The sequence below is a fragment of the Anarhichas minor genome, unplaced genomic scaffold (assembly GCF_050575085.1).
Source record: "Anarhichas minor isolate MPS153535 unplaced genomic scaffold, ASM5057508v1 ptg000022l, whole genome shotgun sequence".
Taxonomy (NCBI): Eukaryota; Metazoa; Chordata; class Actinopteri; order Perciformes; family Anarhichadidae; genus Anarhichas; species Anarhichas minor.
Window position 1 is genome coordinate 3,376,198 of NW_027466468.1, and position 106,584 is coordinate 3,482,781.

Sequence of the window (106,584 nt, forward strand, 5' to 3'; positions counted from 1 at the left end):
CTCCCATGGCGGTCGTCAGATGGGAAGCATAGTGCTCGTGCATTGAACCACGCGCCGCTGACTGGTAAGTGACCTGCTGGGAATTCCTTCCCTCCGTCCTTCTCTCCCCTCCCCCTCGCTGTAGACACATACTTTTCTGAGGTGGGCTGAGGTGAACAGGAAGCTCTCTCGCTCTCTCTTTTTTTCCGAACAGCGTTGTTTTCCTTTTTTAAAATGTGAGTTTTCAGCGAACAGAAGGAGGCGGGACCGCCCGCACGTATTTAGAGCGATAAAGTGGTGCAGATGTAAGTTGTGCACATGTCCCGATGGTTCACGGAGAGAGGGGATCTTATTAAAACGCTACTGGACGAAGTTGATTCTGCTTCGGACTGAAGAGCGAACAGAGCAGGTACGCAACGCGTTGGTTACTTTACACTTTTGTTTCATGCACCTGTCAATTAAGATTTTGAGCGTGAACACGTCATCTTTTCAGACGTGTGGAAAGATGACATCCAAAATAGTCACTTAGGTCTCTTTGCCTCTGTAGCTTTCTAATAAATACCGAAAGTCAGCTTTAGATAATGCCTCGTTTGCATATTCAAACATAACATTTCAGAAAACTTGTAATACAAAAATGAATAAATAATTATTATTATCTTAAAGTAATCAACTGGGGAAGTTTCATGGTGATGTATTAGTTTTTTCCCCACCACCTGTAAAAAAACATCTAAGGCCGTTTTCTCAAAATTCCTTTTTTCTCAGACTCAATCTCCACTCCAGCAGCACTTCTGCACCACACTGTCCTGTTTCATTCTTTTCTATATTCTGAAGGTTTTTACGGAGGGATTTCCTCCTCTTCTCTCGCCTGATTTCTACAACTTTGTATTACAAAAAACATTTTTTATTGTGTTGTTTTAAAAAAATATGGCTATTGGGTCCGTGCACTAAGTATAATTTATTTTCCATTGTTCACGTTGTATAATGAACAATGTCAGTTTAGGGGTATTACCTAATCTCATGGGTCTACTTGTGTTAATGTAAATGTCTTCTGCTACGTGTGAGTTCGTGGTTCGATAGCTGAGGCTCCCTGAACGCGGTTAACGCTGTCTGTGTTATTGTTGCATTGAATGAACACGTGCAATGCAATTCAGCGCACCATAACACTCGCTTGTTCCATTATCCAACTTTAATAATGAAAACTGAGTAACGGAAGTCGAGTCTGAAACGGAGACAGCTCGCCTTCAAAGTAAAAGTTTACCCTCAATTTTGACTTTATTGCTGGCTCTGTTGTGTTTGCACTTTTAACTATTCTACATAAAATAAAATAAATAAAAATCATTTTGCAGGATTATCCTCTGGGCTGTGTATAGAGTGCTTCATGACTTTCCACAGCATAAAAATCACTTATAGAAGGCAGTCAGCAACAGGGTGCACATATTTCTGCTCACAACACGGGTCTGTATTACAATACTTATTACCAATAGTATTAACATATAAAACATACGTTCACTCTTCAAATTGCTTAACTTTTAACAAATTACAGACGTTTTCTACCTGTGTCTGCTGCCTGTTGGCATCATGGTAACATGGATTTCAGGCCAGCCAATCAGCTCCTTCCAATCTTAAACTTTATTTCAGACTCTTTTGTCATCTATTATCAAGTAGTACTAATCATTATTATTGCAGCTTCCTTGTGAAATGACATTTGATTGATTCAGTGTAGGCAACGCAGAGACACTGTACACATGAAAAGCTAAATTAAGTTGTTCAATAACTTTATGAGAGAAAAATGATAACTGCTGGTTCTATGGCCTCAGTATTTGTCCTCGCGTGTATGTGCCAAAGCTTGTCAAAGCACAACAAGTTTCATGCTACATAGTCGTTTAAAATGGTCAATACACTGTAGTTAATAAACAGGTTCTGGGTTTCATTAAACAACTTTTAATTAATGAACAATGAATTGATCCTGATCAAACTCGCCTTTTCATATTCAGATCCTGTCAGAAAAAGCACTAATATCACACTTAAGAGTTTCCTGAAAACTTTCCTGATTATACTTGTTTTACTTAAGTAACATATCCAATGCAGGACTTTTACTTGTAACAGTTATTTTCAAAGTAATTCAAGTAAAAGTACATACAATAGAGTCAAACCTTTCATATGTCTTCTGTACATATATTTCCCTCTGAAAAGTAGTGGGGTAGAAGTGGCATGACAAGAAAAGACTCAAGTATCTCAAAATTGTACTTAATTACAGTACTTGAGTAAATGTACTTTGTTACATTGAAGATCTGTCAGTGTTGTTTGACAACACGGTCAATAACAATCCTAGGCAGTTGTGGTAATAATGGGAGATATTATTCATATTTTCTTATAACAAAAGGGAAGTTTTACACTTCTTGTTTAAGGTGGCATTTTGTGATGAGTTAGAGATGATAACTGGAAATAAGACTTTTACTGTGCACCCACGGTGTGTACATGCCCCTAGTTTTTGGGTCCAAGTTAGTTTAAATGTTGTGAAATAACTTAAACACAGTATTGCCTACACAAATCTATGCAGCTGTGGCGCTTTTGGCAATAATTCTATTGGCAAATGAATTACACTTAGTGCACGGACCCTATTGACAGTATCGACAGTATTTTCTGGTTAATGAATCATACAAAGAGATATCTAAAATCCTCTAATATGTCAACAAAATGAAACAAGAATCCAACGTTCCAATATTTCTGTTCTGGAAATGTATGCAAATTTGCATATATTCCTCATTTGCATATTCAAACATACATTTTCAGAAAATTTGTAATACAAACAAATTCACCTGGGGTGTCTCCCCTTAAATGAAGATCAACTACAGCCAACGGTCCACATTGTATCTGCAACTATACTCTGTAGCACACAGACATCTTTCGTTGTGTACATATATAAACAGAAACACAGTTTAAACATCACTGCTCCATGAGCTGGAACATTTTACAGCTGTCGTACACCAAATATGTACCAAGCATTATTGAAGTGTGGAGTTCTTATAGTTATAGGCTGCCATGGAATGTTTGCCCGAACCTATTAAAGGCATGATGAGTGGATCCAGTTTATTTACATTTACAAGACTGGGTCGTTTTTCACCATTCGACTATTTAAACCTCCATTCCCACCAGTAGTATTGGTGTGGTTCCATTTCTTCTTAATATTAGTGCTATGTATGTTATGCTGCTATTATTTGTATTAATACATATTACCAGCAAGGCAATGCCTGTAACTGTATTGCATAAAGAAGTCAAGAATGTTGTAGGCTGTGGTTTATAGGATTGATAAAATAATGCCATTTAAAGATTAAGATATTTAGCAATTTAGGACATGAGTCTGATATCGTCCTTTCCTAAATGGCATGATTTGAAATTTGTCCCTGGGTAAAATTAATAAATTAGAAATTGATGTGAAGGAGACCCGTACGGTGTCATTTATCATTATGATGGAAGAGGTGATGATTAGAGGCAATGTTGTGACTGCAAGAAGAGACAGGTCCATTTATTAAATGAAATATGTTGAGGCTAAATAAAGACCTGGTCACATACTGCTGTAAAGCTAACAAAAGTATTTGGAGAAGTAGTTGGAGAATGGTTGGAGTGAGATGGCAAAAACAAATATATATACACCTGGGGTGTTGTTGGCGAAAATAAATTTGAGCATAGTGTCAGCATACTCCCAATTTCAGATGATAACAGACTTAAAGATAAGTCGTAACCTGCCCCTGAATGAAGACTGGCCAATCATAGCGTAGCCTCGACAACTATCCGGCTCTGCTCCATAGACTCTCGTGCCATTGTTTTAAGATTTTCTTCATTTTCAGGCTGTTTTTTTGGATTTGGAGCTGCTCGCGGTTAAACATCGCGCGACAGCGATACTCGTTACCCGGAGAGGCTGGAAGGAGATATGCATTTCTAAAATGTTGCGTTTCTACATAAAAACCTGTGGAGCTAACATTAGTACGTTAGCGCATCATTTTTTAGCATTTGCACTTCTATTGATTTGATTGTAATAGTGATTTAAGACTTACCCGGCTTTACAGGAACAGTGTTTCTTAATTTCATTTTCTTCGGTCTCAATCGCCAGGTGATGTGATGTGGTGGTTTACTTTCACACTGATCTTTAGCTTTAGCTTCTATCTTTTTAACCTTTTTTCACTGCTGAATCTGTTTGACATCCTGTACATATCCTTCAAACGCATATTATAGACGATTCTGTCTGCTTCTCTCTGAAATCACTTTTTCAAATAATGTCTTTAGGGAGTGCAGTTAGTGACAGTGTGGGCTCCATGGTAGCTCTGACGGCGTAGCAGCAGGAGGCGGGGCTCAGCGAAGGGTCAATATAGCATATTGTATTTCAGGAAAATGAAGTGTGTGGTTAGATTCAATGGCATTTTTGAGGTTCCATTTCAAATGGGGCAAACACTTGCCATCATGGTCATTACTTTTAATAACCTATAAGAACAACTTTAAAAATCAAAAAAGAATCAAGCAGAGAAATGTTTTGGAAAATGGAAATGAACCGTTGTAAGATTGAACCGGGATTACATCGCACCTACATCGTTGTAACATTTAGGTTGTCATCACTTTTATAATAATAATACATTCAGACGCACAATGGATGACACTTTAAAATGGCAATAGATGTCGCAATCTTGTGCAAACATTGCGGCGACATACATGTGCTTACTGGACACTGTTGTTTTTCCAATTGCTTTACAACCAACAGAACACACGGATAAGAGTGGGTTAAGGAGACCACGTGTCCTTTTATTTTGCTTTAGCTATCATGGACGTAAATGAGGTCAAGATTCATGACCATGATCTGGTGCCACACAAAGGCTTCAAGTTGATCAACGGGATTCATGATCCAGATGACGTGGACCAGATTTACAACTTGGAGACCAGAGACTCTGATGTGTTTGTCGTCACATACCCGAAATCAGGTGAGAGGAAAACCAAGATGGAAGAGCCCTTTTGTATACACAAAACCTATTTATACTTCATTTTAAAATGCGTCTTGGGCGATTAGATCACCAGAAATTATTCAATATTTTATTTCTTACTTTAAATTGTTCGATTTTTTTCAGTAATCATGTCATGTTGCAGCAAGTGCCTTTTAAAAATTCAAGGGTGCACGACCAAGCGCCGCAACAACTTGCGGCCCCTTCACGCGTTACTCTAAATGTGTGATTCATCCAAGACGCCAATTTTTTTTTTTTTTTTCCCAGGATGGTGAAGTCATGACCAGCCCTACTCTGCCTGTGATTGGCTAGTACTTGTTGCCTTCGCTGGTTGGGTTGGTTAGGTTTAGGCATGAGGACTGAGATCGGTTATAGTTAGGGTAAGAATTTTAGGGTAAGCCAATCAGAAGCAGAGTAGGGTGGATCATGCCTTCGCCACAAGAGGGGAAAAAATTAGGCAAGAACGCAACAAGAAAAGAGGTCTCATTTTTTTCTCCTCTTACTCATCTCGAGTTGGTTCTTACATCAAAGCTGGCTTTGTCCACATTGGTGAAAATTTCGCAAAGCCCATAGAGATATTTTATGTCAATGTTGTGTGTTTTGCCTGGATCACACCAAGAAATAGCTAGACCCGTCTGTATTGTTTTGATTTCTTCTTTTTTTAAATTCGGCAGACTAGGCAGGGGAAGTGCGTTGCTGCCTCCTACCAACGCATTTGATCTTTGCAAAATGAAAAGGACGTGCATTCTAATGCCAGGTGTGAACTTACGTACTTAGAGCCGTCCTCGTGATTGGATCACCCAGGACCAGGTGTAAACAGGGCGACAGAGGAGGAGGCTCCTCCATTAGATACACAGTGGTTCCCAGTGTCCTGCAGTGGAAGAGCACTTAAGGTCAGAGGGATTCTTGGAGCTCTCAGCACAGAGGAAGGAACAAGGCTGATTAGTATGTACACACGAATGTCCTGCTCTTTTGTGTGTTGCAAATTGATTTCAACCGAGTGCAGGGTATCAAATGATCATGTGTTTTGTGGAAAAGAGATACCAGGACAAAGCTCCACACGGAGAACAGGAGAGGTGTGCTCACACACATGGTTGACCTAATTGCTGCCATTGGACACGCAGGGTGTGGGAGATGGAAATGAGGCCTGTCTGCTCTGTTTGACAGGGACCATCTGGATGCAGCAGATCCTGCTGCTCCTCGAGGCAAAGGGAGATCTGACAGCCATCAGCAAGCTCAGCAAATACTCCAATGCTGAGCTCGTCCCCTGGATCGAGGTGTATGGCCACAGACGGACGTTTATCACGGCCCCGTCGCCAAGGATGAGAGTCAGCCATCTGCCATTCCAGTTCATGCCTTCTACTCTGGGCCAGAAGAAGGGCAAGGTCAGCTCTCTAGCCAGGTGTCTTTTTTTTTTTTTTACATACTCACTGAGAAGGTTTCTCTTTGATATGCACGCCAGGTTTCTCTTATCAGGTGTGTACAAATCTGGTGTTGGTTAACGTTAATCTTTTTAAAATAACATTGTGACGGAACATGTTCAGAGAAACTCGTATTTTCTTCAGCCACTATAAAAACAAACAAAAAAACAAGCCAACAAAATTTGCTAGCCAGTATTAGCCAACATGAGGCATCATCCGAGAATGATCTGCCTCCACCTACAGAAAGTACTACAGAAAATAAGCGGGAACGTCCAATGAGAGCTGGTGGAAGGGGTCGAACAAACAGGACTTTCACAGAGGAGACCACTGTTCATGTCGTGTGTGAAACCAAACATAACATCACCTAAGAAAGTCCAGTAAGGGTGGTTGCTTTTTATCAACGCTGGTTACGGTTGTTATGTTATAACTTTAACACTAGTTAAAGCTAGTTCAGCAGAATTCATAGAAATCTCTCCAGCTGTTGTTGCATGTTCTGGACCAAAGTGTTGGATCATTCTTAAGCCTTGCGGCCAAGGTGACAACAAACAGAAACCCCAATCATTTAGTTCCAGCAGTTTTGTTGCCCTGTCTTCATCCTGCTTTGCACTGTTGATTGTAGCAGTTGGTCATGTGACTTCCTGTTCTGTAGCTGTAGGACATGGCACACACCCAAATCGTCCCATAAATACTGATAGGCCAATTTCAGGTCTCAGAAGAGTAGCTTTGGCCAGCGAGAGGTAGGGGTGGGCGGGAATCGACCTGTAGCTTGTGCTGGACCGCGCTTGGCTTGTCGCCATGACACGACTCGGGAAGGACTCAAAACAGACATTTCTCCGTTCTCAGCTGAGATGGATGCAGAAATGTCTGTTTGAGTAACAGGAAGTGATGTTCAGGAAGTTCCTTGTGCCCAATGAACTCAGAGTGAGCATCTCAGTATATAATCCTTATAATCCTGTGCCTCAAAGTCCACAAAATTGGCTTCATTCGTAAATCGGCTACAATTTACAGTTATATTAACATGTTTACATTAATATTTATTTGGTTTGACTACAGTATTGTTAGTTTACTCTCATCTACATACGTATCAGTGGTTAAAGCATTGGTGCTTGTGTACATGTTATTTACTGTTTTATCTCATCCTTCATTACTTGCATTGAAATACTTTTAAGCACCTGTCCACTTTGGTTTATGATCGTAGTCTTTTATCTACTCATGTACTAGAGATAATATTTAGTACTTACAAACAAAGGCACTTACTTTTTGTATTGTTGTGCTCTTTTTCAGTTTTACAAAATTCCATATTTTCCTCCATTAAATCCTGCCAAATGCAACAACCTGTCTGTTCCTTGGAGAATACAGTGCTGGAAAATATATTGTCAAGCTGGCTGTATAGCTGAAAATACATTTCCTAAAACAACTTTTAGTGAGGACAGCATAGTCTGTCTGTCCCCAATAAACAGGATAGAGTTGTAAACTGTTGACACCCAGACTGTTCCTCTTTTAGGTGATCTACGTGGCAAGAAATCCCAAAGATGTCCTTGTGTCTTACTTCTACTTCCATAAGGTTGCAAACATGTTGGAAACTCCAACGGATTTCGACAACTTCTTTGAAAAATTCATGAGAGGAGATGGCAAGTTCTTCTTCTGTCACTCGCAAAATAGTGGTGCTTGTGACATTTTCTCAGCAGTGCAGCTCATGATGATTGTCTGCAGTGTGGTGGTGGTGGTAACAGTTATGCCTTATTCATTGCAGTGTTTGGTTCCAGCTGGTTTGAGCACATTAAGACGTGGTACTCGCACAAGGATGATATTAACATGCTGTTCATCACTTACGAAGAGATGATTCAAGTAGGAGCTGAAATCATTTCAATCTGAAACACACAAGGATCTTAAAAAAAAAAAAAGAAGAATTTATGCTACTGCGCTTTATGTTCAGGACCTGCATTCAGCAGTGGAGAGGATCGCCTTGTTCCTGGGTAAAGAGCTGACCGATGAGCAGCTGGCCGATGTGGTGAAACACAGCACCTTCAACAACATGAAGAATATCCCACAGGCCAACTATGAGCGGGTACCAGGTGAACTGCTCAGCCACCACCAGGGAAGATTCATGAGGAAAGGTAAGAGTTTACCGCTTCAGATGCGCACAGGAACTCTGTTGTGGCTCACTTTGCTCAACCGCTAATTGATAATGATTAAAACCAAGACAAATTCACCTGTCGACTCAAGTTGCAGATTTTTTTAACGAAGAATAATTCATAACATAATAAAAAATAACAACTTTGAAAAATTTGAAGAAGATTGGACAAAGAATGACCATTCTACAGTGTTTCTTCCATGAAGAGATCCAGGCGGAGCTCTAAAAGGATATTTGGACGTGGTGTGTGAGTAGCGGACTTGCTGTGCGTAATGGCTGCGACCGAGCGCACGGGTAGCTCAGTTACGCAAGGTCATACGTTGGTTGACGGTTTATAGAAGAAGAAGATAAGGTTTGTACTATAAGTACTAGCGTTTTCTGAAGCCACTAGCTCCATGGTAACATCCGCTAGCACATTGTCGGGTCTGTAATGTGTCTTTTTCCGTCGAAATGCTGCAAGATCCGACTTGCAGCGGTTATGGCGACTTTGGACAGTGTGTGTTTGGGCTCCTTTTGTGGAAAATCCATAAAAAATGAAAGAATATTGATGATTTCTTTGCAAAGATGAGGATTTTGGGCATGCTGGGATACCAAATACGGACATGTTTTGTGACGTAGTTTGCGCAAACAAGCCGTAGGAACGGAGAGGGAGGGGATCGAGGACGCCCTCGCGGAGTTGAACAGGCAAAACCCTTGTCAAATAAATGAGATGATACAATGTGATGATCACAAAGACATTTATTTATCATGTGTATGTAAACCTGCAAAGACAACAAGAAGCCCAACAGGCTTTCCCACGAGCGTTGGATGTTTCGTCGCTAGGTGTCGCTTTATTTTCGAAGGCTTCAGTGCTTCGTTTGATAGCATTAGCTCACATTCCACACACTGAGCCCTCGGCTCTGCCTCGTTGCCTCCGTTCACAAAGCCGTACTTAAGAAAGTCAGGATTGTACTTGCGCACACATTTAGACTTTGGGGGGGGGGTATGGCACCACTGTCGTCTTCATTTTTTCTTTATAAAAACTTATCCATAACTTTCGCTACAGGCTAGCGGCTAGCTGAGTGTCTTCTTCTGCTTTATTGGAGCTTGTTAAACAACTGACTGACGCATTACCGCCACCAGGTGGTGGGAAGCTATATTGTAACTGAGCGTCTCATGGAGAACAGTAATATCTCTGGTGTCTTCAATTGATAACCTATGCGGTCCCGCGGCCCTCGCGGCCCACAGGTGCAAAACTGAAAGTTTTTTGCGGCCCTCTAGGTGGCGCTCGCGGCCCCATCATGGTTAAGAATCACTGCCTTACACCACTATATCTTTACATATTTAACAGTTGTTTGCTACTATATTAATGGTCTGCATCTCGAATTTAGCACATGTAAGTCCAACATTTATCTGTTTTGTTCTCCACCAACTCCCGAGTTCAGAGTTGCACCTTTCACATAAAAGCAGTATTTTGATCCATTGTTGTTAATATGTAAATATTGAGCTGCTGTATTAGTGATGTTTGAGGAAAACGCATGCGCACACGGTGTCACCAGCCTGCCAGTGATGAGCTTTACTGGGACGGCATAATATGCAATGCACTGAATAGCCAGACTAATGATACATGGCAGAGTGAGGATGGATGACTATAACCTTTGTTCTTCTCCTTTCATGTACTGTGAACACCAGGCACCATCGGTGACTGGAAGAGTCACTTCACTGTGGCCCAGAACGAGATGTTTGACAAGGTCTTCCACGGAGAGATGGCAGATATTCCTCTGTTTTTTGTCTGGGACATCAAGGACATTGCGTGATCAGTTGTTGGTCGCATGACAACACTAAGAAGAAGATAGTCACAGTTGCAGCTTCATGAACACAAAAAGCATTATTCACGTCAGCATCTCTTTACCCTTGTCAGACCAGAGGCTCTGCTTTCCTGCAGTTTTCCAAAGCACACTATAGCATTTCCTTCATTCCAGCCACCCATTGGTTTCCATTTATTTTAGTTTACTTTGAAAATCTATGTAAAGTTGCATTGAGTACAGAATATGTAGTCATTTTTACATAGTAGACTTAATAGTAGCTCTGACCTAGCAAACATTTAACTTGCATGACTGATCAGCTGTTTCCGCTGTTGGAAGTGGAAATAGCTGGCATTAATTTGTCTCATGGCCGATATTAGCTGATGACTTGAAAGAACAATTCAATCAAATTGCCCAATTGAAACAAATTCCATATGACCTCTCTCGATTTTTCTCTCGTCTGCGTTCACAACCTCTTCTACTCTGTTTACTGGCGAGCTACAGCAATGCGCAGAGTCGAGCCTATGCCGCCAACTTCTCGACGAAACTACGGTTGGCGTAGCCAAATTTATTCGTCCCAAACCAATTGACAGAAACATGCTTAATGCTCATTTCTCTTTTGCGACATTTCAAAATACTGCCAAAAATTCGCTTCACAACTGAAACGCGCTACTGTTACCGTCAATCTTCAGGTTCTGGAGTCGGGTAATCCCTCACAGGGAGCATTCCGTTTGTCGCGGTTAAACTATCGTCTCTTGCCAATTCAGTGCACACCCTGTAAATCAATCTTCGCTCACAACTCTTTCACCATGGACCAATACCTTTGGCAATGCTAAACGCAAGCTTTCTTTTCACTGTATACATCCAGCAGTTTGAATGTATATGCATGTTTAGTTTTATACTGTTGTAAAAAGGAAGGCGAATTTGATTTGAAGTAAAACTTGTAAAAACACTAGTATGTTGTATGGACTTCTATTGCTGCTAAATATATAGCATGACTATGATGGTCACATAAAAATAATGGTGAAAGAGTGTTGTGGACCACACTTACTGTTTGTGTCAAATGCCATAGAAATGTGAGCTAAACTGCAGAGGAGTGGCCCGAATCACATTACGTGGACTTGTGTCAGACTAAAGTCAGAGATCTGATGAATGACTAAATCAAAAAAGACCTGCGACTTCAATGACAGGTGGCTTCACTTTATCTTTTTTGACTTGGAACGACTTGATTCAAAATTATATTATAACTACAGAGGTGCGCTGGCTCTGTGCAGCTAAACTGCATTTCAGTGTAACACTTCCTCTGAACAGTCCCGCTGTGTGTTTAGTTCTATTAGCTGTTAGCTCTGTTAGCTGTATTAGCCCCGATAGCTGTTAGCTCTGTTAGCTAACACAATGCAGGACTCTGCTGCTCACTTGCGGCTAACGGCTAACTAACGCTCCTCCTACTGACATGAGAAGATGCTGCGTTGTAGTCAGCTCTCTGTTGAGTTTGTTGTTTGTGAAGCGATAGTTATGTATACAAAACCTACATGCCTGCAAATGTCAGTCGCGTGCAAATCAAAAGAGGTGTAATTTTAGCGGGAGCAAGAAATCCAAATTGAAGCAGTTGTTGATCGCTTGCGGCCCCTACCGGCCGGTTAAGAGCAGTCGGAGTCTGCAGTCAATGACATTATAAAACATTCAATAAAATATGTTTTCAAAGAGTGTAAATCACTGCAACCACGAGGGGTCCTTGAGCATAATCAGAAATGAGATGAGATATGTACGAGATGCTCACACAACCACGCACAGCCGACCGAATACATGATCTCCTTGCGGAGATAACTATTCTTCATTTTCCTTCCAACAGATACACAATCATTTGTCGTTTCTCACGTCGCAGTGCGTTTTTGTCTTCACATCTGATGGCGATAATCTGAGGTGCTTGTCTGTGTGTCTGCTGCTCTGTGCTGACAAAACACTGCTCTGTTATTAGCCAATCGATTTATAGTATCTGTGTTATACCAACAATTTTGAATGTTATAAAAGTTTATATGAAAGAAATGTTGTTAATACAGATTGCAAAATGCTTTCATTATTTTTGTAATTTTTTCTAAATTTTTGTAAATACTGTTTCCATGATTGTGTGTATTGACCATTCAGATTATCAGCAGTAAATTGCAATTTTCAGACAATCTTCATCATTTTACTCTGCGGCTGACTGGTGTGGTGACGTATAACTATGTATTCTTTTTACAGTTTATCAAAAGTGAAACATTGCATTGTGGGATTTTTCACTAAACACGGTGTACATGCTATGGACAGCACCTTTCTTTTCTTCCATTGTTAGCATATATATATATATAAGATATTACACTAGGTAGCAGAAAAGGAGTTATTTGGACACAGAGTCTGGGCTGCCGTGGGACTGTAAAGCCTGTCGATACATTGTGTGTTACATTGTATCTTTGTATAGAAAAATAGCGTTTGTCTTGTGGGGAGACACTACAGGGAAAAACAATATTTTTTCATGCACTTGTCAATTTTTAGATTTTGGCATTTTGTCTTCTTTCAGGCTAGTGGAAAGAAATCCTCCAAAATACACATTTAGGTGTTTATTTTACTATTTTGTCTATTTGCTTCTGTGGATTTCTCCTAAATTCCCCAAAAGTTACCATTTGATAATGCTTAATTTGCATATTCAAACAGAACTTCAAGATTTGTTTTTCTAGTAAGTAATCAACTGGGGACGTTTCATGGTGATATATATTACTATAATTTATTACTCTATTCACCTGTAGTGTCTTCAAAATGTAAGTTTACAAAACAGATCTTTAAAGGCCCTTTTCTCCAAATTAGTTTTTTTCTCAGACTCTGATCCAGAAATCTCCACTTCAGTAGCTCTTACGTACACCAAACTTCAGTTCCATTCCTCTATTCTGAAGGTTTATAATGAGGTTTGTTCATGTCATTCATAGCCTGATTTATATATTTTTTTATGTCTGCTGACTGTATTTTCTGACATATGGAGATATACAAAATTCCCTTTGTTAAAACCTTTGACTGTCAATAAAATGAAACAAGAAACGGGCTTTATCCTCTGTTCTGAAAACGTATGCAGATTAGCACACATTTGATAAGATATCCAATAATATAATGGGTCATTCGCATGTGTAAAACATTTTATGAAATCTTTTAGTTTATTGACCTATTGACCTGGGGATCGCCTAATTATTTAGAAAATAGGACCATCTGTATTTGTAGTCACATGTATTCATCAATTAAGTAGATATAATTACCAAAGTATTGTACTTACAATTGCACTAATTAACGTTTTCAGTTACAATGGATCAGTTATTTGTTTGTATTACTGTTTTGAAGTACTTGCAATTCAATATTTTGATGTTTTGCTACGTCTACTCCCCCACATTTCAGAAGCAAATACTGCATTTGTTTGACTCCTTCTTCATATGAAAGCTTTAGTTACTAATTACTTTGCAGAGCCACATGGTCAATATATAAAATATATATACTACATTTCCAACATGTGATGTACATTTGAAATAATTTATATAATTCAACTGCAGTAGAAGCTTTCGACTCCCCCTGAACCAGCTACAACATAGTGATGCGGTTCACATCCATGATAAAACTCTCCATAAAGAGTGCTTTTCATTTTCATAGTTGATTTTATATATTTTGCTGCCAATACTGTTATTTAGTGGTGGATTCTGCCAATCTGGAAACAAAATCTTGATAATTGAACTCAATACAACAATTGCACCTTTAAATAAGAGAGTGAATGCAGTAATCTTACTTGTAATGGAGTATTATTCTACTTTCATGCCAGGAAAACATCTGAATACTTCTTCTACTCCCTGGCCATACGTGATATTATACTGCCCCCTTCTGGCCAAGTAGCAGGCCTGTCACCGGGACGTCCTGCATGTCAAACAGCACCAGAGCCAAGTCACACGTTTAGTCGGTCAATTTAATTGTTCAGGCATAGAAATTAACACTCGATGGTGTGTGTGTGTGTGTGTGTGTGTGTGTGTGTGTGTGTGTGTGTGTGTGTGTGTGTGTGTGTGTGTGTGTTGCATTCACGAGGATACCCTCTCCAACTGTTGTTAAGAGTCTTTCAAAACTAAATTTGTCTGGTCAGATGATGGTATCCCAGAGAGGAGCAGGTGTGGTTCCCGTCAGTCCTCTGTCCTACTCCAGCTTTAGTCCTCATCACTCCCCATCGCTAAAGGGTTAAAGTCCGGGTCGTCCTCATCCAAGTCCAAGTCCTCAATGTCCTGGAAGAGTGACTCATCCACTTCCACGTTGTTCCCAGCTGCGGAGGAGAGAAACATAGACTGTGTATAAGAAGTGGACGCAGTCGCTGTGACGTCAGCCATTGGTTTGTGGACTGCCATTTTGAAGCCTCGAGTTCGTCATTTTGGCTGTCGCCATCTTGGTTTTTGGCCGTCACCATCGCGGGTGCACGTGAGCATAAAACTAGTGCTAAAAACAAACCAATCTCCAATAGACCAACTCTGAACTAAAGACTACAGCTTTTTTAGACATGTTTTACAATGTTCAATGGCTTATGTTTCACACTGACTCTGTTCTGGACAGGTATATTTATTGCCTCTTTATATATGCATTACAAGATTATTGATCCTAACCCCCTTGACTGCATTGTCATCAGAAAGTTATGCCACCTATCTCACAGGGTGGAGGAGGTGATGTCCCGTCTTAAACTTGAACGGCTTAAATGCACCGCCTGAGGAACCAAGAAATATTTGAACCCTTTTCACTTTTTTTCATATTTGTGTTTTTGTTTTGTTTTTATATATTTACATACCTCTCAATAATCAGTTTTTGGAGTATTAAATACTATTGTGATTGAATAATGTATGTGAAAATCAATAAAAAAAATTATATATATATATATATTTGGACAATAACAAATATGTTTGTACTAGAAAAAGATCACACCTGAATCCACTCTAAAACATGTCTTTAAAATCAGTGCATTATGACGAAAGATATCATCCGACGAACAAACAACCCAGACACAACGATGACATTTCACTTATGGAATTAAAGTTAATGTTGCTGTGCAATAAAATAAAATAGTTTTTTGTAAATTGGAGTAAACCACTTGTTTTCAGCCCCAGTAACAACATGATGTGATACCTTAAAAAGAGCATCAGTTCAAACACTCACCTTCTTCAAGGAACTGAATGTCAGACGTGTCCAGGTTGTGGTCCGTCTCAAACAGCTGTTTACCTGGTGAGGAAAAGATTAAGTTCTCTTCAGTTCATATGTTTGGAATCATCTTTGCAAGCTGAGAGCCTTGAAGTTAAAGCGTCAAGAGTTTACCGGTGAGTTTGAGCTTCCCTCCCTGCTCCTCCTCTTTCTGTATTTTACTCCTCAGCTCAACCATCTCCAGCTCAAACTTGGCTTTCCACGTCAGGAAGTTTTCAATGGTTACCACGGTGCCCTGGAACAACACCTGACAAAACACACACGCATCATTACACACGACGCCATCATTGACGGTAACTTGGGTATTTTTTTCAACCTGGATCCTATTTTTTTCTCTCTCTAAGTGACTAAAGGGGACAACTTCTTTTAATCGGTCCAGTATTGAGGGAGAACGCTGCAAACGGCAGCTACTGAACAGGCTGCAATGGAATCGCTCGGAGCGTCAATGTACGTCCACTAAAAGTGCCACTGACCAACGAGCCAGTGGCTCAGATTGATATTAGACGTGTCTGGCATAGAAAACTCTCTTTTTTTACTTTTCACTTTATTCAAGAGTGCCGGTGTTGTCAAAGTTTGTTGTGTTGGAGTAAAGAAAACGTAGCTCAGTGTTATCTGAAAGATTTTCAAAGTCGTGGCTGAATATTTAGATGATTTCGACAACGTGGACGAGAACGAGGCTTCTGAGACACGCAAAACCAAACAGACCGATCATGCGAAAGATAAAGAAAAATGTTTTAATTCTCTGTCGGGTTCTTTCCATAATGTTGTCTGACACTTATAATAACACTCTGAGCCTGTCAGTGGCAACAACAGGCACTTTTAGTGGACGTACATTGACGGAGAGCAGACTGGACAATTTCTGTACTGTTGCACCCTTTTGTCCCCAAACAACTAGAGACTAGAAGTGAGAAATAAGACTGAAATCGATGATTTGGTATTGAGTCATCGCAATGTGGAAGAAATAGGTTAAATGAATGCCACGTGTACATTTCTCCTGTTCCCACCTTCTCTGCTTCCTCTAACTCAGCCTCTCTCCGCTGTTTCTCCTCTTCTCGTCTGTTTTTCATCATATCCACTATTTCGTTGAGTTTCTCCTGAACGGCTGTCACCAGGGTGAAGATCATCACCATGCCCATGTTTTCCTCTGCCTGCAGAGGAACCCCATAAAACACATTGTTGGTACGGGTTACACTGGTAACAGACAGATACTCTATAGTGCATGGAGCCGATCAGACAGCAGGCCGCTCGTTACGTGTTCTCAGCTTCTGATTGGATAAACATACTGGTTGTCTATGGGAAGAGTAACAAGTGAATTAGCTCGAGAGGTATATGTAGATTAGTTCCAAAGAAAGCACTACACAAACAAAAGTAGAACTATTAAAGCAGTTATATATATATATATTCTAATATATACACACTGTATATATATTCTAATATGTAGAGGAAGCCAGTGCTATGATGCTAGGACAGCTGTGATCATGCCTGTTAAAAGACTGGCAGCAGAATACTGAACCAGTTGTAGCTGTGAAAGTTGCCACTGACAACACTGCCAGAATAAAAAGAGTTGCAAGTTGCAATAGTCAAGTCTAGACAACAACAACAACAACAAAAAACGTTGCAAAGCCATCTCGTGTGAACAACTCCAGATAGACAGATGGCAGGTTGACAGACCAGCAGTGGATACAGGATTTGGACCAGGAACCCATATCTGTTGAAGAGATAATATTAAGTTGAGACAGACAGACCTGCTGCTGCAGTAAGGTGAGGATGTCCTCCGCGTCGTTGTCCTCCAGGTTCTCCTGGGAGTGGATCTCCCACAGCGGAGGCTCATCCGGGTATTTCTCTACGTACGTGAACTTAAGCGTTGCTTCCACGACTGCAAGAAAGCAGACAGCTTGTGTGATTACAGTCAGCTTTATTTTCACTTTACAAGCTTTCCAGTTCTGTGGCATGTTTATTACACAGCTTACACAAGTCAAATCGACTCTGGCATGCTATTTCCCTCACACTCACCATATTGTGATTATGTCCTTTACAATTTTCACCTTTCAACAAAGCCAAAGGTGAGATTTCTATAACAATTGGCGTGCGTGCATTGGATGACATTTTTTGACTCAGCATACTCACTTTCACCATTTTCGTCTGCATCTGATGTCACAGTGATGGTGAAGCTGGTGGGGTCGTCTGAAAGCACTACAAACACACGTGGATTCATGTCATCATCTTGATACTTCATATCAATGAACAATCTTCCGAGGTTACTACATGAGGCATCATCACTGAATACATTTAATGTCGGAAGGATTGTCATGATACAACAATAACATGGATTAAAAGCTATATATTACAGTGATATATGCAGAATATAAATGCACACGACCATTGTATATGGTGCTCAGTGTGGGGAGAAGAGTTACACGGAATTTGAATGGAGTTTGGCGTAACTTAGTTATCCTACCATACGATATATACAGTAAAGGCCCACTGTCACAGCGTGTCAAGTCAGTGCTGCATGTCTGACATTTACCTGGAGTACAGTTACAACGACACTGAATATATACCACTGGGTGACAAAGGAAATAGTTAGCTATTGTTGGATTTATCTTTGAGTAAGTAACGTTGCCAGTCAGCTAGCTGGCGCGCTAGCTTGCTAGCTAACTCCTGTCTTTCGCTTCTCCGTCTTGGATGACTTTGGTGGAATCCACACCTGTGTAAGAGTCTGGGTAGATGGACTCTATAGCTTCGAGTTCATTCCTTTGCTCTTCGGCGTAGTCTGTCATTTTGGCGTGGCTGCAGGTTATCTGGAAGTTGGACAAATCATCACCGCTACGTTCAAGCTAACACACACACTGGCTGTGCTGCGTGCTCCACAGTGGTGATGGAGGATATCGGTGTTCGACTTTTTTGGTCTGATACCGGTGTAGTTACCGACCCGTGTAAAATGTAATTTAGGGGAGAGACAGCTGTTTGGACATTCTCATTGAACACATGTGGGCGTTATAACCAGCCACTTCTGTTTTGTTCAGGGATTCTTCACCTGCTTCTAGTGTGACAACGACAGCGCCACTTGTTTTAGATCCATTGGTTGGGTCTGCTTGGGTAATTCACAAAGAATTCGACAGTGCCACCAACTGGCAAAGGTGGGAACTGAAGGAGCAAACCGTCGCAATATACTTTTAACTATGAAGGTCTTAATGTTTTGACAACTTTTCTGTTTATTTTCTGTTTATTTGTCTTTCTTGTCTTGTGAAAACTCTGAGCCATATAACATGAGTGCCTGTATTATGAACGAGTGTTAGTTATGGAAGTTATAATGTGCTGTGTAACCCAGGACTCATATTCTTCTTTAAAATCAGAATCAGAATCAGAATCAGAAAACTGTTTGTGCATCACTTATAGTACTTTATAAACCTTGAAAATCATTTTATGAAGCCATATAAATACATTATGTATTGTATTTGTAATGCATTATTTATAGACATGACCCCATCTACAGCATTTACACTATTCATTATTAAGGATTTATTAACATTTATAATTACAGTGGATTGACTGATTGAATATTGAGAAACTCAATTCCGTTTATTAATGACTACCAGTTCCTATGAACAGATTGATCAGAAAATAACGAGTAAGTCAAGATATCTGCTGGCAAATTGAAATAAATTAGTGGACACAAACGACTGATGACTGAAGAGAATGATGGACATTTATTGAGCAACAGTGAAAGGTTTTACACGTACACAGTAACAGAACGAGCTACTGGCCGTCTATTTTTAGCGAGCAGGGCTGGAAACATGAGGCTCTAAAGTCTCAGGTGGAGCGTCTCTGCATCCTTCAGACTTCCACTAATATAGGAGAGGAGCAGCAAGAGTCGGAGGCGAATGTGCAGGATGTGGAGGAGGAAGGAGCATCTCTGGTACACAGCTCTGGTAGAAGGGATCCTCCTCGTCGGCTCTCGATCAGCTCCCTGGTAGATCTGGATGTGAAGTCCAATAGGGTCTGGAGGAAACCACAAAGAACATGTGTTGTATTGAAATAACATGCATCACCAACCCTCCATTAAAAGCACGGCTACCAAATATCTAACACTGCTGAACATCCGGCTGATCAACTCTACCTTGGGTTGAGACTAGTGGGAGGAAGATGAGCTCTCTCTGGTCCATGAAGTTCAGCATCACAGTCAGTCAGCGTGTGGAGATAGCTGTGAGGAGAAAGAGAATGTAAACAGAATGTAAACAGAAAGGCAGCTTTCCTTCATCAGCCCAGACATGTTATTATGACACAGCTATGTTTCTGTTTATCTGAGAGGTGATATTTACGAGTGTGTCTCTGGTGCCTGCTGTTCCTCTCTTCACATGGTGATAGGAGAGGAGGCAGCGGTGCAGGTGGATGGAGGAGGCTTCAGGTGGAGCTAAAGTCTTCAGGTGGAGGCCGAGGTTGATGGCTGCAGGTGAAGGTTCAGGCGGCAGGTGTCTGCGAGGGTCTGCAGGTGAAGGCAGCGGTGATGGTTGTTGGTAGAGCATGTAGGTGGAGATTAAGATGGCAGCTGTCTGCCAGTACCTGCAGGTGGAGGCGGCACCTGCAGAATGAAACAATGAAAGTAAATGGGAAATGGACTATACTTGTAGAACGCTTTTTTAGTCTTCCAACCATTTAGAGCGATTTCATCATTTACCCACTCACACACTGATAACAGGGGCCACTACTACTTTCTTACTGGTAGTCTGACCAAATCAATTCTATGTTTATGCGGTATATGCAATTTCTGATAATATAATTGTAGTATTATGCCTGGTGCCGCATTTTTTATATGTTATTTTGTCATTTGTATTCTAAAGTCATATTACAGTTTGCCAAAGCCTTCTTTGTACATCAAACATGAATGGAATCAAGCAATATATGCACCTCATAGGAATCCTCATAGAAAACGTTGAATATACTGTTGTGATACAAGATGCCCCACTGGAGTTGTCTTTAAAACTATGATGGATGATAAATAAATAGATCTGGAGATGGGTGTGTCTGGACGTGTCATGTGACGTGAGAAAAGGCTTGAAACCTTTCCGATGACGCCATTGGCTCGCTTCCTCACGTCATGACGTCGTGTTGCTGGTGAAGGGGCGGAACCCGTGCGTGTCATCGAGGAGGAGCTACCGAGCAGCAACATCCGAGAAAGCCCCCGAAGGATGCTCGTCTTTCAGGTGAGATTTAGCGGGATATAATGATGACTAATCCGAAGTTGAGGCGAACTGAAGTACTGGAGCACCTACCGCTGGTGGACAGTGACAGAAATAGGCAAACGAGTTCACTAAATGCTCACTCTGAAACATTAGCTAACCAGCTAGCGTCTCACGTTAGCTAATGTGTGTCAGCTGCTTTCAAATGGTTTCAGTAGCACACAGGCCTATACACTGTCTAACATGAAGCCTTAAGCGGGTTTCACTGAAGTTGACTTTACTAGCAGCTGCATTACTTCCTTCTCTGGCCAAACCTAACGCTGCTTGTTAGCGAGGAAGAAACTGGGATCCAGTGACCCGCATTTTTGCAACAAAAAAGTCAATCAATCCCCACTTCTCTAATCTGACATACACCATAATGTATTCGAATGATATTGTATACATAGCTGATCATACACGATATTAACCTGTATGATGACATGGCCTTGTAGGACTTGAACTGTAATAATGTGGAGGTGTCTATGGGCCAGGTGAGGATGAGTAACGCACAGACACCGGGATCAGGGTCTGTCAGGTCTCCTGCACAGCTCCAGGTGGTGCTGCACTGTGCTGCTCACTGCTGTGATACTGTGACATCCCAACACGACTGACCTGTCATGAGATGTGTGTGTGTTAGTATGCCCAGGTTGCATAGGACTCTGGGTTGTTGTTCTAACGTTACCCCCCTAATGTCTGGCAGTTTGCTTTAAAACCACAAATGGTCCATTGTTGTTTTTTTAAACATTTTTAAAGAATAGTATCATATTGTCAGCTGCATGTTGTCTAAATAGCATGGGGCACTAATTTTGAGAGTTGCAGTTGTACGAAAGTTTTTTTAAAATATATATATATTTAATGAAGTTTTGTTTGTCTACGGACACGGACATGTTTTACTGTAGAACAGGAAAGTTCAGTTTTCAGTCGGTATTTCCTGTAGCAAAGGGTTCCGTGTTGACACACAAGTCTGCTGTGTCATGCGCTTCATTTCGGGTGCAGCGTTCTACCACAAAGCTCACGATTAGTTGTAAGTTCATTGCTCCAAGCTCTGCTGTGCTACTCACTACTGTCTGACCTTTAGAGTTACAGGCCTCAGCAATTAGTTGATTGACTAAAGAACAATTGGCAACAATTTTGTTTTGTTCTTTCTTTCTCATTTTTTTTTTTTAAAGAAAAAAAAATATCGGAATTCTTTAGTTGCATAATTTTCTTCTGTATAAGAGGGGGAGAATTCCCAGAGCTCTTTCTCATCAAGTGTTTTTTTTTTGGTGTTATATTCTGACACGTTATAGACAAATCTATAAATTATAATTACCAGATGAATCAATAAAAATAGTATAATAATAACGGTTATAGCCACACTCATGAAATATGTTTCCTGTGTGAAATGGCTTCCCTGCGCTCACTCCTTCAAGGTAGAAGCCTTGTTTCATAAACAATTTTATGGTTATTGAGGTTTGTTTTGATTTCAGGTTGGGGCTGCACAAATAATCGCGATGCTTTGTCAAAATTGGATTATGACCTACTACAGCTTTCAAATTGCTGGAGTCAAAATATTTGTTAAAGGCAAAATGTGTCAAAATACCATTTAAAAAAAAAAATAAAAAATGGTGTTGCTGCAGAGATATCGTGGCCTAAACATCATATTTTACAGACTAAAGTAAACATCTTTGTTTGGTACAGATTCACACAAAAACTCACACCATAATAATTTGAAAGTTTTTCAATGAAAATGGGAATAATTATGTAAAAATGATAAATCCCTCTAATATTGAAAATCATATCGGATTGCAGTATGAGTCAAGATATTGACTGATATTTTTTCCAAAATCGTTCAGCCCTGTTTCAGGTGCATTCTTTGGCTGGTGTAACTGTTGATAAAACCCGTTTCCTTCTTCCAGAGGACCAAGCCTTGCCTCTAAACTGCGACCCTCCTGCTCCTCTCCTCCAGTATGCGGTGACTGAGACTGAGGCCTGAAGGCGCAGTGGATCCGGTGGCAGCAGAGGGTGTCTAGCTTAGATGAAGGATGAAGAGCCCGGTGCACAGATGCAGGGATGTGGAGCACGGGCGCGGGCAGGGCAGGACCGGGGCCGGGACCAGCTGCCTACAGGCCGAGCAGCGCATCCCTATCTCCAAAGACGTCATCACTTCCTCCGCGGCCTCCGCCATGTGGTTCATCAGGGACCTCTGTGGCATCGTGTGCGCCATCATCACCTGGCTGCTGGTGTTGTATGCAGACTTTGTGGTGCTGTTCGTGATGCTGCTGCCCTCCAAGAATCTGACCTACAGCATTGTGAACGGGACCCTGTTCAACATCCTGGCCTTCCTCGCCCTTGCCTCACACCTCAGGGCCATGTGCACTGACCCGGTAAGTAACTTACACAACATGTCTTCTTTCAGACTACTGAAAAGAAAACATCCAAAATACACATTTAGATGTTTATTTTACCGTAAATAACTCTGATGACATCTACTGTGGGCCCATGTTTTTTTTTGCCAGGGGGCGGTGCCAAAAGGGAACGCCACCAAGGAATACATAGAAAGCCTTCAGCTGAAACCAGGGCAGGTGGTCTACAAATGTCCCAAGTGCTGCAGCATCAAGCCTGACCGAGCACACCACTGCAGGTGAGGCAAGAAAACGGAGATGGAATCCTCACTTCCGCATTCACAACCCCAACCCCCTGGTTACAGCTGCAGTGTTCTGGTGCAGGGAAGATGCTCTCAGAATATAGTGCACGTCGCTTTCTACTAACGTTTAACTTGTGCACAGTTGTTTTATTTGTCGTCTTGGAAAGTTAAGTCGGTACAGATTTTATTTGAATCTCAACTTGCCGTCTCTCTCACAGTGTTTGCAAACGCTGCATACGCAAGATGGACCACCACTGCCCCTGGGTCAATAACTGTGTTGGGGAGAACAACCAAAAGTACTTTGTGCTTTTCACAGTAAGTTTCATTATGTCATAAACTGAAGAAGGTTGCCAATTTTCTGCTTTTCACAATAAGATGTTGCCATCAGATTGTAGTTAACTTAGAGGTCCTAACTTTTAGCCAGGTCCAGATTGCCGGTACGTGGACAGCCTAGACGTGCACCCTCTGACTTCACACGGACCCTCGCGTACTTGTGGGCGCGCAAAGTACGCGAGGGTCCGTGTGATGTGTGCTAACTTTGTCTTGAGGAGATTCAGTGTTAGTGGCTGCTGTAATGCCTTACAGATGCAGATGGGAGGGATTACTCAGAATATATGAGAATAATATATTGTATGTGATGAGTCTTCTTCTTTATTGTGTCTTTTTTTTATTAAACCTAGATGTACATTGCATTCGTCTCTCTCCACTCTCTGCTCATGGTGGTCTTCCATTTCCTCTACTGCTTTGAAGATGATTGGACAAGTGAGTGTTTTTTATTTATATATATATTTTTACTATTTAGCTGTCAATTGTTTTCATTCATCAAAAGAAAAGTCTTTCCTCAAGTACTTTCTACGCTGACAATGTTCTTTGAAATGTTTGTGTCAGAAAGCACATTATTTATCAGTAAAATAGAACAATATGTTACTCTTAACTTTATACAGAAACGTACACATTCTTACATAATCAGTTTGTATTATTGTTATTAAAAAGGACAGTTCTTATTATTAATGTTATCTCTACCTATATGTAGTGTGATAAAGGCATGTAGTTGATCCTGATGTTCTCTGTGTCTCTGGGGCGCAGCTGCAAAATGTGTAGTTCTTCCTCACACCATGTGAGACGAGGAAGAACTACAGAGTGCTCCTCTCAGCTGTGGTAACTCTGGAGCACGATGCCGCTCCAAAAGTTCCCTTTTCTCGTCACTTTCATGTTTCCACCGGCGAAAAATGGCATCACAAAATATGAGTGCAGAGACGGCATGTTTTCTTACTCTGTGAATTAAGGATTTATTTCGACCAAATCACAGTTGGTGATCATTGGAACAGTGGAAAGACTAAACCACGACGTGTTTGCAGAGTTTCATTGTGTTTCTGTCCAACTAGAACAAAGTGTGTTTATGATGCGTTAACGAGGCCATTACGGTCTTAGTTTAGCGTCGGAGATAAACTTTAATTGAGAAGGTGTACGGTTACATTTGATGGTTTAGATGCAAGACGTTTTGCGAGCTTTTTTGTGTTTGTTTATTTATCAACCGTAGCAAAAAACCGCAGCTCCCGCGCAATGCATCCTGGTACATGTAGGCACAGCCTATACAGCGCCGCAGCAGGAGAGACCAGCTGTCTCGGTCAATGCAGCGCGCACTGGGGATTTATCTCTTCACTACACTAACTGCCTTCCCCCACTTTCACGCAAGCACCATCAGCAGGTGACAAGAAACGCTTCGCATCCTCACTACACCGCTGCAGACGAGTCAACAGTAGAGCGCAGTAGTTCCTTTATTGTAGTTCCTCATATGTCGCCCTCTTCTTTTTGCCCTCTTCACTTCTCTCCCTCCACTCCCCTCCATTCCCCTCCCCCAGAGTGCAGTTCCTTCTCTCCTCCAGCAACAGTCATCCTCCTCATACTCCTGTGCTTTGAGGGTCTCCTCTTCCTCATCTTCACCTCTGTGATGTTCGGCACCCAAGTCCACTCCATCTGTACCGACGAGACCGTAAGTGATCCATTGGGCGACCCGCGGTCCTCCTCCCTCTTATCTCACTACTTCCTTCTGCTCTCCTCCCTGCCGCTGCGGCCCCCCTTTCGCTTTTAGCGTTCGGCATCGTCGACCTCCTACTTCTAATTCAAACTGTCATCTTTCATCCTGCAGCCTGATGTAGAGTAAAGTGCAGCGGATTACTTGCAAGTCTTGAAAAAGAGTAACTGCCAAAAAGAAAGAAACGTTGATAGTGAGTGCTTTAAAGGGAAATGTGTGGTGTCTACGATCCGTTGTACAAATCAGCCACTGAGTTTTAACTTTATACTTTCTGCATTCAAATTCAAAGCTTGACAGGCATCTTACTTTGGTGATTTAAGTGGCGTGTAGCCGTCGGCGTCATTACATTATATCTGTACCGGTTAGACCCCAACCTCGGTCTGAAGGAGGGTCGCCTGAACGTTTCAGATAGAGCGCAGATGTTTTAAGGACATTCAGTCTTTGCCCACATATTCGGTTTTGGTTCTCGGCGGTTTCCCTCATTTTGGCAGTTACCTCAAAAGCACAGTCTAAATGTAGAAGAAAAAGTTTCCCCAAAACCCACGTTTTTCACTCTTTTGAACCTGCTGTCAGTTGGCAAATTGATTTTCTGGAAATAGAATTTTTCAAATATTTTCAGAGAACAACTACATTAAAATATTTATGTTATCTTATGCTATTCATGTTTTTTGTTTTTTTAATACCAGTTATGTTTGAAATGTGACAAAATGCTTATTTAGTTTTTTAGTCAAGCTTTTTAAATTATATATGTATGAATATCATTTCTTTACAAGGTGCAAACAATGGCTGAGCCATTATTATAAATCATAATCCAGATGTGTCTGAAAGGTGGAAGTTTTGCAGGTCATACATTTAACCCGTACGCCTCACTTTATCTTGACAAGCGTGAACAATCAGTTCATGACTTTTCTCTGCAGCCACAGAGGTAGTGGTTCGTGTGTAAAACTACTTAAAAGATGCAAATGTGATTTTTAAAGAAAGGTGAATTTGTCCATGTATCAGTGGAAGAAGGAATCAGTAACCATCCTAAAACCATTCAGTCTATTGTGTGTATTGGAGCTCACCAAACCAAACTCCCTTTCCTGCTTTGAACTTCTTTTTGTCTGCAACTCTAGGTGAGATATATATAAGAGACATTTGATGTCTTAATCAAGGAGAAAGGGCTTTGCCACGTAGGGAACCGTACGACTCCCCGAGGGAAACGCTGCAGGACACAAGCAGCTACATTATGCTTGTAGAGAGAACCACTGAAATACTGGGTTTTGTCGCCCCGGATGGTTTTCAGAAAGAGTTCAAGTTTTCTTTTCTCTTTTTTTAACATTCGGTGGGCTGAAAAAGAAAAAGTCGGTATTTGGAATTTGGTTTGTGTTGCTGACTGGGTCACAAACAGCACACCAGCTGAAGTTTGGTTGTCTCTCATTTTCAGGGCATAGAGCAGTTGAAAAAGGAAGAGAGAAGATGGGCTAAAAAAACTAAGTGGATGAACATGAGGGCGGTATTTGGACACCCTTTCTCCTTTTTGTGGTTTAGTCCGTTCTCCACCCCTGACCATGGGAAGGCTGAGACCTACCAGTATGTGGTGTGAGAGGTCAGCGCGTTGAACGAGGCGGCCGGGTCAGAACCAAAGTGGGAAACCTCAGCCCACGTAGAGCTCAGCTCCCCATGCTGAACACCATTTACATTGTATGTCCCACACATTGGCCATGGACAGCTTCCCATCTGCTTTTTGTTTTGCCATCCAAGTGCGCTCTCTGTTTATTCTTGTGTTGCCTTGTGCGTTGAGTTGCAGAGAAAAAGAAAGCACTTTCATTTTGTGAATCCTGTTTGAAAGCACTGTGATAATTCTGTTTCTGTTGTTGTATCAGAAGCCCTTTTCTTTCCTTGAACTATGTTTACTCCTGCTTTCCCTCATCGAGTTAGTTCAGTTAAATTCCCCAAAAAAGACTCATCGTCTCACTTATGCCCAGTGTTGTCTGGCCATGCTGGTAGTTTTAGCTCTCGCTGTTGAAACCGCCACCCCAATACAATGGAAGAGAATGGAATTTAATATATTGCTGCCTCTAAAGAATGTCAGAGAAGAGTAAAAAGGTGCCTTCCACATGTTCCCAGAGCCCAAGTTAATGTGTTCAATTTGCTTGTTTTGTTTAATCAACAAGAAAATGCTAACCCCGGACAAATAAAATACAAACTATCTTCGTGGCTACACACCACTAAGTGGGGAAACATGTCTTTTTGTAATTTGGGTGAGTTGGCCCTTTTTAAAGCATCCTCTTGTCAGATAGTAATCAGTAGTGTTCCAGATATGGCCACTAAAATGGATTGGATGGTTTGGTTACAGTAGGTTCTATAATCACAATCCTTGTGGGAGCCATTCTGAAAATAGATCCATTCTTAAGTCCTTTACACACCGAGAGCCTGACAGATAAACAACCCGATAATGCAAAATATCCACACCCCAACCACTCAACCGACCCAGAGCAGCGTCAGGCAGTCTGGCCATGGTGAAATTTTTTGATTTTCTTTTAAGTAGTAATTATGTTTGCTGTCCTGGTTCAGACTACGGAGCCTCACATGTTCGTTCCACACAGCTTGATTGGTTGATGCCTTAATTCGTGGTGTGAAAGCTCAGAAAAAGTGTCCCAATAATGATCATTTTCTGCTGTGTAATATTCAAGTTCTCGGTGGGTAAAGGCCTTTAGGCTGACTCTTTGTAAATGATGCCAAATACAACACTTAAGAGAACAGTTTGCCAGAATTATTGTGGATGTTTGGTATAATATCTTAGCTATAACAAGTTGTGCTAAGAGTCAAGACGGTGGCTTGTTCCACCCATTCATACAACACGTCGATCCAATGTTTCTCCCGATACCTCAACTCAGAGCATCTACCAAACCCATTCCCTATGTAATACCAGTGCTCTGTTTTTCCTTTTCCTTGGGATCATTTCAATGCTGCATCCCTATGTACAATATGTATAAATACAGAGCTCTGAAAAACCCAGAGGATCTAGACTTTGAAATTATTTTGATAACGTTATTGATGGTAAATGGATGGGTGGTGTTTAGTGTTGTCCCTGGATCAAAGAATATCTTAGTGGACTAACCAATTAGATGATTTAATCGTCAGATCTGTAAAACTGACCTCCTCCACAAAGCCTCGTGCAAAAGCACCTCTTTTAGTCTCGTGTTTACCAGAGACAAGCTCATAAGTCTCTTGGAAATACGTCATTCAGCATGAAAAAAAGCGTAGAAAATGACTAATTGACTAAATAAATCTCAGTCAACTGAGACCAAACTAAACAAAAACTGAGTTGACAGATCGACTAAGAGGGGACAATCCTACTGGTGTTCAAAGTGTCCACAACTCACCTGTGAGACACTGACGCCTCACATGACGGAGTGATGTGTCCCTTTTGAGAAAACTACATACAAGGCCATACAAGTCCCACTGTAGTTTAATTATGTGTTGAAAATGACTTTAATACCTACCTGTTGCCCAGGTGTGGAACATTCTCCCTGATTCCTCTCTGATACATGGTTGACCCCCCCCCCCCCCCCCCCCCCCCCACACACACACACACACACACACACACGCACACGCACACAACACAAGCCAGGAAGTTTTCGTACGTTCCACCAAAGAGAAAACTAAATGTCTGCTTGCTTTGGTCGTGGCAGTCTTTGCGGAATCATTCTTGTAATGCTTTATGGGGACATGAAATGGTTTCAGTTGGTACAGGTGTCGTCCTCATCTTGTCTTTCAGCAACAAAACACTGTTGTGAGAATCTTGTGGGTAGAGTTAACACGCTGTCAACAACCATGTTGTAACATATGCTCTTTCTCCCTTTTTTGAGGAAAGGTTTGGGCCCCCACCGTAACACTAACGGTGTGTGTGTGTGTGTGTGCGTGTGTGTGTGTGCGTGTGTGTGTGTGCGTGCGTGTGTGTGTGTGCGTGTACTTGCACATCTGTCTGTGTGAGGACCAACTTGAGTTTTAGACTTTCAGAGTGACAGCGATTACGTTTTTGGCCGGTCGTCACTGGTTCAAAGCTTGTTGGATTGTACAGACTGTGTTAGAAAGAAATAGTGACGCCTGTGTCTCGGACAAAATGTTGCACTCGAACACACCACAAGAATACAAACCGGCGGCCAAATAGCCTGTACGTTCTGGGCCTGCGTGAGAGGAATTAACTTTCCACACCAGCAGGTGGCGGTAGTATGTATTCGTCACTCAAAAAGAGAAACCGGAAGACCTACTGTAGGACTAGATAAACAAGCCGTTGTTATAATACATACTCATTGCGTTTTATTTCTTCTTGTGTGCTGATTCGCTTAAGCTGAGCAGACAACTGAAGGGATCTCACTCACCGATTCAACATGCTCCATCACCCGAAAAAAGCCGTCCGCTAGTGCCAACGATAAGGGACACACCGCAAGAACTAGGGACACAGACGCTCACCGATGGCCTGACATTGGCCGACCTGATGTGGTTTGCGATAGTTAAGGTGAGGGTAAGGGGCTAGGGAATGCTTTTTAACAGTGAGAGTCCTCACAAAGATAGAAGTACAGGGATGTGTGTGTGAGTGAGAGAGCGTATGAACACTTGCCGGTGAAACACCCCTGTGCTCTGTGATGTGTTGACGTTGTGAGCGCTTGCCAGATTAATTTAACCCCACAGTCACATGATTATTTGGGAAAGCTTTGACATGTAATTCCTCAAAAAAAGGTAAAAGTATTAAAATGTAAATTGTATGAGGACTATGTGGAGTCAAAGGGAAGCGCCGTATAAAAATGTATAGCTCTGAATACATCCGATTGTGCAGCAGCTGGACGTAAGCTTGACTGTATTTCTGCACTATAGAGCGCTGCAGGAATGAGTCCTAACACTTGGACATGAGTCAGCATCTTTGCACTTCTGGTTTCCTCGTCTGGAAGATTTTTTTATTTATTTTTATGAATTGGTCAGATGCCTGATGTCGTCTGTGGCAACACAAGTTTAAGAGATTTTAACGTTGTGTTCTACGACATTAAATACCGTAAGTCAGTAAATACCCCTCTCGCGAATTTAGAAGCATTTACGTGTCTTAAAAAAAAGTGTCTGAACGAGACGACAAACGTCATCACTGGAACACTAGTCTGCTGTTAGCTTAGTGGTGGTGACGTGAAGTCATGTGACTGTGGTGTAGTTCTTTTGTAGCCTGACATTTTTTTACTAGCGATAGCATTCGAGCTTCAAAAAATCCTAGAAGTAGTGTCCATTTGTGAAGAAAACAAAACATTGAAGTATCATAAACGTTTGCCACAGAGTTTACTTTCTGCAATAATCTATAATCCAATGGAACCAGTGTGACACTAACGTGTAACAAATGTACGTCATCCCTGCACCGCTCTATTCCAGCCTCCTTCAAAACATTATCTTTCAATTATTCACATTTACACAAGTACTAAAAATGCAAGTTGTATTTTATCATTTAAGATTTTCTCCTGTGTGAACTGCTCTGTTCCTGAAGTGTGCATTTTATTCTCCTATTCTTTGTTTACATGATATGTTGTGTATCCTTTTGTTATCCGAATGCATGGTGCAGGTGAAGGTTAGTTTAGTCATGTATGTGAAACACTGCCGGTGAGTCATCGCTGGTGAGAGTGACGGCGGTGGAGATGATTTGTTTTTTACGGAAAATTTTAATTCTTTCTAAATATTCTGGAAATATTTCAGCACATGCGCGGAGAATAAATACTTCTCAGTTGCAATGCAAAAACTGTGTTTGCTTGCTTTTTCGAATGTATTTATCTCTCTCTGATTGTGGAGGGCCCTTCTACACCCAGATGTGTTTCCACCTCTGTTTGCTGTGTTCCAGTAAGGTTACAGAAGAGGTTTCTGCTTTCCCTGCATACAGACCTCCCACACCCGCCTTGTCTTTCATTCTCTTCCATATGTACTCTCTGTAAACTGCCTCTTCCCCGTGCAATGTTCTCTCTCCGCTCATGCGTTTGCTTTGGTTGATAACTCATTCTGCCAAAAGCTCTCTGAAGCAGACAACTCTTTGTAATCTTGAGGAGAGGTAAGCTTGAAACAGAGGTCGCGTTAGCCGTCCCATCGAGCCTTACACAATCACAAGCATGCTGATTTCAATTTGAAGGCCAAATTACGCTTCATTTCCTTTTTTTGCTGTTTCAGATTCAACTAAACATTATGAATGAATGAGTCAGCTGTGTGTGTAACAGGATGCATGCACCATTTTCACCATTTGACTTGTTTGCTTCTTCCGCAGGGATTTTTAAAGTGCACGTGAATAATTTTGTACAGTGTTTTATTCATTTTGAGCATGTTTCTTAGAAAACAAATGAATCGGAACTGATACAAAAGCTCTTAAAGGATAGACTTTTCCTATTGTGTTTTATGTGCATTGAAAGAGTAACCACTCCTGTCTATACTGGCCACGAAGAGATCCTTTCACACGACTACACTGTAAAAGATGGAGGACAACATCCACACAGTCCTTGCACTGTACAAAGTTTAGCTGAGGCTAATATTAGTCTGTAGACAGCTGCGTTAGACAAATCAACTAACAAAATACGGTTACTTTAAAGAAAAATCAAGATTGAACAAATGAGGACATTTGTTGTTCATTCACACTACCTGCATCATTGAATGACAAGCTATGCTAAGCTATCGATCCCCTCACTGACTCCTAATCAATTGTCTGTGAGGAAGATGGCGTACACAGGTTATAGGCACCTGCTCAGCTGTTAAATGATCTGAGTCCGAACACAATGTGGAATGTCTGCCGTACAACATTTGAACAAGTTAAAATACGCAACCGAGGGGTGAACCGCTAACGAAGTGCCTGTAGCTACCTGGAGCTGTTATATTTGAGAATGTCAAAGGATTAATTTAGCACCGTCTGTCTACCAGGGGTGCCGTTGATAACTAAGATGAATATGGGATGGGACTGTGATGGGTTAGCTGTTAGCTAGCTAATGTTAGCTATGTGTTAGCAGGGTAATGTAGTTAGCTAAGGCGCTTTTAGCTTTCTGATGCGTCCACATTCCACTGTAACACAAGTTGCATATTGTCATATGGTTATCCTAAAACTGACATTTTAGGCTCTGACATGCCGGCATTGATCAAAACAATTGAAAAACCCCGGACACATACAATTCTGATGGATTGTACAATTTGGAACCGGTTCTCAACTGGATCCAGTTCTCGATTCCCGACCTTAGTAACTACGCATTTATAGGAACACCCTGGATTTTTGCATTTGAACAGAAGATCGGTCTGTTATGTCATTTCTCCCCAAGTTTTAAAAGTTGTTCAAATTGCAAATACAAACTGACATAACAAACCATAACCAATAAGTCAAAGTTTCAACATATCGTGACGTCTCGTCAACATTTTACACACACATTAATGTTCCTTAATAACTTTGGTGATCGCTAGACTTTTCCTTTAGCGCCACCATGAATGAATTGCCATGAAGTTTGTTTCTCACGTTCATGTTTCCTTTACGATGAGTCACAACAACTTCACCTTCCAGCTCGGTCCATCATACTCATCAGCCTCAGCTGTAGTTTGTGTCACACTAGGAAGGGATTTATTTATGGCCAATAAGGACAGGAGGACTGATTACAGTGACCGATAACTCCTTCAACATACATACAACAAATGAGTATTGTATTAAGATAGACTAGGAAAAAACTTTCCTTTTAATTTAAATCTAAAGGCTTTTTTTTCTAAGCCTACAAATCATCTTGAGCCTGATTTGTGTCTGAGAAACAGGACCAGTCAGCTAAAATCATAGTGTGGTGTTGATGTTTCAGTCATCAACCTCGTGTCATCGTTGTGTTTGATAGTGCATGTAGAAAAAGACAACCAGTCCTCTTTTTTTTGGGGGGGGGCTTTCCTCCGTTCACCCTCAGACCCTCACTGTTGTGTCTTCACCAGGGAATCGAGCGCCTGAAGGGAGAGACGGGGAGGTGGGTGAAGGTGCCGTGTTGGGAGGCCATGGAGACGGCGTTCGGCGGCCCCTTCTCTCTGTCGTGGTGCAGCCCTTTCGCGGGGCTGAGCTGCTACAGGAGCCCGCCGGAGCACGACCCCGTCCCGCAGGGGAAGATCATCGAGGAGGACGTCATAGAGATACCACTCAACTAGTGCTGGCCGCACTCAGGAAGACATCTTCTCTGTCTGGCAGCACCTGTTCAGCAAGACATTCTGGAATGTGTGGACTTGAGACTTCATCAGGGCTTTCTAAATAGCCAGAATCCACCTGGAATTTTAATGTGTATATATATTTTTTTATCTCAAAGAATTAATGTACGTGAAAATATCACATATACAACGTCTTCTTCCTCTTCCAGTGTTCATGCAGCCACATGCGGGCAGCTAATGCAGATTTTGTGAAAACTTTTACCAAACCAGCATCGTGGTCCTTTTATAAATGTTCTGCCATTGCACACAGAAGAAGGAATTCCTTCATTCCTTCCAGCTCCTTCACTTCTGCAAAGTGTTTGTGACTTGAGGTGAGGAGACGATGGATGTCAAAGGGCCTCGTTGAGTCGTCTCTGGTGAACAGCACTAAAGCTAGCACTAATGTGTCACTGGAGCAGTTTGCTTTAACCACTTTGTCGTCTGACGCCTTTCTAAGTTCACGTTTCTGCCTTCTCTGTCCTGACAAGGAAACATAGCAGCGTGGGGAGATAACACTTTGTGTGACGTATTGTTAACTTTGTGGACTAATCCGTCCAGTTGTGTCTGGAGATGCCGTTTTCATCTCTATCCCTCTGTTGTACATCTGGAATAAAGGTTGTTGTATAATTGAGTAAACTTCTACATAAGGGCTTTAAAAAGGGTGCTGATGTTTTTTTTAATCACGTTTTCCATATTTTAATAAATTGTGGGTTTCATTTTTTTATTCAAAATTCTATATAAATATTTCATACATCTGTACATTATGAACAGTTAAAAAAATTGATGCTGTTAATAATAAAAGGAACGGCATTGAAATGAGTGACTATTTTTTTTTTTACAAACTTACATGAAAAAATATTTACAATAAAATGTATCAAATTAAAACTTGACTGTTTGTTTTATTCAATAGTCTGACAGAAGAAGAGGAATGGTTTCAGTACTGCTGCAGTCACACTTCACCTCTAGATGGCGCCAATGTGAACATTTCATCATTCGTGTCTTGACTTTGGATCAAATTGGCGCCCTCTAGTAATGCATGTTATTTAACAATTCCTGCTCACACCTTAACAGAAGCAGATATGATTATGGTGTAATAACTCTATATTTCACACTGTACACTATGTGGAGTTTCAATGCTCTAGTATTGTTTGGGGGGAACTTTACACATTTAACCAGCTCTTAATCCTAAATATTCGCACTGTGGAGTTTGGAATATTGTCCCATTGTTACGAGGACTTGTATCTCTAGACATTTTGAGTTGCAGCAATTTCCTGTTTTTGTATTATTGCCACCATTTTAATAACCATGTCACTGCTTGAAGGGGAAATGTGTAACATAAAACCACATGCTCCAAACTAATAGGGGGCAGCATGTGGCCTCTACTACTGCTGCCTTACCATCGAAATCTACGGCTGGTTATATTTTAAAAAAGCCAACTATAAACTTTAGATTGGTAGCTGATGGTACTGAATCAGAATCAGCTTTAATGGTAGTATGTGTGAACACGTACAAGGATTTTGACTCAAAACTGTATTGAATTGAATTCTCAAATGAGCTTCAGTATTTTTAAGGCATAACCCTAACTGAGGTTGAACAAAATATGTCTCAACATGTTTTTTCATAATTCTGATAAAAATATTTAGGAAAATACCGCCAAAAGCGATGAAACTGATCAATATATTGACTCAACCCATAGGTGTACAAGAGCATAACACAAGCTCTCTGGAGATGCTCTCTGGTTCAATACGAAGTAGTTTTAGGTGGAAGGTTCACAGACACCTTTTTTAGGTCTGTCGGCACTGTTCAGGCCATCTAAATGATAAAAGAAACATTGTAAAAGTTGTTTTATTTATTTCATTTTTTATATAACCGTGTGCCACTCCATGAAAGAATATGTGAAATGAATCTGTACTTCACTGGTAAAGAAGGCCGATACATGGGGGGAGACGGTCCGGCTTCCTGGTACCTGCGGGGGAGACGAGGGGGACCGATTCCTACAGAGGGAGACTCGCAATAGTCGAGGTGAGAGGAAAGTCTCTAAATCCACAACATGCAGGAATGAAGAATGTTGAAAAAGCCAGAGCAAGTGGGTTAGAGGGACATCCAACATGAATGTTAAAATCACCTCTAATGAACAGGTTATCAGATGTAGTGACCATGAAAGGACAAACATTGGACAGACTGTTCAATCTTACACAGCGAATCCACTTTCAGACATTTAGCAGCACAAACACAGCAGCGATAACGGCTTTTCCACGACATGCTCGACGGCGTCTTCCGACTTCAGAGTTCCGTGTGAGAGACTGCGATCCGAGTCCCAAAGCTGCACACGGATACAGAGCGACAGGCGTCCTTTAATGTGGTGCAACAATGGTCCTGTGTGTGTGTTATTTATCCTTGATGGGGACCCCCCCCCCCAAGATTAATAAGCAGGGAGTCTCGTTCGTTATGTGGTCAGCCAGGTGCTGCAGTGCAGGTCTGAGGTGGGATGTAAGAGAGGAAAAGTCTAGAATCAGCTAGAATTGTGTGTTTTCTGCAGCAGAATGCACCATCGGCTCTGTGCGACGTGGTCTACCGTCTGCCTCTGAGTGAGCTGTGCTACTTGTCTTTTTTGCCCTCCTCCGGCGAAAGTGTCCGGGGCGCAGATCCGTGAAGCACCAGCAGTCCGCACAGCGTGAGAGAGATTCCCGCCCACCACAGAGCTGCGTGGCTCTCTCCAAAAATCAGCCTCCCCAGGACGGCCTGGACACACGAACAGAAGATAGACCTTTAATGCCTCATGCTGCCGTGTACATTTCCTTTCAGTACTGTTAGAAAGTGAATTGATAAAGTGAGCGGCCTACAAGAGCCTCCACAGGAGGTGGAGATGCTTACTGAGGAGACGAAGTTGGATGCGGTGGTGGTGACCGTAACCCTGGCCGAGGAGGAGCAGTGTCGGAGGGCCTTGGAGAAGAAGGTCCACATGACGGCGTTGCAGGTGAACAGCAGGCCTCCGCACAGCAGCCGCAGGGGGATGTGGAGCTGCAACAGTTCAGAAAGCAGCAGTCAGCCACGCAACCGCGGCTGACAAATGTCTGCATGTTCTGTTTGTATATCATGTTTTGGCATTAGCTTATGTCACAACCCGAGTATAAAGGCGGTATGTTCCGTCTCCTCGGTGGAGGAATAACACAAAATAATACTGCAGCTGCCTCTACAAAGTGCGTATACTGTTGCATGCAGCATGCATGTATTTCGGACGTACAACTCCGTCATACCGTGGGATCCTGAACTTTGACCCTCTTGCTCTTATATCTGCTGCGCAAAGGATTGTGGATCAGAATAGCCAGAAAAGCATGCTTAGTGTGACGGAATGTAGTAGAAAATCCTTTCGGTATACTGCATTTGACATACTATGTAATGGGACATACTAACTGTGCATTCCAATACCCATACTATCATACTGTTTAGTATGCCACAAAAGGATTTAGTATGTCCCAATACATAGTATGTCATAGTAGTGGCAGGGACCTGTCAATCATAGTAAGCCCGCCCTAAAGCATACTCTGCTTTATGGTCCATTTACTCTAAATGGACCATAATTCACTAAATGAACATCATGCTGTATTGAAGAAGACTTGAAACTAGAGATTGAGACCATAAACTCATGTTTACAATGTTTACTGAGGTAATAAATCGAGAGAGAAGTAGTCATTTTCTCATAGACTTGCTATGAGGAAGTATAATGTGAAAAATGATATATACACCATGCAACAGTATGTACTAAAAGTAAAAGTGAGCCCAAATGAGTTTGTTCTGTGTTCCAGGAGTAACAAAACGGGTGTTTGGTTAGACTGTTGTGTACGTCCACTGAACTGCCAGTACGTAAAGTTCGTCTCACCCAGTCACAGGCTGAAGTTCCACCGTGTGTTTGAGTCCAGCCGCTGAGCCCCGACTCACACATGTCTCTCAAGTAGTCTGCACCGAGTGACAGCTTGGCAGATAACGAGGCAGCGGCACCCAAAAAGCCCGCTAATAACGCATAAACAGACCCCGAACTCATGTTTGAATGACACACATCACCGGAAAAGGAGTCTATAGTAGTTTCACCGCTGATAGCAGTGTCAAGACGTAAACACACGTATGACAGACCGTGGTAGAGATTTTCAAAACAAAATCCGACTTGAAACCGATGGCTACACAGCCTAGACCTCACACATGTAAAGGATAAGAGAACCACATATTACAGGCATTTAATTATTATTTTTTGTCTTTTTGTGCGGTGTCTTCCGAAAGTGTCGCCTTCGGTGCAGCTGTATTCATAATGACAGTAACGTTTCCTGAAGGTGCCTGAAGATGCCACACAGTAATAATAGTAAGCAAATATGTACTCCCAAAAATACTTAAGACCTTGTCAAAATACATTTAACCTTAATAAGTCATCTAACTTAATCACAACAACAATGTCCTTCTGGTGTTCCCGATAATTGTCACACGACGAAATGTACGATTTTATCTTGAAGACAACTTCCGATCACATTGCCGCCGATTTACTTTACTTCCACAACATGAACCAATCGCAGTAGCTTCTGAAGTCACGTGACTCGCAGCGGCACATCTTAATGACGTATCCTGTGTTTTGGTGCGACCCTGTGCTTATCGAACAATATATTTAGGGCCTGTATTTGGTTTGGGTGTCTGTGCTGTATTTCTCCTTTTGCGATGAACAAAAACAAGGCCAGCGGCGTGTCGTGGGTGAAGCCAGCGGAACCGTCCTTTCTGAAGAAGTTTAAAAATGACGTCGGCTACAAAGAAGGACCGAATGTTGACACTAAGGTATGTGGCGGGTTGGCTAGCTCTGTCAACGTTAAGCTAGCAGCACATATTTCGTTAACGTTAAAGTTAGCTCATTTGAGTGGAGTCGTAGCGGTTGCTGTCTCTTCTACCAGCTTTGTGTTATATTGTAGTGGGTTTTAGTGGCAGTCTGCTGATTAAATAATTCACTAGCATTGAGACAAGACACAACCACGCGCATTGGACCCACGAGCCGTTCATTCAAACCGCTTCATCTTCTCTCATCTACTCTTAACGTGGATAACCGAGCGCGGTGAGTGAACCTCTATTAAACGGGGCTAGTGCGCTCATAGGCTGGGTGTCCCACTAAAGGAAACCCTTTGTCTCTCTTTTACACCCCCCCCCCCCTTCAGCGCCAGGTGATGCCGACACTAGATGACGACAGCGGGAGTGATCGAGAGGACGAGTTGCCTCAAGTTGTGGTTCTAAAAGGAGGAGACTTGAGCGCAGAGGACCTGAAGAAGATCAAGGGCGACACGCGTCCTGCAGAGAAAGGTGAGACAGACCGACCATCAACCATTTATCCTAATGTAAAGTGGGCCCCGTTTGTTGTACTAGACATGCGGAGGGTCAGTTGAATGCTTTAATCACTGCCGATGGGCTCGGTGTTATACTGCAAGCTCCTAAAATGAAAAACCACTGTCTTTGCACACACATTGGAATAAAAAAACAAAACAATGAATCGCACACATCCATCCTGTCCCGCAGATGACGAACCTCCTGCCGACGGTAAAATCCTGTTCAAGAAACCCGCCAAGCGCTCCTCCTCCGACAAGTTCCAGGGCATCACTGCCAGCTCCAGCAAAAAGAAGAAGAAGAGCGATGGGGGAGAGAAGAAGAAGAAGGTAGAGCAGCAGGAGGAGGAGGAGGAGCAGGAGGAGGATGTGGTAGAGGAGAAGAAGGAGAAGAAGGAGGATAAGGAGGAGAAGGAGAAGAAGGAGGTGAAGTCTGGAAAGACAGTGAAAAATAACAGCCTTCTGTCATTTGGAGACGACGAGGATGACGAGGACGACTAGATGTTGTTCCACTGTCACTCAGCCCTGTGACAAGAGGAGTCAAAGTGACGTTTGAATATTAATGCTCAAAATGTTTCATAATATTGGCCAATAGGAACGGGGGGGACATTAACAGACATTGTATTCTAAACAGATACTGTCTTGAGTTCATCAATGCAGCCTGTCCATTCTGTAGTTGTTTTAAAGGACAGTGCCAGTATTTGTGCACGTCTAAGCCCACTGACTACAAATAGTCCATTGCTGACAACAGCTCTATTCATTTTAGTACCAAAAAAAAATCCACTTGCAGAGATTCAATTGGCTTCATCCATCAGATTGAACATCTTGATTACCAGATTTAGATTTGATTTAACTCCACTTGGTACATTGAGAGGCTCAGACAGCGTCGAACAGGAACAGCTCGGGACAACGCCAACTCACCTTTGCCAAAAATAAAAGGTTATGTAATGTTCACTCTGACGTTGACTGTTTACCTACCTCAAACAAGTTTCAAGTCTCTATACATTGTGAGTTTGTGAAAGCCCTTTGAGACATTTTTATTTTAGAAATATTGAGCTATAATGGTAAAGTTCACTTTAAGTTGATTTTCAACACTGAAACCTGTTTGAAATTTAGGCAATTTGTAGTCAATGGGCTTAAAGAAGGGGAAAAAGCACCAGTGTGGTCCTGTGTGTGGTACGTCCTTTTTCATCAAACATCTGGCGAGAGAACATCTGCAGCAGTCAGTGAAATGGAGTTAAAACAATAAAATGAGAGCAAGGCTGCTTTTGCCGTTTGAAGGTGCTCAAAACATTCGGTTGGCAGTTCTACGCAAACTATGCAATTTATTCTGATAAATGGAAATCAAGCAACTCCAGGTGCAAACACTGGGAGATCGTTTGGTTCGAGTTTTCTGCCAAATTTGACCAGTCGTCGATCATCTGGGCGACTGTAGTTATTTGCAATAATCTCCTTTGTTGGAAAGGAAAAAATAAAATAAAAAATTTGACACTTTCTTATCTTTTATGACAAAAAGAAAGTAATATTCTTGAGGTTGAATCCAAACATTGACGCACTTTTGATGACTGTTTTTCCTGTGCTCTTGGTGCCTTCCACTTTAGCGAACAAAGCAATGGCAGACTCTCCACCTCAGAACATTTTACTGATGCTCCTCACACATGCGTTAAGGTCCTCAGCCCCCGTCTGTCCGTATCTCTGTGGTGTCGTCTCAACCGTACGTGTGTTTTTTGCGAGTAGCGTGGACGTGCTCATTGTAGAATTCAGTCTGTCTTGAATGTATATTCTAGCTTCGACAACGGAGCAGTAAGTTTGTAGAAACCATGTATTCTTTTTAATGTGAATTTGTTTTTATTGTGTGCATTTTTTAGAGAATGGTCGCGGCTGTAACATTTGAAGCTGTAAGAACATTAAATAAACTGAACATCCTGAATCATTGTGTGTGTGTGTGTGTGTGTGTAACAGTTAAACTCTACTGAGGTGCGTTCACTGACTGTAGGTGTGTACAGTATGTCCTGTGTCGGGAAAGGTGCATTTTAAATATATACGGTAAGTAGATACATAATAACACATTGTGCATATGAGCTAAAAGAACAAAAAACAACGGGTGTTATTTCAACCTCTTTATTCAAAAAAAGGCATGTTTCATTCTCACACCTGCATCCAGATCATTACAATTGATGGAAGAAACCTCGACTTAGAAAATCAAAACCCGGACCGGATCCTTGCATTTTCCTGATAGGACGCAGCCTCCATCGTCCATGTAATAAATACACTCACTGCCTCTGAGCTCTGGAAATCATACGTTTCTTTTTTTCTGTTAAGGCCAATGCTATCCTCTCCACCTGCGCTCCTCAGACAAAACCTAACAGAATCAGTCGTTTCTTGATATATCTTCAAGAAACGAGAATAAAGAGGATTTAGAGGATAATAGGAAGCGTTTGTTTCACAGAGGGGGCAAATTACTAATCATAACAGATCACTTATGTTGTATGAAAAACAGAATAAGCAGTGAGGGCAGAAACAGTCTGGTATCTGCTTAGCGCAGTGGAAGAGAATAAAAAGAAACCGGGCCTCACTTTGGACTCAAAGACACCAGACTGACGGAGGAACTGGCGCCGCTGCTTTCCATTCACGTTGTTAAACTAGAAGAGTGTGGGTTAAATACTGCCGGCCACAAAAACGTGTTTTAAATTGGAGCAAAATGAGTGTTGCACTTCAAATGTTTTCTAATGATTACACAGGCAGATGTGGCAGAAACCCCCAGTTAGGTTATGTTACGATCAACAAAAAGAAAGCACCCTCAAGTAGTAGTGACTCCCGGGTGATGTGCAGCTACACTCCCGTCACAGTGGCGCTCGATCTTACTCCAGTGCAGCTCAGTAAACCTGCAGCCAGAGTGATCATTCAAACCGCTTCATGTCTCAACCTGAAGCTCAGAAATGCACTCCCTGGTGGACGGTATTCTTCCCTAAAAGCATCATTATTAATAAAGATATGTTATTGGGTCGTACCAACTGAACTGTGACTCTCTCGTAGGTCTGACTCGGTCCTGAGCTTCAGTGCGGTTCCACATTGTACGAATAATACGGATAAGAATAACACGCACTAATTAAACGATTATTCTGGTTTGGTACAACTCGACTCTTTCTAGTTCAGATCATATTCAACTCGTCTCAGTCATCGCTGAGATGTGGGAGCACGGCGACGTCACGACAACTAAGTGTGAGAGGAACACGAGCGCTCCATCAAACAGCTGCATGGCGTCTTTACTCTGCCATGTTACACACCGATAGTGAGGAGGTGTTACAGAAGTGAGCGATTATGAGGCATGAAGGATCTCAGGAAGTAAGCCATCCTGTGCATTATGGGAATTGTAGGATCCAGTGTTTCTGGAGCTAAAACTACAAGTCGCTCAATTTATGGACAAGTTTGTTTTTAAATCGGTCTCTTGTGAGTCCCCCGACTATGAGCTGCTGCAGTAACCCTTTAATTATAAAGACAGTGTAGAGGGAAAACTGAGCGCGCACAACTACGGCAAGTAGAGTGAATTAAAGTCGAACCAGGAAGCAAGTCTCTGGGATGAATACCCGTGTTTCTTGGGTTTCTGACATTCGGAGGGTCTCAGCAGTTAACTCGCAAAATAAAATGATTCTTTCTGAAAGAAAAAAAAAAAAAATAATGGACCAAGTTGCAGTAAAGGGGACTTGTCCTCTTAAGAGTGGTGTGCAGTCTTGTTCTAAACTAATGTGAACCTTCAGCGCAGCAGAGGAAGGTTGTATGACGAGTGATGGCTCCTCCTTGTTGGCACGTGTGTGTACATGCATGCTCCGGTTAATGAAGGAGAGGTTAAAGTAAATGGAACACATGAGAACAAATAAAAGAAGAAGCAGGTTGGTACACTGAATATCTATGAAGAATCAAATAAAGTCCATTCCAGTCATCCTAAAGTCTCTTGGCTTCAGTCTGAGGAGGTGGGGGGGAGGGGGGGTTCAGCGCTGACTCGGGGACTCGTGTAGGACCGTGGTCTGGGTCTCTGTAGGCTCCCCTACAGGGTGCATAGAGCAGTCCCTGCATTAAGGACAGCTGATGTCTCTCTCCGTCTCAGAGCACATTCAAGTACAAAAAAGAAAAGCGGGTCAAAGGTCACAGTTCCAGAGTGGGGGTGGATCTGGGACGAGCCAACGCCTCACCTTGATCCCGCTTATCAGGTCAAAGGTCAGCTGGGGGGTTGGACACATTCTCTTAGGCGGTGGTAACATTTCCAGCCTGGACCTCTGGGTGAGTGTTGATTCGGTGGCTTTACTGTTGCTGCTTGGTTTGGTTTGTTGAAAGTTGTTTTTTTTTGTTTTAAGATTTTCTCTCTCCTCTCCCGTCCCACAGTGTGTGCCCCTCGGTCGGTGGCGGACGTTCTATAAAGACTTCTTGGTCAGTTTGCGGCCCTTCCTCAGGGAGAGCTTGTTCTTGATGTAGCCCCGCTTCCTCTTGGCGGTCTGCAGAGGAGACAAGGAGACAAGGAGCAAAGGAAAGGAGAGATCAAGGCTCGCTCTCACCCTCTTCACTCTCAGAGGGAAAATACATTTCCTGCTCAACTAGATTCACCTTTCAGGTTTTTCAAGTAAAACTTATTTTTCGTATCAAAATTTATTGTTTAAAAATAAACTCCTGAACTTTCATTTGTAATTTAAGTTCTCAGAAAAAGGTTGGATTTACTGCATTTTTCTGCTTGCGTCAAAAGCCTTTCGAGAGTTGTTTGACCACTCAGAGCCACCGTACATGCAAGCTGATTCACATCGTTTGCCTGCACAAAGCGCTTTACGACAAACAATGGAACCGTTTTCTACCGACAGCCATACATACCTTAGATGTGCTGGCAAGACAATATATACACAATGAAATATTTAACCATGAACCTACATTAATCGTATTAATAAAACATCATTCATATGTGAAACTTTTAAATGTTTCTGCCCAAAGGAATTGTGGGGTGGAATTATGTCCTTCCCTTTGGTAAAGGACGCTCCTGTGTTTCCCTTGCTAAAGGAGCTAAGAAAGGAAGCATCGAAGCACCTTTCCTTAGCATTTAAGGAATGCTGTGGTCGCAGTGACCGTGGCTCACTGGGTTAAGAGGGTTGTCTGGTAACCACAAGGTCAACGGTTCGATCCTTGACTGGGATGTGTCACATGTCAAAGTGTCCCTGACAAGACACTGAACCCCTAACAGCTCCCTGGGCTGCCTGTCTGCTCCCATAGACTATAGGGAGCAGCCCCCTATAGTCTATGGGAGCAGCCCACTGCTCCCTATATGTGGGGATGGGATCTCTATGCAGAGACAAATTTCCCCTGATGGAGCACTCGGGATCAATATAGTATAATAAAATTAAAGAAACCCAGCATCATCATTACTTTATGGGCGACTGTGGCTAAGTGGGTAGCAGGGCCGTCTTTCAATCAGAGGGTCAGCGGTTCGATCCCTGGCTCTGGTCGATGTGTCCTTGAGCAAGACACTTAGAACGGTGTAGAAATGTGATAGAACCTGAATTGTAAGTCGCTTTGGATAAAAGCCATCATGGCAGCCACTCCGGTCATTCCACTTCTATGCAGAAGTGGAAGCTTCTATGCAGAAAGGACTTTTCCACCGCAGCACAAGTCCATGAAGACAAACAACCCAGAAACAATACAGAAAATAAAAGCCGTTTAGAAAAACATGTCTGAAGATGCATCCGAGCTTCACCTCGGTAGTTTCTCGTCTACAATCAAGTTACACAAAAGGTGCGAGGCTTCCATACCCAGATCACGAGGTAAACAAATAAACCCTTTGGTGCGCGGTGAAAATGAAAATGGATTTTGCCTCAGTTCAGAGCTCAGCATCTAATCCTATCTGAATAACTGAGTGCACACGGTTGTTCTGGCCTCAGGTTAAATGTGATTCAGTGTGTTCTATGTTAGTCTGGACTGGGTCCGGCGGTTACCTTTTTGGAGGTGTACTTCTGCTTGGTGGTGTCGGCGCCCCGCAGCTTGTGCTCCACGCGGTCCCTGTTCTCCTGCTTTTTCACCTTATAGATCCTGACCAGCCAGTGCTCCGAGGTGAAGGCTTCCTCCAGGTGCTTCAGCTTTATGTCCTTGTTGCCGATCTCGGCGTTGCGCGTCCGGTCGAAGCCCGGCGGAGTCCGGAAGTCCAGCTGAACAGAGACGAAGACCAGATGAAGTTGATTTTGTCTTTTGAGATCTATTATTGCGTCACTTCTAGAAGTATACGCTGCAGTGCAGATAGATACGCGTTAGCGACGGCGACATACCTGCATTTCTCCAAAGCGGTAGTAAGACATTTTGTACATAAGGCAGTTGAGTAGCGTCGGGGAGCCAGCTTTGTCCACTCTGAACTCTCCCTGTGGTGTAAAGTAGTCGCTCTCCTGGAGTTGAGAGGCAACAGAGAGAGAGAAAAATAAGTGACCTCACACACACACACTTTGATCTGTGATCTTTATTCGATTTCGCACCCAAACAACTCGGCCCACAGATCCTTGATTTCCCTCAGCACTTCCCTCCCTCAGAGGGGAGAGAGAGGATCAAACATTCATATGAATTCCACTTAGCAGGCATCCACCGTCTCTGCGATAAATATTTAACGGCTGCAGAGCGCTCTCCTTCTCTTACGTTACCCACTAAAAACACAGTTACAGTCTGTGTGTGTGTGTGTGAGACGCCTCTCTCACCCTGATGTCCCTGGGATGCTCCCCCTCAGCGATGCGCACCATCCACAGGAACTTGTTGATGTCGTCGCCCGAGTAGCCGATCACCCCGCCGAAGATGATGAGGACGTAGTCGACATCCAGCGACCTCATGATCTCGTAGGCGGCGGTCTCGTTGGATGACATGGCTTTGCCCACCTGAGAGGGACACCAAGTACCACAAGGGTTTTACGAGGTCACGTATAAAACTAGGTGAATATTGAAAGGGCCACTCCGTTGATTTTACACGAGATCAGTGTAGTGAAGGTCTCAGAGCTTCACCCACATCAGTGACTAAGAGTCAGGATATCTCAGTACGTCTGCTTCTCTGAGAGCAGTAAGCAGCATTAAATCACTGGACATCCCACTGCAGTGATGCAGCGTTATGTCCACTTGGTGGTCACTTGGTGGTGCAATGCACTAAAGGCATACAATCAATCAACACTCTTGAGTTCCACCAAGTGCTTGTAAAAATAGAAACAACACTCAACCAGGAGCTGTCAAACTATGTAATCATGGAGCGAGACAAAGTCAACAGCGGTAAGAAAGCCTGTCATGGATTTGCATGTGGATCTTTGCCAAGTTATATCTTGATCAATCACACACTTGTTTCATTTGTTTACCGTTTTCAACAGCGTGATAAAAGTAGATCAAACAAGTTTGAGGAAGTTTGCATGAACCGTTGTTGATTCATGACCAAATTTGCCCCGGGCACAAGCACATGGTTGGAAATAGAATCGACCCCCTTATTGAGCAGTTAAAAACTGTTTAACACACGTGGCTCAACATCGTCATCAAATGTGTCCTGCGAGTTTCGCATTCATTCAATAATACTGGTCCGACTGAATGACATGTTTCAGGTCAACAATGTGAAATAACGATGTGACCATGTGGAAGGCGTCGGTCTTAGCGACGCGCCTACTCAGCTGATTCTGCACTTCCTCTCGGCTTAACACAGCTTTGAGTTTCAGCTCAATGTTTAGCTGTCTGGCACACACACTTACCGTTTTGTTTTGTTCACCGTCTCATTTTGACATGAAAACAAATCATGTTCTCACAGGTTGAAACTGATCCTCCTGTGTGCCCCTTTAATCAAAGGTCATCATGAAAGAGATCAAATGTAAGCTTGTAGCATTAAAAAAGGCACAGCGGCTCTCACCAGCGCTATGTGACTGTTGTTCCACGTGTTGTTGTCCACCAGCGTGGTTCTGTTCGCCATGCCCGCTATCTGGTAGCCGTAGTCCCACCAGGACATCACTCTGACATGCTCGTCCGTGTTCTGCCTCAGCCAGTAGTAGGCCTCCCTGAAGTCGTCCAGGATGTTACGGGAGCTGGTGGAGTTATGGACGGGTAGGTAGAGGAGGGTAGATAGATCAGAATGAAGTGTGTTGGTACATTGGCGATATGATTTTACTGAAGTGAAACCGGTATCACTGTGCCTTAGAGGGTCAGTTCACCAAAATAACAAAAAATGCATTCACCTGACCTCTAATAGTACCTATCCAAGTAGGGAGTTTGTTTTGTGTGAAATTGTCTGATGATATCCATCTCTGAGATTTCTGCCACCACCCCAGCAATATGCAGACAGATCATTATATTCACTACATGATGCTACAGTGTTTCCTGTGATGTCTGTTGAGAGTAGTGTCTGTGTGGATCAGCTGTGACGGGAAGGTTTGCAAAAGATCAAGACAGACGGCTACAGCGTGAACAAAATAGTTTAAAGCAACAGGGAGAAAGATGCAGAACCATCTGTGCGGTACTGCAAGAGACGGTGTCTTCAGTAGATAGTATGAATAGTGATGAGAACACGGCGCGAGGGTTACTGGGAACACAGCTTCTGGAAAGATGAGACTGTTGAATTTTACAATGTCACTTCTTCATTGCTGTGAGAGTAAACAAAGACACCACGGAAATAGAGTGAAGGCAGAAATGATTTAATATCTCCAAACCTAAATATCTACAGTATTATTCTCACCCGTCGTTGTTGTATGACGCCAGGACCACACTGGGGCTGGAGTAGGCGTTGCTGGTGACCCAGGTGCAGTGGACGGCAAACATCATGAGCAGCATCAGCATCAGCATGGTGACTATGGACTTGATGTTGGGGCCCAGGCCCTCCTCGGCCTTCTCCTGCTCCGACACGTGTTTGCGCACCTTACCGGCCTGCGGAGCAAAGCACACGCCCACGGGACACCATGTGTAAAGGTTACTTAAACACTTAAGACGGGGGGCTCTGTGGAAATGAGCCGAGGACACAGCAGATGGTAATAATTGTCAGACTGCTGTAGCTGTTATATGGCGTCCAGGTAAAACCAATGACTGTATATAAGAAGTGGGCGTAGTCATCTTGACGTCACCCATTGGCTTGTGAACTGCCGTTTAGAAGCTTCGAGTTTGACAGTGTGGCCGTCGCCATCTTGTTTTTTTTTTTGCAACTAGTGAGCGGAAGTGACCACATTAGGACTGAGGAGGAGCGACATAGACACCGTATACGGTTCTGCTAGTGACCGGTCAATAGATATCCTGAGATACCAAAAAGCATCAGGTAGTCGAACAACCAAAGCAAAACATAGGAAAACAACAACAACATCTTTCAGCAGCATGTCTTCCTCTGTAACACGAACATCAATCTACAGTACGGCAACGCATTCAAACAACAGGACATGGCACGCGTTCCGGTGGAGGCCGACCTTGTCGTAGAGGTTGCCGGCGTTCTTCCTGTCGTCCTCGTCGCTGCTGTCCTCGACGGGCGGGCTCTGCCTCTTCATGTCGTCTCCCAGGTAGTGCTCGAAGACGCTGGAGAAGGCCACCGCCGACAGCATGCACACCACCGGGGTCAGAGTCAGCATCAGGCGCACCATCACGCCGGCAAAGTAAACGGCGCTGATGGCATACAGGGCCACTGGTGCGAGGAAAAAGCAGAGAGAGAGAGAGACCAGGATGTTACGAACCAAGCTCTTGGAGAGTTTGACCTCATTTTAAATACAACTTGACTTATTCAATTTACTTTCATTTAATGCTGTCGAGTCGTATTACGGGTACACTGCCTCCCTGCTCGGCTGTCTGGCAGCAACCTAAAATTCATGCATGCCTTTTCCCCGTGTATGCCGCCGCTTCGGGTCGATCTCAGTAGCATGTGGAAGCAGGCTCAAAGCAGAAAATGTACCGGCAGAGAGAAGAGTACACATAATCAGAACTCTGACCCAGATGGGTTGGAGTTGCTGCTCAAATAGCTGCTGCTCGTTATTCCATGCTCATACGCTCCATTTAAACTGTTTCAGGAAATCATTGTGATTTTCCAACAACTTCTACTTTTTGTCACAACTCAACTGAACGACTCTTTGAGGGCAATATAGATACTAAAAGTGGAACATTTTCATAAAATAAAAATAAACTTGATAAGAGACAACAGCTCAAACAATATACACAAATGCGGCCTTTTAACTTTTTTTTTTAAAATATGCTAAAATAAATGATATAAGAAGTGCTGTTATAAAGCACATATCCGTTATAAGGGACAGCCTTAACCAGGGGACTAGTGTGACGAAGCCTGAGAACTGGACTCTCTCCGCTGCCTGATGTTTAACACACACTTATTTCATAACCACAGCAATCAATGTATGTTGTCACGTTGTTATTTTACCAGCTGTTCATATTAACTTTGATATTATGTTGGGATCAAGATTATTGAACACGTGCTAATATCCAGAGTGAGGGATGGAGCGTCTAGCAAGTCAGCAGGTTAGTCCAGTCCTTTGTTAGCCGTCATTAAAACGACAGCCTGGCATGTTGCTAAAGCCGTAGACTGTACTTAAGAAGTGGACGTAGTCATTGTGACGTCACCCATTGGGTTGTGGACTGCCGGCGATTTCGCTGTCGCAATATTTTTTTTGCAACCAGTGAACGGAAGTTACCATATTTGGAATAAGTTCCATCTGCTGTACGGTTTGCAAGGCCAAGAATGAACTTCCATGATCAAATATAAAATATACAGCAATGTTATTAAAGTAAGATTTACAACGTTACAATGTCACTGTTATTGATAGTGATGGTACTCTAAAGTTCATTGTCTCCATCTCCACCACAATAACTCCATCAAACACTCAACTAATGCCGCCTTATACATCACTCCTCCAATGCTGCGTCACAGTCTGATTGTGACTCGGCTCTTACCGAATACGCGCTCGTCGTTGATGTTCTTAATGCAGAACCAGAGGCCTGCTGGGAAGGTGCAGACGAGGATGTGAAGGTCGAAGAAGAAGGACACCCAGGTGGTGGGCTGGTGCTCAGAGACGGATGCTATGATGGGTATGTGGATCTTAGCATAGCTGTGGATGACGCGGAAGACAGACAAAAGTCAGACGCCATAGAAAGAGTACGGTAAAGGTCTTTATAACGACAGTATTGCTGTGTGAATGTATCGTTAGTGTAAAACAACCCTTCTCTTTAAGATAAATAATATAATGTTGGTTGTATTCCACTCTCTCTAAAATGAACCCCTCTCATTGAAAGTGGGAGAGGAATGTAGTATGGCCGATGTCCGTTATCTTGGGTCCGATTATCACCTCATTACTTTTACTGCACTGCAGCAACTCCCTTTAAAAACAAATACTCGGGCGTGTGCACCCAACACACAGATATACGCTCACATGCACTCAGTGAGAGTTTTAGGGTTTTACAGCTGATGCTGCAGTCGGACTTTTCGGTAAGCTCCGGGATGGGAGAACGGAGCATTTTACAAGAATCTAGTTCATCATGTTATGACGGGGCTGACGGACTCCGTGACCATGAGAATATTTAGTGCAGTCCTCTTGGTGTACTTGGTATGCATTTAATTCGTCTTTAAAACAATTAAAGGTAGAAATAGGTCACAGCTTTCTAAATCATTATCCCGAGCATGTTTATTAAACGGGTGGACTAAGTCAAAAGTTGGACTTAAGTTGGAATAAATCAACCAGTAGACAAGCTGGAAAAAATCTTTGAAGAAACTCACTCCCACCTCGCCACTTCCTGTCTCGTATAGTTCAACAGATTTATAAGCAAACGTGCTACCGTGCACGATTCAAATCTAGTTATCATCAGTTCTGCTCTAAGGCTCTGTGTCCAGTGCAGAGCTACAAGACATCAGCTGGGAGGACTTACCCAGTGTCCCAGAGGGAGTAGAAGCGCCCACTCCATGGAGCGATGTACCCTGAGGGTGAAACACACACACAGAAACCATACGGTTAGAATACACTCACAGTCCATCTAAACAAGCAGGCGTCTAACCGGCCCACACACACACACAGCGGTCTGTGTACATTCCTCCTGCATGTATCGATCACATGGAGACTCTCTAACGCACGTGATGAGCCGTAATGAACTGTCTCCGGCGGCCGATCTGCTGTCAGCGTGGCTCGGTGTGTGCAATGATGAATCACCACCAGCAGTCGTATAACACACACGGATAATACATGTATGATGTTGGCTTCTTAAAAGGATAAGCCTGCTGATGTTCTTACTGTCAGCACACTGTGTGTGTGTGTGTGTGTGTGTGTGTGTGTGTGTGTATCAAAGAATGATACATCTTCTTCCTCTGTGACATGGGGCTCCTTTGTTGTCCGCATACTATTAAAAACACATCAGTGAGCCACACTGTTGCACTGGCCGACATGCTCCTTCATTACCATGAACACACACTGTAGTCTATCTCGACTCAATCTCGCATACATCATCCTGCTGCCTGAAATATTCATTAATCCACCGCTGAAAATAGTCCCCAGAAATACACTTATTCAACAACCGCAGGATAACTTATGATAAAAAAAAAAACTACAGTGCCCAGGTGTTTAGGTATTGATTGTAGCTCATCAGTATAATGCAGGCCTATTATCTCTATAAAAAGAGCTTTTTTATGAATGGTTCAACGTCTGTTTAAAACATTAACTCTCAACCAACTGCACAATCAGAACAACTGTTACTGTTAATATGCAACCCCTCAGTCTTAGTCTGACACGCCATTCTTTTAACCCTTCACTCGGTTTTAAAAGAACTCCGTCTGTGTGCATGTGCGTGTACTTCACATATCTCGAGAGCACTGACAGTGCACTGTCCGAATTTGGTGCACGCAACGCGTTCAATAATAATAGACTTTGAATAAACGAGCGAACAGCCTCCGTGCAGCAGCAGCGGACTGCTCTGGTTTTGTCAAAGTCGGCGACAAATATGCCCGTCTGGAAATGATTTGTGTGTTTAGTGTATTTCACTGGTGTTTTCTGACCACGAGTAGCCAAACTTGGGTTTGTGACGCAACAATGTCACGGCAGGTGTGCTGCTCAGGAACCAATGGGCCAAGCATCCGAACAGGCACGTTTTGGACGAGGACTGCACCTGTATGTAAAACACTATGTAAACAGGCGACTCGAGCAGTTGTTTTTGAAGTAGGACCAGTCAATGCAAAAGAATCAAACCAACAATATGAGGTACAACACAGAGTAAAGCTGTTGTGTACACAGCTTTGTTTCTTTCTTCCCTTTGCAACAAACTGAAAATGTAAATCCATATTAGTCATTACGTTTGCGCGGCACATTCTCAGACTCCATTGAACGTGGAACCGGGGGACCAGTCAGCTTTACTGTGAGCACAGCAACGGTGTGGTGTGCAGATCCAGCTCTGTATCGAGAACCGCTGGACGGAGCGAAATAGGAAAAAGCAAAAACTGGGGTTGCTTCACTTTCTGGGAGACGACGTGAACCGACCTGTGTACGTCAGATAGATGACGGAGAGGAACACCACTCCAGCAGCCAGAGACACTCCCAGGAAGAACAGGGTCTGGAACTCCTGCTTGGTCAGTCTGTCCTTCAGGTACTGCAGGAAGGCGTAGACCTGAAGCAGCACAAACACCCCTGCAGAGACACGGCACAAAGACGACTTGAAATATAATCATGGTACAAGCAGTCAATACAGTTATCAGTTATCTATCGGAGCCCTTTTCAGCATGCTTCTCATTTGAACCCATTAGGTTTCATAAAGAAATGAGTATTAACAACAATAGATGTCTCGGTATTGTGCATGTCTGCATGATTTAAGGCTTCTCTGCTGGCAATATCTGAGTCTGCACTTTGACTTTATGTCTACTTCACCATCATTGTCCTCCACGGCAACACTGGCACTGTCAAGCTGCCGTGGGCACTGATGTAATGAGAATGAACGGTCCAGGATTAACTCATCATCATCACAAACTCATTGCATTTATGGATTGATATGGATATCTATACGAGCTCCACTGGACAATTTAAAAAAAAGCATTGCTACTAGAAGGGACAGGTTCACGTCTTAAAACAACACCGACATGCCCGTGTGTGCATTGAAAGGGTTTTTGGATGCTGGAAATGTTCCTCCTGTCCACTCTGGTCATACTATACTTTCATGTGTGAGAGTGGTACAGGTTATATGTAGCTTTTGCACTCGGCTCCATAAATTAAGATTTAGTCCATAGGCCTGCAGTAAAACACAAATCATTGGCACTTTCCACCCAGACCACAGGTTACTGACCTGCTGCGGCCATGTGTTCACTGGTCCTGATTGGCTGAAAGCCTACGAAGGGGATCTGCATGGACAAGACCAGGCCGATGATGTAGAAGGTGCTGTAGGCTGGAGGGAGAAAGAAGCAGTTAAAGAGAAGCCACCACTTACTTATGGGACCGTCCCGAGCCGAGCCTAAAGATCGGCCATCCGAGGCATCGAGCCTATGTTTTTATGTCAGGTGGGGTTTTTTCCGTGAAGCTTTCGTGTACAGCAACGCAACGTCAAAAGTTGCTTTCTAAAATTCTCTGTGAGAAATTAATTCTTCTAAATACTCCCAAAAGGCACTGCACAACAGTAATATGTTTCTGCAGAGCATGTATTGCCTCAAATTCACTCAGGCATATCAATGAGCAAAACAAAATGTAAAAATTAAACTTAACACTGGAATTTGAATGTCTCGCCACACACACACACACACACACACACACACACACAGCTTTTCTTCGTTTAATAACATGTCAGCAATTTGATAAATTCTATAAAAGATGAAATAAGGAAGAGAACAATGCACACATGCAGTGTCAGTGATTCTAGGACCCCCTCCCCCCCATACACACAACCTCACAAAGTCCTTGATGCAGTACACACGGAGCAAAATGCATTCTGAGCCTAAATCGTGACCGACTGTCTAAGAGCCAACTTCAGACTTCAAACGTCAGAGTTCAAACGATTTGCACAACCAGACAACGGGCTCGCTGTGACACCTGAAAACTGTTTCAAAGGAGGAAGACAAAGTGCTCCAGTAACAAAGGCCTCCAGACAAGCACAGCCACTGACATAACAAGGTTAGTTGTCTCGGACGAGCTGCAGAGTCGTATTACATGCAAGAGACGTACATAAATAGAACATTGCTATATTTTTATTGACTCTGACCACCTGTGTGTCTACACGCTGCACTTACGGTGTTCATAACAACTTGAAGCAGTCTGTAGGTCTGCACTGCTTCGTTAAAGGGGTCTTATCAAGCTCATTTAGGGGTTCCTACTAGAACATGTTCACATGCTTTAATGACTATTTACCCTACGGTCTGTCTGAATATACCTCTACTCACTCTGGTCTGAAATGCTCCGTTTTAGCACCTTTCTCTTTAAGACCCCCTCCCGGGAAAGCCCGGTGTGCTCCGATTGGCTTACGAGAAAAATATGTCACATCCACTAAATGGAAGAGGTATCACTCTTTTGGAGTTGTTCATAAGATATGGTCCTCTGGGGATTATTCCTTACCCATCTATTCCTTTAGCGCTCTCTAAACTGCTGCAGCTGCAAAGATAAAGAAAATAAGGCTTTGGTCGCTGGGTCCTCATCGACGCTCCACAATCAGAGCAGAGGCGTCAAAAGCAGTTTTACACGCGCTGAATATTCAACCATGTAAAACAACAGGTCTACTTCAAATTTGCGCTCTAGACGCTTTCAGTGCTTTTGGGCCTCAAGCTGATTTTTTTCTTAAATTTGACGGTGAATTGCTGTTACAGGTTACCTTTAAATAACTAATGTGTTAAAGCAGAACATTAAAGGCAATTATCAATCCACGTTGAGCCACGGGATGGAGGACGTGGTCGTCACTCTGAAATAAGAGCAAGACTCCGCTCTTTGCTGTTCATCCGTAGCTGGGCTTTAGATAAACTCACTGAAGGGAATCGTGTGTGGAGGAAAATAAATAAATAAAAAAATCCTCCCCAATTTGTGTCTGGGCATAGAACCAAACCTCAATTCTCTTCACAAGTAGACATGATTATTATTGGCGCTACACCAGAAGGTGGATGTCTTTGTTGTCTTTGTGCTTGTTGAAAACAGCCTGCTGTTCTGTTGGAACGACACAGACTTTCAAGCGATGTTGATCTCATTGCCTTGACACGTGTGGAGGGAACAGAGGGTGGGAAATATTTATCTCAAATATTCTGCTCACCAACCAGACCCCGCAGTCCTTCAGGAAGAATTCAGCCCCACAGAGCAGACCGGTTTTTACATTTAAAAGCAGCAGATCCAAGGTTCCTCTGTTTCTGACTCAATCACTTATTTCCTTCCATGGCTGTCTTCTGATGATGACATCATTATTAGGGCTGTTGGAGCAGGTTAGGGTTGGAAAAGGATGACACTGCATCAGATAGATTTGCAGTGGCAGCGAGTATTGTAGTTGGTCGAGGTGGAGCCGATTCAAACTATCATCATGTTTTAGAAACCTTTCATTGGTTTTATGGGTAAATCTTTTTCTGCAAAATAAGCAACCTATAGTTGTCCAATCTTGTCCCTCTGAATTGTAGTGAATTAAATATGAATTATTTTTAAGCACAGTACTTGAGTGGATGTACTTGGTTACATTTCACCGGTACTTTAGACATTTCTTCTGCTCTGAATGAACACTTCAGCTCCGTGACTCCGTGAGAACATAACGGGCGTTTTCTTTGGGAAGGCCACTTAGATATTGCTGCAGCTGATCAAGGAGTTGCAGCTGAAATCTCTGTAAAGCGTTTTACAATGTTTTACAAATGTGTAGTTTCATAGTTGAGGACTACCTTCAGCCACACATTGGGTTGTAAAAATCACAGTACTTTTTTTTCTTTCTATAAAACTGTTACCCTAGCTCCCCAAAGCAGCTGACGGTCATTCACCTTCTGGCTACTCCACTTTGATTTGTAGGTAAAAAGTTAAAGATGCCTAAAACCTGGCATAATCCAGAACTGGTCATGTGTGTAATTTAAGCAGTTACTTCAAGTTACTGTGAGGAATCCGGCCTATGCCGTATGGCTAGTAGCTTTGAGGATGTCTACATGTTCGGTTACATCCAAACTACACTTAAAAAAAAATAAAATAATAACCACTCATCAGATCTAATCTAATTCTTTTTCTCCTGCTACTGCCAGCCCGAGTCACCCTGTTAAAGTGTCCCAGCAGGCGGCACATGGCACCTGTGATCTTGACGCTGAACGATGCGACGACCCGAGCTGGTGCCGGGAACCAGCAGCCGAGCTGAGGCCCATTAGAGAGCAGAAGTATCCATCAGAGGAGTTTCTATTCCATGTTTTCTATGCTGCTGGTGAGATAATGAAATTCCAGTTGGATTTCATTACGGTATTTGTGCTTTATTAGACGGGGGAAGATGGAGCGAGAGAGGGCCGGTGTGTGACAGCGGGTCACGGACCGGACTCCGGATCACAGGCCGAGGTATGCATCACGGAGAGCGGTGAGCCATTACAACTTTGAACTAACTCAATTACTGTGTCGCTATAGGCAGAGTGCGCTGTGCTGGTCTTCAGAAAGGAGGCAGGGGGAGAGATGGGAAAAGTCGTCTCGATGCTAAATTATTCATTTCGCCAATAATCCTATTTGAGGACGAAGAATCCACGGGGTCGCCCGTCTCACCCCCCTCGCTCGACTTCCTCCTCTGTACCGAAGTTCTAGCAGTCCTTTGCTTCCACATCTCACAGCTTTCTTGCCAACCTCACCTCGCCCGGTTGTGGACTTTTTACTGCCTCGATGCGTCGTTATTTCCACGTTATTATGATCTGGTACAGCACGTGTGCGGTTATCCTTTTGGATCTGAAACAATAGTTTGGTGTTGCAGCATCAGTGGGGAGCGGTGAGCCCTGGGCCAGGACTACATTTGTGATCGGTGAAGGCGAGTTCAGAGTGTGCGACGAGGCGAGCTCTTTGAAGGAAATACAGCTTTAATCTTTTTTTTGCTTCCCGCATTTCCGTCTCTCCATCGCTCTTACTTGTATCCCTTCACCTCTCTTTTCCTCCCCTGGGCGGTTTGTGTAAACCTGACTCATTGCAAACACATTGGCGGCTGGTATATTGACATTCATTATCAGTAAGTGTATGTACAGTGCATACATGACAAAGAATAACAAGCTACTCTGTTGTCAGTGCCCCCTGCATGACGGTGTGTATTTTTCTCTGCACGCACAGTGTGTGTGTGTAGCTGCAGCCCTTTAAGTTGGGTGTTTATCCTGGATGTGCTACACTGAATGTCAAATGAGCAGAATTGTTGTCCCCCTCAAGTCTTCTGTTTATGTCCTTGAATTCATGTCCATATAAAAGGTGTGTGTGTGTGTGTGCGCTGCATCTCACCTATGTAGACCCTCCAACTGAAGCGCTGCATAAGAAGCAGGACAAATACATGAAGGGGAATAAGGTTGATGATGAACACATAACCGCCCCAAGCCGACACCTGTGGGACAAAGAAAACGAGAGCATTTTCAAGTTAGCTTGATCTTCAGCAACAGTTGTCTTTAATGAACGGGTGTAACAATTTGTAATATATGGTATGCACCAGGAGGCTCTGGTTCTGAGGAGGGAAGCCAGTGCGATAGTGTCTCAAAATTAGCATCGTCTCTAGTAGCCACCAGGGGGCGACTCCTCTGGTTGTATAGAAGTCTATGAGAAAATGACTACTTCTCACTTGATTTATTACCTCAGTAAACATTGTAAACATGAGTTTATGGTCTCAATCTCTAGTTTCAAGTCTTCTTCAATACACCATGATGTTCATTTAGTAAACTATCGTCCATTTAGACTCAAACAGACCATAAAGACGAGTATGCTTTTGGGCGCGGCTACCTTGCATTAATCCAACGTTCAAATATTATCACTTCTGTTCACGCCACAAACCAATGTTTGACGTCGCGAAGACTATGTCCCCTTCTTCTATACACAGTCTAGGGCAGGGGTCGGGAACCTATGGCTCGCGAGCCAGGTGTGGCTCTTTTGATGATTGCATCTGGCTCGCAGATTTCGGCTTTTCAGATAAAACATAAAATATTATCACTTGTTTTAATCCATCCATCGATTTTCCACTGCTCATGTCCTGTTCAGGGCTGCAGTTGGCTGCAGGAGCAATTGTCCATTATTTTTATTGGATGATAATAGCTGACGTTGGCCGTTGCTGGGTAAACAGGTAAACGCCCCCTTTTGACTCAGTGTTCTCGGTCGTTAGCTCAAAGCTAACCCTTCGACGAAGAAGATGGCGAAAAGAAAAAAGGATGAGGAGTATCGTACATTTCAGGACGAATGGACTGAAGAATTTGCCTTTGTGGAGAGAGCAGGTTCTGCGGTGTGCTTAATTTGCAATGACAAAATTGCATCGATGAAACGGTCGAATGTAAAGCGGCAGAAGTCGCATTAATTGTGAGTATTACAACAACATTATTTAAAACAATAAATTCAGAGGCTTATTATACTCACATTTAGTTGAATTCAGTCTTAAAATATATTATATGGCTCTCACTGAAATAAATTTCCAAATATTTTGCTTTCATGGCTCTCTGAGTCAAAAAGGTTCCCGACCCCTGGTCTAGGGCATGCACACACACGCAAACGCTCACCTGACAAAAGTCACGCACACAGTTAGTTTACTGCGTCTTGTCATAATGGGATTATGATCTCTGCTGAATCCGTGCGGCGCTTTCAGCCACAGTACATAGTCAGTATTATGCCCAGCCCACGAGTCCCTGTGGGCTGGGAACTGAAGTGTGGCTGTGTTCCCTCTTATTCACAACAACACGCACACACTTCTATAATGAGACGGGTTGCAACAAGGAGGCTGCAAAGCCGCACAGCTGACCTGAGAGCTGTGAAATCATTATGAGCTACAGCGTTAAGACTGCTATTCACATTATGTTGTCAGTCCCCAGTCCCTCAAAAGGTGTACACACACACACACACACACACACACACACACACGTTCAGAACAACAAACACACACACCTACGCACCTCTTTTCAATCGTGCTCACTGTCTCTAAGTGTTGTGTAACTCCCCGGTCGGTGAGCAGCTGCCAGACAAAAGGCGCCGCAGCGTACAGCGCGAGGCGTTCAAATGACTCATCGCAGATTCACCCCAGTCTGGCTGAACGATCGGTGGGTAAAGAAAAGGGTTCTCCAATTGTTCCTTTTTAGGGTTTTTTTGTCTGAGGGAATTTGCTCTCGGTGACGTGAGGCAAACACAGTTTGATGGCCATCTGTGAGTGGCACGGTTTCCGTGTTTCAGAGTCAGTGCGGAATTTACACAGTGCTCTCCCTCGAGTTTATGACTCGGATTTACATTTTGCGTTTGGGTTAGGTTTAAAGTGTCAGATTAGGACATGAATGTGGTAGGCCTGTCACAATAATTACCTTTATTGAGACGATATATTGTCCTCGAAGTTTAATTCTTAACAATACCCAGACATTAGAATGAGAATGTAAACTTTTTTTAAATATTCTATGCAAACACACAACCAAAACAAAAACATAAGTTGGACTCTCAGGCTCTGTTCACAAAAATGCACAATGTCTTATAATGGGAAAACCCTGCTGTTTGTTCTGGCATCATGTTGACAAACACAAAGGGCGATATCGAAGCTATTTCCATGTATTGCATGTCATGAACGTGAAGATAGAGGTTTTTGTGTATTCTCACCATGTAGAAGTAGGAGAGGCAGCATCCGATGGACCAGAAGACAGATCCCGTCTTCACCGACTTCACCTGTAGTTCACATAGCAGAGCGTTAACCAACACACACTCGCACACAGTCTAATTTACATCATATGCTTACACTAAGCTGAGCTGCTCCGTTCACTGTTTTGCCTCGAGCATTGGCTCCTTTGCTGCTCACCCGACACAACTGTCTGAATTATTCATCATGTTTCCCTCGTTAACGACCTGCACAAAGCGGAGCTCCGCGTCCTACATAGCGTTACCTTGCGCGAGGGCGGCTAACGAGGGCTTAACGAGGCCCGACTTAACGAAGGCCCGGGTGGGAGCCGCTGTTACTGGCTGGAGGAGATTGGATAAATTGGAGATGTGCTGGATTGAAGGAAACGAGGGAGAAAGGGGGAGCTGGGGTAGGGAAGGGAATGGATGCAATCACTAGAGACCATTATGAAACTCATTCTGTCCTGTGTGATTTATTCAGAGTGATTTATTAGCCTCTATGGAAACAAGGCTTAATGTTAATGTAAATCAGGTTATGCTAGTCCTTTAATAACATTAACCATTATAGCCACATGCACAAACCACTGAGGACCAGTGGGATGAATAAATGAGTAGAAGCGGACAGAGGAAGGTCACATCTGTGTATGTGTAATACGTCTATAATCACAAACAACCTGTACCATGTCCTCCTGACTTTAATACGCATCACGATTGAGACACTGGAACCTCTTGTGTATGTTGATAATGACATGCATTTGCTAGTTTGATTAGCTGCTCCTAACATTGAGAAACATCTTAAATGAACACTTAGCTTTACGAGATCACGTGATTGAACGAGGATAATGCTGCAGAGGCCTTTTCTCCTACCATTGCCGTTATCTAGTTTTACATGGAGGTTTAACTTCATACTTGCTACAGTAAAAATGTAAAATACATACCCAGAGGTAGTAGGTGAACTGCAGGGCGAAGATGGCGATGCCCTCGTTGTCGAAGGAGCCGGCCACGGAGCGGGAGATGTAGCCGGGGACGATGGCGATGAAGCAGGCCGCCAGCAGCCCCGCCCCCTGGTTCCACAGCTCCTTCGTGAGCAGGAAGGTGGAGATGGCGGTCAGGCCGCTGAACACCGGCGCCAGGAACACGCACACGTCCCGGATGTGGACGGTGATGTTCAGCAGGTTGAGCACGTAGTGGATGAGGCCCGCCGTGACCATCAGGCCTGGGTACACCTGGGGGGGAGGGAGGAGAGATGGGAAGATGAGACAGGAAGTGTGCGGTGAAGTGAGGAGTCAAGTGTCATCAATAAAAGGCCCCTGAAAAATATCTCGTTTTCATCTCTGCTCTCATGTAATATGTATGTGATAAGAAGAGCACCAATACTGCCGACTGAAAAATGCTGCTTTAAGCATCTTTCCACTGCTGTGACCGACATCATTTACTTTATTTAATAAATAAAACTAAATATAACCATAATAACCACATAACAAGCTTGTTGCTACGTAGCTCACATAGGCCCTGGACAGAAGCTGGGCTTTTACCAGCCAGCATCATCACCTCCACAACCAAAGTTGTGATGGCAGCGAACGTTACTGAACTTCCAGCGCACTAAACAATCTTTGAAGAAAACAAAGCATATTTGAGTTTTCTTCATATCGAGGACGACAGCAGAGGCGAACAAAGCTACGCAGAGTCCAAACCAAAGGGAGGAATGGAAACGTCACCTTTTGTTTGCAGTTTGGTGCTTCATGTTCAAATTATTGCTGACTCCAAAAAACTAAAACAAAAACTGTGAAAATGATATTATGTTTAATCATGTACAAATGATTCCCAGCAGCTGTTTAAAACCATTACTGTTGACACGACCTGTCAGCTTAGACTTACATTCGCCTCTGTGGTTTGCATCTGTGAAGTAAATACTGACGGCAAAGACATGTTCAATACAATATCTCAATAAACGCTCCAATAGAAAGATACTAGCATAATAACTTGGCTTCTTAAGTAGAGCATTGTTTTTGTCCTTTATGTCGTTCCAGTGACATGTGATGCCAAAGGGTTGCTTTAGAGTGGGAGTGTAAATACTGATTGATTGTGATCGACTGCTGGAGGGGGTTAGTCCCGAAGTTAGCTACAACTTTGGCCCACACTTAAGGTGGACTGACCTTTACGGTGGAGTTTTGCTCAGCACCTCTCTCCCTCTCCTTGCTGGACAGCGGCAGAATTGAAAAGCACATTTTCTTTAAACCATCGCCCAAACTATACGGTTTGTCACAGCAAGAAGCCGTAAAAACCATCATTATCGTCAAATATTCAGCGTTCTGACAGTCCTTGAACACATCATGTGACTAACGCTATCGTCAGAAAAGGCAGAACAAAGCTTAAAATTGTGATACTTGTGAAAATATTAAATTCTGCGCTCCTCAGCGCAACTGGGAAGCAATGATTAACTCGTCTGAGAGCAACAGCCACCTGATAACAATACCGTGAATCTGCAGGCTGCTGGACACAGTGAGAGGACAGGAGAGGCTGCAAGTATAGGTTGTAAAAATGTAAATAATTAAATATACTTAGCACGTCTGGCCTCAGTTTTTTTTTTCTGACATTGGTAATACTTAATATATGGTATGGTAATATATGATTTATGGCATTGTAGCTGTGTTACACTGCACATAAACATTTTTGAGTTCTCTCTACCTCTAGCCATGGTTGGGCCGTTTCCATAGAGAGAGGTGCAGGACTTGTATATTGCAGTGAAAACAACGCACTAAAAGCTGTTGTTTCGTCAACTAATGTGCAACCTAAGTGCACTCTGGTGAACAGATTAGCCCGCGATAGCTCTCCCTTCATCAGCGATCACACGCAGCGCTGCAAATAGAGGAGGAGGAGATCAGCATTCAGAGAGGAGTTGGGGTGTAATGACGTGTTAAAAGTGACCCCGGTCCGTCTGTCCTCTGGCGATTATGGAGACAAATCCAGTGCTCTCCGCTAACTCCCTGCCTCCCCCAGGAGCCGTTTGACCAGCCAGCTACTCGCTTACGGAGTATGTGAGACGTGTAGCTGAGAGCGGGTTTAAGAGGATGACTGATACAGTAATGTGACTCATGGGGAATAAGGACAAGGGAAAGAAGGCACCACACACACACGTGCACAATCAGATCCCAGCCTCACGACACACATACACACAAACAACATAAGAAACACTCACCGTGCCCCCTACTATCCTACCCAGAGGGTACCAGGCTCTTTCGTCAAACCAGTTGAGGAACTCGTAGAAGCCATTGGTGGTGAGGTGGTGAGTCGACCTGTAGTTGAACCTGCAACAGTGGGAGAGAGGCAGAGAGAGGGGGGAGGGGGGGTTGTCAGACATGGCACGCCACCAAAACCAAACAGAAGAGGCTAAAGGGGACATCAGTGCCTCATCAATGCAAGGAAGCACGGTTCCTCAGGTTTTCACATTCAAATTCAATCAAATGAAATTGATATAATGCAAAAGTTGTCCAAGTGCAGAGTTTATAACTAAGATTATGTTCTTAGCTATTTTTAATCAACACTATTTTCTGTTCGATGTATACCTAACTTTTGTGGTCGGACAGTTTTCACACCGGCCTAAATAAAATAAAAATGGGTCCAGCTTTATGTCGCCTCTGGTGAGCTAAACGAAGCATAGGATTGATTTAAAAAGGATCAGTTTGAAAGCATCAACCGCACCATCGATCTTCTGATGGTGAAGCAGACGGCAGTCTCCTGGGCGGATCGTTGTATGTATGTTAGGGGCGGTGGTCTTTCCCAGACACAGGGGGAAGGGAAAAGAAAGTGTTGCAGCATGCTTGTGTCTTTACACTGGCATTTTGTCAGCAATGTCCACAAATCGTCACCCTCCCACCCAACCCCTCCATGCATTGCAGCACGAGACACCTCTCTTCATCTTAACGGAGGGCTTGTTTGCTTGTCGTCTTGCGGACAGACCTGAATTCAGATCGTTTGATGAATCACTGTGTAGTTATTTCAGCATCAGACGTGTAGCTCCTGGATACACTGAATACAACCGCATTCAGTGAAACGTTGTTGGTATCCATGAAGGTTAGCCCCTCCTCCTCTAGAGCGCGTGACGCAAAGGTACACTTCCGATCTTGAGGTCAAACTTGCACGAGTAACACAAGGCGAAAATTCACTTTGCGTTCAGTGTGGACATAATGTAACCAAATGCAGCCCACAAGTTTACTTTAGCGTGCATTCAGCCTTCATGTAAGAAGCTGAAAGACGTCCTTACGGCGTGAGCAACAAGACGGCTAACAAAGCGGCTCTGCTGACCTGTTGCGTGGCGGGCCGAGTCCCTCTAGCTGTGCCGAACACACAGCAGTGTGAAAAAGCACAAACAAACGCGCACTGACGGAGCGGGCTGAGGGAACCGTCGACATCAAACAAACTTCCACTTTGAGTATTTAGAAGAGTTTAAAAGTTGCAGAGCTGAGAAGAAACAACAAAAGGCATTTCAAAGTCCCGGCTGTGAGCAACGTTGGAAGTTGTGACTGTGTCGCAACAAAGTCACAGCGTGGGAAAAAAGCTTTCAGTTGCAATACCACCGAGGCAAACTGATGACATACCATCAACATGAAGAACTGTAGAAGAACTTCAACCAGCAGAATGACAAGGCGGAGGCTGGAGCCATAGCGCGAAGAGAGAAGAGACGCAGAGCTGCGATTACAAAAAACTGGAGACATCAGCTGAGAGCCCTATAGATGTGACAACAAGAGAGATGTTGAAATTAAAACTGGCTATAGTATTGTTTGTATATGCAAACTATAATACTATTGTTTGCAGATGAGCACTTAATCTAACCACGCTGTGTTATACTTTGGAGTTCACAATCTAACTGGAGTAAAAGAGCATCAGACTGGCATTCTAGCTATTTAGTTTGGCTTTAGAGATTCCTTCAGCACAGAGAGGTTTGAACTGGATGTGACTGAAAGGCCACGTAGTGTGGTCATAAATACATCTAGTCTTCTCACTGGAGTCAGTTCATGTGAGGTCAGGTCTACAGTAGGGCTGCAAGATATGGACAAGATCTTGGTGCACAATGAACAGACGTTTCCTGCTAAATTATAGGAAGAAAAAAAAGTACACACACACACACACACACACACACACACACACACACACACACACACACACACACACACACACACACACACACACACACACACACACACACACACACACACACACACACACACACACACACACACACACACACACACACACACACACACACACACACACACACACACACACACACACACACACACACACACACACACACACACACACACACACACACTTTGAGTGAGTTTATCAATTTATTGAAAGACGATTCATTATTGTATTGCGTTATCGCCCAGCATTAGTCTACAAGGGACTAGGAATTGACAGAAACAGTGAACTGCTGAAAATCCAACCACTGTTAAAGGTCTTTAACCTTTTTTTGTGCGATTAATTCACGTCAATACATTCGTTCCAACAGTTTTTGTACTCTTACACAACAACGTGAATATTTCACGACCAAAAGGTGACATATTTGGTTTCTTAACGAGGTTGATTTTTCTGAGCTTTCGTACCTTGAATAAAGGCATCGGCCAATCACGTTGTGGGGAACGGGTCGAGTTGTGCTTGTATTCATGATATAACACGGAGGCTCCGTAGTCCTGATCAAGAGGTCAAACTGTATAGCTCCCTGACAAAGGCAGAGATCCACTCCTTCCCCCCTTACCTTTCACAATAAAAAGGCCAGAGACATAATATTCTCGGGGGAGTATTTCTGCATTTTTCGCCACATCATTGATGTGTGAAGGCCTTTAATTGACAATTTGTTGGGAAAGCGGCACAAACGTCATTCTTCCACATTCGACCCCAGCCTCGGCTAACAGCGTAGGAAGTAGACACAAGGTTTTATTGGCATTCACACAAAGAACTGAAGTCACCAGGAATATAACTCAACATTTGCCCTTCCTTCCTCACACGCTACCTTCTCCCAGTCTTCTATTTCTCCAGTTATTCACAGCCTCAGAGTTTGAGGGGAACAGTCCAACTGCAGCCTCGTCCGTGCTGCTACTGTAGAAGAGACCATGCTGATACACCAGCGGCTAGTCTGCTTTGTCTCCTGAGCTTTTCACCAAGTGTTAAAGTGATCAATCGAAACTGTCCCTTCATGTAATACTGAACATTTGATGGATGGATTGCAGCATACGGCTCTCTCTGCCCCCTCAGGATTGAGTGCTATATTGAGAGTGCGCACACACACACACACACACACGCACACGCACACGCACACGCACACACAAACGCACACACACACAGAGAAGAAATGCTCGCCGCCCACATTGAACTCTCTGGGCTCGAAAAGCTAAATCTTTGTCTCACCCATGGGATCCCGCTCATTAAAAGACAGGGTGGCTCTTTGGAACTGCAGACTCACCAGAAATAGGATAACTAGCCTTTCTCCGACAAGACAAGGGCACAGAATTGACTCCAAGTGCCAAACAAATATATGGTAGATGTGTCCTTCCACCAGTCTTCATTTATGAATCATTTTCCACTGTGAAACTCTACTTAGTCGGCAAATTGGAGGTTGTTGAATTCATTAGGGATGTTTAGATTACGGGGCTTTTGTGTTCCGATCACAAACAAACTAAATGCAACTAAATAAATGTTCCTCAAACAGTGGTTTCCACCGTCTGATTCCACCACACAGGCAGGTTATGGTCCTGTAGAGGCCCACACGTGGTCTCCAGGCCTCTGCAGGACTCGTGATATATTCACTCTAATAGGTAGGCCGTACGTTTGGGCTCCTGGTGTTAAAACAGAGTTCTTCTTTCTGTATCATAGTCTTATACACTGAAAGTGTAATCCTACAAAGTAGTATCCAGTTGGAGCTTCAATTTCTTGCTCTGCTGGCCCCGATCAAGGTTCGCAACATCAAAACTAAAAGACTTTAGGGGCTTGAGGCGGGAGTGAGGCTAAGCTGAGTTCTTAGAAAGGTCCGACGGAGGATGGCATTAATCAATTCCACAGAGAGAAGTCAATGTCCTTCACAGTTTTTCACTTCAATCTATCGCTGACCAGGCACGTGCGTGAGAGACTTTGTTTGAAACCCAGCCTCCGATCCAGAGCTAGGCGTCCATTAGCGACAGCCTTCTGGGTTAAATACGAATACGTCTCGGGGAGCAAAGCACTGCAGCAAAAAAACAAAAAAAAACACCAATCATTCTCGGTGGACTGTCACTAGACAAATTAAAGCCTGTAAATAATTCAGAGTAGCAGCTGAAAGCTTTATTGCACTAAGGTGAATCTATTCCACCACACGTGGGACCGCTGTAACACGTTCCCCGGCCCACACTCAAGGCAGTGAGTGGAAGTAAAATGTGCGAGCATCATTTGGATTAATCCCCATGGCAACACTTGTGGCAGCCCGCCACTGCATGTGGGAAATCATTCAGCGTGTGACGCACATCTCCGAGCTGGATTTCACCTCAACAGTATTAATTGTATTTATATATGCATTGGTACGGATTAAGAGTCCGTCCACTATAATAATAAAATACGTCTTTGGTCTTCTTTCCAGGACACGATGATGTCACCGCCCTGCTTTTATCATTCCTGATAACAACAAGCCCTTCTCCTCTGTGTGCACGCCAACGATCGCTCTGCGTGGCGGGTGGCCAATAGAGCCGAGCCAAACAGAGGGGCAGAGTCACCCGGGGACGACCCGTGGTGCCGTCTTCTCCGAGGCCGGGAGAGGCGGCGTGTGGCCTCCGATCCCATTCGAGACACTGGTCCTTTGCTACCGTGCTGTAATTGGCTCAGGCATATCCTACATCCAGGACGCGGTCAACCAATACACCCCCGCCCATCCACTACGCTCTGCTGCAGCCAATCGGCTTGCTGCTCCCTCACTACGAAAGACCGCTCTACAAAGTCACAACTGTTTGCTGTACTGGCTCCTCGATGGTGGAACGAACTCCCGATCAGGACAACATGAAACACGAATAACTGTGGGAAAAATAGCCTGAGGAGAACTTTACTGGATTGGAAATAAGAACCAGTAAACAACATAACGTCACACAGCAGTAGATAAGCTGTCAATAACTGGCCATTATTGCCAAACAAGTTGCTGCATTTTTTGTCCTAAATACAATTACCACTAATGAGATTTGTATCACCGTGTGAAAAGGAAGTCACCATGCTGTTGAGCAGCACATTTTGGAAGTGTAATACCCGTCACCTAGCTACCGTTATAGGGCTTCATATCATACCAAGATATTAACAATGTATGTTCAACAGTCAGCCTGGGTATAATACTTCTTTTTATAGTATATGAAATACACAGAACACTGTATTGCTACGAGCTCTGTCTGCAGAGGACCATTGAGCTAACTAGCTCAGCCTGGGGTCAGGATGAGACAAACTGAGTCGAGAGAGGAAGCATCAGTCAAAGTCAAGTTGGTCTGCATTATCCCCGAGAGGAAGCTCGTCCTGGCACAGGCAGCCATATATAGCTCCGTACCATCACAGGGCTGGAGGCCAAAACATATTGTGTGCCTCACACTGTTGCAGAGGGCTGGCCACATGCTCAGAGTAGAGTGGGACAGGAGTCAGAGGCTCAGGGCAAAATAGATAGAAACCTTAATAACTTCTGTTTTTTCTTCTCGTTCACCTGCCGTATCTGGCCTGTGCCGGCTTGTGAAGCAGCCGTGTTGTGTAACTGGTCAGGGCTCTCTGAATGCTTGATGAGACGGGAGCGGCCGGCATGAAAGGGATGACGCTCTCTCCTCCTGCGCCTCCATCTGTCCGGAACTGCAGACAGCAATCTGCTAAATCATCGTCGTCTCTTAACTCCACTGGCACAGTTTTGAGTGAAACCTAAATTTCACAGCCCTTGAAGACTTCTATGTTTGTAAACTGCTCTGAGGCGTGGCCGAGATGTGATCGACAGAGAAAGAAGAAGGGAGGAAGACATGTAGCGGGGAGCAGTAGAGTTAGGAGGAAGCATTTCTGACATATGCAGTATTATTCCCTGATAGGGATGTCATGGGAACCAATACTTTGGTACCAAGTCGATGCCATAATTATGTAAACGAGATTGTCCTTGATTTTTCTACAGTAATGCAGGTACCGATTAGGTAGCGATCAAGGCTCAAGACTAACGGCGAGAAAATTTCCCTAATAATGCTACATTGTAAACAACAAATCTGTGTTGTAATCGATAGGAGAGCTAGTTAACGTTAGCCGTTAGCAGCCGGTGGGCGGCACAGTCCTGCTTGGCTAAAAAACAGAGCTAACAGCTAACGTACGGAGGTTGCACTGAGTTACATTATGATGCGTTCAAGCGTGCAGGTAAATTATAATGTTATCATGAGGAGTTTGAATGTAATCTTGTAAAATTGAGTTTATGGTGAGAAACGTAAGGCGGACCATCGGAGATTAATAATAAAGTCGCAAAAATCATTATGCAAACGGTAACAAAGGACTCGGGTGTTTAAGAGGAGGAGCCTTCCGATTATTTGTTTGTGGTGCTAAACCAAAGGTCATAGAGTTCCAGCGTTGAATGTCCACAGGTAAACAGTAGATTAATCTGAGTTTCACCAATTTATTCTCCTCGTGTTAAACAAACATGCCAACTTCTCGATCAAAGCACAACAAAGGAGTGCATGTTGAAGTACATGGGATTTATTGTTTTGTTTATTTTACGGCGGTATCGTGGAGAGTTTCATTATGATGAGAAAAGAATGTGTGAGCTGAGGCTGTGCAGGGGAAGAACAGACGCCAGGCACAGAACGCCTCGCAGAAAATAAATGGAAATGCAATAAAAGTTTGTAAACTGGCTTTGCTGCCTATTAAAAATAAATTAATTACAAAAGTGTTCACACATGTGTATCGTTGAAGAAACAGCAGAGAACTCTAACTGACCCCAACGGGAGAAAGCTGGTCTCCAAGCTCTTAATTAAAGCCATAAAAGTTGGCTGGGGAGAGAGAGCAGAGGAACGAGCGGTGCCCATGGTCACTCAATGCTAATTGTCAAAACAGAGGATCTGAAAAAAGTTATAATGCTTAGTGCGGAGAGAAGTTAAAGGGGACATATGCTCATTTTAAAGTTCATATTTGTACTTTGGATTTCTACTTGAACATGATCACATGATTGAATGTTAAAAAACACATTCTTTTTCTCACACTGTCTGTCTGAATATATCTGTATATCCCGTACCACAAAGCCCAGTCTGCTCTGATTGGCTCGCCACAAAATACGCCGCACCTTTGCAAAGGTAGTTCTCAAGCCGTCGGCAGAGATACTCAGATGGAGGGTATATTCTAATGAGCCTGCATGTGCAGGGAAGGAGAGCAAATCTGATTGGCTTGTTGAATCACATGTTTTCTGATACAGGCAGCCCACAAAAAAAAACTAAAACTGACTGGGTCGTCTTATGTCTCAGTTAGTGGGTTGTCAGGCACTCTAGAAACCCAAATGTATGTGAACAAGTGACTAAGAAGTGACTTTTTCATGGTATTTCCCCATCAAACGTTTGAAACTAAGCCGGTTTAGAGTCCGGGGGAGGAGGGAAACCCAACACAAAAACATTTATTAAAATCTGGCGACATCTCATCCAAATCAGAAACAAGCAGGTTTTTATTTATTATTTTACCGCAGGGTCAGCTCTAATGAGAACTTGCTTTAGATATCTGGGGAGCCAGAGAAGTAGAACCATCAGTGATAAAAAGCTCACCGTGAAGAAAGTGAATGTTTTTTTTGTTAGAGCTACCAGCTGTGTGTTTCCAAAGGGTCCTCTCTTTTTTTTAAGTTTGTTGCTAAAACCAAGCACACCTCAAAAAAGCTATTCAAAGAAATAGGCATTCGAGTTACGAGCCTATTTCATGGTCTGATTCTCTGCTCTTCAAGTCCATTTCAGAAACTGATGAGAAACAGAAGAGCACCTTTAAAAAAAAAAAAAAAAAAAAGTGTGGTCACCGTTCTCATCTTGTCATGTTAATCTGATTCCTTATCTTGTTCGCCGTTCCAGCCCGAGTGGCTTTGTTCAATTTCGTATCAGAGTAGTAATCTCGTAATGAAGCTCCGAGTGCGGTCTGGTTTTTGAAGTGGACTCGCGGCACAACCGAGAGTCACAGGTTTGTATCTGCATGGTGTTCAGTAGGGTCAGGCCAGTGTAAACATTATCAAACCGCTTTTTATATTTAGCACCGGACCGGACCAGAAAATGGAAGTGGTCACGACATGTTTGCCTCCATTACACCTTTTCTAAGCAAACATAACATTGTGTTTATCAAGTTGTCATATTGCTTATTACTAATGAAAGTTGGATTTAGCACCATGACAACATTTAAGTTCGTAAACCGGACCAGCAAAAAAAAACGGAAGTGGACCCGACAGACGTCCAGAAGGGATTCTGATGAGAGCTCACAACTTAAAGCTCCACTGATCAATGTCTGGCCACAAGGGGCCAGAGGAACTCCAAAACAAGCTGGTCCTGACATACTGTGGTTGATCCATTGCTGAAAACGGCACTTTTTAGAGAGTTATTCACTGACCAATTCAAATTTGATGCAGTCATTAAATTCAATACCATCACAAAAAATATAAAGCCGACTTTTTTAAAAATGAGATTTGAATTAGGGAAATCAATGCAAAGTTCAACCTGTAGTTGTAATTAAGTAGAAATTCATAGATAGAGATAAAGTTATTGGGAAAACAAACCGTTAAAAGGGCATTCTGGAAGTGCTTCCCTTCCCTCACAGACTGGTTAGCTTGGAGACCTGAACCGGAGAGGCGCGACGTTATCAAATATGCATTAAGGAAACATGTCTTTCTGGAGTGTTGTAGCAAGTCGAAGAAGAAGAAGAAAAAAAAGGTCCTGATGCAGCAATCCGAGAGGGAAGATGGTGCAGCCAGGATTTGAAGCAGCTGTTCTGCACTATATTAATTCTAAAAATGTTTGACCTTTGACAATTTAAGCCAAGGGATGAACAGTACAGAAAGGAAGCCGAACTCAAATAACACCGTTTTTCAGGAATAAAATAATCTACGTTTTGGAAGTGACATTGATAAAAGGCCGAGTTCACGGGGTTTGGTTTGGGCTCATCTTCGGCGGCGCTGGTTGGTCAGTCAGAAGCACTAACAGCCTAACAACAAAACATGTCTCAGCCCGATGCAGTCATGATGAATATTTAATAATGAAGAGACGCTTCGCTTGCTCCGACCAGCTGCTCGACACGTCCGAGTGCCTCGGGAGCGGATCGCGGGGAGGCGGACCGGCTCTGCAAACTTTTGTGGGAAAAAGAACAAAAAGAACGGACCACTCAATGAGCATGCAGGTCTACCAGCCCGCCCACTTCAACCACCTGCTTCCTTTCCATTAGAGTCGTGTAATTAGAAACATTGTGTCACAGTCCACTTATGGCCCTGACTGTATATAGAGCTCTACACGATTATTTTTTTCTCGTTCGCCCTCATCGTTAGCTGGCTGATTTTGACTCGTTACAGCCGCTAACTGAAGCTACGTCTCTCAGAGCTGCTGCATGCAGCATAATAAAATAATGATCCCAGTCTCCTCCACACAGTGAGGCATGCAGCGTATCAATCAAACAGCGGTAACAGATCGCTCCTCGATATCGGCCGTTATCTAAAGCCCAGGTCTCTGTATCGGGACTGTGCACACAGTGGCTCCCTCTTAAAGGTTCTCTATTCATTCAGTGCTATAGCTGCAGGGCAGAACGCTGACTTCTGTCTGGCACTTCTCAAGAGTTCAAAGTGAAAACAAGAGTCTCGGTGCTGAACGGAATCTCCCGCTGACGGCCAATTACTTGCCGCGGTGGCTGACTGAGGAGACAAACTGACCGGCCACGGCAACAAAAGATTGACCTGATTGACCTCCATTTAGCCAGTGGCTCGGTGCCATTACTCACCCTGCATGTCAGAGGGGGTTATTAAGCGTGGGTACACAAGCAATACTTGCTTGCATCCTACAAAATTCCTTTTACTTTAAGAAAGTCTTAAGGAACATTTAGGAGTGACTTGCCTTGTCATGTTGGGGTACCTTTAAGGTTTACTCTGAGGCAACATGGTCATAAAGCCCTTCTCTGAAATGATTTCCCAAGTTATGCAACACTAAACAGTGTTTACATACTAAATGTCATCAAGACATCCACAAATGTTACTCGGTAAACTTAATTGTACTGGCCATTTTGCGATCCACAAAATTGAGTCCATGTCCAGAATGTGTCTGTCAAATGTTGTGCTCTGGCAGCAGACGGGTTTTGAGCCTTTGATATTTTCCACTGAGTGATGAGTCCATTTCCTTTCACATCACCGCGCCCTTGGCCCGGAGGACTGCTGTTCTGTGACTGCTGTGTCCTCTGCAATACTACCAGAAAATCATGAGCAGGTCTCTCTGTGTCTGTGTCTGTGTGTGTGTGTGCGCGCTCTGTGGGCTATTAAATGCAGACGAGGAAACCTTGGCCTGCTTGTTTACCGTATTACTGATGTGACTATCACCGACACGCTTTCTCTTTGACCATTAGCATCTTGCGGGACGAGCTGGCCGCTCATCCTCACTCTTATCTCCTGAGAGCTATAGCGGGGGAAATGGTTGCTGCCGTATGTGTCATGCTAAAGGCCAGCCATTGAAACTAATGGAGTCATCGGAGTGCAGAGCAAGGCATAAACTTTCCCAATATGGAACATGTAGGTCGATGTGGCCACACTGGGAAAAAAACTATGCAAATACATTAGGAGCTAAGTAGAGCATTTGCAGTCATTGTGAGGCCTGGAGCTTTGTTTCTTAAATTAGAGGTCACGAGTTCCATCTATGGTGCCCGCATCCAGTTTAAGACTCTGGTGCTAGCCTACAGGGCAGTGAAAGGAACAGCTCCTTCCTATCTCCAGGCCATGGTCAAGCCCTACACCCCGGCCCGACCACTTCGCTCTGCTACCTCGGGCCGACTGGTTGCCCCGTCGCTCAGAGGTCCCTGCGGCCGATCGACCCGGTCGCGGCTGTTTTCTGTCCTGGCCCCACAGTGGTGGAATGAACTCCCCACTGACGTCAGGACGGCAGAGTCGCTGCCCATCTTTCGGCGCAGGCTGAAAACTCACCTCTTCAAGAAGGCCTACCCTTCCGCTTTGCACTTACCTAGCATCTACTGTATTCATACTAGCTTATTGCACTTATTGTTTTTATATTAGCTTGTGGCACTTATTGCATTCCTTTGTTTCTGCACTGTACGTTGGCTCTGGTTTATGCTCTTAGATACTTGTTTGAGGTAGGCACATGCACTTATTACTTCTGGTGACTAGTTGTTCTCTCGAAAACCGATGTTGAATACACTTATTGTAAGTCGCTTTGGATAAAAGCGTCTGCTAAATGACTGTAATGTAATGTAATGTAATGGTGGGAGGCTGCCCGCATGATGAAGGCAATATGTTTCCATGAGTCTGGCTTCTGGGGCGAGTCTGTCCCATTTGTCATTTGGCTCTCGTGCTGAAAGAGTTCGCAGCCGGCTCTCGACGAAGCCTCGCCATCTGTAAAAAGCTGCCTAACTGCTCGTGGACCGGGATCGACAAAGACGTTTGTTCTAAACAACACAGCCCCTAACGAGGTTAGCATAGCCGCAAAAGCATCATCGCAGAACTGGAGAGTATTTATTCATTGAAAGAAGAGCAAAGAACGAGAACAACTCTCTTCGCTCTTCTCCTGAACGGCCCAGGATAAGAGCTAGATTGACAGATGGTTCATCCAGTCACCTACTAAGTATTGTATTTTTTGAAAGATGTTTTTTAGGATTTCATTAGGGTGAATTTGCTGCAGTATTTCCTACCCAAGTGGAATGCTTCTATTGGATAGAGACAGGCTAACCGACCTGAGATGTTACAGATCTCCTGTAGTCTCACAGGTCACCAGCCAGGATTCAGCAGCATCCAATCAGCAACACAGATCAGATTCTTACTGTGACCCCTCTAATCTCTTTATCAGAGGAATACAGCCACCACCGCCATCTCCTTCACCAACATCCTTTAGAGGTTGACTTTGCCACTCATGTCACTGCCACGCGATCATGTACCCGCCTCACTCTGCAGGGAGCAAAGCCACATGACAGGAAAACTGAGAGAAAAGGAGCAGACAGAAATACACAGGCCATGAGATGAGAGATGGAAGAGCGAGAGCAGCAACAAGAGAGAGCGAGAGAGCAGGGACTGCCTGGGTCACATCAAGGAAGAATACTGTGTGTGAGCAACTCTCTGGGCTACTCCACCTGCCAACCAGCAGCATGCTAATGGCTGGAAAGGTAAAGCGACACAGTGAAGACCAGGGAGAGATACGAAAGACGGGGAGGTGAAGGAAGTAGGAGAAATGAGTGAAGCCCATGGACTGTATATAAGAAGTGGACGCAGTTGCTGTGACGTCAGTAATAGGTTTGTGGAGAGCTGTTTTGAAGCCCAGAGTTCAGGCATTTTGGCCGTCGCCATCTTGGTTTTTTGCAACCAGAAGTGACACGAGAGGGTGGAGCTGAAGCACAACCGAACACCATTTTTATGCGACCAAAATATTACAATTAACTTACATCACACTAAAGTTAAAGTTTCAAGACGAGAACATGGACAACTCCCAGACCGGTCAACGCTGTGGTAGTGACCCGTCAATCACAGTAAGCCCGCCCTAAAGCATACTCCTCTTTATGGTCTGTTTGACTCTAAATGGACCATAATTTACTTAATGAACATCATGCTGTATTGAAGAAGACTTGCCACTAGAGATTGAGACCATAAACTCATGTTTATAATGTTTACTGAGGGAATAAATCAAGTGAGAAGTAGAGTCATTTTCTCATAGACTTCTATACAATCTGACTTATTTTTGCAACCGGAGTCGCCGCCCCCTGATGGTCATTCGAAAGAGTGCAAGGGCACTCCAGCATTGGATTCATTTTCTCAGACTCGGAGGTTGCCGCCTGGTGAAGCCTAGCAATAAGTTGAGTAGAAAGGGTAAGTGATATCTTTCAATTAAAAATTCTCCCATTTCATTACTGTCTTGCGCAGCAAACTGTAATGCGAGGTAACACACGTCAAACAAGCTCTTTTGTCGGTTATCAAACTGGGACAAAGAATGTGCAATCCTGATGAATATTTATCAGTGACAGCCGCAGAGACACTTGTCGCATTAAAACATTAATCAGCTGTGAAAAGAAGGCAAGGCCATTATGATAATTTCTCGCTTTGTTTGTACATTTAATCAGGGTAACAACATTTCTCTGATGGGAGGTGTGCTGTGTAGTGAATTCCTTTAATTGCTCGTTCATGCGGATCTTTAGAGAGGAACAGTGGGGGGTATTATCAAGGAAGCACAGCAGAGGGGCGGGGAAGAGAAATCATCTGTAGTTTTCTACTGCAGCACTGACCACACTTTGCTTTTCCGTTACGTTTTAAGTTGACTTCATCGGCCTTGTCACTCTCTTTGTCATGGCTATTTCACTATCTCTCTGGCAAGTCCCACTTGGCCCATGATGTGAGAATTGTCTGTTGTGACCACAGCAATGTACACAGTGCTCATTAAAAACCCACTACCATGGAATCATAAGGATGTAAGATGATGTAAAGTAACCACATCAGCTGGGACTTTCCCAAACCACAGCATAAAAACACTTTGTAACTGCTGCACTGCAACAGACATGCTGAAAAATGTCATCATTCTGTCTATTGGTAAACCAACTGCCGTACTGATCTTCCAATCAGTGCATTTATATGAACTTGAACGAGCTCTATATGTAATTCAGAGAAAATCCATGATGGAGGGACTGCATCCGCATGGCTCTCAACATGGCGATAGTGGAGTCGGCTGCTAAAAGCCAACGGTGCCAACAGTGCTGACAGGGCGAGCCAGACAGACAGTGTTAACCTGAGGGTTAGGTGCTACGCTTCCGCGACGACAGCACCGGTCGGTGACGACGTTATCACCGTTAACCGCCGTATGACAGAAGCTCGTTTATGTCATTTGAAGACTGTAAAGAACAAATGACCGATAAAGGCGATTTCTGTAAGCATTTAGAGCTGAGGACCAGCGTTGGCTCCGTCTATGCACTGAAGAGGAAGAAGCGAATAAGGGTTCTAGAGTATCTAAATTCTCTTCATACTTGACACTCTGCCTCAAGATGTTATGGGACAATGTTGAATATTCAAACTCGAACGTGTGAAGGCCTGAGACTAATACGGTGAGATAAGGCTGGGGATTAGGATAGCGAGAGCAGGATGTAATCTCAAATGTGGTTTGGGCTACAAGAAGTAAGTTTGTCCATTATGATTTCGTACATATTTTACACCCTTTAAACCGTTTAAAATTGGCTTAAATTCAGGACAATACATGTTGGAAATGTAACATTTCTCCACGCTCTACGGGTCTTTTTTGGAAAGGTGGTGCTGAAAAACCTTGAATTTGGGCTCAAACAAGCTCTACCAGAATCCCCACAACTGTCTGTTAGGCCACGAGGCCTTACTACAGTGGACTCTGGACTGGGAGTAACAGGTTTTATTGTAGCAGCCAGGCTTAATCTACGCAACTGGAAGAGCTCACATAGACCAGAGTTTACAGAGTTGCTTATACTCATGACAGCTGAAAATATGACCGCCAAGGTTCATAAGCAAAACTAGCTAACTTTTTCTGACTTACATTCAAGAGGCAACATCTTCGAGAGCGTACAGGGTACTAGTGGACAGCAAGTGGATGTATGTACATGTATATATGCATGTGTACGTCTAAGAAATATTGGGGTGCTTGTGGCTGCCTTTTAAGTTGGGCGTTGTTAATTGACTGAATCATCCATATTTCTGTATAGAGTTAAATATATTAAAATGTCCAGAAACCTAGTTTCCATGATCCGGGTGAGGGATCCAGCTAGATTTCTAATGACAGAGCAGATTAATTAGCCGCACACAAGCGTGTTTCTGATTGGCTCCTTACATGTGTGAATGTGCAAGACTTTAGCCAAGTGAAGCATCCCTGTGACAGCAGGGCAGTGGGACGAAAGGAAAGCCTACACACATATTATCATGATCAAATCTGAACTTATCGGTTTTATTTATAGAACAGGAGTAGGGACTTCTTCAGAGGCACAGAGGAGGAAAGAGTGAGCAGCCAGGCTGCATCCGTTTACTACTTTCAATAATACTCAATACTTAGAATGACCAACACTCATTTGATCCCTAACAGATAGCATATGGACCGAAATGGTCGCAGGTGACTTTCTTCGATGCCATGGGACAATCTGCGAGTGCTGCACATTTTCTGTAAACTGGTGCAGTCGGAAACGTTCTGAGCGAAAGCAGACACGCGGTCTGATTTCCTGCCTGCCCGTGAAGAGCTGGAAGTGATCTTGTCAGCTTCTCTTCACCAGAACAAGAGGGGAATAAGAGTGAAGACACACGGGGCAGATGTGGGTAGTAGAAAACAGGTGGGGGTGCCTTCAGCAGAAAGGACGACGGGAGAAAAGAGGACAAAAGAAAATCGATGTGCGTCGGAAAATAAATCTGAAATTTAGCATTTATAAAAAAAAAAAGAAAAAAAAAAAATAAAAAAAAAAAAAAAAAGAAAAAAAAAAAAGAAAAAAAAAAATACTTACATATATCATATGCAGTAAAATCTCTTATCAAGTTCAATGCAAATGTCTTTGTTAAACCATGATCACAGTGGAGCTTCTCTCTGTGATACTTTTTAGTGCCATCCTCATTAAAATCATTATCAATGATCCTCATTTAAAGGAAGCCCGTGTGATATTGAGTTTATAAGTAAAGGCGAGTCTACAGCATTGATATTCAACCTTTTAGAAACATTCATTGTTGCAGTCCTCGTAGGGCGGCTTTTTCCTGCAATGGCATTAAGCATTTGTGGGCAAAAAGGGATGTCATTTTTATAATGCGATATTGATTGTTGTTTCTGAGGAAAACTACTTCAGATCAAATGGTCATAAAATGGTGTCTGATTTGTCAAGTATTTCATTTGCACGATTAGTCCAAATCAAAGTAAAAAAATCAGGCACATTCTATATTTCCATACAACAATCCTGCTAATTTATTTCCAGCATTGCCCGAATCAGTCGAATACACAGAAAACTGCTACTAAATGTGCATCATCTTACGAAATACACCCCCCCCCCCCCCCGGCCTGTCATGATAATTACGTTATCAATTTATCGTGTCATAGACATGAAATCGGTCAATAGTCGGTTGGGGAGTAGACACATTTATACATCACAAGATACAAAAGCTACAGTCAGTTAAAACCTGGCAAAGAATTTTGCAAAGGCTTTCCCAAAAACAAAAATGTAAAAAGGCAGTTTATCAAAGAGTAGTAGAAGTACTGTGGGCTGACGTAAAAATACAGCATATGGAACCATGCATCCAAATGTGTCTGTGATGTTTGCATAAAGAGAGAATGTGCAAGGAAAGCAGTGCATCTAGTCAGCATCCCTATAATGTGATTAGAAAAGACTGCATAAGCTAATGTGTTAGCGGCACGGAGGCACGCTGCCAAAAGTAACAGCTCAAAGCACGGTGGGAATCAAAGCAGAGGAAAAAGAAGAAGTCGTTAGAGTGGCCAGTCACTAAATTATAAGCTTCATATTCAAATCATCTTAAGTATTGGCAAGAGCTGAAACAAGCCCAACCCCAGCGAGAAAGTCTTTTCTCCTCTTACTGGAGATGCCAAATGGAGCTTTGTTAGAAAGCAACCGAGATGAGTACCACGCCTCCTGGTGCGTTTACTCCATCAGAAATCATGAAAAAAGTCAAATAATAGCTTGTTAAAATCAAAGCAGCCTCACCCACAAGACAGTAGGACAAATGCTGAGACAGTCAAACGTTCACTCAGGGCCCCTTTTCGGTGTGACCCAAGACAGCCTGCATCAGAAAACCTGACAGCGTCAGACACCAAAAAATGTAGAAATTTAGGACCAAATTGACACAGTGGAGCCGTGAGCACACACCAACTGGAGGGAATACAGCCTGGACACAAAGAAACCACCGGTTATACGTTTCTCTCTCCCAGTGTCGATTCCAAAACCCCAACACAAGGTATGTGCCAATACCAAGTACTGATACCAATACAGGGTAGGAAATTTACATATTTTTTTTAGGGGGCAATTTTTGCCCCCACTGACTGAAATCCATCATCATTTCCCTTTATGCCTCTTGGCATGTAGGGCAGCAACAAAAGTCTTCCACTCCCGTCTGTCCTGGGCGAGTCGCTGGATGGTGCCCCATGAGTGGTTTAGGCTCTGCATCTCCTTCTCCACAGTTCTTCTCCATGTGTTTCTTGGTCGGCCTCGTTTTCTTTTCCCTTCTGGTGTCCAATGTAAGGCTGTTCTTGTAATATCAGCAAGATCTTTTCTCAACACATGTCCTATCCATCCCCATCTTCTTCTCATTAGGAAAATGGTCTCCATGCATTCTTGTTGGCATTTCTCATACAGTTCTTTATTTGAAATGGTGTTTGGCCAGAAAATGTGCAGTATTCATCTTAAACTCTTGGTGTGGAAGCTTGATAGTCTGTTGAGGTCTTCTTGTGTCATTCTCCAGCATTCAGAACCGTACAATAGGGTGGATAAAACACAGCTCTGATACAATTTAAGTTTGGTCTTGATGGTGTACTGCTGTGACCTCCATATGTTATTCAGTACTTTGAAAGCGTTCCTTGCCTTATTAAGCCGATTCTTGATGTCTTTATCTGTGCCTGAAATCCAGGGGCATTTAAAAAAAAATTGGGGGCACTTTTTGAAACTTGTGAAATAACATTTAACCTTTGTTCAAAATAATAAATATACTTATTTAGGCTTACAGTATATGAGCAATTGTCATCAAATGGCAATAAGACTATTAGGCAGTAGTCTACAGATTCAAAGTGTTTTCTTAGATTTTTTGAACAAAAAACAAACAGAAAACATAAATCAGACAATCATATTCAATTTTATTCTATTTCTTTGTAGTTATTTATTGTTATTATTACATTTTTTAAACAACCATTAAACAATTATTAAGTCAACGATGCCTTGATTACATATACATCAGTCATTGTATGGAATTATTGAGAAAGATATTTTTGTCACACCTTAAATATTGTGATATTACCCATTTTTGTCCTGAACTTATACATCAGTCATTGTGTGGAATTTTTGAGAAAAACAATTTTATAGCACCTTAAAAATGTGCCATTTGAAGGTACAAATTCAGAGTTTTTGCAAAGTAAAATATCTTAATTGACTGTCAGTCAGGTATTATTCATTTCCAGCAACCCTCAAATCAAAGAATAAAGACACTTTGCACACAATTTAGGTGTATTTTCCCTTTAACTCACGAGATGCAGGTAGAATGTTTTATACTTAATGTGAATATAATTCATTTAATCTAATTTCCATTATGCAATATGTATACATCTTGGCATCTTATTCTGAAAACCGGATGTTCGTCTGAAGAAACCGGATGTTGTCTCACGTTAATCTTTCCGCTAGCTTTCAAAGTCCTTCGCTCGCTCCCGATCTGCGCCGTTTACCGTGAATTTCAGCATGTAGGTGCACTACAATTTAAGTGTCTGCTCAGTTGACCGCAGTCACAGGTCTGATTAAGAAGCGCTCCATTTATTTATTTGTTTAGAAAGTTTGGTTCTTCACGCACACGCAACATCAGTCAAGGCGAAAATCAAAAACATTCTATGGCAACTGGACTGGGTCATATAGACTACGATGTTTTTGACAAGTTCATTAAATTATCATTATTAGAGGAAATTATGGGGCATTTTTTGCCCCCTCCTAGTGATATCAGGGGCAAAATTATATTTCTCAGGGGCATTTTTGCCCTTTGCCCTCGTGTATTTCCGACGCTGTACCAATACAACTGTCATTTACATTTTCAAATTCCCTTGTTAAAATGAATGTACCACAATAAGGTTAAAATGAATGTACCACAATAAGGCCAAGCGGCTGAAAGCCAGCATTTGCTCTGTTTTACAAGGTCATGAAGTTTGCCAAAACTCAGTGTTTCTTGAAGAAGCAGCTACTGCCATAGTCTCTTTGATGCTCAGCATGGTTGGACCGAAACACCTCCTTGCTCTGAGCCAATTCCCTGAGAGCCAATTAGCTGCTGAGGGGGGGGGGGAGGAGACAGCAGAGCAGGAGGAGTATGGAGCTCAAAGAGGTGAGAGTGCTAGGGTGAATGGTAAACAAGTTCACTGGCCTTCAGAGGTGTGTGTCACAAAGCTGGAGTTTTGGAGTACAGTGCAGGCAGAGAATCTAACTGCGTTAAAGTGTGGAGAGGGTATCCTTAGGGCATACATTAAACACTGTACGGAGCCTCTTTGTTCTGGAGCTCTTTGCCGATTCATTGTGTCATTTCAAAATGTACGCATTACCTGTAAACTTTCCGTTGGTCAGCCAGATAAATAAATTGACTAGAATGTCTCTCCAATATGATAAAACCACCTGCTATTCCAGTGGTGGAAGAGGAACTGGCTTACAACAGTGTGTGATAAAGCGGCGCATATAGCTCCGGCAGCAGTCCACACGCACACAGATACACAACCTGATCAACTGTGATCATCTACTTCCTCTGACTGCCATCTTACAGTTTGACTGGTGGAGTGAGATATTAACAGAAAGAAACACTCTAAAGTATTTCCAAATGAATGACATTTTACCTTAATGCCATTGAGGCCTAAATGTGACCCAGTTGGACATAAAGAGAAGAACTTCCTGCCATCTTCCCCCTCATAAAACCAAGCTTACATGAGTAAAACGGTGTGGTTAAATCATTCGGGCTATTTCAACCTACCCATCCGAATGAAAGCTTAGAATGACTCATCCCCATTCTGGATGTTGCATAATAAAAAACAAAAACTTGTGTTATCTAAGCTGAATAAAGGGTATCTTCCACACGTACGTGGTGGGAAGGATTTCCTGGGAAATACAAATGACTGTGACAGAAATATTATTATTAACTCTTTTCTGATGAGTCATTAATAACACCTTGACAACAGGTCCATGCAATCCAACGGTGCTGTGACACAGCAGCCACAGTAGAAGTTGTTTTACTGTGACAAGGGGAGGTGGTGATGTTGAAAGTAATGGCTGCCTGCCAGCTTCTTGAAGCTTCCAGCATCTGCTTGGTTGGAGTTTATAGGTACAAATGGGCAACTCTGCAATCAACATCAGTTACTTTTCCGAAAGTCTATCAATCACTTTTTAGAAATTCCACATGAACCACTCTTCACATCGGCATGAATCAGACCTGCCGCACAGCCGTTTGAAAAGAAAATACCTCTCACTTAAAGAGGGCTCGCCTGTGACTGCAGTTATTTCCTTCCTCCAAAAACAGTGGTGAAGAACAGCAGGAGCAAATGCCACAAATGTAGTTTTCATTCAAACAAAGAATTATGGCTGCATATTTTTGCCAAACTATTCAGAGCACACAAGGCCAACTTGCCTCCTAAGAGGACCATATGAAAGGTTGGTGACAAGCAATGTACCAATTAAAAGGCCTTTTCTTCTTTTCTTTTTTAACCGAGTCTGGTGCTGCGCTCACTGTGCATAAAACGCACCAGAGCTACATTACATCACTTCTAACAAACTTCATGTCACAATGAGCGCAAAACAAAGGCCTGTTTTGACCGGAGACTGTGCATATAAGAAGTGGGCGTAGTCATTGTGACATCACCCATTGGTTTGTGGACTGATGTTTTGAAGCCTCGAGTTCGCTATCTTGGATTACGGCTGTCGCCATGTCATTTTTTTCCGCAACCAATGAACGAAAGTTACCATATTTGGAATGTGGAGGAGTGACGTAGAGACGCCGTATACGACTCTCGTAGCGGCAGCTACCTGTCAATCACAGTAAGCCCGCCCTAAAGCATACTCTGCTTTATGGTCCATTTACTCTAAATGGACCATAATTCACTAAATGAACATCATGCTGTATTGAAGAAGACTTGAAACTAGAGATTGAGACCATAAACTCATGTTTACAATGTTTACTGAGGTAATAAATCAAGAGAGAAGTAGAGTCATTTTCTCATAGACTTCTATACAACCAGAGGAGTCGCCCCCTGATGGACACTAGAGAGAATGCAAGTTTTAAGACACTTCCACATCGGCAGAACCGGAGGTTGCCGCCTGGTTTTGACACGATATTCTCTGGTCTCAGCTCATCTTAAAACACTGAATCCGTCATGTATTATCATTATTTTGTTAAAAGTACTGCTACTAATAAAATTGGGTATCGTACCGTTTTTAAAATGGTATTGCGATACCTTTCCAACATCGGTATACCGTGCAACAATACGTTATCGTCACTTCACGTGTTCAACTGACTTTAGCAGTTCAGATAACAGACACTCGACTGTCCTTCCGTTATTACAGACATGTGAACTAACCATAGACACTTCTTGGACTCCAGGATGAATATAGGGGACGCACTGGAGTCGATATTTAGTGTTATTTTTGGCATTTAGGAAAAAAGTTTCTATTCTTTGTCATGGAAGCCAGTCCTGTACAATATACAGGGGAGACACTGCTGATAAAAGCGTAAAGATGTGAAGAGAATGTCAATTATCTCTGTTCAAATCAAAAGGGTGTGTTTAACATCTCGCTGCTCACTGTTCCACAACAGCCTTTTCATTGTTACCGTACATTGTTTTTGGACTTTCAAAAGATCACGCGTACACTGGGTCCAGTGGGACACCAAACACTGTGCCGATAAAGGATCTTTCAAGGGATACAGGAAGGCCACATTCAGTTACGAGCAAGGAAAACAGATCACTGAGAGTTGTTGATCAAATATAATCCAGAAGCATAACTTTATATAAAAATGTTATTGTACACTCCAGAAAAATGGAAACCCCTCTGTCCTGTAATTTAATCAAACAGAACCACCCCTTCAATCTCAATGTCGTTTAGCTGACAAAATGAGGTCTTCACTGCAGTTGACAGTAGACAGACCTTTAGTGTGGCAAACACAGCTGACAGTAAGTGAGTCGGAGGTTTGTAAAACCAATATTATTCCTATTTCTTGACACTGTGTCAGAACTGTTGACTCAACGGTACATTTCAGACAAAAGGTTTGCAGCGGTGAATTCAGGTTTCCTAAATCTGAAGGAGAGTTAGATTTAACACTTAAGACTTTTTTTTATTGCCACTTGGAATGAAATTTCAGTGCAATTTTACAAGAATGAGGAAAAAAACATCTATCGTGTCGGGTTTGAATCACTTCCTGCACAGAAATACGACGTGCCTCATTTACATCGCCATGCCGTGAACTCTTGCTTGAGTGGCCGATTATCGTCGAGTTTGCGCTTCCTCATGACGTCGCTAGCTAGCAGACATCAGATCTGCTCTGAGCATCAAGACGGCTAACAAAATACGAGTGCCGTTGGTGTCCTCTCTCCTGATCCGTGTGATGTCATTGCAAGAGGCATTCGGTAAATGATTTAGAAAATAGATGTTTAGGCATTTATAAGATCGATGTAATGCCAAGTGAGGCCTTGTTCCTGGAAAACTATTAGAAACACTTTTTGATTTAATGCAATCCAAACACAATACCACTAACTTCTGTTGCCAAATGTACCACGAGTTGAGTCGACTGAACGGACATTAAAGTCCTGCATTTGCTCAGAATAACACCACAAACATGTTATATTATAACATGTTCCCATGAATACGGTATGTATCGTTCCCATATGTTAAAGGCTGACAGCAAGAATAACCGGCAGCAGTAGCAGTGGTGACGGTAATGAGCTCCACTGTGAGGTAGGAGTCATATTACTGCAGTAATGCAGCAGCAGGCCCAGTGCTGGTGTCAACAGCTCGACATCTGAAGCTTCATATAGACAGAGTTATTGCAGGGCTGTTCAATAGGACTGAAGAAAATCATCATCAGCAAACAATTGGGAAAATGGCAGCAGTGTGGAGTCCAAACTGCACAAGGTCACGGCCTCCCGGTGGGTATGCGAGTGTGTCGGCCTATCTGACCCCTTCATCTTGTCTGTTGCCGGCGGCTGATGGAACATTTGCTCCCCCTACCCGGTGAAAAGCACCCGCGTTTGGCAGAGTCGCCATCGCCACCGCCAGCCATGAGGATCGGGTTTCAGGTGGTCCGTCAACAGAGCCGGGCCACGGGCACAAACTGTAACGACCCCCGCGACCTGAGCACAGTGCGCCGCTGAAGGCACCCTAATGGAGAGGCAGCGGGAGCTCACTTGCTCTCGTGAATCATCGGCCTTGCATTGCACTGCTGACCTGGATCCAGCTTCTTTTTTTTTTTTTTTTTTTAACTGTCATCTACAGCCGAGAATAAAAAAAAGAAAAGAAAGAAAATAAGGACTGACTCACTCACTCCATTTGACCCTAGCAGCAGTGAAAGGATTGAGATGATTAAGCAGAAATGAGCGAGAAAAAGAATCAGATCTGAGGAGGCAGTTGGTGAAAATGACGGGGCTAAATAGAGGATCTACTTCCCTATTCCGTTTCAAGCAGGCACTTTTCATTTCTCCTCCCTGCCCTTCATTTCAAAACCTTCAAAAAGGCACCAGTGTGGTACGACTAGATGTCTCAGACGCGTGTACAGCAATAACGCAGCCTCGGGTCTATTACGGAAAATAGAAACCCCTCAGAGCGCCTTGTAATGTGGCACGGCTCATGATGACCCCCCCCATTCTGCAGCCCATCAACTCCATCCTCAATAAACAACGGGGCCGCTTCCAGTTATCTTCCATTTGTGCATGCGACAACAAAGAGAACAGTATCCTCACATTAGACAGGATCTGTCACCCTGTCTGCTTTCACAAGGTCCTTCTCAGTTCACTTTGCTGCCATCAACCATCAACATTCATTTTAGGGCACAAAGCCAACCAGTGATTTCAGAATGTTTGAATAATACTGTTGTTACCAAGGTTAGGGTTTGATTATTCCCATCACAACCTCACATTTTGTTGGTTTATTGTCCTAGACATCAAATACAACTAAGATTAATGTATGCCACTGACATAATGATGACATAACAGTATAATAAATCAACTACAGCCTTTCAAAGAGAAATTAACTATTAATTCTGAAGGAGAATAGTGAGACATTGGAGTTGGAATGGGGAAAAAAAACATTGAAATAGCCTAAACAAATAAAACAAAACAATGAATAAAATAGACTCTCGGCTCCGTTGACAAAAATGTGCAATGCTGCACAACACCCCAAGTCTTACAATGGCATTATATTATTCTGGCATGTTCAGTTTAATATGATATGAAACAGAGGAGAGCATGAAATCTCCATATTTGAGATGCTGAAAACAGCATTTTCTGCCCTTTTTGCAAGAACAAAGACTTTAACGACGAATCGATTATCAAAATAGCTGGCGATTAATATTCTGTCAAATCGACTAATCGTTGTAGCTCTATCTGACACACCGGCCTAATATATCAATCAGAGGGAAGTTTTTTGTTTTACTTACAAATGAGTTTTGTCAGAGCACCAACACCAGTTTTCAGAAAGCACACTAACCAGAAAACAGCTTTCATTTTGGTCTTTTGGACTCAATGAAGTCTCACTAGCAAGTTCATCCGACAGAGACATAAGCATTAATGAAGACCTTCTATTGCTTCTGTTGTGTTCGTGATTCACACAGTCAAAGCTCAAAGCATGACCATCTACTGGGCCGCCCGCCTGACACTAGTGCCGATCCACTTCGCCATCCAACTCCGTCTATCGCTTCTGAAGGAAAAGGACTATAAACCAGCCACATCAAAAGGACACGTCACAGAGAAGAAGAAGGCTAGAAAGGGAAGAAACAGGGTAGTGGGGGGAGGGGCTCACAACTGTGATCATCCTCTTTTAAAAGATAAGAACGACAGCAACATCACGAGTGCACGAGGGAACTGCCATCAAACAGCGGTCGGGTAAAGGCTGTAAACTCCGTTGCTTTTATCTTCCTGAATGCTCGACAACCTCCAGGTGTCTTTAGTGTGACCGCTGATTACTCCTTCCGCACTTTTCAAATGTCTTCCTGCGAGACAAACAGCGGGTTCAAACTCCAGCCTGTTGTACATTAATAACTGTTTGGCAAAGACAAGCTTCTTCCGCCGACACAGAGCAGAGGGTTCCTCTTCCACAGATGAGGCGGCCCGAAAATGTACTGTACGTCATAAATGTACAAGCAGATATTACCTGACCTTTCACATCCTGCATCACCTGATTTCCTGCAGGGGAGACACCGACACACACACACACGTCTCATCGGCCATCCACATATCTAGTTTACATCATGCTGCCAGTCTGATAGCAAAGGGAGAAACGATAGAACACTGAGAGTGGCGTGTGAATAAATTTCACTCCTCGCCATGCCACATTAGGCTCTCAGACAGCGACACGCGGGGAAAGGCGCAGGACCCTCCATCCAGGCAGAGCTTTCAAGTCTCCCTCTTTTATTCAGCAGACGAGACAACGACAAGCAGTTTAATCCATGCTGCTTGGTCTCAGAATAATCATTAAAATGCTCGCAGTGATGCAATGCAGGCTTCGGCCAAGGCAACCAAAAAAATCATTAATGGACAATATCTGCCAGAACCAGAAGTCATAGTAGTAGAGATTTTGAAATCAAAACACAAGTGAGAAAAGGGGCTGCGATGAAGCGCGTCGGCCCCTGGCTGGTTTCAACTGAGGGGAGCTTTCATATGCATGATGTGCATGAGGAGATCATTCGTATTTGAGAATAACACAAACATGAATGAGTGCAAAATCTGACTTTTTGGGCCAGGGCCCTGCTCACACCTTATCTTGCTAACCTCACTGTCAGCTGCAAGCCCGGGCTGCACGAACATCCGAAGCCTTTTACACACTTGAATTAAAAAAAAATAAAAAAATCAGCAGCGTGTACTTCAAGTATTCAAGGTGATGGAAACTTTCAAGACCACACTGAATCCGAACACTGGATATTGTTAAGCAGAATAAGTTTGCACAGATGTGGAGACAAACCCTTGTTATAGGAATAGGGTGCAAGAATAGGGTACAACATGATGACAGTTTGCGTCACTGAGGTCACATTACGACCCCGTAATCGCAGGTAAACAAAGGAGGAAAATCTGTGTCAGAGGGACTTCGCTCGCGACTGCTTCTTTTCCGGGTTCAACCCGTGTCAGATGAGGGCTGTCACCATTGTCCTAGTTTACTCTGCTGTGACCCCCCCACCGGCTGTTACAACGTTGCACTTAATAATGAACGACAATAGATACGCAGGCCTTCACTTGGTACCGAGGAGGAGAGCCTTAACTGTGGGGGGTGTTTCTCAATCAGCATACAGGTCAGAAAAAGGTACAGATACACAAAACACAATAAGTAGCATTTAGCCCGATTTGTCCCCGTTTGAAGTTTGAACCAAAAAAAAAAGCAAGAAGTCTTATTTTTTGTGAATTTAGGCGCGTGACAAACAGCTCACTTGACATGTTTGGAAAGATACATCCCAACAATACAACCGAGGCTACATTTGTAGCAACATTTCTTGACAAACAACGCAAAGAAGCTAAGTGCATGAATGTGCGTACATGTGGGGGAAGACCAAACTCACCAGGGGTCAAACTCGTGAATGATGCTCTCGAAGCGAATGACAGCGAAGAGCCGGGCGCTGAAACCGGCCAGCCAGGCCAGGAACAGGATGGTGAAAGACAGCAAAGACTGCCACCCAGCCGGCTGCGACAGGCCGCCGGACAGACCTCCTCCTCCTTGCCCGGCGTTGCTGCCTCTCTCCGCCACCACCGCCGTGCTGCTGCGTCCGTTCCCCGAGTACGACGCTCCGGAGTTCAGCAAGGATTTGTGTTTGTTGTCGGAGACCGGGTGATGCTCCGCCATATTCTACGTCAGTCCCGTCGTGGCGGGCGAGCGAAGAGAGCTATCTGGTATCACACAGGAAAGACCCCCCCCCCCCCCTCCAACCTTTTTTTTCCTTTTTCGCTGCCACGCTCCTCTTCCGAAACCACTTGCACCACCTTCCCTTCTAGCCCCCGTACCCCCCCCTAAAACGCCAGCTGTAATTGCAAACTTTCCAACCTTACTTCCCACTAACCGCAAAACCAGCTAACATAATCCCGAGGAGTCACATAGTAGCGCTGATTTGCAGCATACTGGAAGTGTCACATGCGGCTCGAGCAGTTACTCCTTCCTTTCTTGGGAGCTGGATGAAGGGGCGGGAGCTGCGCGCGGAGCAGGAAGAGCTGTCAGCCTCTCACAGCGAGACAGGTACGGCCAAGGGGGGGACGCGGCTCCGGGAGGAGCCCAATCCCACAGTAGAGCGCGCCTGACGGACAACCGGAACGACCAATGACAAAAGAGCCGCCTGACACGCCGAAGACGCTCTGAAGCGAAGACGTCGGGTGACGGACAGCGGGAAGAGCGTATGGCACGCGAACAGCGCAGGGGCGCTGGAGTCGCGCGAGCCAATGAAATCAATGAATTTCACTGAAACTATACATTGACGGAGCCAGAGCTAGTATGACAGGGCTCAGTAGCGGGGCTGTGAGCCAACCTTAGGCCCTGATGGAAGCCAGTTAGTTACTTATCAACTCCGGAAGTACGGAGCTGTAATTCCCTAATGGAGATACGCAGCCTAGATGTCAACAATAAGCCATTTGTTTCAACAAGCTCGTGCTGCTGTGAACAACCATTTTCGTTTCCACAGGGGGTGTAACTATACTTTATTATCAGTTAATAAACAATTAGCTATTTCTTAATTGAACAATTATAAGCCATTAAAGAGTTACTCCAGCAATTTTGTATTGCACTTACTTAAAGTTAGGGGACTCACAAAAGACACATAGAAAAAGTAAAGAACAACAATAATATATAATAAGAAGAATTAGTTTCTTTGTAGCTCAATAGTTAAACCGAGTCGGCCCACCACAGAGGGTTGTGGCTCCAATGTGCAGGACTAGCCACTGTTCCAAGGTTTTACAGAGAATTAACCTCGAGGATGCGAACATATATTCTTTTATCCATTTCAATTTCTGGACCGTTGTAAATGCTTCGTCGTTCTGATAACTTTTCATGATGTGCTCTTTTGAAATCCTTCCTCTAGAACAGTGAGAGGAATGAGCAAACATGGGCGGATCGGTCTGGGGTTTACCTCACAGCTTCCTGTGGTGCGGTGGATCTGGATATTCTGATTGAAAGACTTAGTGTTTTGTTGGTCTATCAGGCCTTCCTGTGTACTTTGGCCCCCAAAAAACCCCCAAAACCTATTTTCTCAATCAAGCAGTGATAAGGTCTCACGTCAACACGTTTGGATTGCTTCAGATCAGGGATGTTTTTTTTTTTTTTTTTCTGGCGCTCTTCTCACTGGTTTGAAGTAGGAGGGACTGCTGTTTGGCAACTGTCAATCAAACCACATTTTTGAGTTTTAAACTTTTCGAGTCTTTATGGGAAAGATATTATGTTTCCATCAGTGGATTTAAATCTGTTCAAACAAAAAAGAGTTCCACAAGGATCAATTCTTTTTTGAATTATACTTTATATTCCTGCTTAGCAACATGTTAAGGAAACATAATATCCTGACATCGGCTACATATTTGTCTCTCCTCTGATTCGTCTCCTATAAACAGGCTGGTGTACTGTATTGTTGAAGAAATTTAAAAAAAAACATTTACAGTTGAATAAAGACTTAATGCTTGAAGAAAGTCTTCAAAACCAGAGACAGGAAACTGGTTTCACGCTGAGAGTCAGTCAGAAACCATATGAGTAATCTTCTGATCTTAACTTTAAAAGTGACGTCAGTAACTAGGGCAGAACTTTGACAGTATCCCATGGTGCATCTGTGCATGCAGGTTGGTTGCACATGCATTGCGGTGTAAAAGCACATTGAGTTTAGTCGTAATGAAAAGTGTTTCTACGTCCTTCGTATGTAAAAACAGGCGACGTGCGCCCACGAGCGAGGAATAGAAAGAGATCGAGGACGTTCTGCGGCTAACAATAACGAAGGACATTTTATTCTTGGAGCCAAATGTATCTCATGCACTATATCCTTCCTCGCATGAATTGCCTTCCTCTTCTTTGCAGTGTCTGCAAAACACACACAGGCCTGCACGAAACTGTGACACACTGCAGGAGAGATGAGGGAGGATTCTTATTAAGGTTGACCTGTATTTTCCTGTGTAGTCTCATATCCCAAACTCAGCTCTACAGATGATGTACAAGGTAGCATAGTTAGAGTTAAAGTTAAAGATTAAAGTTACTTTTGCAGAAGTCAACAAAACTAATTGAAGTGGGGCAAACGTGTAAGATTTAGTGGTTAAACAATCTAACTGCAAATGACCTGTCTTCATTTCTTAAGAAACAACGCCTTAAACCAAGATTAAAGTTACAGATTATATAGACTGCATTACAAGGAAGCCAATATCTTCTCCTCACTTAATTTGCATAATGTGGTGTATATGAAAGTAACACCAAAGATAGATTGGTTTCATTTTTCACATCCGATGGTGGACAAATCTTTTTGTTTTAGAAACTGTTTCATTTAAACGCAGGCCTGAGCCTTTTAACGTATAACACCTCTCTATCTTCTAGTTAATACCAAACCTGTTGGAACTAGAGCCTGAGATTGGACCCTATACCCCCTGTGGATTTAATGCAACTTCTGCGTTCCTCCTCAGCAGACCCTCTTAACTTTAATGATCGATTGATGTTTGAAAAAGAAAAAAAGAAAAGGCATTGACCTTAAAGGGGTCATGTCATGAAAACTCCCCTTTTTCAGCGCTTCTGCACTTACCGACCCAACAAACTGCTTTCTGTGAGCTGCCTGGATCAGAAAACATGTGATTGAACAAGTCACTTGCAGGCCCATATCTGGCAGCGCCCACGTGAACAGACTGATAACATCGCCGTTGTATTAATCCTGCACTACATGTTTGAGCTATTAGAGTAATTAATGAAGTGGAGGAGAGTGACCTTTGCGGCTAATGAGACCAATTCATTCATTTGTCATTTCCATTCATCTCTGCAGCGGCGACCATCTTGAAACTGAAACACATGACGCAGTTTGTGGTGAGCTGTGCTCCTGCTGCAAGCGCGGTGGTAAACCATCGTAGTTTACACTTACAAGTGAAGGTGCGACAAAGCTTTCAGTTGCATGAGATCCCTCATCGTGTAGAGAGGCCCTTAGAGTCCCATTTTAGCACCGACACAGCTTGTTCAGCTCCACTGATTTTACACACACACACACACACACACACACACACACACACACACACACAGTGTTAGAATGCTTGTTGATACGATGAGAGTTGTGTTTGTTTGTCTGTTTCTCGGTTTAACTAACATAAAAACACAGAATGTAACCTGATTGGTGGATCTATTCTCATTCACCCTCACTAGCACCCCCCCCCCCCCCCCCCCTACTTGATCATGTTTTGTTTTACCTCTTTAGGCCATAAAATGTACATTTGTTGATTATTGGCAATAATTATTAAAGGGGACACATCATGTTCACGATCAGAGAACATGTTGTTTAACAAGCCTCCATCTGAGTATCTCCTCACAAGGCTTTTGAACTACCTCTGCTAAGGTGAGACATATTTTTCTGACAGTAGAATGGACTTTTTTTTCGTGCAGGGGTCTTAAAGAGACATGTGCTAAAACGGAGCATTTCATACAGATAGTAAATACAGGTATTTACAGACTGACAATATAAGAAAAATAAAGTGTGTTTTGAACATTAAAGCATATAAACATGTTCTAGTAGAAATCTAGAATATAAGTATGAACCTGAGAATGAGCTTGACGTGACCCCTTTAAACAAAAACATTGGCCAGCTACATCCTGTTACCTCATGATCTCCATTATTAAGCATGCTAGCAGACAACTGCCCTGAGGAAACAAATGAAAGTTTAGGAATACATATAAAAATACGACCATTAATTATGCTTCTTGCCTATCCAATTTTTAAAAATATTTCAACATAAGAAATAAAATAAGCATATATGTGGGGGAGGGGGGTCACACAGACTGTACAGGTTTGTCCATACTTACCAACGGCCTCACTTTTGGTTTGCACAGACACTACAACTTTGTAATGCAGTACCATTTCCAGCCACCAGATGGCAACCCAAACAATTTCTTTGTTTTTACTGTGGTCAGGGCCAGGATGTTAAACTCAAGATGAACCTATATCTCCGTTTGTAGGAATTTATTTTTGACAGTATCAAGATGCAACATCGTGTTAGGCTGCACACATGTACAGAGAGTGACATCAGAGACTGCTGTTTGTGTGTAGAGGGACAGCTTTAAGGCTAACTGGCCTCTATGCGAGGATGCGGTGTGGAGGATGCAAAGGCAGGCCTCACACCACCCTCATCCTGCCCACTAGACCTCAGAGGTGTACTTCTTTTCATATGTCACAGGTATTACTGTATTCTATCGGTCCAATTTTTCTTGACTTTGGCAATCAATTTGTTCCTTATGACTTCATGTCATTGTTTGTCAAAAGCACCCTAAAAAGCTCGCTACATACTGAGACCGAGGTCTCTATCTAAATTTGTATTGAACGACAAAGTTTGAATGACTGTGCGTTTATTTCAATTATTTCATTATTGGGGGTCAAGATGACTCTGGTTGGTTTCACCGTATAAATATCACACAGATGATGTTTAATTAAAATGAAAATGACTAATGACTAAAACCAAATGAAAGGATGGTAAATAAACCTTTAAGTATTGGGATAAAAGCTGCTTTTTGTTTTTATAAAATATAGTATGTATTTTCATTATACACAATATGCAGATATATTAGATATCCTCTAAAGTAATAATAAAGTGCTTGTTTTCCCCCCAGATGACATAAATGACATAACTGATCATGTTTTGAGAGGAACTAAGTGAACATTTTGCTATCATGGTTTTTTATGGTAGTTTATTCAGTCGGTATGTTTAATTTGTTGGTGGGATGATGTGTTCATCAGCTGGATTTGTACAAATATGATGCCTTACGATGCTTTTTTCTGTTCTTGTGAGTGAACATGTAATGTCCCACCCAGACACAGCAGCTGGCCAAAATGCAAATGTCCACTGTGTAATAAATAGACATTTGAAAACAGAGAATTCATGGATGGGCAGTTTAGCTCAAATCCCCTGGTTTTTACAGAATTATTTTCTCTCTGAGGCAATGTCACTGAGCAGATAATGCAAATGGTGCTATATTAAGGCCTGGTTGTTTCCTGTGGAACCATATGGGCTCAATGAACCTACAGATCTGATCCCATTCCTGTAATCTACATGAACCCAATTATGCAAATTAGGTTAGGATTTGACACTTTCTAAATGCTAAATAGTGTTTATTTCTAACCTCAAACTTTAAGCGGGTTCACATTGCTGCTAAGTAGACAATGTCCCTTCCTCTTGCTCTGACAAGTTCATCTCCCAGTCTCATCCAGGACAAAGTCCAGGTCCTCCCCGCTGACTTGAGGGCTGATGGTCACCATCATTCTGCCCTTCTTCATGTGCTTGTTCAAACCGCCATCAGCAGATCAACGGTGCTAAAGTTGTATTCTTTATGTAGTATTACTTGACTTTATGAAGTCTTGCATATGATATGATACTTAGCATATTTAGTCCCAATCACCATCAGCATCAGCGTCAGCAGAACTTCAACTTCTAAAACTTTAACTTCAAAAAACATAAACTTTTAAAAACTTTTTAAAAAACGGAAACAAAAATCCTTTAAGAAAACGTTAAAAACTTAAACTTAAAAAAACTTAAAAAACTTAACTTAAACTTAAAAACCTAGCTTTAACATTTTTTTTTTTTTTACCTTTACTTAAAAAACACTTTAAAAACTTACAATTAAAAAAAATAAGATAAAAAAAATGTACCTAAAGTAAAAAACAATTGAACTTGAATTGAATTGTTACATACATTACGGCTGAACATTTTTGAAAAAATGTCTAATTGCGATTTTTGACTAACAAAGCAAATGTGATATGATTTGCGATAACAACTCGGGGTTCAGTGTCCCGCTTAAGGACACTTTGACATGCGGACAAGAGGAACCCGGGGATCGAACCGTCAACCTTGTGATTATAGGACGAGCCACAGTCGCCCAAAAATAACTAAAAATAGTCAAATTTGAATAAATATCCCTCTTTAGTGATTCATGACTTACAGTGTGGAGTTTTTTTCCAGAGCTCAGGGCGGTATGGAAGAGTTCTGAGAAGCAAACATTTGAGGGTTAAAGAAAACACGAGTGGATGCAGAGGATGCAGAGGATCCAGATCCCTAGGATGTTACAGAATAGTCTGTCAGTGGAAGATGCTGCAGTCCAACATCTTTTTAACGGATGTATCTCTACTACCCAGACTAGTTTACAACAGATAGAGGCAGCATTAGATCTTTTCCTGCAAGAAGTTGAGATAAGCGTGAACTATTGTTCGCCTCTCAGAGCGAGAAGTTGCTTGGCAACGTGTGCAAAATCAATGACTTGTCTTAGATAACACTGAGGTTGTGTCATCCAGCACCTGCCAGCCCACATCAGCTGTCCATCTGCTTGCCAGTGTGGAGTTATTGGCACATAAAGGTGAGCAGAGCAGGCCAGCAGGTCATTAAACAAAAATCCCCCACAATGCTACAGGGTAGATAACAAACTGCTTCGTCTCACTGCTGTCTCCACGCTGCATCTCTGCAGAGCTACAGGGTCTTTGACTTTCTCTCTCAACTCAAGGTCCAAAACTCTGCTGCTGGGGGGGGGGTCAGCCAAGGTCAGCTGTAGTATAGTCGGACTAATATGTAATACTGGAAATACTGGAGCGTTGCAGGGTTATACTGTGCATCCCCACAGAGTGAGGAGTGAATCATTCCCTCAGCGGCCCTTTCACTGCCTCATTCCTGATCATTTCCACGGTGGTGAAGATCACTGGCTTTCACTGGAATCAACCGCTACTAATGGGAAAGAAAAGCGTTGTCATCAATGGTGATAAATACAACTAGCTCCCCCACAGCTTTTGTAAATATGTGATGGATATTCACGTCCAACTATATCATTTAGTAAGCGCTCCCGACAATCTGTAAAATAGGGTAAAGTAAGTGTGCTGGCTGCCAGAGTGGTAACTGTTTCCTACAGTGTTGTGTGTGAAGTGTGCGCATGTTGCAGTCTCTGGTGTCTTCCACTGTCACTGATTAAAACAATCCTTCACTCAGTAAATAATCCAGTGGCGGTCTCACCGCCTACAGACATTTTGGCTTTGCATACTCATCACGAGTTGATTATTTAGGAGTACAAATTAACCAGAAAAAAACAAAATCCACTTTTTAAAATATAAAGTTTATTGTGTATGAACATATAATACATTAAGAGGAGACGCCCCAGGTGGAAGGGGGATACGTTTAAATTAGATATTCTCATGAAACTTCACAGTTGATTACTTACATGAAGACACGTTTTCTAAAATGTTTCAATATGCAAATTAGCTATTATTTGATTACATTTGTGCTAATTTGCATACATTTTTCAGAACAGGAATCCGAACGTTGCCAGGTTCAAAATGTTTGTTTCATTTTGAGTCAAAAGTTTTTTTCAGAGGGAAATTGTGGGTAATTCCCTCAAATACTGCAGTAATGCAAACGTACGGAAAGTGTTCATAAAGAGCACAAACACTCAGTTATTTGACAGTGAGACAACCCTCAACCCTCATGGGTTTGGATGGAACGCCAAAGGATTTAGGGGCACATTGGGATTGGGCCTAAGCATTAATCAGCGTTACGATTCAGAAGGGTCTTTGGAAAATGTTCTCCCCTGTAAGGAGCTCCTGAGCCTGGCCTCAAAAACGTTTTTTAAAAAAAGAACAAAAGCTTTAGGAGGGTAAAAAAGGAAGAAACCTCTGGAAGAGCAACCCTAGAGCCGGACGGACAGATGTGCAATAGATGTAGTGTGCACAGATTAATACGATTACAATAAATAATTCACATGAAAAAAGGATGTGGAATGTAGAACGTGAGCATATATTAAGAAAATGGATCCGGGAGGACTCCGAGCAGCTTCCAGGTGTCTCCAAACAGCAGACCTCCTCTCCACCACATGACCTCCCGAAGAGAACAGACCGTCATTTAGGAAAGCAAATACACTGGTGACTCTTTTCTTTGTCTTTTCCAACCTCCAATGAGAAGGGAAGTCGGCAAAGGTGCACGAATCCTGCAATGACGATAAATCAGCGAGTCGAACGTGGCTTTACTCTACCATGACAAGGTTTATGGCACAGCCATAAATATCTATCAGCTCGTGGTCCCTTCACCTGATGTGGGCAAAAATGAGCTACAACCGTAGAAACAACAAGGGCGCAGTGGAGCGAGTGTGCAAATGTCACACGTTGTTTCCTCTTCTTCCCTCAGTGCTCAGGATCCATGGGAATCTAATGGTGTGAACGCGCAGATGTGTCATGAATACTTACTTCGATCTTCTTTTCCCATCAGAGGAACACTGTAGGAGATAGAACGGTAGTGTAAATAGTATTAAAATGTATGGGATGATACCCCATATATGTACACAATAATCTGTTCTCACATCCACAAACAACAAGTACAGCACGACTTGATGACAGTACATTTTCATCACCAAACGCACAATCTGTCTGCTGCTGGTGTATTTTCTGTGATGCGTCCTCTGTTACGTGTGTGTTTGTATTTGCCTCTTGATATTAATCTCATTAATCCTCCCTCCCCTGTGGACATTCTTTTACCGGTTTTTTTTTAAACTGCATTAAAGCTAAAAGCTTAGAGGGTGACTAAGTTAATGGATGATGTTTTAGACCACAACTGGACGCAAAGTGTCCCGATTGTGTTCAGAATGACCAGGGTCATCCATTAGTCACCTAAAGCTGACGAGGAAGGGAGGAAAGGATGAATGGACAGATGGGAGAGTTTCCCTTTCACTTCAACTTTAGAGTTCGGTTGATGTATGATGACACATTTGAATGCTGTTACTTCACATAACGTTGTCTGTCAATACATTGTGTGAATGAGTCGGAGACAACAGGAGGATTTGGAATATTCTGAAGGCCATTTTGAATGGATTTGTGTAGCCTAACACCAATGTAAGGTGAGTTACAGTCAATGAACGATACCGTAGGGAGACTAAAATATAGGTCTTAAGCCTCCAAATATGTATTATATAAATATATATATATATTATATAATATAAAAGAATTACAAAAACAGAGTTATCGTCACGGGGAAAACGAAATGTTAGATCACTTGTTAGTGATCAAGGAGTATGAGGATCCTTAAATGGTGAAAGTGCACTTGCTTTTGAGGTACAAATAATTCACTGGGACTTTAAAGGGGACGTATAGTGCTCATTTTCAGATTCCTACTTGTATGTTGGGTTTCTACTAGAACATGTTTACATGCTTTAATGTTTAAAAGAACACATTCTTTTTCTCATACTGTCTGTCTGAGTATACTAGTATTCACCCTCTGTATGAAACGCTCCGTTTTAGCGCCTGTCTCTTTAAGACCACCTTACTAAAAAGCCCATTCTGCTCTGATTGCCTTTTGGGAAATATATGACGCACCTTTGCAAAGGTATTTCTCAAGTGGAGATACTCAGATGGGGGGGTAATTCTATTGAGCCTGCATGTGACATAGGAAGGGGAGCCTAATCTGATTGGCTTGTTGAACCACCTGTTTTCTGGAAGCGCAAGAAAAAAACTGAGTGGATTGTCTTATTTCACAGTTTGTGGGTTGGTAGGCACTCCAGATAGCCAGATGTGTATACGTGCTCTGAAAAAGTGAGTTTTCATGAAGTATCCCCTTTAAGTAACCAGCTAAAACCACTCTGAATCAGAAAACTATTTATAAAATTAAAAACGTTAAAGTTGCATTTTATTATTTTTGGCCACTAGGGGGCAGTGGGACATTCTGAAGTCATAACATTTAAAACATTAGCTTATAAAGTTGTTATGGCTATGTGTTAATGAGTCATTTTAGCAAATACCGAGGCACATTAGTATTTGGGGTTGTGTTTCTGTCCACCCAATGAATGTGAGTCCAGTATTCACACTCCTTGTAGCTCATTAGCCGCTAAATGATCCACTATGTTCACCAACTGCGAACTTTGTCTGCTGTTTGCTGCTAAGTAGTGTGCAGTGGGTTTATCAGAGCGCGTTGGTTGAAAAGCTGCTTTCTGCTGCTGGACCTTGGGTTTGCTGGGATGGAAAAATGGTAAAACGCTTCATAAAGCTCAAGAAAAGATAAATATAACATCAGATACTCATCTAAAACCTTGTATGATTTGCCAATTTATTCCATAATTTCAGGTTATTTTCTTCAAATCTCCAATCAGACGCAATACTGAAACTACAGTCCAGTTCTTCTGTCAAATACCGAACCGCCACCATGGCCATGATCGGTGCTGGCTTTGATGAGCACTCCTTCAGTAGCGACGAAAGTTACGAGCACGTTTACACGGACACAGAGAACTCTGCGGTCAAAGGCTTGTACTTCCAGCGTGCTCGGCTGCTCTATGGGCCGGCGGCGTTACGCCGGCGCCTCGACCCTTCCCAGCAGGCCCTCGTCAACGTGGGGGGCATTCAGTATGCCTTCCCCTGGATCACCCTGGAGGATTTCCCCAAGAGCCGCCTGAGTCGCCTGCGCCTCTGCACCACCCTGAGGGAGATAGCGGAGTTCTGCGACGACTACGACGAGATGCGGAACGAGTTCTTCTTCGACCGCGACCCGTTAGCCTTCCGGGCCATCCTCAACTTCCTGGCGAAAGGGAAGTTACGTTTGCTGCGGGAGGTGTGTAACGTGGCCCTGCACTGCGAGTTGCTGTACTGGGGCATCGACCTGGAGCAGATGGAGCCCTGCTGCCGCCACAGGGTCATCTGCACCTTGGAGGAGGTGACGGCGCACCAGCGCAAGGTGGACGAGTGGCGGGGGAGGAGGATGGCGCCGAGGACCCTGCTGGTGGACGGCAGCCTCTTCCACATGCTCGGAGAAGCGATGGAGAACCCTCATTCGGGTTTAGCGGGCAAAGTGTTGGCCTTCCTGTCCGTCATCATGGTGGTGGTCACCGTGTTAAGCCTGTGCATCGGCACCATGTCGGACCAAGAACAGGAAGAGGCCGTGGTACGTATGAACCAAAGCGATGGTCAAAATACAGCGCACTACCCAAAGTTCTGCCAATCACATTCCATCATGATTACGGTGGTCAGTCTTGACATCCTGAGCCCCTAACATGAAGGAATTATATTAAACTTCCTTTCCTTATTTGAAATTTCAAGTGAGATCAGCTTTATTGCGGTCTGTAGAAACGTAATGTTAAAATGAATACTAAATGGATACAATGCTGTCTTTCAATGACATATTTATGATCTGCTGTTGATCAAGGTAGGAGCTTGCATTGTTACGAGTTAAATATTAACCTAGAAGTGTTCAATCTTGCCTTAGCGTTATTTTTTATTTATTTTTTAAGATTAGAAATATATTTGACCCACTGACATATTAAAAATGATATTCCTATTGTAAACGCTAGGCGCCGCTATCAGTCTATATGTAGATTGCTTGCATGCTCTTTCTATACCCATGAGGCTTTGCCAGTCAACACTGTGTGATCTCATTACAGGAGGTTAACCTGTCATGTGAAGTCAATGCGGAAGTGCATTGAACCTGCATTCTCTCTAATGGCCATCAGGGGGCGACTCCTCTAGTTGTATAGAAGTCTATGAGAAAATGACTCGTAACATTTTGGTCACTTAAAAATGTCTTATTCAATGTTCGGTTGTAACCAAGATGACATAACATGCACAACTAATTAACTGACATTTGTTGCATTTTAGAAAAGGTGATGTTAGGCATCTGTTTCTCAAATATTAAATTATATATATTTTTTAAATAGCTTCTGCTTGCAAATTCATCACCACACACACACTGAGATTTCCTTGTCTATGATAGCATTACTTAAATTAAATTAATTGAAATCAATTTTATATATATAAATAAATACAAATAAAAATACATTTAATTTAATAAAAATAAATTACATAAATATAAAACATTCATTCTAACGCATTCCCCACAGCATCTAAATTCTTTTTTTTTTACTGAAACTCATATGTAAGCCTCTCAAACAAACTCAGGTTCTTCGTCTTTTGTCGTCTCCGCAGGGTAAATGCTCCCAAAGGTGCCGCAACTTGTTTGTGGTGGAGTCGGTTTGCGTCGCCTGGTTCTCCTTGGAGTTCCTGGTGCGATTTTTCCACGCCGAGAGCAAGCTGGAGTTTGCCCGGGGCTCTCTGAACATCATCGACGCCGCCGCCATCTTGCCCTACTACGTCTCACTGGCAGTGGACCTCAGGGACGAGTCCGTCGAGGACATCGTGGCCGGCGGGGGGAAGAGCAGCCTGGATAAACTGGGTCTGATCCTGCGCGTGATGAGGGCCCTGCGCATCCTGTACGTGATGAGGCTGGCCCGCCACTCCCTGGGCCTGCAGACCTTGGGGCTGACCATCCAGCGGAGCATGACCGACTTCGGCCTGCTGCTGCTCTTCGTGTGCGTCGCCGTGGCCCTCCTCTCCCCTCTGGTGCACCTGGCCGAGAGCGAGCTGGCCCCCAACGGCGCCAGGTCTCCCCAGCACAGCTTCAGCAGCATCCCGGCATCGTACTGGTGGTCCATCATCTCGGTGACCACGGTAGGCTACGGCGACATGGTGCCACTCAGTGTCCCCGGCCAACTGACGGCGCTGCTCACCATCTTGGCGGGGATCCTCATCCTGGCTTTCCCCTCCACGTCCATCTTCCACACGTTCAACCGCACCTACAAAGAGCTCAAGGAGGAGCACAAGAGGCTGTGGAAGGAGGAGAGGGGGGCGGAGCTCGCCAGCGTGGCTGAGGAAAGCTTGAAAGAAAGAGAATCTTGGCCTGATAACTGGCCTGAAAAGGATTCTTTACCTGGTCTAGATGATCCCTATTACCTTTTCATGCAAGACATTAAAGTGCTGGCTCGGAGCAAGTCTCCAGTGACCTGTTGAGTCCACAGAAACACACTATATTACTCTTGTGGCTGCTGAGTCGGAGCAACGTCCTGCAGATATGCTTCAAAGTGCTGTAGGAAGTCTTCCCAGAAGAGCGGAGTCTTTTATGGCGGCATGAAAGGTTGTGGATATTGAGCTTCAATCTTGCAAACTGGCTGTTAAAGGAGACAACGTCCTCATTTTCAGTTTCACACCTGTATTTGGAGCCTCTGCTACAACATGTTTACATACTTAAATGTTTAAAAAACATTTTATTTGTCTCTGTTTCTGAATATGGGCTGCTTTTCTCTGTGGATTGAGCTTTTTGCTACTTATGCGGTATTTATGAAGCACCTCGACCTGCGTTCAAATCCAAAAAGACCTGGTAATCTTTCTACTATGGGACCTTTAAAGGGGCCATATCATGCTCTTTTTCAGGTTCATACTTGTAGCTTGGGTTTCTACTAGAACATGTTAACACACTTTAAATCTCAAGAATTTTCTCCTATTGTCTTTCTGAATATACCTGTATTCACCCTATGTCTGAAACGCTCTGTTTTGGCACCTGCCTCTTTAAGAGCTGCTCACGAAAACAAGCACCCAGTCTGCTCTGATTAGCTTTGACTGTGCTGTCTCATTTCAGTTTGACCCAAAGAGAGACCCAAATGTATGCGCACACGTTCGGAAACAGTGAGTTTTCCATGATAAGCCCCCTTTAAGTTGTTTTGGGAAGGGAACCTTCATCTTGGCAGGTTTGTTTTGCAGAGCTAGAAAGAGTAGACACAATTCTGTTGTCACGTGTGAGGAGTTATGCAGCTGTATTTTTTAAGTAATGAATAGCATTATTCACTGTTGCAGCAGTTTAATGCTGATGGTTTTTGGATTTAAATGGTATGGAATTTTTAAGACGAACACATTTGCATCATATGAAGATTTGTCAGGCACCTAAGGAGATCACGTTGCACCTTCATGTGTACAATGACTATCCAAACATTACCACTTGCCCGTGTTTCAAATTGCTGCACACTGAAGCTGAATATTTGTTGCAAAAAACTGGTGCTTTATATATATATATATATATACATATTAAATATGTATATATTTTATATGTATATACATATTAAATATGTATATATATATATATATATATATATACATATTTAATATGTATATATATATATATACATATTAAATATGTATATATTTAATATGTATGTATTTATTTAATATTTATGTATATATAAATATAGATAGTGAAAAATTGATTTTATACTATATTTATATATTTGTGTATACATACATTTTTTTTCACTACCTGTGCACAGTCCTGTCTATCATTTACATTTATATTTCCACCTTTGATGTCCTTGTTTCTAGATGTTCTGTTGAAGTATGTCGAGAGAGATGCAAAAAAAAAATTCTTTACATGCGCACGCATACTTGAACAATAAATGTGATTCTGAAAAAATAAACTTTGAACTAAAAATGACTGGGCAGCAGTGAAACTCAAATCTGTCACGTCTGCCTGGTGTCTGTGTTTCTGTCCACTAGAGGGCAGACGTGCGCTTTCATCCAACACAGCAGCCATGCACCATTGTGAAACGATTGGAAGTCGTTAAAGAATGGAGAACACACGTGTCCCTGCAGTCTGCAGTACAATAATACACCGCGGTGATTACACCCTGAGGACGGGCGTACAAATACAACTTGCCCTTACATTATTTTTTGCATTATAATTTGCAAAAACACTTGATGGAAAACATAAAGCAGTAAAAGAATAGAAGAGAGTCCAGGAGTTAATTCTGGACTCACAGGATGTTTGGCCTCGAGGACAGCCGACGATGCCAGGAACACACCAGCGAAGACGGCCGTGAGGAGAGCCGGGGCTTTAAGATGGAAAGAACAAGGGAGAGCCAGAGAGAAGGGGGGGGGGGGGGGGGGGGGGTGCATGTGGTGCCCTCTGTTCCCTGTACCAGAGCTGGTTCCTGGGCCCTGTCATTACATTTCAATGGAACAACTCTGGTCTGCAGAGGAATGTCTGCACAACACACACACACACACACACACACACACACACACACACACACACACACACACACACACACACACACACACACACACACACACACACACACACACACACACACACACACACACTGCCCATTCCACTACAAACGTTTCCACGCGATACGACACACTCTCGATAAAACGCTTATCCGCTCCATTGATCCTGATCCTCCTTGATCATCGCATGCTCTCCGGCCTGGCTCTCGTGTGTATGGTAGAAATGTCAGAACATAAACTACGGCAGATTCACAATCATTTTTAGGGGCTGCTTGTCTGCGTTTCTTGCCCCTTAACTTTGATAAAAACTGACACTGATCAAGTACAGGTAATCCCCGACAAATGCATGCTTTCTCAAAGTTTGACAACAATCTTGCCACTTTCCAGGTGGCAAACTCCGGTTCTGCCGAGTGAAGCCGATTCTTAAGTGTCTTAAAACTTGCATTCTCTCTACTGACCTGCAGGGGGCGACTCCTCTGGTTGCAAAAATAAGTCTATGAGAAAATGACTCTACTTCTCTCTTGATTTATTACCTCAGTAAACATTGTGAACATGAGGTCATGCCTGGAGTAAAAAAAACCTATCTTAAGCCTGAGTGTTGCACTCCGTCTTCACCGTGACCTCAACCCTGCACAGTGTTTCAAAAATAACGTTTTCTTTTCTTAACAGTGAACGATTCTGGCATCGCTTATAGTGTGTGGACAACATGGCCGGGGTGGTGCACTTCCTATGGCATTCCTACAGAAAAAGCTAGATGGAGTGAGATGAGGAAAAATAGAGAGGAAGCTAAGAAAAAAAAGGATGTAGGAGAGGCCGAAACAGAATAAAAATAATGAGGGAGAAGTGAAATGAGCTGAGGAATGAGCAGACTTTGGACAAAACTAATGCGAGACAGATGAGGGCCGAGGCCCTGGACGATGCAGCAAAACGATGCAGTAAAAGTAAGATTAGTGGCAGGACAAGACTAAGCCTTGTATTTAACTACGCTCTAAGAAGTATACAGTGAGAATGCTCCAAAGAGACAACTGAAACATTGGTAACTTTAGTCAAAGTGGGTCGTCTTTGTAGTTTCTACCACTTTGGATTTAATCCAATAAAAAAGATTATCAAAGTATAAACGGACCGTACCGTTTTTGCTGAACTGATGATTGTTGAATTTAGACTGTATGGACTCAGTAGTAGAGGTGAAATGCTGCCTCCTATGTGTTTGGAGGAGGTGGCTACATCTCACACGTTGCGCCTTTAAAGTCGACGCACGAGGCACTGTTAAGCGTCTGTATGAGACTCATAGGCTTTCAAGTAACTACAACGTAAACCCATCATATACAAAAAACACCCAAGATATATAAACATATGCAACATATATAATGTTTGTTTTTTTCACAACCAATGAACAGAAGTTACCATATTTGGAATGAGGAGTGACGTAGAGACGCCATCTGGTAGCAGCAGCGACCTGTCAATCACAGTAGCCCCGCCCTAAAGCATACTCTGCTTTATGGTCTGTTTGACTCTAAATGGACCATAATTTACTAAATGAACATCATGCTGTATTGAAGAAGACCTGAAACTAGAGATTGAGACCATAAACTCATGTTTACAATGTTTACTGAGGTAATAAATCAAGAGAGAAGTAGAGTCATTTTCTCATAGACTTCTATACAACCAGAGGAGTCGCCCCCTGATGGACACTAGAGAGAATGCATGTTTAAGGCACTTTCACATTGGCTTCACTCGGCAGGACTGGATGTTACCGCTTGATAAAGACCGAAAAAAACCACAAAGGCAGAAAGAGTTTGTTTG

General features: G+C 43.0%; 7 protein-coding genes and 1 long non-coding RNA gene across 9 annotated transcripts; 4 read left to right on the forward strand and 4 right to left on the reverse strand.

Annotated features, from left to right (window-relative positions):
- The first annotated feature begins 313 nt into the window (after nucleotides 1-313).
- On the forward strand, nucleotides 314-13,369 carry LOC142955142 (amine sulfotransferase-like). Its single transcript, XM_076096526.1, has 7 exons — nucleotides 314-388; nucleotides 4,788-4,949; nucleotides 6,135-6,352; nucleotides 7,893-8,019; nucleotides 8,142-8,236; nucleotides 8,325-8,505; nucleotides 10,194-13,369. The coding sequence occupies exons 2-7, from the start codon at nucleotides 4,793-4,795 to the stop codon at nucleotides 10,316-10,318; spliced, it is 903 nt and encodes a 300-aa protein (XP_075952641.1). The 5' UTR covers nucleotides 314-388; nucleotides 4,788-4,792; the 3' UTR covers nucleotides 10,319-13,369.
- Nucleotides 13,370-14,261: 892 nt separating this feature from the next.
- Nucleotides 14,262-18,433, reverse strand: rwdd1 (RWD domain containing 1). Its single transcript, XM_076096524.1, has 7 exons — nucleotides 18,252-18,433; nucleotides 17,672-17,737; nucleotides 17,290-17,420; nucleotides 16,549-16,692; nucleotides 15,659-15,791; nucleotides 15,503-15,565; nucleotides 14,262-14,624 (listed from the first exon to the last, which is right to left on the reverse strand). Exons 1-7 carry the CDS (start codon nucleotides 18,322-18,324, stop codon nucleotides 14,512-14,514), a joined length of 723 nt encoding a protein of 240 aa, XP_075952639.1. The 5' UTR covers nucleotides 18,325-18,433; the 3' UTR covers nucleotides 14,262-14,511.
- Nucleotides 18,434-19,243: 810 nt separating this feature from the next.
- On the reverse strand, nucleotides 19,244-25,424 carry LOC142955121 (uncharacterized). Its single transcript, XR_012955794.1, has 4 exons — nucleotides 20,607-25,424; nucleotides 19,867-20,126; nucleotides 19,665-19,748; nucleotides 19,244-19,546 (listed from the first exon to the last, which is right to left on the reverse strand). It is a non-coding gene; the product is annotated as an uncharacterized LOC142955121 (long non-coding RNA).
- LOC142955118 (palmitoyltransferase ZDHHC3-like) lies at nucleotides 20,666-34,273 on the forward strand. Of its 2 annotated transcripts, none has more exons than XM_076096497.1 (7): nucleotides 20,666-20,748; nucleotides 22,662-23,129; nucleotides 23,262-23,386; nucleotides 23,608-23,704; nucleotides 24,070-24,151; nucleotides 25,252-25,382; nucleotides 33,372-34,273. In XM_076096497.1, exons 2-7 carry the CDS (start codon nucleotides 22,788-22,790, stop codon nucleotides 33,576-33,578), a joined length of 984 nt encoding a protein of 327 aa, XP_075952612.1. In that variant the 5' UTR covers nucleotides 20,666-20,748; nucleotides 22,662-22,787; the 3' UTR covers nucleotides 33,579-34,273. The 2 variants fall into 2 exon arrangements, with proteins under 2 accessions (XP_075952612.1, XP_075952613.1); XM_076096498.1 differs by lacking the exon at nucleotides 33,372-34,273 and adding an exon at nucleotides 26,851-28,925.
- Nucleotides 34,274-34,488: 215 nt separating this feature from the next.
- On the reverse strand, nucleotides 34,489-38,101 carry LOC142955120 (transmembrane protein 42-like). Its single transcript, XM_076096499.1, has 3 exons — nucleotides 37,495-38,101; nucleotides 36,489-36,635; nucleotides 34,489-36,356 (listed from the first exon to the last, which is right to left on the reverse strand). The coding sequence occupies exons 1-3, from the start codon at nucleotides 37,654-37,656 to the stop codon at nucleotides 36,213-36,215; spliced, it is 453 nt and encodes a 150-aa protein (XP_075952614.1). The 5' UTR covers nucleotides 37,657-38,101; the 3' UTR covers nucleotides 34,489-36,212.
- Nucleotides 38,102-38,218: 117 nt separating this feature from the next.
- On the forward strand, nucleotides 38,219-40,892 carry kiaa1143 (KIAA1143 ortholog). The gene is made up of 3 exons (XM_076096423.1): nucleotides 38,219-38,429; nucleotides 38,801-38,942; nucleotides 39,156-40,892. Exons 1-3 carry the CDS (start codon nucleotides 38,316-38,318, stop codon nucleotides 39,461-39,463), a joined length of 564 nt encoding a protein of 187 aa, XP_075952538.1. The 5' UTR covers nucleotides 38,219-38,315; the 3' UTR covers nucleotides 39,464-40,892.
- A 175-nt stretch (nucleotides 40,893-41,067) lies between these two features.
- On the reverse strand, nucleotides 41,068-89,972 carry LOC142955069 (dolichyl-diphosphooligosaccharide--protein glycosyltransferase subunit STT3B-like). Its single transcript, XM_076096422.1, has 16 exons — nucleotides 89,308-89,972; nucleotides 62,872-62,980; nucleotides 60,611-60,898; nucleotides 59,658-59,723; nucleotides 57,330-57,429; nucleotides 53,227-53,325; nucleotides 52,431-52,577; nucleotides 50,836-50,884; nucleotides 49,867-50,021; nucleotides 48,384-48,595; nucleotides 47,669-47,856; nucleotides 46,850-47,021; nucleotides 45,676-45,849; nucleotides 45,259-45,372; nucleotides 44,932-45,141; nucleotides 41,068-43,452 (listed from the first exon to the last, which is right to left on the reverse strand). The coding sequence occupies exons 1-16, from the start codon at nucleotides 89,586-89,588 to the stop codon at nucleotides 43,372-43,374; spliced, it is 2,445 nt and encodes an 814-aa protein (XP_075952537.1). The 5' UTR covers nucleotides 89,589-89,972; the 3' UTR covers nucleotides 41,068-43,371.
- Nucleotides 89,973-100,105: 10,133 nt separating this feature from the next.
- Nucleotides 100,106-102,735, forward strand: LOC142955202 (voltage-gated potassium channel regulatory subunit KCNG2-like). The gene is made up of 2 exons (XM_076096649.1): nucleotides 100,106-100,837; nucleotides 101,875-102,735. The coding sequence occupies exons 1-2, from the start codon at nucleotides 100,106-100,108 to the stop codon at nucleotides 102,733-102,735; spliced, it is 1,593 nt and encodes a 530-aa protein (XP_075952764.1).
- The last annotated feature ends 3,849 nt before the right edge of the window (nucleotides 102,736-106,584 follow it).

Coding starts and splice junctions, on each gene's coding strand:
- kiaa1143 (XM_076096423.1), top strand. CDS start 38,316: ATGAACAAAAACAAGGCCAGCGGCGTGTCGTGGGTGAAGCCAGCGGAA. Junction 38,430..38,800: donor GACCGAATGTTGACACTAAG/GTATGTGGCGGG, acceptor CCCCCCCTTCAG/CGCCAGGTGATGCCGACACT. Junction 38,943..39,155: donor CACGCGTCCTGCAGAGAAAG/GTGAGACAGACC, acceptor CCTGTCCCGCAG/ATGACGAACCTCCTGCCGAC.
- rwdd1 (XM_076096524.1), bottom strand. CDS start 18,324: ATGACAGACTACGCCGAAGAGCAAAGGAATGAACTCGAAGCTATAGAG. Junction 16,693..17,289: donor TCACCTTACTGCAGCAGCAG/GTCTGTCTGTCT, acceptor GTTCCTCTGCAG/GCAGAGGAAAACATGGGCAT. Junction 14,625..15,502: donor CATTCAGTTCCTTGAAGAAG/GTGAGTGTTTGA, acceptor TCTCCTCCGCAG/CTGGGAACAACGTGGAAGTG.
- LOC142955118 (XM_076096497.1), top strand. CDS start 22,788: ATGAAGAGCCCGGTGCACAGATGCAGGGATGTGGAGCACGGGCGCGGG. Junction 24,152..25,251: donor CTTTGAAGATGATTGGACAA/GTGAGTGTTTTT, acceptor CCCCTCCCCCAG/AGTGCAGTTCCTTCTCTCCT. Junction 25,383..33,371: donor CCATCTGTACCGACGAGACC/GTAAGTGATCCA, acceptor TGTCTTCACCAG/GGAATCGAGCGCCTGAAGGG.
- LOC142955120 (XM_076096499.1), bottom strand. CDS start 37,656: ATGAGTTCGGGGTCTGTTTATGCGTTATTAGCGGGCTTTTTGGGTGCC. Junction 36,636..37,494: donor GAACTTCAGCCTGTGACTGG/GTGAGACGAACT, acceptor GAACTGTTGCAG/CTCCACATCCCCCTGCGGCT. Junction 36,357..36,488: donor CATCCAACTTCGTCTCCTCA/GTAAGCATCTCC, acceptor TCGTGTGTCCAG/GCCGTCCTGGGGAGGCTGAT.
- LOC142955202 (XM_076096649.1), top strand. CDS start 100,106: ATGGCCATGATCGGTGCTGGCTTTGATGAGCACTCCTTCAGTAGCGAC. Junction 100,838..101,874: donor AAGAACAGGAAGAGGCCGTG/GTACGTATGAAC, acceptor TCGTCTCCGCAG/GGTAAATGCTCCCAAAGGTG.
- LOC142955069 (XM_076096422.1), bottom strand. CDS start 89,588: ATGGCGGAGCATCACCCGGTCTCCGACAACAAACACAAATCCTTGCTG. Junction 59,724..60,610: donor AGTTCACCTACTACCTCTGG/GTATGTATTTTA, acceptor TGTGAACTACAG/GTGAAGTCGGTGAAGACGGG. Junction 43,453..44,931: donor AGAAGTACACCTCCAAAAAG/GTAACCGCCGGA, acceptor TCTCCTCTGCAG/ACCGCCAAGAGGAAGCGGGG.
- LOC142955142 (XM_076096526.1), top strand. CDS start 4,793: ATGGACGTAAATGAGGTCAAGATTCATGACCATGATCTGGTGCCACAC. Junction 6,353..7,892: donor TGGGCCAGAAGAAGGGCAAG/GTCAGCTCTCTA, acceptor TTCCTCTTTTAG/GTGATCTACGTGGCAAGAAA. Junction 8,020..8,141: donor AAAATTCATGAGAGGAGATG/GCAAGTTCTTCT, acceptor TATTCATTGCAG/TGTTTGGTTCCAGCTGGTTT.